Raw genomic sequence first — 144179 nt, 5'->3', positions numbered from 1 at the left:
TGCGCACAACTCTATCCATAGCCCACGCCTCGCAACCATACAACATTGTTGGAACCACTATTCCTTCAAACATACCCATTTTTGCTTTCCGAGATAATGTTCTCGACTTCCACACATTCTTCAAGGCTCCCAGAATTTTCGCCCCCTCCCCCACCCTATGATCCACTTCCGCTTCCATGGTTCCATCCGCTGCCAGATCCACTCCCAGATATCTAAAACACTTCACTTCCTCCAGTTTTTCTCCATTCAAACTCACCTCCCAATTGACTTGACCCTCAACCCTACTGTACCTAATAACCTTGCTCTTATTCACATTTACTCTTAACTTTCTTCTTCCACACACTTTACCAAACTCAGTCACCAGCTTCTGCAGTTTCTCACATGAATCAGCCACCAGCGCTGTATCATCAGCGAACAACAACTGACTCACTTCCCAAGCTCTCTCATCCCCAACAGACTTCATACTTGCCCCTCTTTCCAAAACTCTTGCATTTACCTCCCTAACAACCCCATCCATAAACAAATTAAACAACCATGGAGACATCACACACCCCTGCCGCAAACCTACATTCACTGAGAACCAATCACTTTCCTCTCTTCCTACACGTACACATGCCTTACATCCTCGATAAAAACTTTTCACTGCTTCTAACAACTTTCCTCCCACACCATATATTCTTAATACCTTCCACAGAGCATCTCTATCAACTCTATCATATGCCTTCTCCAGATCCATAAATGCTACATACAAATCTATTTGCTTTTCTAAGTATTTCTCACATACATTCTTCAAAGCTTACACCTGATCCACACATCCTCTACCACTTCTGAAACCACACTGCTCTTCCCCAATCTGATGCTCTGTACATGCCTTCACCCTCTCAATCAATTATTATTATTATTATTATCATTATCATCATTATTATCATTATCATTATCATTATTATCATTATTATTATCATTATCATTATTATTATTATTATTATCATTATTATTATTATTATTATTATTATTATTATTATTATTATCATTATTATTATTATTATTATTATTATTATTATTATTATTATTATTATTATTATTATTATCATTATTATTATTATTATCATTATCATTATTATTATTACTATCATTCTTATTAATGTTATTATTGTTATTATTATTATTATTATTATATTTATTATTATTATTATTATTATTATTATTATTATTATTATTATTATTATTATTATCATTATTATTACTACTATTATTATTATTATCATTATCATTATCATCATTATTTTATTATTATTATTATTATTATTATTATTATTATTATTATTATTATTATTATTATTATTATTATCATTATTATCATTATTATCATTATTCTATTATTATCATTATCATTATCATTATTATTATTAGTAGTAGTAGTAGTAGTATTATCGTTATTATTATTATCATTATCATTATTATTATCACTATTATTTTTTTTTTTTTTTGCTTTGTCGCTGTCTCCCGCGTTTGCGAGGTAGCGCAAGGAAACAGACGAAAGAAATGGCCCAACCCACATCCATACACATGTATATACATACGTCCACACACGCAAATATACATACCTACACAGCTTTCCATGGTTTACCCCAGACGCTTCACATGCCCTGATTCAATCCACTGACAGCACGTCAACCCCGGTATACCACATCGATCCAATTCACTCTATTCCTTGTCCTCCTTTCACCCTCCTGCATGTTCAGGCCCCGATCACACAAAATCTTTTTCACTCCATCTTTCCACATCCAATTTGGTCTCCCACTTCTCCTCGTTTCCTCCACCTCCGACACATATATCCTCTTGGTCAATCCTTCCTCACTCATTCTCTCCATGTGCCCAAACCATTTCAAAACACCCTCTTCTGCTCTCTTAACCACGCTCTTTTTATTTCCACACATCCCTCTTACCCTTACGTTACTTACTCGATCAAACCACCTCACACCACACATTGTCCTCGAACATCTCATTTCCAGCACATCCATCCTCCTGCGCACAACTCTATCCATAGCCCACGCCTCGCAACCATACAACATTGTTGGAACCACTATTCCTTCAAACATACCCATTTTTGCTTTCCGAGATAATGTTCTCGACTTCCACACATTCTTCAAGGCTCCCAGGATTTTCGCCCCCTCCCCCACCCTATGATCCACTTCCGCTTCCATGGTTCCATCCGCTGCCAGATCCACTCCCAGATATCTAAAACACTTTACTTCCTCCAGTTTTTCTCCATTCAAACTTACCTCCCAATTGACTTGACCCTCAACCCTACTGTACCTAATAACCTTGCTCTTATTCACATTTACTCTTAACTTTCTTCTTTGACACACTTTACCATACTCAGTCACCAGCTTCTGCAGTTTCTTACATGAATCAGCCACCAGCGCTGTATCATCAGCGAACAACAACTGACTCACTTCCCAAGCTCTTTCATCCACAACAGACTTCATACTTGCCCCTCTTTCCAAAACTCTTGCATTCACCTCCCTAACAACCCAATCCATAAACAAATTAAACAACCATGGAGACATCACACACCCCTGCCGCAAACCTACATTCACTGAGAACCAATCACTTTCCTCTCTTCCTACACGTACACATGACTTACATCCTCGATAAAAACTTTTCACTGCTTCTAACAACTTGCCTCCCACACCATATATTCTTAATACCTTCCACAGAGCATCTCTATCAACTCTATCATATGCCTTCTCCAGATCCATAAATGCTACATACAAATCCATTTGCTTTTCTAAGTATTTCTCACATACATTCTTCAAAGCAAACACCTGATCCACACATCCTCTACCACTTCTGAAACCACACCGCTCTTCCCCAATCTGATGCTCTGTACATGCTTTCACCCTCTCAATCAATACCCTCCCATATAATTTACCAGGAATACTCAACAAACTTATACCTCTGTAATTTGAGCACTCACTCTTATCCCCTTTGCCTTTGTACAATGGCACTATTCACGCATTCCGCCAATCCTCAGGCACCTCACCATGAGTCATACATACATTAAATAACCTTACCAACCAGTCAATAATACAGTCACCCCCTTTTTTAATAAATTCCACTGCAATACCATCCAAACCTGCTGCCTTGCCGGCTTTCATCTTCCGCAAAGCTTTTACTGCCTCTTCTCTGTTTACCAAATCATTTTCCCTAACCCTCTCACTTTGCACACCACCTCGACCAAAACACCCTATATCTGCCACTCTATCATCAAACACATTCAACAAACATATATATATATATATATATCTTTCTTTCTTTTTCATACTATTTGCCATTTCCCGCGTTAGCAAGGTAGCGTTAAGAACAGAGGACTGGGCCTCTGAGGGAATATCCTCACCTGGCCCCGTTCTCTTTTCCTTATTGTTATTATCATTTTTATTATTAATATTAATATTATTATTATTATTATTATTATTATTATTATTATTATTATTATTATTATTATTATTATTATTATTATTACTACTATCATTATTATTATTATTATCATCATTATTATTATTATTATTATTATTATATTATTATTATTATTATTATTATTATTATTATTATTATTATTATCATTATTATTATTATTATTATTATTACTATTAACACTATTATCATTATTACTATTATCATTACTATTATTATCATTGCACTTATTATCAATATCATTTTTATTGTAATCATAATTACCATCATTATCATAATCTTGATCAGATGTGTTCATAACCAAGTTAATTCCAAGGAAGTCATGCATGATGATCATAACTCATTATGAAGGAAACAACATAACCACAACACCAAGACTCTGGCCACAACGAACGACCAAAAAAATATAAGTGAAAACGAGACAAATTTTTCGCTCGAGGTCATTAAATCTCTTAATTTCCTCGTTGGGACGATAACTGCCCAATTAGAGGCCGAGATGTTGAGTGAGGTCGTTTAGCTGGCTTGTGGCGGCTGCGGAGGCGGTGGTTGTGGTTTGTTGTGAAGTAGGTTGTGATGGTGGGATGCTGTGGGATCAGAGTGGGGGTGTTGTTGACAGGTTGTGATGGTGGGATGCTGTGGGATCAGAGTGGGGGTGTTGTTGACTGGTTGTGATGGTGGGATGCTGTGGGATCAGAGTGGGGGTGTTGTTGACTGGTTGTGATGGTGGGATGCTGTGGGATCAGATTGGGGGTGTTGTTGACAGGTTGTGATGGTGGGATGCTGTGGGATCAGAGTGGGGGTGTTGTTGACTGGTTGTGAGTATGATATGCGATGAGAGGTTGTGATGCAGTTGGTGGTGGCCGCTCGTGCTATGATGGTCGGTTGTAACAACACTGTGTGGTAGTTGCTCGTATGTGGTGGGTTGTGATGATAATGTGTGGTGGATGGTTGTGATAACACTGTTACGTGTGGTAGCTTTTGATAATAATGTGCGGTGGTAGCTTGTGTTTGGTAGGTTGTGATTATACTGGTAGAGGGTCGGTTGTGTGGTGGAAGTTTGTGATAATTCTGTCTTTGGTGGTGATGGAATGTGTGGTTGTCAGTTGTGTGGTGGTCGGTTGTTTGGTAGAGGGTGTGATAATACTCTATGCAGGTCGGTTATAGTTGTGAAGCTCGACGGGGCTTGTGGTGGTAGGTTGTCGTGAGGTTTGTGATGGTGGGTTGTAGAGGTTGGTTGTGATGTTTGGTTAGGATTGTTCATTTCGGGTTATGTCAACGGGTCGTCATGATGGGTTGTGAATATGGAATGGATGACTCGATCGGCTGATGACGCTGGGTTGTGAAGCAGTCGTAATGACCGGTCATAATGACGAATTAGGATGATGGGTTGTGAGATGAAGCAGAGTTATAATGACGGGTTATAATGATGAATTATGTTGATGGGTTGTGAGATGAGATAGAGTTATGATGGGTTGTGATGCGGGAGTAGGATGATGAGTTGTGAGCCTGTGTAGAGATGACGAGTTGTGAGTCTGTGTAGAGATGATGAGTTGTGATGAGGAGTTACTGTGTCTGCCTGTCATGTTGGATTGCGAGGTGAAGTTAGGATTGTCATGATCGGGTTGTCATGATGGGTTGTAATGAGGGGTTGTGATGACTGGGTTGTCATAATGGGTTGTGCTGAGGGGGTTGTGATGCCTGGGTTGTCATAATAGGTTGTGGTGAGGGACAGTCATGATGGGTTGTGATGATGAGGGACTGTCATGATGGGTTGTGGTGAGGGGGTTGTGATGACTGGGTTGTCATTATGGGTTGTGGTGAGGGGGTTGTGATGCCTAGGTCGTCATAATAGGTTGTGGTGAGGGACAGTCATGACGGGTTGTGATGATGAAGGACTATTTTGATGGTTTGTGGCGTAGGGTTGTGCCAGAGGTTGTAAAAGTAATGATTAAAGAATTCGAAATAATCTCGAGCACTACAGAAGTTGTGAGCCATTTAAGAGGGAGAGAGGGAAGGAGGGGCCGACCTCTGGGGCTGGTGTTGGCCCCACAAATTGGCCCGGGGTCAAGGATTTCTTGGCGTACAACGCCCACTCTGGCCTTCAGCTTAAACGATGCCGAGGAGGACCCTTGACCTTTCCTGACCTCACCTTGGGAAAATGACCTTTGACGTGTTGATATGATGCGAGGGCATGACCTCTCATGTTGGGAGATGACCTGTGACATGTGACCTGAGGGTGTAATATGACCTATCACGAGGCATGTATGTGACGACGTGCAGTAGAGCGATAACTTAATGTGGTTCCTAGACAGAAAGACAGACAGATAGACAGACAGACAGACAGACAGATAGATAGATAGACAGACAGACAGATAGCTATATAGACAGACAGACAACAGACAGACAGACAGACAGACAGACAGACAGACAGACAGACAGTATAGCGAAGATACAAGAAGAAAGGAGCTGGGAGAATAAAAGAGGTAAAAAGAAATTATGAACTGAATTCCTTGCACACCACACCATAGCACCCAGGACTCTACCCACCCCCCACACCCTGACATGACCCCCACACCCAGCCAGCACCCCAACCCCAGCCCCACGCACAATACATTACCCCTCCTCCTCCACCTCCGCCATCCCCACCTACACTCACACACTTCCTGTAGCCTCGTAACTACACTCACGTCCGCCTGACGTATCTCCCATTCTTTGGCAAAACTTACCAGATGACGAACCCAGGAGAACTGGTCTCGATGGGGCCCAAATAAGAGATAGTGAGGAATGGAAACCAGATAAAGAATATTGAGGACTGGAAACCAAATAAGAGATATTGGGGACTGGAAACCAGATAAAAAATATTGAGGACTGGAAACCAAATAAGAGATATTGGGGACTGGAAACCAAATAAAAGATATTGAGGACTGGAAACCAAATAAGAGATATTGGGGACTGGAAACCAAATAAGAGATATTGGAGGACTGGAAACCAAATAAGAGATATTGAGGACTGGAAACCAAATAAGAGATATTGGGGGACTGGAAACCAAATAAGAGATATTGAGGACTGGAAACCAAATAAGAGATATTGGGGGACTGGAAACCAAATAAGAGATATTGATGACTGGAAATCAAATAAGATGTATTGAGGACTGGAAACCAAATAAGAGATATTGGGGAACTGGAAACCAAATAAGAGATATTGGGGGACTGGAAACCAAATAAGAGATATTGGGGGACTGGAAACCAAATAAGAGGTATTGAGGACTGGAAACTAAATAAGAGATATTGAGGACTGGAAACCAAATAAGAGATATTGATGACTGGAAATCAAATAAGAGATATTGGGGGACTGGAAACCAAATAAGAGGTATTGAGGACTGGAAACTAAATAAGAGATATTGAGGACTGGAAACTAAATAAGAGATATTGAGGACTGGAAACCAAATAAGAGATATTGATGACTGGAAACCAAATAAGAGATATTGGGGACTGGAAACCAAATGATGTATAACGCTGGGGGTCTGGAACGCCGAACCAGATGCCGGCCTGAGAGGGGATAAGGTCTGGAACGTGTGTGCTAGATGGGTTGTGCTTTACTGCTGGACACTAGGGGCGTGACGGACATCTGTGGATGGCATGATAGTCTTCTGTACTGCCTGGGGATGGTGGCCAGCAGGGGCATTGCTGGGGGAGTGGCGATGTTGGTAGGGGTAGGGTACAGTGGGGACGTTGCTTGGGGTTATGTACATCAGAATTTTGGTATGATATGAGGCTCTCCTGAGAGACCATATGATGTCACCTCATCGCGTAGTAGGTCACTACCTCCAGCAGTGATGTGAGATGATGCGAGTATTTCACTTAGTAAAGTTTAGCCGAGTGTTACTCAAGCCTGTTGCGTATGGCCAGTAGGCCTTATGCCACCTGGGACACCGCCTGTGGTGGTCACACCCGACCTGACTGACAGCTGTTGACCTCCTGGGTTGCTGTGACCCATTCCGAACATACTACTGGCAAACACTTGCTAAATCCATTCATCTGTTACTACCCAGCCTTGCACTACCCACCCCATTTAACTTCAGGCTATCTTCAGCAGACAGGTTCCCATCTCCACTGGAACTGTCCCACAAAGCTATGTAGTTAAACTCTTCTGTGCACTTTACTCTGCTACAAACACCTGGTTCTCTACCCAGAGCTACGGATCCTTCATCATACCTAGGAAGAATACCTTAAGAAAGTTGTGTAAAACCTCTCTACGTTTTCTTTGAACTTTGTAATAAGTGTCTTACACTTCCCAAGGATCTTCTCTGATCTACTGTGAGCCATACTGTTTGTTCCAGCGTGGACAACGACTGCAATGTCTTCAGCAGTTTCCCTCACAATCCTGTACTTTGTGCACCAAGCCTTCCAGTCTCTAGCCCCAGGGTAATAGAGCTTCTCCTGTGTCTGCTCCTACCACAAAATAATGAGTCTAGGGTCTTTTTTTTCCCACGTCATTCCTCAACACTTTTATCCTGTTGTTGGTTTCTTTTTCCACTATTTTTCCCGCCTGAACTGGGCATCGCTTTACTCCAAACCACTTGAAAAATTATCCCCTTTCATCCAGCGTTGACTCCACTGTAAATATTCCAGTTTCTAGATTACGTGTTGTCTTAACACTGCCTTTGGTCTTTCCCACAACATCTGTAGTGTGACCAGAGCCGCCTTTACACACACACACTCAATCTACTGGCAACACTTTCGACATCTAACTTGTTTCAAGTGATCTCACTTACTAACCTTCTGTGATGTATACATCACAAACAAGAGCAGACAACTTCGTCTCTTGCCAAATAGTCTTGAAAAAGTTACGACAGCGCTTAATAGACAAACAAAACGAGCGGTGGAAGACATCCAGCTGAAGTTTCTTGACCACACGAGCGATGAAGCAATGAGCAGACACGTCTATTTACAATGAGAGCCAGGCGAGAGGTGGTGTTGATTAGGGAGGTTGCTGGGGGTAACTTAGAGAGGAAGGGGCGTTACTAGGGCTGGTATGGTGGAGGGCAGTGATAATGATATAGCAGTGGGGGCGTTGCAAGGGGTGGCGTTGGGAGGGGACGTAGTTAGAGCTAGTGTTTAGTGTAGAGGGGGTGTTGTGCTAAGAGTGTTAGTAGAGGAAGGTGGTGCGTGTGGGGTGTGACCAGGGATGGAGTAGTGGGGGTGTGGCCAGGGGCGGTGTAGACTAGGGGTGCGGCCAGGGACGGTGTAGAGTGGGGGTGTAGCCAGGGGTGGTGGAGAGAGGGGGTGTGGCCAGGGGTGGTATAGAGAGGGGGTGTAGCCAGGGTTGGTGTAGAGAGGAGGTGTGGCCAGGGGCGGTGTCGAGTGGGGATGTGGCCAGGGGTGGTATAGATTGGGGGTGTGGCCAGGGGTGGTGTAGAGTGGGGTTGTGGCCAGGGGCGGAGTAGAGTGGGGTTGAGGCCAGGGTCGGTGTAGAGTGGGGTTGTGGGGTTGAGGCCAGGGTCGGTGTAGAGTGGGGTAGCAACGGTAGCCCCTTACACCTCCCTGTGTGACGGATAGTGACGATGACCGGAGAGCATTCACGACCAGCCTGGGGTCAAGCCCGTGCAGGTTCGAATCCTGATCGTGACAATATATATATATATATATATATATATATATATATATATATATATATATATATATATATATATATATATATATATATATATATATATATGTATATATATATATATAAATATATATATATATATATATATATATATATATATATATATATATATATATATATATATATATATATATATATATATATATATATATATATATATATATATTTCTTTTTTTTTTTTGCTTTGTCGCTGTCTCCCGCGTTTGCGAGGTAGCGCATGGAAACAGACGAAAGAAATGGCCCAACCCACCCCCATACACATGTATATACAAACGTCCACACACGCAAATATACATACCTACACAGCTTTCCATGGTTTACCCCAGACGCTTCACATGCCCTGATTCAACCCACTGACAGCACGTCAACCCCGGTATACCACATCGCTCCAATTCACTCCATTCCTTGCAAACCTTTCACTCTCCTGCATGTTCAGGCCCCGATCACTTAAAATCTTTTTCACTCCATTTTTCCACCTAAAATTTGGTCTCCCACTTCTCGTTCCCTCCACCTCTGACACATACATCCTCTTGGTGAATCTTTCCCCACTCATTCTCTCCATGTGACCAAACCGTTTCAAAACACCCTCTTCTGCTCTCTCAACCACGCTCTTTTTATTTCCACACATCTCTCTCACCCTTACATTACTTACTCGATCAAACCACCTCACACCACATATTATCCTCAAACTTCTCATTTCCAGCACATCCACCCTCCTGCGCACAACTCTATCCATAGTCCACGCCTCGCAACCATACAACATTGCTGGAACCACTATTCCTTCAAACATACCCATTTTTGCTTTCCGAGATAATGTTCTCGACTTCCAAACATTCTTCAAGTCTCCCAGGACTTTCGCCCCCTCCCCCACCATATTATTCACTTCCGCTTCCATGGTTCCATCCGCTGCCAGATCCACTCCCAGATATCTAAAACACTTTACTTCCTCCAGTTTTTCTCCATTCAAACTTACCTCCCAATTGACTTGACCCTCAACCCTACTGTACCTAATAACCTTGCTCTTATTCACATTTACTCTTAACTTTCTTCTTTCAAACACTTTACCAAACTCAGTCACCAGCTTCTGCTGTTTCTTACATGAATCAGCCACCAGCGCTGTATCATCATCGAACAACAACTGACTCACTTCCCAAGCTCTCTCATCCCCAACCGACTGCATACTTGCCCGTCTTTCCAAAACTCTTGCATTCACCTCCCTAACAACCCCATCCATAAACAAATTAAACAACCATGTAGACATCACACACCCCTACCGCAAACCTACATTCACTGAGAACCAATCACTTTCCTCTCTTCCTACACGTACACATGCCTTACATCCTCGATAAAAACTTTTCACTGCTTCTAACAACTTGCCTCCCACATCATATATTCTTAAAACCTTCCACAGAGCACCTCTATCAACTCTGTCATATGCCTTCTCCAGATCCATAAATGCTACAAACAAATCCATTTGTTTTTCTAAGTATTTCTCACATACATTCTTCAAAGCAAACACCTGATCCACACATCCTCTACCACTTCTGAAACCACACTGCTGTACCCCAATATGATGCTCTGTACACGCCTTCACCCTCGCAATCAATATATATATTTTTTTCTTTTTTTTTTTGCTTTGTCGCTGTCTCCCGCGTTTGCGAGGTAGCGCAAGGAAACAGACGAAAGAAATGGCCCAACCCACCCCCATACACATGCCTTGATTCAATCCACTGACAGCACGTCAACCCCGGTATACCACATCGCTCCAATTCACTCTATTCTTTGCCCTCCTTTCACCCTCCTGCATGTTCAGGCCCCGATCACAAAAAATCTTTTTCACTCCATCTTTCCACCTCCAATTTGGTCTCCCTCTTCTCCTCGTTCCCTCCACCTCCGACACATATATCCTCTTGGTCAATCTTTCCTCACTCATTCTCTCCATGTGACCAAACCATTTCAAAACACCCTCTTCTGCTCTCTCAACCACGCTCTTTTTATTTCGACACATCTCTCTTACCCTTACGTTACTTACTCGATCAAACCACCTCACACCACACATTGTCCTCAAACATCTCATTTCCAGCACATCCATCCTCCTGCGCACAACTCTATCCATAGTCCACGCCTCGCAACCATACAACATTGTTGGAACCACTATTCCTTCAAACATACCCATTTTTGCTTTCCGAGATAATGTTCTCGACTTCCACACATTCTTCAAGGCTCCCAGAATTTTCGCCTCCTCCCCCACCCTATGATCCACTTCCGCTTCCATGGTTCCATCCGCTGCCAGATCCACTCCCAGATATCTAAAACACTTCACTTCCTCCAGTTTTTCTCCATTCAAACTCACCTCCCAATTGAATTGACCCTCAACCCTACTGTACCTAATAACCTTGCTCTTATTCACATTTACTCTTAACTTTCTTCTTTCACACACTTTACCAAACTCAGTCACCAGCTTCTGCAGTTTCTCACATGAATCAGCCACCAGCGCTGTATCATCAGCGAACAGCAACTGACTCACTTCCCAAGCTCTCTCATCCCCAACAGACTTCATACTTGCCCCTCTTTCCAAAACTCTTGCATTCACCTCCCTAACAACCCCATCCATAAACAAATTAAACAACCATGGAGACATCACACACCCCTGCCGCAAACCTACATTCACTGAGAACCAATCACTTTCCTCTCTTCCTACACGTACACATGCAGTGAAAAGTTTTTATCGAGGATGTAAGGCATGTGTACGTGTAGGAAGAGAGGAAAGTGATTGGTTCTCAGTGAATGTAGGTTTGCGGCAGGGGTGTGTGATGTCTCCATGGTTGTTTAATTTGTTTATGGATGGGGTTGTTAGGGAGGTAAATGCAAGACTTTTGGAAAGAGGGGCAAGTATGAAGTCTGTTGGGGATGAGAGAGCTTGGGAAGTGAGTCAGTTGTTGTTCGCTGATGATACAGCGCTGGTGGCTGATTCATGTGAGAAACTGCAGAAGCTGGTGACTGAGTTTGGTAAAGTGTGTGGAAGAAGAAAGTTAAGAGTAAATGTGAATAAGAGCAAGGTTATTAGGTACAGTAGGGTTGAGGGTCAAGTCAATTGGGAGGTGAGTTTGAATGGAGAAAAACTGGAGGAAGTGAAGTGTTTTAGATATCTGGAAGTGGATCTGGCAGCGGATGGAACCATGGAAGCGGAAGTGGATCATAGGGTGGGGGAGGGGGCGAAAATTCTGGGGGCCTTGAAGAATGTGTGGAAGTCGAGAACATTATCTCGGAAAGCAAAAATGGGTATGTTTGAAGGAATAGTGGTTCCAACAATGTTGTATGGTTGCGAGGCGTGGGCTATGGATAGAGTTGTGCGCAGGAAGATGGATGTGCTGGAAATGAGATGTTTGAGGACAATGTGTGGTGTGAGGTGGTTTGATCGAGTAAGTAACGTAAGGGTAAGAGAGATGTGTGGAAATAAAAAGAGCGTGGTTGAGAGAGCAGAAGAGGGTGTTTTGAAATGGTTTGGGCACATGGAGAGAATGAGTGAGGAAAGATTGACCAAGAGGATATATGTGTCGGAGGTGGAGGGAACGAGGAGAAGAGGGAGACCAAATTGGAGGTAGAAAGATGGAGTGAAAAAGATTTTGTGTGATCGGGGCCTGAACATGCAGGAGGGTGAAAGGAGGGCAAGGCATAGAGTGAATTGGAGCGATGTGTTATACCGGGGTTGACGTGCTGTCAGTGGATTGAATCAGGGCATGTGAAGCGTCTGGGGTAAACCATGGAAAGCTGTGTAGGTATGTATATTTTCGTGTGTGGACGTATGTATATACATGTGTATGGGGGTGGGTTGGGCCATTTCTTTCGTCTGTTTCCTTGCGCTATCTCGCAAACGCGGTGGACAGCGACAAAGCAAAAAAGAAAAAAAAAATATATATATGTATATATATATATATATATATATATATATATATATATATATATATATATATATATATATATATATATATATATATATATATATATATATACACACACACAGATACATACATATATACACATGTACATAATTCATACTGTCTGCCCTTATTCATTCCCGTCGCCACCCCGCCACACATGAAATGAAAACCCCCTACCCCCGCATGTGCACGAGGTAGTGCTAGGAGAAGACAACAAAGGCCACATTCGTTCACACTCATTCTCTAGCTGTCATGTATAATGCACCGAAACCACAGCTCCCTTTCCACATCTAGGCCCCACAGAACTTTCCATGGTTTACCCCAGACGCTTCATATGCCTTGGTTCAATCCATTGACAGCACGTCGACTCCGGTATACCATATCATTCCAATTCACTCTACTTCTTGCACGCCTTTCACCCTCCTGCATGTTCAGGCCCCGATCACTCAAAATCTTTTTCACTCCATCTTTCCACCTCCAATTTGGTCTCGTACTTCTCCTCGTTCCCTCCATCTCTGACACATATATCCTCATTGTCAATCTTTCCTAACTCATTCTCTCGATTTGACTAAACCATTGCAAAACACCCTCTTCTGCTCTCTCAAACAAACTCTTTTTGTTTCCACACATCTCTCTAACCCTTTCATTACTTACTCGATCAAATCACCTCACACCACATATTGTCCTCAGACATCTCATTTCCAGCACATCTACCTTCCTCTGCACAACTCTCTTTATAGCCCACGCCTCACAACCATTTAACATTGTTGGAACCACTATTCCTTCAAGCATACCCATTTTTGCTATCCGAGATAACGTTTTCGACTTCCACACATTTTTCAACGCTCCCTGAACTTTCTCCCCCTCCCCCATCCTATGATTCACTTCCGCTTCCATGGTTCCATCCGCTGCCAAATCCACTCTCAGATATCTAAAACACTTCACTTACGTCAGTTTTTCTCCATTCAAACTTACCTCCCAATTGAATTGTCCCTCAACCCTACTGTACCTAATAAACTAGCTCTTATTCACATTTACTCCCAGCTTTCTTCTTTCACATACTTTACCAAACTCAGTCACCAGCTTCTGCAGTCTCTCACCCGAATCAGCCACCAGTGCTGTATCATCAGCGAACAACAGCTGACTCACTTCCCAAGCTCTCTCATCCACAACAGACTGCATACTTGCCCCTCTTTCCAAAACTCTTGCATTCACCTCCCTAACAACCCCATTCATAAACAAATTAAACAACCATGGAGACATCACGCACCCCTGCCGCAAACCAACATTCACTGAGAATCAATCACCTTCCTCTCTTCTTACTCGTACATATGCCTTACATCCTCGATAAAAACTATTGACTGCTTCTAACAACTTGCCTCTTATATATTCTTAATACCATTTATTCTTAGTACCTTCCACAGAGCATCTGGATCAACTCTATTATATGCCTTCTCCAGATCCATAAATGCTACACATAAATCCATTTGCTTTTCTAAGTATTTCTCACATACATTCTTCAAAGCAAACACCAGATCCACACATCCTCTACCACTTCTGAAACCACACTGCTCTTCCCCAATCTGATGCTCTGTACATGCCTTCACCCTCTCAATCAATACCCTCCCATATAATTTCCCAGGAATACCCAACAGACTTATACTTCTGTAATTTGAGCACTCACTTTTACCCCCTTTGCCTTTGTACATTGGCACTATGCAAGCATTTTCGCCAATCCTCAGGCACCTCACCACGAGTCATACATACATTAAATAACGTTACCAACCAGCCAGTAATACAGTCACCCCTTTTTTTAATAAATTCCACTGCAATACCATCTAAACCCGCTGCCTTGCCGGCTTTCATCTTCCGCAAAGCTTTTACTATCTTTTCTCTGTGTACCAAATGGCATCCTAGCTTCGTCTCTTCGATGTATATCAACTGACTGTTATATTTCTCTCTTGTGTCTCCCCTGATGATGTGATAATTACACGAAAGTGCACTTGGGCACTTTTCGTGTTTCATTTACCCCGTGGACTCATAGGATATATATATATGTGCAAAGTGAGAGGGTTAGGGAAAATGATTTGGTAAACAGAGAAGAGGTAGTGAAAGCTTTGCGGAAGATGAAAGCCGGCAAGGCAGCAGGTTTGGATGGTATTGCAGTGGAATATATTAAAAAAAAGGGGGTGACTGTATTATTGACTGGTTGGTAAGGTTATTTAATGTATGTATGACTCATGGTGAGGTGCCTGAGGATTGGCGGAATGTGTGCATAGTGCCATTGTACAAAGGCAAAGGGGATAAGAGTGAGTGCTCAAATTACAGAGGTATAAGTTTGTTGAGTATTCCTGGTAAATTATATGGGAGGGTATTGATTGAGAGGGTGAAGGCATGTACAGAGCATCAGATTGGGGAAGAGCAGTGTGGTTTCAGAAGTGGTAGAGGATGTGTGGATCAGGTGTTTGCTTTGAAGAATGTATGTGAGAAATACTTAGAAAAGCAAATGGATTTGTATGTAGCATTTATGGATCTGGAGAAGGCATATGATAGAGTTGATAGAGATGCTCTGTGGAAGGTATTAAGAATATATGGTGTTGGAGGCAAGTTGTTAGAAAATTTAAAGAGAAAGACAGTAGGAATGCATCAGGGCTCCACAAGTGGTTGTCGACCTGACTCGTTAAGAAAGACAAAAGAAGATAAAGAATTCCATACCTTCGCTGTTCCTGGAGAAAATGAGGCATCATAACAGCCAATCCTCGAGTGGCTGGCCTCCACACAGAAGCTGAGGGAAGCCGCCACTGAACCCGCGCCATGGGTTGAAACCCCGTGGAGAGAGAGAGAGAGAGAGAGAGAGAGAGAGAGAGAGAGAGAGAGAGAGAGAGAGAGAGAGAGAGAGAGAGTACATGAGGACAATGGCCACAATAATACCTATAGAACAGAGATAGTACAGCAACAACATCGCGGTGTGTGGGAAGGGAAAGTTGAAAATAATTAATGAGACGAAAAGACTTTTGATTCCACTCTACGTAGTTCGTTGAGAGGTGGAGGATGAGCCACCACAGGTGTGTGAGCAGTTTTCCATACCCGTGAATAAAACCTCTGTACATGTGAAGCACTTCCCGGGGTTTCCAGGAGAGACATCATTACAAAGTTCAGTTGTGATGTTTGAAATTGAACGAAGGGAAACACATATATCTAGAATTTCGAAATGCCTCTGAAAAGGTTTTGCATCAAAGGCTACAAGCAAAAATTAATTCACATGGTTCTGATGGGTTGTACTTCGTTGGCCAGGAAAATGGCTGACTGGCCGTAAACATAGAATTATGATTATTTCCCAAGCCTCAGGATGGTTAGACGTAACAAGTGGTGTGCCACAAGGATCAGTCTTGGGACCGGTTCTCTTTCTCATATATACTTTCGATATTGATAATGCGCTGTAATACACGATATCAAAATTGGCAGATGTTGCTGAGCTGGGATGTGAAACTGGAGGTGAAACAGAACGTTTACAGCTTCAACCAAACGTAGATAAATTGATGGACTTATCGCAGTGTATGAATTTTGATAGATTGTACAAGGTAAATGAGGAAAAAGACTTGGGTGTAATATTCTCTGGTGACCTTAAACCAAGTAAGCAGTGCACAGAAGGAATGTCTTTGTTGATGTAGTGTGAGACTGTAAAATGATGAGACATCATCTAGACTGAAGCTATGAAGCTTTGAGTCTATGTGCTACATGCAGGCCGGCCAGTCTAACTTTCCCTCACATAGACTCTGTATCTACCTCTCCCTCATACTCTCTCTCTCTCTCTCTCTCTCTCTCTCTCTCTCTCTCTCTCTCTCTCTCTCTCTCTCTCTCTCTCTCTCTCTCTCTCTCTCTCTCTCTCTCTCTCTCTGCATTTATCTTTCCCTTACATAGATTCACTGTATCTACCTTTCCCTCGCATAAACTCACTATATCTACCTCTCCCTCACAAACATTATCTATGAAAATTCTGGGTTATCATCTGTTCCGTTACTTATCATCTGTTCCATTACTTATCAACTGTTCCATTACTTATCAACTGTTCCATTACTTATCAACTGTCCCATTACTTATCGCTCCATTTGTAAAAAGTTTCAGGAATTTCCTGGACAAACACAAGTGGTCAACTGTATATGGGTTTCCAAATAGATCTTGAGGTATAATATCACCCATAAATCATCAAGGGTAAATGTATCATAAGTGTAAGTATCATGAAGTGTTAAGTGAAAAGTACACAGTACCAGGCCTCGGCAGGCTCATCTGTCCGTCAGTGAGGCCACATCCCAGGTCAAGGACATCCCTGGGCAAACCTGAGCCTAGTAAGACCTGTCACCAGATCAGGTCTGTCACAGCTGTGGCTGGTGACCTGCCACCAGGTCGGCACCTGCTTATGTACCAACCAGAGGAAAGATGAACGGCTCGGTGAGCTGTGTACCGCCTCTCCTCGCCGGGGAGCGAACCTTAACCAGTGGGTCGGTAACCAGCAACACTAACCACAACACCACTGAGTGTCAGAGTGTAAATATCTTTACTTGTAAGTGTAAATATGTTTATGTAAACACGAGAGGTCTTCGGTAATCCTGGTGTTCGTGTCCTTGTTTGTATGCTTCTTACCACCTCCAGTCTCCAGACTTTACGTGACACTCTTAAGACGTCCATCTACCATGTTGTCCACCACGGTCTTAACACTCCTCCTCCACCCACGCCCTCACCCTGTGCACAGCTGCTGTGTACCGCCTCCACCACCACAGCACCCCGGCTATTGGCCACCAGTCCTCAAGTACTGAACAAAAATGTGGATGATGAATATAATGATCAATAACATGCCAACGTCCGTAGGACACGCGCCTCTGGTGCTGTTGATCACATTTGCGCTCGAGCAGCGGGAATGGGTGGAGGCCTGAGGTGGGGAGAGATCTTGGGAGGAGTCGAGGTTTGGGGTGGGGATGACATCTATATAATTAGTTAGAATTACATATTTACACTTACACACACACACACACACACACACACACACACACACACACACACACACACATATATATATATATATATATATATATATATATATATATATATGTTTTTCTAAGTACTTCTCACATACATTCTTCAAAGCAAACACCTGATCCACACATCCTCTACCACTTCTGAAACCACACCGCTCTTCCCCAATCTGATGCTCTGTACATGCCTTCACCCTCTCAGTCAATACCCTCCCATAATATAATTTACCAGGAATACTCAACAAATTATACCTCTGTAATTTGAGCACTCACTCTTATCTCCTTTGCCTTTGTACAATGGCACTATGCAAGCATTTCTCCAGTCCTCAGGCACCTCACCATGAATCATACATACATTAAATAAGCTTACCAACCAGTCAACAATACAGTCACCCCCTTTTTTAATAAATTCCACTGCAATACCATCCAAACCTGCTGCCTTGCCGGCTTTCATTTTCCGTAAACCTTTTACTACCTCTTCTCTATTTACCAAATCATTTTCCCTAACCCTCTCACTTTGCACACCACCTCGACCAAAACACCCTATATCTGCCACTCTATCATCAAACACATTCAACAAACCTTCAAAATACTCACTCCATCTCCCTCTCACATCACCACTACTTGTTATCACCTCCCCATTAGCACCCTTCACTGAAGTTCCCATTTGCTCCCTTGTCTTACGCACTTTATTTACCTCCTTCCAAAACATCTTTTTATTCTCCCTGAAATTTAATGATACTCTCTCACCCCAACTCTCATTTGCCCTCTTTTTCACCTCTTGCACCTTTCTCTTGACCTCCGGCCTCTTTCTTTTATACCTCTCCCACTCATTTGCATTTTTTCCCAGCAAAAATCGTCCAAATGCCTCTCTCTTCCCTTTCACTAATAATCTTACTTCTTCATCCCACCACTCACTACCTTTGCTAATCAACCCACGTCCCACGCTTCTCATGCCACAAGCATCTTTTGCGCAAGCCATCACTGCTTCCCTAAATACATCCTATTCCTCCCCCACCCCCTTTACCCCCTCTGTTCTCACCTTTTTCCATTCTGTACTCAGTCTCTCCTGGTACTTCCTCATACAAGTCTCCTTCCCAAGCTCACTTACTCTCACCACTCTCTTCACCCCAACATTCTCTCTTCTTTTCTGAAAACCCCCACAAATCTTCACCTTCGCCTCCACAAGATAATGCTCAGACATCCCTCCAGTTGCACCTCTCAGCACATTAACATCCAAAAGTCTCTCTTTCGTGCGTCTATCAATTTACACGTTACAAATGGATTTGTATGTAGCATTTATGGATCTGGAGAAGGCATATGATAGAGTTGATAGAGATGCTCTGTGGAAGGTTTTAAGAATATTTGGTGTGGGAGGCAAGTTGTTAGAAGCAGTGAAAAGTTTTTATCGAGGATGTAAGGCATGTGTACGTGTAGGAAGAGAGGAAAGTGATTGGTTCTCAGTGAATGTAGGTTTGCGGCAGGGGTGTGTGATGTCTCCATGGTGGTTTAATTTATTTATGGATGGGGTTGTTAGGGAGGTGAATGCAAGAGTTTTGGAAAGAGGGGCAAGTATGCAGTCTGTGGTGGATGGGAGAGCTTGGGAAGTGAGTCAGTTGTTGTTCGCTGATGATACAGCGCTGGTAGCTGATTCATGTAAGAAACTGCAGAAGCTAGCGACGGAGTTTGGTAAAGTGTGTGAAAGAAGAAAGTTAAGAGTAAATGTGAATAAGAGCAAGGTTATTAGGTACAGTAGAGTTGAGGGTCAAGTCAACTGGGAGGTAAGTTTGAATGGAGAAAAACTGGAGGAAGTAAAGTGTTTTAGATATCTGGGAGTGGATCTGGCAGCGGATGGAACCATGGAAGCGGAAGTGAATCATAGGGTGGGGGAGGGGGCGAAAATTCTGGGAGCCCTGAAGAATGTTTGGAAGTCGAGAACATTATCTCGGAAAGCAAAAATGGGTATGTTTGAAGGAATAGCGGTTCCAACAATGTTGTATGGTTGCGAGGCGTGGGCTATGGATAGAGTTGTGCGCAGGAGGGTGGTTGTGCTGGAAATGAGATGTTTGAGGACAATATGTGGTGTGAGGTGGTTTCATCGAGTAAGTAATGCAAGGGTAAGAGAGATGTGTGGAAATAAAAAGAGCGTGGTTGAGAGAGCAGAACCCCCCCCCCCCCCCCCTTGTATTTTAACATTCTAAAAGGGGAAACAGAAGAAGGAGTCACGCGGGGAGTGCTCATCCTCCCTAAAGGCTCAGATTGGGGTGTCTAAATGTGTGTGGATGTAACCAAGATGAGAAAAAAGGAGAGATAGGTAGTATGTTTGAGGACAGGAAACTGGATGTTTTGGCTCTGAGTGATACGAAGCTCAAGGGTAAAGGGGAAGAGTGGTTTGGGAATGTCTTGGGAGTAAAGTCAGGAGTTAGTGAGAGGACAAGAGAAAGGGAAGGAGTAGCACTACTCCTGAAACAGGAGTAGTGGGAGTATGTGATAGAATGTAAGAAAATAAACTCTAGATTGATATGGGTAAAACTGAAAGTTGATGGAGAGAGATGGGGGATTCTTGCTGCATATGCACCTGGGCATGAGAAGAAAGATCATGAGAGGTAAGTGTTTTGGGAGCAGCTGAATGAGTGTGTTAGTGTTTTTGATGCACAAGACCGAGTTATAGTGATGGGTGATTTGAATGCAAAGGTGAGTAATGTGGCAGTTAAGGGAATAATTGGTATACATTGGGTGTTCAGTGTCATAAATGGAAATGGTGAAGAGCTTGTAGATTTATGTGCTGAAAAAGGACTGGTTTAAAAAGTGATATACGTAAGTATACGTATGTAAGTAGGAGATGGCCAGAGAGCGTTATTGGATTACATGTTAATTGATAGGCGCGCGAAAGTGAGACTTTTGGATGTTAATGTACTGAGAGGTGCAACTGGAGGGATGTCTGATCATTATCTTGTGGAGGCGAAGGTGAAGATTTGTAGAGGCTTTCAGAAAGGAAGAGATAATGTTGAATTGAAGAGAGTGGTAAGAGTAAGTGAGCTTGGGAAGGAGACTTGTGTGAGGAAGTACCAGGAGAGACTGAGTACAGAATGGAAAAAGGTGAGAACAAAGGAGGTAAGGGGAGTGGGGGAGGAATGGGATGTATTTAGGGAAGCCGTGATGGCTTGCGCAAAAGATGCTTGTGGCATGAGAAGAGTGGGAGGTGGGAAGATTAGAAAGGGTAGCGAGTGGTGGGATGAAGAAGTAAGATTATTAGTGAAAGAGAAGAGAGAGGAATTTAGACGATTTTTGCAGGGAAATAAATGCAAATGAGTGGGAGATGTATAAAAGAAAGAGGCAGGAGGTCAAGAGAAGGTGCAAGAGGTGAAAAAGAGGGCAAATGTGAGTTGGGGTGAGAGATTATCATTAAATTTTAGGGAGAATAAAAAGATATTTTGGAAGGAGGTAAATAAAGTGCGTAAGACAAGGGAACAAATGGGAACGTCAGTGAAGGGGGCAAATGGGGAGGTGATAACAAGTAGTGGTTATGTGAGAAGGTGATGGAGTGAGTATTTTGAAGGTTTGTTGAATGTGTTTGATGATAGAGTGGCAGATATAGGGTGTTTTGGTCGAGGTGGTGTGCAAAGTGAGAGGGTTAGGGAAAATGATTGGGTAAACAGAGAAGAGGTAGTAAAAGCGGGGTGATTGTATTGTTGACTGGTTGGTAAGGTTATTTCATGTATGTATGATTCATAGTGAGGTGCCTTAGGATTGGCGGAATGCTTGCATAGTGCCATTGTACAAAGACAAAGGGGATAAGAGTGAGTGCTCAAATTACAGAGGTGTAAGTTTGTTGAGTATTCCTGGTAAATTATATGGGAGGGTACTGATTGAGAGGGTGAAGGAATGTACAGAGCATCAGATTGGGGAAGAGTAGTGTGGTTTCAGAAGTGGTAGAGGATGTGTGGATCAGGTGTTTGCTTTGAAGAATGTATGTGAGAAATACTTAGAAAAGCAAATGGGTTTGTATGTAGCATTTATGGATCTGGAGAAGGCATATGATAGAGTTGATAGAGATGCTCTGTGGAAGGTATTAAGAGTATTTGGTGTGGGAGGCAAGTTGTTAGAAGCAGTGAAAAGTTTTTATCGAGGATGTAAGGCATGTGTACGTGTAGGAAGAGAGGAAAGTGATTGGTTCTCAGTGAATGTAGGTTTGCGGCAGGGGTGTGTGATGTCTCCATGGTTGTTTAATTTGTTTATGGATAGGGTTGTTAGGGAGGTGAATGCAAGAGTTTTGGAAAGAGGGGCAAGTATGCAGTCTGTTGTGGATGAGAGAGCTTGGGAAGTGAGTCAGTTGTTGTTTAATGATGATACAGCGCTGGTGGCTGATTCATGTGAGAAACTGCAGAAGCTGTTGACTGAGTTTGGTAAAGTGTGTGAAAGAAGAAATTTGAGAGTAAATGTGAATAAGAGCAAGGTTATTAGGTACAGTAGGATTGAGGGTCAAGTAAATTGGGAGGTAAGTTTGAATGGAGAAAAACTGGAGGAAGTGAAGTGTTTTAGATATCTGGGAGTGGATTTGGCAGCGGATGGATGAGCGGAAGAGAATCATAGAGAATCATCTTCCTTACCCTTACATTACTTACTCGATCAAACCACCTCACACCACATATTGTCCTCAAACATCTCATTTCCAGCACATCCACTCTCCTCCGCACAACTCTATCCATAGCCCACGCCTCGCAACCATACAACATTGTTGGAACCACTATTCCTTCAAACATACCCACTTCTGCTTTCGGGATAGTGTTCTCGACTTCCACACATTCTTCAAGGCTCCCAGAATTTTCGCCCCCTCCCCCACCCTATGATTTACTTCCGCTTCCATGGTTCCATCCGCTGCCAGATCCACTCCCAGATATCTAAAACACTACTTCCTCCAGTTTTTCTCCATTCAAACTTACCTCCCAATTGACTTGACCCTCAACCCTACTGTACCTAATAACCTTGCTCTTATTCACATTTACTCTTAACTTTCTTCTTTCACACACTTTACCAAACTCAGTTACCAGCTTCTGCAGTTTCTCATATGAATCAGCCACCAGCGCTGTATCATCAGCGAACAACAACTGACTCACTTCCCAAGCTCTCTCATCCCCAACAGACTGCATACTTGCCCCTCTTTCCAAAACTCTTGCATTCACCTCCCTAACAACCAAATCCATAAACAAATTAAACAACCATGGAGACATCACACACCCCTGCCGCAAACCTACATTCACTGAGAACTAATCACTTTCCTCTCTTCCTACACATACACATGCCTTACATCCTCGATAAAAACTTTTCACTGCTTCTAACAACTTGCCTCCCACACCATATATTCTTAATACCTTCCACAGAGCATCTCTATCAACTCTATCATATGCCTTCTCCAGATCCATAAATGCTACATACAAACCCATTTGCTTTTCTAAGTATTTCTCACATACATTCTTCAAAGCAAACACCTGATCCACACATCCTCTACCACTTCTGAAACCACACTGCTCTTCCCCAATCTGATGCTCTGTACATGCCTTCACCCTCTCAATCAATTCCCTCCCATATAATTTAGCCAGGAATACACAACAAACTTATACCTCTGTAATTTGAGGGCCCACTCTTATCCCCTTATATATACAAAACAATTTTACCATTGCGCGACCGAGAATCGAACCCCTGCTTCCGAGAACAGCAGACAGATAGCGTACTACTGAACCTCCGATGGACCTAACTTGCCACTGTGGACCAAGGTGTGGGCGGCCTGTCACACCCGCCACGCTCCTCAGAGTGATAGGAATAAGAGTGTGTTGTGTGTGCTTGAGAAAATGAAATTTATGGAGAATGTGGAAAACGTTTCTAATGGAATTATTACTAAAGAAGTTTAAGGACCTTCAGAGCGTAGTAAGGAATGTTTTAGACATACATTAAGTACAATTTTATGACGTACTTCGTTGTGGTATCCGCCACATACCTCACCAGCCACCACAAGCATTTTACAAGACCCAGGCACCAGGCACTTAGTGTAGAAACCCTTATGTATTGTTCAACGTCATGAATAAGAACATTCGCAAATTGATACTACCAATATCATTGATAATAATAATAATAATAATAATAATAATAATAATAATAATAATAATAATGATAATAATAATAATGATAATGACAATAATAATGATAATAATAATGATAATAATGATAATGATAATGATAATATTAATGCTAATAATAATGATAATATTATCATTATCATTATTACTATTATTATTGTTTTTATTATTATTATTATTATTATTATTATTATTATTATTATTATTATCATTATTATCATTATTACTATTATTATTATTATCATCATCATCATTATCAATATTGTTATTATTATCATTATAATCATTATAATCATTATCATTATTATTATTATCATTATTATTATTATCATTATCATTATTATCATAATTACTGTGAGGTGCCCGAGGATTGGCAGGGTGCTTGTATACCGTCATATTATAAGCACAAGGACAACAGAGAATGTTCACATTACACAGGCGTAAGTTCTGGCGTTCCTTGTGTGTAACTGGTAAGTGGTGTGTAAGAGTGGTCATTGAGAGGCAAGTGACACGCACAGAGCTTCGAACTGGGGAGGATCAATGTGGCTGCAGGAGTGGTAGAGGCGTGGATCAGGTGATAAATGCTTTGAGAAACAGGTATGTATATGTGGCATTTATAGATCTGAAGAAAGCGTATGATAGCCTTGACGGAGGTGCTTTATGGAAGGTATTACGAATTTATGGCGTGGGAAGAAAGTTGCTAGATGCTATAAGGACTTTTCATAGAGCAGAGCGCTTATGCGAGTAGGAAGAGAGGAGGGTTGAGTGGTTACAGGTAGAGATGGGTCTGTAGCATGGGTGTGTGATATCACCATGACAGTTTAACCTGTTTAGGGATAGGGTGGTGAGAAAGGTGATAACTATTCTGTAGGTATCAGTCTGGGCATTACTCTCGTGCGCTATTTGCATGTGTTCCGACCCCTGAAGTTTGGACTCGAGGTACGCGTTTGACTCCTGCTTCTTGCAGTTTTTGTGTAGACACCGCCCACTCGAGGATGAGCTGTTATGATGCCCCTTCTTCCCTCAAAGAGCTAAGTTGTGGAATTCTCTTCCTTCTTTTGTCTTGTCCTCTTCATATAACCTTTCTTCCATTAAGAGTCAGGTTTGTGAACACTTGCAGAGCCCTGATTAATTTGCTTTCTTTTTCTTTTCTATTTTTCTTTCTTTCACCCAAGATGGCCTTGTCGGGTTTATTTTGCTCGCACCATGAGTAGAGGAGAGACTGGGAGGTGAGTCAATTCCTTTTTGCTGATGACACGGCGCTGGTGGCAAATTCAAGTGAGAAACTGTAGAAGCTGGTGCCTGAGTTTGGGAGAATGTGCTAGAAAAGAATTGCAAATTAATGTGAGTGTTAAGGTTATTTGCCTTAGCATTGGAGAGTCAATTTGAATGGAAAGATCTTGGAGGAAGAGAAGAGTATGAGATTCCTGGAGGGAGGGGGGGGGGGGGAGGTGACAGCGGTTAGAACCATGGGAGCTGATGTGAGCCATAAGGTGGGTGAGGGGGCTAAAGTCCCGGATGTAATGAAAAGTCTCTGGAAAGAGAGGCCAACGTCAGCGATGGAAGAGATGGATATCTTGTATGGGATAGTGGCCCCGTGGAACAGTAGTCCAGTCGGTGTTGTTTGGACGCGGAACATGGGACCTAGAGTTAAGTAAAGACATCAGCGCGTAAGAAGGTGGAAGTGTTGCAAGTACAGTGTTTCAGGACAATATATGGCGTTAGAAACGATAATCAAGTTAGAATTGATAAAGTAAGAGAGACGGGCGTCGAAATGGACAGGATGAGTGAGGAGAGGAAGAATGTAAGAGAATATTTATCGAAAGTGGAAGGAACAAGAAGATGGGCAAATCTATAAGGAGCTGGAAAGATGGAGTGAAAGATGCTTTGATTGTCAGAGGCTTAAATATGCGGGAGTGAGTAAACAGTGCATGGGGGAGAGCGAATTGGATCCACTTGTATAGAGGGAGCGACGTGCTGTCAATGGACTGAACCAGGGAATATGAAATGGCCACATGAAACAATGGAGAGGTCTGTGGGGCCAGGTTGTGTATAGGTGGCTGTGGTTTCCGTGCATTACACATATAGGCTAGAAAATGGATTTGAGCATTATGTGGCTACACGGGAAACGACAAAAAGCATGAATCATACATCATCATTATAATCATTTATTCATCGATTATACATGCATACATACACACACACACACACATATATATATATATATATATATATATATATATATATGTATATATATACGAACATAGTGCATAGAAGCGCGCACCTTCATAGAACATACAAAGCAACAGCCAGGATCGAACCCGGGACCCTTCTGCAAGAGACGGGAATGTTAACCGCTAGGCTATGGGCCTGGCTAATAGGAAATAACTGTTCGAATACTATGTACTCGAATACCCTTCGTCTCACGTTGGTGAGCAACGGGATCTACAGCGGTCATTTCCCAACAGGCGCACATAGCTAGCACATAGCATTTTACCGAACCTAACTGTACAACGCGAAGGTATATGAATACGAACATAGTGCATAGAAACGCGCACCTTCACAGAACATACAAACCTCCAACAGCCAGGATCGAACCCGGGACCCCTGTGCAAGAGGCGGGAATGTTAACCGCTAGGCTATGGGCCGGGCTAATAGGAAATAACTATTCGAATACTATGTACTCGAATACCCTTCTATTATTAAATACACAAAGAATGATAATCTTCTTATTAGTGATGGTTTATACAAACTAGATAACTTTATTGTTGATAAAATTTGTAAAATGATAAGTTTATGAACGCTCGTTGTCTGTCTTGGACAATCGCATGTTTACCAAATGGCGTCCTAGCTTCGTCTCTTCGATGTATATCAACTAACTGTTATATTTCACTCTTGTGTCTCCCCTGATGATGTGATTATTACACAAAAGTGCACTTGGGAACTTATCGTGTTTCATTTTCCCTGTGGACTCATAGGAATATTTTGATCACGCGCAAAATTGTGATCCTTTCCAACACACACACATATATATATATATATATATATATATATATATATATATATATATATATATATATATATATATATATATATATATATATATATGGCTCTTTAGCAGTCACCTGCCGCTAATGTACCCTTGAGGATCCTCCTCCAGTCATTCATGATCCATCAAGAGTCGCCAGCCATTTTCACACACCACAGATCGTCGTCTGCATAATTGAAAATAAATGACTTTCTGTGATACAAACATCGACCTCACTTGACTCCTATTGCTTGGAAGGGCATTTGTGTCTGTAAATTCATTGAGAGACCTAAACAGCTTCTGGGAAAGGTAGTTGAATACAGAGCTTTGGACATCATGAAATTTAAATGATACTTTTAAGGAAATTGAATTATTCATTGATGTTATTTTCATCATTTCTCCGTTATAGCTTTATCTTTAACGTGAGCTGAAATTTATTCGCTAAAATGAACATTCACTGTGATACAACATACACCTACCATATGGTGACCCATCACCATGACCAACCATCATGGTGACCCATCACCATGACCAACCATCATGGTGACCCATCACCATGACCAACCATTATGGTGACCCATCACCATGACCAACCATCATGGTGACCCCATCAGTCTACCCTTATGGTGACCCTTGACCAACCATTATGGTGACCCATCATTCGACCTACCATCATGGTGACCATCACCATGATGACCCAGCACAATAACTCCCCTTGGTGACCCAGCACCACAGCCCACCATTACTGTGACGTCAGGGCATTAGACCTCTAACAACCTCTTGGGGTAATTAAGATCTTATTAGCTTCGTCTCATTACGAGACCAGGAGCAGAGGAAACCTCATCACTTCTCCTTCATATATTAAGATTAATTTTGTTCTGTGGACAAGATCTTGTCTACGGTGCTGAAGAGCCATTTGTTTACAGTAGTGGAGGACCACTTGTTTACAGCAATGCAGGACTCTTGTTTACAGTGGTGAAGGACCAATTGTTTACAGTAGTGTAGGACATCTTGTTTACAGTGGTGAAGGACCACTTGTTTACAGCAGTGTAGGATATTTTTTTTTACAGTGAAGACCATTTGTTTACAGTAGTGGAGGACCAATTGTTTACAGCGGTGAAAGACTACTTGTTTACGTCAATGCAGGACCTCTTGTTTACAGTGGTGAAGGGCTACTTGTTTACAGCAGTGTAGGACCTCTTGTTTACAGTGGCAAAGGACTTTCTGTTCGCAGTAGTGAAGGATCATTTGTTTACAGTGGTGAAGGACTATTTGTTTACTATGGTGGACTACTTGTTTACGTCAGTGTAGGACCTCTGGTTTACAGTGGTGAAGGGCCACTTGTTGACAGCAGTGTAGGACCTCTTGTTTACAGTGGCGAAGGACCTTCTGTTCGCAGTAGTGAAGGATCATTTGTTTACAGTGGTGAAGGACTACTTGTTTACGTCAGTGTAGGACCTCTTGTTTATAGTGGTGAAGGACCACTTGTTTACAACAGTGTAGGACCTCTTGTTTACAGTGGTGAAGGACCACTTATTTACAGCAGTGTAGGACCTCTTGTTTACAATAATGAAGGAGTACTTTTGTACAGTAGTGAAACACTTGTTTACAGTGTTAAGGGACCATTGTGTGTAAACTGCCGGGTAAACATTTGTTCACAGGGACAAGTTAATTACAGATGCTTAACATCGTTTTACAATTGTGAGGAACCATATGTTTTCAGTGATGATGAACCATCTGTCATGTGAGCAGTGGTCACCTGATCTGATCCTGGCTTCCGTCATTCATAGGATCATCCACAACCTTTCCTCAGGTCAGTGCGTCAGCGACGGAGCGCCAGGAGACAGATGAAGAATGACCCATCCACTCATACACACATACATGTACATAAACGCCCACATACGTATATATACATATATATACATATCAACATATATACATATACATACATATATACGTATAAGTATATACACATGTACATATTGATCCTTGCTTACCTTCATCCATTCCTATCGCTCTCCCGCCCCACAGGAAAACAGCATCGTCTATCCCTTGTTTCAGCGAGGTAGCGCCAGGAATACAGACAAAAAGGCCACATTCGTTCACACTCAGTCTGTAGCTGTCATGTGTAATGCACCGAAACCACAGCTCCCTTTCTACATCCAGGCCCCACAAAACTTTCCATCGTTTATCCCAGACGTTTCACATACGCTGGCTCAATCCACTGACAGCACATCGACTCCGGTATACCACATCGTTTCAATTCACTCTTTTCCTTGCACGCCTTTCACCCTCCTCTATGTTCAGGCCCTGTTGGCTTATAATCTTTTTCACTCCATCCTTCTACCTCCAATTTCGTCTCTCACTTCCCCTTGTTCCCTCCACCTCTGACACATATATCCTCTTTGTCACCCCTCTCCTCACTCATTCTTCCCGTGTGTCCAAACCATTTCAACACACCCTCCTCTGCTCCCTCAGCCACAGTCTTCCTTTTACCAGACATCTCTCTTTCACCTTTTCATCACTTACTCGATCAAACCACCTCACACCACACATTGTCCTCAAACATCTCATTTCCAACATATCCACCATCCTTCGGATAACCCCACCTACAGCCCATGCCTTACAACCATATGATATTGTTGGAACCACTATTCCTTCAAACAAACCCATTCTTGCGCTCCGAGATAACATTCTCGCATTCCACACATTCTTCATTGCTCCCAGAACCTTCGTCCCCTTCCCCACCCTGTGACTCACTTCCACTTCCATGGTTCAATCCCAGACATCACTGTCTCCCGCGTTAGCAAGGTAGCGCAAGGAAACAGACGAAAGAATGGCCCAACCCATGTATATGCAGGCACATGTATATGCATACACGTCTACACACGCACATATACATACCTATACATCTCAACGTATACATTCATATACACACACAGACATAGACATTAACACACATGTACATAATTCATACTGTCTGCCCTTATTCATTCCCGTCGCCACCCCGCCAAACATGAAATGACAACCCCCTCCCCCACCATGTGCGCGAAGTAGCGCTAGGAAAAGACAGCAAAGGCCCCATTCGTTCACACTCAGTCTCTAGCTGCTATGTATAATGCACCGAAACCACAGCTCCCTTTCCACATCCAGGCCCCACAAAACTTTCCATGGTTTACCCCAGACGCTTCACATGCCCTGGTTCAATCCATTGACAGCACGTCGACCCCGGTATAACACATCCTCCCAATTCACTCTATTCCTTGCACGCCTTTCACCCTTCTGCATGTTCAGGCCCCGATCACTTAGAATCTTTTTCACTCCATCTTTCCACCTCCAATTTGGTCTCCCACTTCTCCTCGTTCCCTCCACCTCTGACACATATATCCTTTTATCAATCTTTCCTCACTCATTCTCTCCATGTGACCAAACCAATTGAAAAGACCCTCTTCTACTCTCTCAGCCACACTCTTTTTATTACCATGTCTCCATGGTTGTTTAATTTGTTTATGGATGGGGTTGTTAGGGAGGTAAATGCAAGAGTCCTGGAAAGAGGGGCAAGTATGAAGTCTGTTGGGGATGAGAGAGCTTGGGAAGTGAGTCAGTTGTTGTTCGCTGATGATACAGCGCTGGTGGCTGATTCATGTGAGAAACTGCAGAAGCTGGTGACTGAGTTTGGTAAAGTGTGTGGAAGAAGAAAGTTAAGAGTAAATGTGAATAAGAGCAAGGTTATTAGGTACAGTAGGGTTGAGGGTCAAGTCAATTGGGAGGTGAGTTTGAATGGAGAAAAACTGGAGGAAGTGAAGTGTTTTAGATATCTGGGAGTGGATCTGTCAGCGGATGGAACCATGGAAGCGGAAGTGGATCATAGGGTGGGGGAGGGGGCGAAAATTTTGGGAGCCTTGAAAAATGTGTGGAAGTCGAGAACATTATCTCGGAAAGCAAAAATGGGTATGTTTGAAGGAATAGTGGTTCCAACAATGTTGTATGGTTGCGAGGCGTGGGCTATGGATAGAGTTGTGCGCAGGAGGATGGACGTGCTGGAAATGAGATGTTTGAGAAAAATGTGTGGTGTGAGATGGTTTGATCGAGTAAGTAACGTAAGGGTAAGAGAGATGTGTGGAAATAAAAAGAGCGTGGTTGAAAGAGCAGAAGAGGGTGTTTTGAAATGGTTTGGGCACATGGAGAAAATGAGTGAGGAAAGATTGACCAAGAGGATATATGTGTCGGAGGTGGAGGGAACGAGGAGAAGAGGGAGACCAAATTGGAGGTGGAAAGATGGAGTGAAAAAGATTGTGTGTGATCGGGGCCTGAACATGCAGGAGGGTGAAAGGAGGGCAAGGAATAGAGTGAATTGGAGCCATGTGGTATACAGGGGTTGACGTGCTGTCAGTGGATTGAGTCGGGGCATGTGAAGCGTCTGGGGTAAACCATGGAAAGCTGTGTAGGTATGTATATTTGCGTGTGTGGACGTGTGTATGTACATGTGTATGGGGGGGGGGGGGTTGGGCCATTTCTTTCGTCTGTTTCCTTGCGCTACCTCGCAAACGCGGGAGACAGCGACAAAGTATAAAAAAAAAAAAAGTCTCTCTTACCCTTTCATTACTTACTCGATGAAACAACCTCACACCACATATTATCCTTCGCACAAATCTATCTATAGCCCACGCCTCGCAACCATATAACATTGTTAGAACCACTATTCCTTCAAACATACCCATTTCTGCTTTCCAAGATAACGTTCCCAACTTCTACACATTCTTCAACGCTCCCAGAACTTTCGCCCCCTCCCCCACCCTATGATTCACTTCCGCTTCCATCGTTCCATCCGCTGCCAAATCCACTCCCAGATATCTAAAACACTTCACTTCCTCCAGTTTTTCTCTATTCAAACTTACCTCCCAATAGACTTGTCCCTCAACCCTACTGATTCTCCCACCCTATGATTCACTTCCGCTGCCATGGTTCCATCCCCTGCCAAATCCACTCCCAGATATCTAAAACACTTTCACTTCCTCCAGTTTTTCTCCATTCAAACTTACCTCCCAGTTGACTTGTCCCTCAACCCTACTGTACCTAATAACCTTTGCTCTTATTCACATTTACTCTCAGCTTTCTTCTTGCACACACTTTTCCAAACTCAGTCACCAGCTTCCGCAGTTTCTCACACGAATCAGGCACCAGCGCTGTATCATCAGCGAACAACAACTGACTCACTTCCCAAGCTCTCTCATCAACAACAGACTGCATACTTGTCCCTTTTTCCAAAACTCTTGCATTTACCTCCCTAACAACCCCATCCATAAACAAATCAAACAACCATGGAGACATCACACACCCTTGCCGCAAACCAACATTCACTGAAAACCAATCACTTTACTCTCTTCCTACACGTACACATGCCTTACATCCTCGATAAAAACTTTTCACTGCTTCTATCAACTTGCCTCCCACACCATATATTCTTAATACCTTCCACAGAGCATCTCTATCAACTCTATCATATGCCTTCTCCAGATCCATAAATGCTACATACAAATCCATTTGCTTTTCTAAGTATTTCTCACACGCATTCTTCAAAGTAAACACCTGATCCACACATCCTCTACCACTTCTGAAACCATACTGCTCTTCCCCAATCTGATGCTCTGTACATGCCTTCACCCTCTCAATCAATACCCTCCCATATAATTTCCCAGGAATACTCAACAAATTTATACCTCTGTAATTTGAGCACTCACTTTTTCCCCTTTGCATTTGCTCAATGGCACTATGCAAGCATTCCGCCAATCCTCAGGCACCTCACCATGAGACATACATACATTGAATAACCTTACCAACCAGTCAATAACAGTCATCCCGTTTTTAACATATTCCACTGCAATATATATATATATATATATATATATATATATATATATATATATATATATATATATATATATATGTATATATATATATATATATATATATATATATATATATATATATATATATATATATGATCCCTGGGGATAGGGGAGAAAGAATACTTCCCACGCACTCCCTGCGTGTCGCAGAAGGCGACTAAAAGGGGAGGGAGCGGTGGGGTTAGAAATCCTCCCCTTTTGTTTTTAATTTTCCAAAAGAAGGAACAGAGAAGGGGTCTAAGTGAAGATATTCCCTCAAAGGCTCAGTCCTCTGTTCTTAACGTTACCCCGCTAACGCGGGAAATGGCGAATAGTATGAAAAAAAAAAAAGAAAAATATATATATATATATATATATATATATATATATATATATATATATATATATATATATATATACATGACTGTTCATTCAGCATTTATCAGTCTGTTCCTGATGTCCTCAACTTGCCTACTGATTCTCTTATAGTGCTCAGGTAGATTACCAATAAGTTGACCAAAGTTCACAGCAGAGGTAGAACCAAACCCCAGCAGAAGCCAGCACTGTAATTCTTCTTAGGGACACAGTAACGCAAGGTCGTGTGACTCGTGACACAGTCTCATGTGTGAGGACAGTACGGCGGTGGTGGTGATGTGTGTGAAGATCGTCGCACAGTGCGACACGGGCCTCTGCCTTGGACGACCCGTTCTGTGATTCCGGCTGGAGTTCACAGTTCCAAATCGCCTTCACAACGGGCGGCCGGAAGGGATGACTGGATCATCCAGTAGGCGTGTGAGTTGATCCACGCTCTTGTTATTGAAGAGGACACCAGCGACTGCGGCCTCTGGCCAATGGGCGCTTGTCATCACCCTCCACTCTTGGAGTGACGCGCCTCCAGCAGCCAGAAATGTCGCCTTCCTGTGAAGTTCGCTTGCTGGGATCAATATTCATCTGGGTGGATGATATCTCGATATGAGTCAGAGCAAGTGCTGCGCGTGTAGTTTTTTGGCTCTGCAGACTAGTGAGGCCTCTGGTATTGTGTGGTACTCTTCTCTAAAGTCCCGGATTCCGTTTCGGAGACCTAGCGTCCCTTTGCAGCCTAGAAGCTAGTGGTCCAGTGGGCTGTCTGCTGGTCCCTGACAAGATTCACAATATTTGTACCCCAATGACCGAAGCTTAGCCGAAGGCGATGAGGAACGACTGGGGTCGTTCTGAGCACAGTTTTATCATTGTGTGGCGGCGGCTCGCTGCGCGTTGCCACTATGTAACATCTGGCGGAGGAGGACTCATTGTTGAGGACCTCGAGGAGGATTTTCTTCAAGTGGAGCCTCACTGTATATCACAGGTGGAGTTTGGTTTGACTCAGGCTGACTGGAACTTGTGTTTGTATGGTGGCGAGACGTGTGGCCGCCTCATCCGCAGTCACATTCCCCTCCATCCCTACGTGGCTGGGGATCCAATGAGGGACCACCTGGCGCTCCTGAAGGTGGACGCTTTGGAGTGTCGCGAGGATGGAGGTTACAAGGGCAACGTTGTCTCTTAGATTCGAGTGTTGGAGTGCTTGTATGGCTGTCCTGGAGTCGGTGTGGATTACGACGGTCTTGGAGTGTTCTGATGCAACTTTGGCTATCAGTTGTGTTTGTGGAGTGAAGCAGCCGTCCGTTAGTCTCCAGAGGAGAGTCTGACCCCTAGGTGTGGAAGGCCGCTCCGGGCCTTCCTTCTGTCTGGTCGACAGAGCCATCTGTGAAGTACTGCATGGCTTGTGGTCGTGTCACAGCAGCAGGAGCTTTGAGGGTGACCTCTTCAGGTCATCTCGCTGGAGACTGGACCTTCTGTCCTCGGGAGGTGTGACTGCGAAGGTGGCTGGTGGAGGATTCCACGGTAGTGGAACAACATGATCGTTGCAGCGACTGTTGTCTTTGTCCTTGGTGTACCAAGTCGACTGCAGCTGTAGAATGGCATGGGCTGCCACGTGTCCTGGTTGTTGTTCCTCGTACCCTGTCGTCAGGGTGGAAGACTGCAATTAGCTTTTCTGTTTGCAGGTGTCTGCATGTCCGTCCGATCTGCAAGAGGCCGACTGTCATCTGCTGGACTCGTACTGCAAGGGGCGCCAGCTCGGTCTCCATCTGTAGGTTACAGATCCTGGTCCTCATGGGTGCCCCAGGCAGGGTTCTGAGGGCGGTGTTTTAGATAACCTTCAACCTGGTCACCTGCTCGTCTGTAAGACCAAAGACCGTTGCGGGAGCAGTAATCCACTAGGGTTCTGATGGCATCCGAATAGTATGTCCTTAGTGTGTGAGGGTTGGCACCCATACTTGGATGTTCTGTATTCGTTATTTGGTCTTGTCTCGTAGATACTCGAGCTGTGACTTGATGGTCAACTTCTGGTCGAGCCACACTCCCAAGACGCTGATGAGCGTCGAACAGGCGACCGGCGTGTTTTGAATGGAGAACATCCTGTCTAGCATGGCTGTGCAGAGGTCCACCACTCTTGTCTTGGCTTGGTTAATCTTGAGGCCAAGTCTGTTTCGCTCTTCTGCTGTAACCTAGAGTGCGTGTTGGGTGTGGGCGAAACCTTTTGCTCCTCTTCCTATCAGCTGTAAGTCATCTGTATAGCAGAGGAACTTTGCTGTTTGAAGGGGAGTTTCACCAAATTCTCCATCAGGACGTTGGACAACGTCGAACTGAGGATACCCCCTTGCGGGCTGCCGTGCTCGAGTGGCCTATAGGTCGACGTGACCACCTAAGAACGTACTCTTACCTCCCACTGTGTGAGGTAGTCCTGAATCCACTCAAGCAGTCCTCCTTGGACACCTTTCTCAAGCAAGGTCGTTAGTATGGCTGGTGGACTGGCCAACTCGAAGGCCTTATCTAAGTTCAGGAAGACCACTACGGCCGGCTTATTGTTATCTAGACTGAGGATCTCGACAATATGAGGGTGTGGGGGGCCGGCTTCCCACGCGAGCAAGGTGAGAACCATTCCTTCTGCCGTCTTGGCTGTTCCGCTGACGAAGGAGACTCATCTTGGCTCTCTGGGTTTCGGAATAGGCTGTGTGTCTGCCCTTTTCCGGCGGAAGTCTTCACGTTGCGTAGCATGGAGGATATGATTCTGTCGGCTCCTGGTGCTGTGTCTCTGCTCCGCGTCATTGTTTTGTCGATTTCTTGCTTCCTGAAAGGTCTGTCTGTGTCGTGCTCTCTGATGTAGGCTTCTCGAATACCCTCTAGTTACCTTGTCGTAGGCGTCGCTGTGTTCCTTCTACTTGTGGTGGGAGGCTGCGTGAAGCCGCCTGGTCGGAGAAGAGGGTTGCCAGTCTCTCGTTTTCCTCTCTCAGACTGGGATGGGACAGTGGTGGCGGTGCCACTTGGCCCGATGCTTTCGTAAACAGAGCCCACATTTTGGCTCAGGAGGTGTACTTGGTCAGTTCGGAGCACCGCTTGAGCTACCTGGTGTTCTTCATCTTCTTCGCCTCTTCCCTCTTGTACGTGACTGTGTCTTGTAGAAAGTGTCTGTTCGCATCAGTGGGATGCCTCCTGTAGTTTTTTCCTGGCCATGTTTACTCTGTGGTTGAGTTCTTTCACTCATTCTGCTGCAGCAGTACCAGCGGTCCTTGTGTTGTCCGGCTGTAGGCTTGGTCTCTGGGATCGGCAGCTCTTAAGGGCCGCAACCAGTCTCCTGTGTAGGTTTGCCTCGTCCAGGTGTGTGGCGTCAGCCTGCTATTCTCTTGTATGCTAGCCTTCCATACATTTCCTATAGATCTCCCAGTTCGCCCTCAAGGACTTGTATCTGTGGTGGTGACGCGGGGGAGCTCGCTGATCCTGAGCGTGGTGAGGGTGGGAAAGTGGTCACTCACTCGTTAAAGTCAGGCGCACCTGCCAGCAGGCCGCGGGCTCCAGCGAGCTAGAGAGGAAGGTGAGATCAGGCCTTCCCCCCCTTACGTAGGTGTGATCACCACGGTCCCGTAGGGTGATTCCTGGCGTGTCATGTAGTGTTAGGTACAGGTGTGGCCCGTCCTCAATGGTCTCGAGTTTAGGAAGGGATGATGGGCCTTGAAATCCCCTCCTCCTATTAGTGTGTAGTGTTCCTTGGCCTGTGTTTCCACATGCTGACCATAAGGTATAGCTTGCATGATCTCGACCCAGGGGATGTGTGACTTGACAAGTCATGCAACCTCTTGTTGGTGGCTGGTGGAAGGGTTTTCTAAAGACGTGGAAGCCGCGAAACCTGTGGTGTTCCTGAAGTCACAGTGTCTCCTGCAGCAGTATGACGTCTTAGTGCGCTGCTGCTTGCAGAAAGTGCGCCTTATTTCTGATTCCCTGCACATTCCAAGAGAGAATCTTCAAGCAAGTGCTGGGATTGTCAGTGCTTGAAGCTCCGTGTGTCCTTCCGTTTTCTTTTGTGTCGCTCATCCACCCTGGTGCTCCTTGAGGGACGTGTCTGAGTCTGGTGCCGGCTCGATGAGGTCCATATACTCCAGGTTCGAGGTCATGGAGCGTTCCGAGGTATGTTTCGTAGTGTTGACCTTGGTCGGCTTCTGAGCTGCCTTGCGGGTTAGCGGTACTGGCAGGTATATCTTCTTCCTGGGTGACGAATGTGTCTCCTGTTCCTTCTTCTTGTTGGTTCCTGGGGTTTGCTTCGGGGTCGAGTGAGCTTCAGCTGTCACTCTGACCTCCTTCTGAGCGGCTGTCTCTTTTGTGGCCGGAGCCGGAGCAGTGGTTGCTTGCTGAAGGACACTTCCCCTCGGCGTGGAGAGCCGTGCAGCCTGAATCTTGTGACCCAACAGTTGCGGCTAAACCCTTGGGAGAAGTTGGTCAGAACATTGATACGGTTTGACGCCTGAAGCACGCCTTCCTGGATAGTCTGTGTTGTGGTCGTGTTCTCTGGCGCGGGCTGAGCTGACTTCAGTGCTGGTTTTGGTTGTTCCATTCTGGGGGGAAGGGAGTTTTGCTGGCAGGTCGAGGAACTGCTCGGCGTTCCGAATGTCCACCCTTGGTTAGGGAAGCTGCTGCGCTTGGGATCATCTCTGTGCTCCCCAGATGAAGGTGCCTACAGGGGCTGGTTGGTACGTGGTGGTGAGTGCTAGGTAGGGAGGGTCGACTTGCCTGGACCTCTCTTAGTTCTTTCGGTGTAGGTGGGGTTCCAGCCATGGTGCTTGATTCTGTAGCTGGGCATTTGGCCTTATGACCATCTTCCCAAGATTACCATGTTATCGTTAATGAGTTAAATAACATCCACTCCACCAGCAACTTCAAGATATAATGGGAAAAAGAAGGCGAACTGCCCTTTGTTGGTGTTTTGATAGCAGGGGACTTTGACCATTTGTCCTTTAAATTCTGCAGGAAAACTACCAACTCTGAGAGTTGTATTCATTATCTCTCATTACATGATCCTTCTATAAAAATGTTTGCAGTTATGTCTATGTTTTTAAGAGCATTTCGGATGTGTGATCCCATAGGCCTGGTTGACGAATGTAGTCATATGAGACGTATCTTTAGGCAGTTATGTTATCGTAAGTGGTTTGTGAATAACGCTTACTGGAAAGCTAGCAAGAAATTCTATGCATCTAGTAACAAAATCGTGGAAAATGATGAACTGAAATGCTTAGTGTTGCCCTATTCTCCTAACTTAGCTAATGTAATACATACTAAAAAACGATGCTTTTAATATTGCATTCCAGCACAATAACACTATCAGCAAGACCTTAATTAAAAGTAGGCCAAATCATCCGAGAATTGGAAGTGTTTACACCGTCAAATGTAAGTCATGTAAAGATGTGTACATTGGTCAGCCGGTAAAACAGTAAGTGTTATTGGCATCGTCACGCAGTACGCAGGGATGATCACAAAAATGCGATCGTTAAACACTGCCATGAAAACGATCACCCTGTACACCTTAACAGCCCAATCACATTGTACCCCTCATCTCATTATGTTAACCATAACGTCAATGAATCTGTCTTAATTGCTAATACTAAGAACTCAAATGCATCCCCAGGTAAGTTTAAACCACATCTTCTCATCAACCAAATTATGATGAAAGAATTATCAAGAAACGAAAACATAAGAAAAATAGTTGAACGCACGTTACCCAGACCGACCCCTCCACACAACCCCCCCTTAGAGGTCAGGTCAATGTGTAGTCGAGAATGGCAGATGAGAGACGGAACTTGTGTGTTGGTGTTGGGATTTAAAATACTTTATGAACTGTTTACATCTGATGATGAGGTGGATTGTTTCCGTGAACCATGCAGTGATGCATGTAGGGAAAAATTTCATTTTAGATACAATCTTATGAACTCTTACTGTATATATACATATATATATATATATATTTTTTTTTTTTTTTTTTCAAACTATTCGCCATTTCCCGCGTTAGCGAGGTAGCGTTAAGAACAGAGAACTGGGCCACTGAGGGAATATCCTCACCTGGCCCCCTTCTCTGTTCCTTCTTTTGGAAAATTAAAAAAAATTGAGAGGGGAGGATTTCCAGCCCCCCGCTCCCTCCCCTTTTAGTCGCCTTCTACGACACGCAGGGAATACGTGGGAAGTATTCTTTCTCCCCTATCCCCAGGGATAATATATATATGTTTTCCAATAGAAGGAACAGAGAACGAGGCCAGGTGAGGATATTCCCTCAGAGGCCCAGTCCTCTGTTCTTAACGCTACCTTGCTAACGCGGGAAATGGCAAATAGTTTGAAAGAAAAAGAAAGAATATATATATATATATATATATATATATATATATATATATATATATATATATATATATATATATATGTATATATCGTCTTTCAGTGTTTTAGGCCACATTGGGCCAGTGTGGGCGGAAGATAACATTAACAGCTCTCAAGAGTCATGTCACGGAATCATGCCATGTAGTCATGTCATGTAGTCATGTCACGTAGTCATGTCAGGTAGTCATGTCATGTAGTCATGTCATGCAGTCATGTCACGTAGTCATTTCATGTAGTTATGTCATGCAATCATGTCACGTAGTCATGTCATGTAGTCATGTCACGTAGTCATGTCATGTAGTCATGTCACGTAGTCATGTCAGGTAGGTATGTCATGCAATCATGTCATGTAGTCATGTCATGTAGTCATGTCATGTAGTTATGTCATGCAATCATGTCACGTAGTCATGTCATGTAGTCATGTCACGTAGTCATGTCAGGTAGTCATGTCATGTAGTCATGTCATGTAGTCATGTCACGTAGTCATGTCAGGTAGTCATGTCACGTAGTCATGTCATGTAGTCATGTCACGTAGTCATGTCAGGTAGGTATGTCATGCAATCATGTCATGTAGTCATGTCATGTAGTCATGTCATGTAGTTATGTCATGCAATCATGTCACGTAGTCATGTCATGTAGTCATGTCACGTAGTCATGTCAGGTAGTCATGTCATGTAGTCATCTCATGCAGTCAACAACTCTCCGTCCATAGTGATGACATGACGCCATACACCACTAACATGACGTCATACACCACTAACATGACGCCATACACCACTAACATGACGCCATACACCACTAACATGACGCCATACACCACTAAAATGACGTCATACACCACTAACATGACGCCATACACCACTAACATGACGCCATACACCACTAACATGACGCCATACACCACTAACATGACGTCCAACCCCTGGTCTCCTTCTCTGGTCTCCCCACAGCCAACACCCACCCACCCATCTCCCTTCGCCCTAACGCCCACAAGCCTGGGCCAGGTCCTCTCTTCTTTCACTTATTTCCTCACCCGTTCGTGATGTTCTCATCACATATTAATCACGGTGGTGTGGGCCGCCCCGTAGCTCAGCAGGCCCCCGGCACCAACGCACGAGAGGAAGAGGAAGACCTCTCGTCTTGTTCTTGGTAATTTCGGATTTATTGTTACCATATAACCCCCAGATTCCCTCCTCTGGGGTTCCTCTAACCTCGGGGCTGCTCTCCACGCAGGAGCAGGTGAACGTGGGTTTCTTATGGGCGAGAATATCCTTGGTCCGCTGATGATGGTATGGTGAGCTTCCCGCTCGTAATGCCACAAGGTCCTGCTCTCCCTGGGACCAGCCTCCCTGGGACCAGATCCAGCCTCCCTGGGACCAGATCCAGCCTCCCTGGGACAAGACCCAGCCTCCCTGGGACCAAGCCTCAACCTCCTTGGGACCAAACCCTAATTTTCTGGGATCTTTCACACCCGCCCACCTCCTACTTCCAGTAATGGAGAAGAAAACCCATGACAGAACCCCACCCACACCTCCAATTACACCCTTAACAGAGTCGTACTCACACCTTCCCCTCATACCCATAACACAGCCCTACCCATACCTTCTCCATTATACACTTAACAGAGCCCCAATCACATCTAACCATTAACACCCATAGCAAAGCCCTACCCATACCTTACAGTTTCACCCATAACAAAGATCTACTCATACTTTGCCCATTTTACCCATAACAGAACTACCTCTGTTATGGGTATAACAGAGCTACATAACAGAGCTACACCTACACCTCTCCATCACACCCATAACAATGCTCCACCCACACCCTCCCTTTACAACAATAATAAAAGCTCCACCCACACCCTCCCATTACACCCATAACAGAGCTCCACCCACACCCTCACTTCACACCCACAACAGAGCCCCACCCACACCTCCCCACTATACACATGACGTCCAACATGGCTGTCTTATCCTGCACAACAGATGACAAGGTGATCATCGCGTCACACTGCGTCACACACAACGCCGGGACGTGATGTGTAGTTGTTCATGCCAGAGGGAGGAGGGAGGTGAGGTGTGGTTGTTCATGCCAGAGGGAGGAGGGAGGTGAGGTGTGGTTGTTCATGCCAGAGGGAGGAGGGAGGTGAGGTGTGGTTGTTCATGCCAGAGGAAGGAGGGAGGTGAGGTGTGGTTGTTCATGCCAGAGGAAGGAGGGAGGTGAGGTGTAGTTGTTCATGCCAGAGGGAGGAGGGAGCTGAGGTGTGGTTGTTCATGCCAGAGGGAGGAGGGAGGTGATGTGTAGTTGTTCATGCCAGAGGGAGGAGGGAGGTGAGGTGTGGTTGTTCATGCCAGAGGGAGGAGGTTTCTAGCGTCCAGTCGTTCGTTGAAGCATTCGAGTGACTGTATCACGTCCAGTCTCAGGCCACCAGTCTGTGCGACTGAACGGTAACTGAGCCATGTTTCCAGTTCGTCTGTCCACCACTATTGTGTTTTCTGATTTCAGTGGGCTACTGGGCACTGTGGGCGCAGCGCGCGCGCTGCGTCCGTCCCTTCTGGAAAGTCTGAGAAAGGTGGTTGGACGGCCTTGCTGGACGATGTACTGAGCGACACCTTGTTGCTCTGCTGTGTGCGTGTGTTCCGGCCAAGACCCACCTCCAACGAGGCTTTTCAAGCTAGTCAGTTCGATGTACAATTTTGCTCCGACGGTGTAACGACGTCTGCCAGGCTGAAGAGGTCTCCAACCAGCGAGTGTTCAAGGATTCTAACAAAACCATCTTGACGAGTATTTCTCTGATTAAAGCAAGAATTTTCTACCTATATGAGATCAATATAGACAGAATGAGCTCCAATTCCATTGTATAAGCGTCACGTGTCCATGAATGGGCTTTGGTACGTCAAATATTCTGGAGCCAGAGTTACATCCCAAGTCATTATTTGGTTCAGACGGGATATTTACGAACATGATTACCGACTGGCGAGGTGGTAAGCAACCTAACTATAACTAGATAAAGGTTATTAGGATTAATTAGGTTTACATACAGTTTGACCGCTCATGATTGACCCAGATGTAAACCAGGAAGTTCTACATATGAGACAGTAACGAGAATGACTCCTGATATGGGCGGAGTGACCTCCTGGTGTGGGCGGAGGTGACCCCTGATATAGGTGGGGTGACCCCCTGGTGTGGGCGGAGGTGACCCTTGATATAGGTGGGGTGACCCCCTGGTGTGGGCGGAGGTGACCCCTGATATGGGTGGAGTGACCTCCTGGTGTGGGCGGAGGTGACCCTTGATATGAGTGGAGTGACCCCCTGGTGTGGGCGGAGGTGACCCTTGATATAGGTGGGGTGACCCCCTGGTGTGGGCGGAGGTGACCCTTGATAAAGGCGGAGTGACCCTGTGGTGAGGGCGGGTGTGCGGGGGTGGGTGACGCGTGGTGGGTGTGGGTCCTGGTGAGGACAGTGAGGTGGTCTGCAGCAGCAGTGAGGGACACAGGTGCTGCTGCCTTCATTAACTCTGATGGTGCTATTGTCACAAGCCCGGGTGCTGGGTCTTCCCTCTCTCTCTCTCTCTCTCTCTCTCTCTCTCTCTCTCTCTCTCTCTCTCTCTCTCTCTCTCTCTCTCTCTCTCTCTCTCTCTCTCTCTCTCTCTCTCTCTCTCTCATCATGACCTCAGGCATGGACATGAAAGGAAAGAGGAAAGCACAGTAAAGGAGTTTTCCTAATGACACAGTAAGCATAATGATTGGATCAGAAACTGATTGACAAATGCAAGAAGAAAGACTTGGACGTGATCTACAGATGGGCAGACGTACACCTGACTGTTTGTGATGATGACTATGGAACAAAGAGGAACACATTAGTGGCACCATATCAAGACCCAACACAGAAGGTGATGGCAAGCGCAGCAAATGTACAAGAGTTGGATGGCATCCTGAATGAGAAACTAGGTTTCATAGGACATATTTCGATAATAACAGAGTCAAATGATGAGAGGTATGGTAATGAGAACCTATCGATGAGAATGTTTAATGTATGTACCACAAGCAAAACTGATCACCAACGAATCAAAGAGGAAGAAAGAAAGCAGAGAAAATTCATGAATATGAACAGAGTCGACAAGATGGGACATATGAACAACCATGAGAGACAGAAAGACCTCCGTCTATGTAGCTTGGAATGAAGACAGAAATGAATGATGATCAACACACGACAACAAACTGAAAATATAAAAGGAAACGTGTTAAACCTGAAAGCCTCTCAACAATGAGCATACAGAGTTAACAAATCGTTAACAATATCATGGAACATAACGCATATAAATCAGACAACAACGCATTGAGAACCAAACCAAGAGGCCAATTCCATTGTATAAGCGTCACGTGTCTATAGTGCCGGGAGAAATGAAAAATATGCATGGAACAACTACACACATATTTAAAAGAATACCTGACGAGTGGCAGACATCAATCCCAGATGAATCAAGGGTAGATGATACAAGTGACAGCAGGGAATAGTCTTATATCACCAACATAGTTAAGTCTCCTTATAGGTACGCTTAGGGAGATAGGTAGTCTCTCTCTCTCTCTCTCTCTCTCTCTCTCTCTCTCTCTCTCTCTCTCTCTCTCTCTCTCTCTCTCTCTCTCTCTCTCTCTCTCTCTCTCTCTCTCTCTCACATTGGCCCAGAAGCCTCAGACAACCATAGGAATTGATCACCCTCATACATGCTCGTGAACCTAAACCGTCAGCCAAGCTAGCTGCTTGGCTTGTCCTCTCCTGGTGTTGGGAGTGTGACAAGAAGCTGGTCAGCCACTTGTGAACCAGCAGACAAGGAGGGTGGGACGTGTTGCAACACTCAGGCCTCGTTAAGACTTCGGACAACAGATATCTGGTCGTAGTGACGTGTACACTGGCGTCGCACCGAAAGGAAATGTGTTCTCGCCACACACAATATTTGTCAGGCAAAGAGATTGGGGGGGATCTTTTGAGAAGGTCCCCCCCCCCTTTCTCCTGCTCCCCATTCCCCAAAAGTATCCTCAGGGTCATTGATGGTGAGGAACATGCTAGCGATGCCTCCCTCCTGTTTCTAAGTGGGTCAATTTGAGATTTCCTTATCCTTTGACCCTGAGAATTTGAACTACTTTTTACATAAGTACATTTCCGTAGACAACGTACGTTATCTTTGGTACTATGTGTTTTCGAAAGGGGGATAAAGAATGTCACGAAGTACACTTATACTTACTTTGTTAGATATATTTATCTGGAGATAAAAGTAAGTCCAAATCCAAATTACTTGAGTGAAAGTTAACTTCGAGATAATCCACTAACGTATTGCTTGTTATCTTGGATGTCAACACCGTTGGCCACTGTCTGGCTCTGCCACACAATGCAGTACACACAGGACTAACGACCCACCGGGAGCTGATGGTCGTCACCCCCTAACAACATACATACATATATGATCTTAATGCATGAAGGAAAACATCACATCTGAAGAAAATAATGATCTAAGTCTATCATCCTTTGTCAGTCAGGCTACAATAACTAGTACTACAAGAAGCATTGAAATATATGATAGTACAATATCATTTGTCATAAAAACACGTATAAAGAATTATATATATATATATATATATATATACATATATATATATATATATATATATATATATATATATATATATATATATATATATATATATATATATATATATATATATATATATATATATTAGACTGAACCAGGTACCTGTTTTATTAAACAACCACTGCGGGTGGATGAACAGCTGGGTTGAATGTGGACCGACTGTCGCAACCAGGATTCGAACTTATACGTCCGACTCTGGGCGGCCCGTGTAATGTTTCAGGGTCAGGAACGCAAAGCGATACACTACGTCTGTATGATGGTGATTTACCTCTGGGCGTCGAGGATTCGAACCCAGGCCTACCATGTGGCAGGCCGGTACGTCAACCATTGGACCACGAGGCGACGTGAGATCCACGTCACATCACGTGACTTGAGCGGTACGTGCAGCCTGCTCCCGCACGTGGTGCAGCCAGCGGGCCCTACGTACCACACTGTGTGACGGGGCATCTCACAGACTAATACATGTTAGAGAGAGAGAGAGAGAGAGAGAGAGAGAGAGAGAGAGAGAGAGAGAGAGAGAGAGAGAGAGAGAGAGTCCTCCAGCGTGACATGCAAAACGCCTGGGAATAACATAGTACCAAACACAACAGCAGCAGTTCATCCGCTCAGCAGTGCAACGGAACCATCTCCAGAGTGCGACCTCTCCCTCACCAGACCGGCTGCACACACTACCACCTCCCACACACCAGCCCAGGGTGGAGCAGCCTCACCCAACAAGCCAGCACCATCTTGACCATTACAGTCTCTTTACGATAATCAATGTATCAATTATCTTCATCATATCATAAAGTCGGTTTATGGCGATGCGTTGCAATTTCCTTTTTTTTGAAAATATTGAATATGAATCATTTTTTTTTCCTTCGTTTTTCCTTCAATGTTAGTATGACTTGCAGAGGTGAACTTGAAGCTCTGCTGTTACGATGTTACGTGATCAAGGGCATCTGTACACCCTCCTGTGGCAGCAGGTGTGTGTGTGTGTGTGTGTGAGCACGACTTCTTCTCTTCTGTATCCTCTGTCTACAGCAAGTCGTCCACTCCACTACTTCTTCCTTATATTTCTCATCCGTTGCCCAGCTGGTCCACGGACGTCGCCACAGTAGAAGTAGTGACATACTTCCCAAAGTGAAGCCACGACCCCAGTTACACTAAGGATCGCAAGGACTTCCTCGAGTTCTGAGGTCGCCTTTGCCAACTACTCTCCCTCTGCGTTGGCCATCAGTGTCGCAATGACCAGGCAGCCATGTCAAGATTTATTACACACGTTTGATTTATCAACGACATTCCACTGAATTTCATTTGATTCTGCTTTACTCGTCTACAGCTTTAAGAGCAGATAACCAATCGGAAAGAAATATTACTGATTTCTTATGAGGTGAATTAAATATGTGGTCTTTGGTGTCAGCAATAGCAAATAATCGCGCGCGCGCAAAAAAGAACAGATTGATGACTTGGCAAACTGTACGTGAGGGAACATCTGACCACACACACACACACACACACACACACACACACACGCTCATCCATCTTGGAGCCATCCGTGTAAAAGTGGACACATGACAAATGATCTATTGATGACCCCACGAAATCTCCGGTGGGTTCCTCGTCCCCACAGGAAGCCAGTCCTAATCATTTATTCTGGACGTCTCCCACGCAGCTGAATTATTCCCCACCGGCGCGTCCACTTCCTGATACTTCCAGAACAGAGTTCTAGTTGAGGAGGGGCATTCTGGGAACCAGGGCTCTGACGCCTCTGTCAACAAACTGTTCGTACTTTTGGGTAAACCAACGGGCAGGAGTGTTTCTTCTCCTGGCCACCACAGTTGCCACACTCTACCGTTTGCTGATCACGGCGCAGACGGAGAGGAGGGGAGGGGACAAGAAGGGGGAGACCAAACTGGAGATGGAAGGATGGAGTGAAAACATTTTGAGTGATCGAGGCCTGAGCAAGCAAGAGGGTAAAAGGCTTGCACGGGATAAGCTGAATTGGAACGATGTATCCAAAGGGAGACGTGCCGTCAGGGGCGTATCTAGAAGAAATATCGCCTATGGCAAGCATGAAATTGTGCCTCTGGCATGATTTAAAATGTACACACAGTGGATGTATATAAAGAATATATACGGTGTAATTATAAACTGTTGAAGAATTAGGCCAAACTTAAATTTATATAAACTCTTAAAGACTTAAAGACTTACTTGTAACGTAGAAGCGGTAATGCAACTGATAGTAGCAAAATATTACTTTAGTTGAAAAGTAGGCGAGTTTCTTTTTTATCGCACAAGACCAAACCGTTGAAAATGTCAATCGGGCAGCATATGTCAAAAACCAAACCTGTTGAGTGGCGCCCCCCTTCAAGTGGCGCTCAGTGCACCTACCCTACCTGCCATACCCTAGACTCATTGAGTGCCGTCAATGGACTGAACCAGGGCAAGTAGCCCGGCTGCTGACAACCACGGAAAAGCCTGTGTGCCCTGGTTGTGGACTGGGAGATGTGGGTTTCGTGCAATGCACAGGAGAGCTAGAGAGTAGCTGTAAGCGAATGTGGCTCTTCTGAAACCTAACATTTGGTTCCTCATTTCACTTACTGCTTGATACTGTTTAGTGTACTTCAGATAGTTGCTAATGACAACTCCAAGGTCCTTTTCTTCATTTACTTAGAGAGTTTCCAATTAGTTTATAGTCGCAACGTATATTCTTGTCTCCAAAGTGAATAACTTTACACTTGTCTACATCAAATTTCATTTACCATCCGTCCGACCACAATGCTAGTAAGATGAGATCTCTTTGAATCACAATCCCGCCTGTTTACAGTTCTACCTCCTAGTTTAGCATCGTCAACAAATTTGGAGATCTTATATATGAGACCGAGTTCTAGGTCATTAATGTATGTTATGAAGAGAACTGGGCCAAGGACCGACCCCTGTGGCACACCACTCGATACGTCTAGCCAATCTGAGGCTTCGCCTTTTAATACTACACACGCTGCTTTCTTACGGTAAGCCAGTCTCTGATCCTTGTACAGAGTTCTTCATCGATTCCGTGTGCTTTAAGTTTATGTTTATGCAAAAGTCTCTTGTGAGGTATTTTATCGAAAGCCTTTTGGAAATCTAAATATACCACATCAGACGGTAATTCTTCGTCCCAATTCTGATCGCAACTTTAAAAAATTTTAGCAACTTCGTCTGTCAGGATCTATATCGGAAACTATGTTGGTTGTCCGATGTAATTTTGTGTTCTAGAAACGTAACAATTTTATCTTGTGTTGATTCTTCCATCATTTTACATAACACTGACGTAAGGCTAATTGGGCAGTAGTTCAAGGCACACTTTTTGTCTCTTTTTTTTATACATAGGAGTACCATTTGCTAGTTTCCAGTCAGTTGGCACTTGACCATCCGATAGAGATTTGTTGAATATTTTTGTCATGGGTTATATCAGCTGTCTCCTGATCTTTAAAAATCTGGAGCTAAGTTATCTGGGCCGCTGGATCTGTTAGGAATTAATAGGTCCAAGTATTGAAGTACTTCAGAGCTCTTTATTTCTCTAACCTTCAACTCTTCTTCATCAGACCCTTACAACATTTCATTAGTTGCGGTATTCGAGATGTTTCTTCAGTTGTCAACACGGAGTTAAAAGAATGATTCAATATGGAGGCCATTTCCCTGTCGTCAATAGTAAGTCATGTTCGTTCCATAATGGTCCAGTTTCTTCTTTTACTGTCTTCTGTTGTCTTACATATTTGAAGAATTCCTTGGGATTGTTCTTAACTTTCAAGGATATTCTTTTTCTTCCTCGCGTTTACTTTGTCTTATGACGTTTCTTACACTCTTTTGGATTTTAATTCCTGGTGATTTTCATCGGTTCCCAATGATTTTAATTACGTACATGTTGTCTTCTTTTGGCGAATTAGTCCTATTTTCCTATCATTCATGATGGTATTGCAAGCTCTCTTCGTAATTCGTGGGATATGTTTATTTTCGATGTGGACTGGTGTGCTTTTATAATTATTCCACATTTCATCTTTTATGTAAACGTCAAGAGGTTTTGTCCAATTGGTACTGCGAATTTCTTGTCTAATGTTTTCAAAACTTGCTCGCCTGTAAACTTGGATCAAGAGTTTGTTGTCATTTATTTCTTAATCTAATTTTGTCCTTAATATGATCAAACTGTGCTCACTGTTTGACAAACTCTCGCCTCCTTCGCAAGAGTTGATTGTGTCACTGGTGAGGACAAGATCAAGAATGTTTTTACCTCGGGTTGGTTTTTAAATCAACTGTTCTAGAAAAGCGTCTTCAATCAGTTCCGTTAGTCTCGTTCCTTCTCGGTCACCTGGTGACGTGTTCCACTTTATGTTTGGACTGTTGAAGTCTCCTACTATTATAACATATTTACTGTTTACTGTAGTTCTGATTTTAGCGTATAGCATCTTATCGTCTTCTTTTTTATGAGGTTTGTAAATAACTCCGAGACATAGTTTACTTTTGAACTTGTCAGTAATGTCAAGTAAGTGTGTGTGTCTACTTTGCTCATCTTGATAGCACTTAGATTATTATCAACGTAGATCAAAACTCCACCACCTACCCTGTACAAGCCATCTTTCGTGAATAGTTTGTATCCGGGTATTGCTCCCTCAGCGATATATGTTCAGGCCCCGATCGCTCAAAATCCTTTTCACTCCATCCGTCCACCTTCAATTTGGTCTCCCACTTCTCCTTGATCCCTCCACCTCTGACACATATATCCTCTTTATCACTCTTTCCTCACTCATTCTCTCCATACGTCCAAACAATTTCAACACACCCTCTTCTGCTCTCTCAATCACACTGTTTATTTTCACACATCCACCCTCTTGCGTACAACCCTATCTAGCCCACGCCTCGCAACTATGTATCATTGTTGGGACCACTATTCCTTCAAACATCCCCGTTTTTGCTCTCCGAGATAACATTCTCTTCATCGCTTCTAGAACCTTCGCCCTCTCCCCCAACCTGTGACGCACGTCCGCTTCCATGATTCCATCCGCTGCTAAGTCCACTCCCAGATATCTATAACACTCCACTTCTTCCAGTTTTTCTCCATTCAAACTTACATACCAATTAACTTGCCCCTCAACCCTAATGTTTCTAATAACCTTGCTCTTATTCACATTTACTCTTAACTTTCTCCTTTCACACACTTTTCCAAACTCAGTCACCAGCCTCTGCAGTTTCTCACACGAATCAGCCACTAGAGCTTTATCATCAGCGAACAACAACTGATTCATTTCCCAGGCCCTCTCATCCACAACAGACTGCATACTTGCCCCTCTCTCCAAAACTCTTGCATTTACCTCCCTAGCAACCCCATCCATAAACAAATTAAACAACCATGGAGACATCACACACCCCTGCCGCAAACCAACATTCACTGGGAACCAATCACTTTCCACTCTTCCTACTCGTACACATGCCTTACATCCTTAGTGAAAACTTATCACTGCTTCTAACAACTTACCTCCCACACCATATATTCTTAATACCTTCCACAAAGCATCTCTATCAACCTTATCATATGCCTTCTCCAGATCCATAAATGCTACATACAAATCCATCTGTTTTTCTAAGTATTTCTCGCATACATTCTTTAAAGCAAACACCTGATCCACACATCCTCTACCACTTCTGAAACCACACTGCTCTTCCCCAATCTGATGCTTTGCACGTGCCTTTACCCTTTCAATCAATACCCTCCCATATAATTTCCCAGGAATGCGCGACAAACTTATACCTCTGTAGTTTGAACACTCACTTTCATCCCCTTTGCCTTTGTACAATGGCAATATGCATGCATAGTGCCATAGTCCACAACACAGTCACCCCCTTTCTTGATAAATGCCACTGCAATACTGTCCAAACCCGCCGCCTTGGTGTATTTCATCTTCGGCAAAGCTTTCACTATCTCTTCTCTCTTTGCCAAACCATTCTCCCTGTCTCTTCCGCTTCGCACACCACCGAAACACCCTATATCTGCCACTCTATCATCAAATACATTTAACAAACCTTCAAAATTCTCACTCCATCTCCTTCTCACTTCATCACTACCTGTTATTACCTCCCACTTGCCCCCTTCACCGATGTTCCCATTTGTTCTCTTGTCTTACACACGTCATTTACCTCCTTCAAAAACATCTTTTTATACTCCCTAAGATTTAATGATACTCTCTCGCCAACCCTCATTTTCCCCTTTTTCAACACTTGCACGTTTCTCTTGACCTCCTACCGCTTTCTTTTATACATCTCCCACTCATTTGCACCGCTTCCTTGCAGGTATCGTCCAAACGCTTCACTTTTCTATTTCACTAATAACCTTACTTCCTCATCCCACCACTCACTACCCTTTCTAATCTGCCCAGCTCCCACCTTTCTCATGCCACATACATCTTTTGCGCAAGCCATCACTGCTTCCCTAGATACATCCCATTCCTCAACCACTCCCCTCACGTCATTTGCTCTCACCTTTTGCCATTCTACACTCAATCTCTCTTGGTACTTACCCACACAAGTCTCCTTTCCAAGCTCACTTACTCTCACCACTCTCTTCTCCACAACATTCTCTCTTCTCCTCTAAAAACTTCTACAAATCTTCACCTTCGCCATCAAAAGATTGTGATCAAACATCTCTCCAGCTGCCCCTCTCAACATGTTAATATCCAAAAGTTTCTCTTTTACATGCCTATCAATTTACACGTAATCCGATAGTGCTCTTTGACTATCTTTCCTACTCACATACGCATACTTATGTATATCTCTCTTTTTAAACCAGTTATTCCCAATCACCGGTCTTTTTTCAGAACATAAATCCACAAGCTCTTTACTATTTCTATTTACAACACTGATCACCCTATGAACATCAATTATACCCTTAACTGCCACATTACTCACTTTGCATTTAAATCATCCATCACTATAACCCAGTCTCAGGCATGAAAGCTGCTAACACACTCACTCAGCTGATCCCAAAACACTTGCCTCTCATGATCTTTCTTCTCATGACCAGGTGCATAGGCACCAATAATCACCCATCTCTCTCCGTCCACTTTCAGTTTTACCTACATCAATCTAAAATTTACTTCCTTACACTCTATCACATACTCCCACCACTCCTGCTTCAGGAGTAGTGCTACTCCTTCCTTAGCTCCTATTCTCTCACCAACCCATAACGTTATTCCTAAAACTCTCCCGAACCACTCACCCCCATTACATATGGATGTAAATTCAACATTGTTCTTTATGATTATTCTATTACGAAACCCATTCCAGGTGATCAAAACACGACAACAGTATTAACATTTTAATTACAAAATCAAATAAGGTACAAAATATTTATATATACAGTTATTAAGTCATAGTTAACTGACGACCATGCTCGAGACCCTCCTGGACGCGAGTAATATACCTTGGTTAAATAATGGGATAATCAATATCAACACGCACATAGAACAAGATGGCCTCTAACACCCAAGTTTGCGTCAATTCAGTCAAAATACGAACTCCTCCTGGTCTTCTGGATGTGTCCCTGACTGGGTAGGGACAATAAAGACACCTGCATATCACTGTTCCTCTGGACATTATCACAGTAGATCCCAAGTTGTGCAAACCTTGATCCAATTCAGAAGGTAGGATCCAGCACAGGTGCCAGGTTAGATCTGGTCCCTGATCGTGCCAGGGGATCTTCAACCTCCTCATGTCCTCCCTCGCGGAGGCGATCGTGTCAGCTGACGTGGTACTACGATGATATGGTTCGTGTGTAGCACCAGACGACTTGATGATAAGGGGATATATGATTCGTCATCTGAAGTGTAGTAAGTGTGGCATCAAATTCCATGAAATGAGAACCTATTCCGTTACGTCCAGCCGAGCCAGGAGACACTGTGTGAGGAGAGAAGCTGATCGTGCCGTCTCACATCACCAACAGAACATTTCAAGAATATATTTCTTTCATGTTTGAAGACGAGCGAGGGCGAGACTACATGAGAGATAACGTGATATGCTGGAGTTTGACGCAGACGTACCAGATGACGAGGGATGAAATTGCTGGTTAGATTCAAAGCAAAGAAGAGAACAACAGTGTGGAGAGTCCTGGTGTGGTTCATCCTGACGATGAACTTAGAGGAAAAATGCAAGTGAGGAACGAATTCTTAAGAAAGTTTCCTTTGTTCCTGTGGCCGCTGAACGAATAAAAACAAATTCGATGATTGTAGATGTGAAGAAGAAGAAGAAGAAGAAGAAGAAGAAGAAGAAGAAGAAGAAGAAGAAGAAGAAGAAGAAGAAGAAGAAGAAGAAGAAGGAGTAAAAGAGGAAATGAAAGAGTGACAAAAGAAAACGACCACAACAAAGATGGCTGCAGCAAATCCTTCAAGTTTCAAGGAACCAGAATAAGACTCGACACAACTGAATGAAAACGCAAGACTGAGGTGTTACAAGACTGAGAGACTACAAGACTCAACAACACAGAGGTGTTACAAGACTGAGAGACTACAAGACTCAACAACACAGAGGTGTTACATGACTGAAAGACTACAAGACTCAACAACACAGAGGTGTTACAAGAGTGAGAGACTACAAGACTCAACAACACAGAGGTGTTACAAGACTGAGAACTACAAGACTCAACAACACAGAGGTGTTACATGACTGAAAGACTACAAGACTCAACAAAACAGTGGTGTTACAAGAGTGAGAGACTACAAGACTCAACAACACAGAGGTGTTACAAGACTGAGAGACTACAAGACTCAACAACACAGAGGTGTTACAAGAGTGAGAGACTACAAGGCCGTGGATGTGCAACAGAGCACCACAGGGAGAGCGAGAGATGCTGCGAGACTCAGGAAGTACGAGATGGGGTGACGACGCGACCCAGCCAGCAAGGAGCTGCTTCACTACGAGGTACCTAGGCCCGCACCGCTGCCAGGGGCCCACAGGAGGAGGGCCACTAGGGCACGGACGACTGCCTCCGCTGCTCCCCCCTGGGGCAGTTGACCCAGTAGTGCGGCGCCTCCCTCGGGTACCCTTCCACTGGCCGGATCTTGACGTTGTCGTACTGCCAGTACTGAGCACCTCGTAGGAAGTAGGATTTGCCTGGTGGAGGAGAGAGGCAGATGATGTATGAGTCCTCACTGGTGGAAATAATTATACCTCACTGGTGCTAAGATAGACTGAAAGATAGGGAAATATATATATATACATGTATGTACATACACGTCCACCCACGCAAATATACTTTTTCATACTATTCGCCATTTCCCGCATTAGCGAGGTAGCGTTGAGAACAGAGCACTGGGCCCTTGAGGGAATATCCTCACCTGGGCCCCTTCTCTGTTCCCTCTTTTGGAAAATTAAAAAAAAAAAAAGTGAGAGGGGAGGATTTCCAGCCCCCCGCTCCCTCCCCTTTTAGTCGCCTTCTACGACACGCAGGGAATACGTGGGAAGTATTCTTTCTCCCCTATCCCCTATCCCCAGGGATATATATATATACCAAACCATTTTCCCTAACCCTCTCACTTTGCACACCACCTCGACCAAAACACCCTATAACTGCCACTCTATCATCAAACACATTCATATATATATATATATATATATATATATATATATATATATATATATATATATATATATATATATATATATATATATATATATATATATATATATATATATATATATATATATATATATATATATATATATATATATATATATATATATATATATATATATATATATATATATATATATATATGTATATATATATATATATATATATATATATATATATATATATATATATATATATATATATATATATATATATATATATATATATATATCTTTTCTTTTTCTTTCAAACTATTCGCCATTTCCCGCGTTAGCGAGGTAGCGTTAAGAACAGAGGACCGGGCCTTTGAGGGAATATCCTCACGTGGCCCCCTTCTCTGTTCCTTCTTTTGGAAAATAAAAAAAAAAAAATATATATATATATATATATATATATATATATATATATATATATATATATATATATATATATATATATATATATATATATATATATATATGTTAGATTTATATCATATACATTCCTAGAAGAGTCACAAACAGCTGGACTGCAGCCAAACTGTAGTTACAAATCAACTCAAAATCTCGAATGAAGAGCCTTGGTAATGCCTTCAGTATAGTCTCCCCTGCCATACACTTCCTCAGGAGCTCCCTTCACATACTGACCCCTTAATAGTAACCCCAGATATAAAGACCTCCGATTACTACCCCACACATGAAGACCACCCCCTTATAAAGACCGACCCCTTAATACTAAACCCCAGATATAAAGACCTTCTATTACTACCCCCACATATGAAGACCACCCCTTATAAAGACCGACCCCTTAATACTAACCCCAGATATAAAGACCTTCTATTACTACCCCCACATATGAAGACCACCCCTTATAAAGACCGACCCCTTAATACTAACCCTAGATATAAAGACCTTCTATTACTACCCCCACATATGAAGACCACCCATTATAAAGACCGACCCCTTAATACTAACCCCAGATATAAAGACCTCCTATTACTACCCCCACACATGAAGACCACCCCTTATAAAGACCGACCCCTTAATGATAATCCCAGATATAACGACCTCCTATTACTACCCTACATATAAAGACCATCTCCCTTATAAAGACCACCCCCCCTTGTAAAGACCATCCTCCTAATAAAGACCACCCCCTTATAAAGACAGGTTTACAGACACGGTCCTCACAGAGGGGCGCGTGGGAGGCTACGTACCATCCTTCCAGGTGAAGGCAGCGTCCAGGTTGCCTGGTAGACCATTCCACTTGCTCATGTCCTTCGGGTAACCCTCGTCCATACGACCAGTCTGGTCGTTGTACCGGAAGTACCAGTCCCGGCTGCCGGGAGACGGGTCGTGGTTAACAAGTGGGAGGGAGGTGCGGCGGAGAGGTGGGGGTGGGAGGCGTTTAACGTGGGAGTGGAGAGGGTTGGTGGTTAACGAGAGGAAAGGGAAGTGTTTAATAAGGGAGAGGAGAGGGTTGGTGGTTAAGGAAACGGAAGGGAAGTGTTTAACGAGGAGGGAAGAGGGTGGTGGTTAACGAGAGGAAAGGGAAGTATTTGATGAGGGAGAGGAGAGGATTGGTGGTTAACGAGATGAAAGGGAAGTGTTTAACGAGGGAGGGGAGAGGGTGGTGGTTGAGGAGAGGAAGAGAAGAGCTGATCAGGGTGGAAGAAGAGGAGGTTAACGAAACGTAAAAGACGCTTAAGGCAGAGAAATAGAGCCCTCGAGGAGGCTTAGAACAATTAACGAAGATGTTAAAACGAGGGTTAGAGAAAGGCTTAACGAAGAATAGAGGGTGGGCGACAAGGGGAAGAGGAGCAAATGGTGAGGGGGAGAGAGAGGGTGATCATCGAGGATAGGGGCAGTGGTTAACGAGGGATTTAGTGGCAAACTAGTAGATATAAGAGAGAGAGAGAGAGAGAGAGAGAGAGAGAGAGAGAGAGAGAGAGAGAGAGAGAGAGAGAGAGAGAGAGAGAGAGAGAGAGAGAGAGAGAGAGAGAGGAAAGTGAAGCGACCGTGTGAGCAAATTGGCCCACTGCTCATGGAAGACATGCTGGAGACAAGAAGAGTTTACATCATAGACGACGTAAACCACACAGTCAGGTTCACATCAGAACATGACCTGCACAGTTCATACTTCTGTTGTTTTGGTTCAATCCTCGCTAATGATAATCAATGACCCTAAGAATGAGAAGATGGTAGACGGATAAACATTAGCAAATCCTACGTGCACGTCTATTTATTTAGGATTAACCTTGTGTTGGTCTCTCGCTGAGTGATCACGGAAATTCACAGCCACCTGGGTCTGCACAGGCCAGGAGGATCCAAGACCACAGGAGGTGGAGTCGAACACAGGCCTGATGGATCTACCCGGGGAACCCTAAATCCTAGTGGAAGGACCTAGTAACAACTTGAAGTCGTAAGACCCCCAACCCAACCAAGATAAGATTTCAGACCTCTGAAGGACCCATGAAGTATCTGAAGCATTCAGGAACATCCTGAAGGATCCAGAACGTTCCAACTGCCCCGGTACGTATCTGAAAGATTCAATGTATCCACAGGACCTACCTGAAGAAGTAGGTCTTCTTCGCGCGAGGCCAATAAAAGGCAGCGTCGATCTGTGTCTGTAGCTCTGGGAGGCCCAGGTCAGTCAGGGGCCTCGGGGAGTTCTCCACCAGGCGGTCACCGTTGTGCACGTAGTAGTACTTCCCTGCGGGGTCATCACGGGTCATGACAGGTCAACACAAGTACAGGAAAACTGACATATGCCATTGCTGGCCACTTGATACCTTAATGGTGTCATATATAACTATGATGGCCATTTGTGTCTGGTCAGTATCTATATGTACAGTACGATTTATGACTATACATCAGACACCAGAAGAACGAGACGTGGAAGACACAATATCAGTGGAAATATAGATCCAAATCTACTTCATGAATATCCTTCATGATGCCTCCTCCTACTTCTCCCTCACCATCTTATTTATAGGCTTTCCCTGCCCTCCCATTTTCTTTTGCTCCTTCCCATTCCCATCTTCTCTCCCTCCTTCCACACATCCTCTTACCTATGAAGAAGACGATGTTGCTGTCGGTGATCCTCTCATAGACAGCGTCCACCTTCTTGAGGAAGGAAGGCAGCGCCGGGAAGAGGGTGACGATGAGGCCTGGGTAGCCGGCTCTGAGGTGACCTCGATCACTGAACCGCCACAGATACTGCAGGAGGAAAGCAAGGTCAAGACGGCACACGAACACGTCTACTGCAGGAGGAAAGCAAGGTCAAGACGGCAAAAGAACACGTCTATTGCAGGAGGAAAGCAAGGTCAAGACGGCAAAAGAACACGTCAACTGCAGGAGGAAAGCAAGGTCAAGACGGCACACGAACACGTCTACTGCAGGAGGAAAGCAAAGTCAAGACGGCACACGAACACGTCTACTGCAGGAGGAAAGCAAAGTCAAGACGGCACACGAACACGTCTACTGCAGGAGGAAAGCAAGGTCAAGACGGCACATGAACACGTCTACTGCAGGAGGAAAGCAAGGTCAAGACGGCACACGAACACGTCTACTGCAGGAGGATAGCAAGGTCAAGACGGCACACGAACACGTCTACTGCAGGAGGAAAGCAAAGTCAAGACGGCACACGAACACGTCTACTGCAGGAGGAAAGCAAGGTCAAGACGGCACACGAACACGTCTACTGCAGGAGGAAAGCAAGGTCAAGACGGCACATGAACACGTCTAGCGGACATGAGGGAACCCTAACAGTGATACAGTGAAGCTCAAAATCTCAGGAATATCTCCTAGATGAGAAATTTGGCTAAAACGCTGACATTATCAAGATTAACAGGAACAAAGTCAGGCAGGAAACTGGAGGCGCCGCGCAGAAAGTGAGGAAAGTCTGAGACTGGTACAGACAAGCCGGAGGCCACAAGTGTGATCTAAGAATGCCGAGGGACGTGGGTGGGCCATAGCACTGACATAATCAAGATTTATAGCAAGATAGGAAAGTCAGGCAGAGCAGAAGAGACGCTTCAAGCCGCCTCAGAGGCTACAAAAACAATGGATACTCTTGGAAGAAAACGGAGATATCCAGACACTCGCCCGCGTCTGGCATGAAGGATAAACGTTCAGGCAGAAATGTTGAATTAGCAAGAGTTACAGGAGGAGAGACGAGCCAAACAGAGGGATGAATTGCCGAGGACGATGAGACGAAAGGTACAGGGGAACGTAAGATGGGATGAAATTGAAGTATCATAAGAGAGATACAGGCGGGTCGCTGGCAGTCTAACCGCCATCGTAGATGACGCGAGCGTGTGACTGGATACACAGGTCCGCGCCAGGTGTAAATATCACACCAAGACTGGACACTCAAATGTAGGAGGTGAACACATGAAGCTTTAGGACGAGGAAAATGAAGTAAAGAAATAGTATAGAGGAAGGATCGATGAACTAGAATCACAAATCAAAAAATATGTATGTAATTAAAAAACAAGGAAAAAATGCCATAAGCCCAAGAGCCATAGGGCAAAAAAAATTGAGAGAGAGAGAGAGAGAGAGAGAGAGAGAGAGAGAGAGAGAGAGAGAGAGAGAGAGAGAGAGAGAGAGACCATATAGGCTGTCTAGAGTCAAAAGAATAATCTTTACTTATTTTTGGCACGTAAAATCACAAGAGCTTTACTTTCATCATGTGTTGATTGTATCATATAAGAAATGGAACAGATTATTGAGATGAGGGATTGTGTCGATAACCACGTTGAAAATCGCTTATCAAGTGGTGGTCCTCTAAGTGGTATGTTTACCATCTTATCTCGGACGATGGTTCCCATAAGTTTCCCACCTACATAGAGATAATTTCAAGGACCTATAACCATTTTGGAATATCGGTGTTACACTAACAAACTTCCATTCATCTGGAACTATTGCGTTAATCATGACTTATTGTTAAGGTCAGACAAGGAATAACGCTCACATTCTTCACCTCTTTCGTTGTCCTCGGACACATCTCGCCACCGCCTGCCATTTCATTTAACTTCGTTTATTAATGATAGTAAATCTTTTATCTCAGTTTCTTGCTGGCGTTATTACATCTTATTGGTGAAACTGGATTCGGAACATGGGTCATGTCTTCAACCGTAAATGCAGAAACAAGTAAGCCATATAAGAAATTCGCTATGGCTTCATTGTTTTGAATCATGTCTCCTTTTTCTGTAATTAACGGACCACTTCACTAGGTAAGGACCTCAAGTCTTGCTTCGAACAGAACTGTAAAACTCCTTAAGATTTCTCTTCCTGTTTTCAGCAATATACGCCTCATATTGACGCATAAACTTTCTTGCTTTACGCAAATGTATATAACTTAATCATGTTGATTGTTGGTCTTTCTGAGTTACTTGCGAGCTACTTTCTCAGACAACAGCCTCTACCGTACTACACCGTTCCACCATCTCGGCTTCGTTTTTTTAAACAGACCGTCTACTACGCATTGGCACGTATTTTCCTCTACTGCTTTGAAAATTTTACTGGAGCTTTTTCCAGACTACGTTCATGTCGTTTTCATTGACCATATCATCCCAGGTTTACTTGACCAATACTACATGTAGAGCTGAGAGTAACCTCAAAAGTATCTTGTCGGTGGTCACTTGCACCAAACTTTTCTCGAACTTAAAAATAACAAGAAGATCCTCATGTGCGGCAAGAACTATAAAAAATACACACACAAATATTTATATATATATAGCATATGAAAGATTCGAACCCCGCACCATATGCGTAATACTGGACATGCTAACCACTCGGCTATGCTTGTCCATATTAAACGAAATGACTATTCGATTACTAGTAATCGGTCATGTCTCACTCGGCTTACATTATAAGTAGTCAGTAATTCTACAGAACTTATTGTCACACGTGGAGGTATATGAACACAAATATAGTACATATGAACGCGCACCTTTCATTAAAGACACATAATGCACTCCAACAGCAAAGATTCGAACCCCGCACCATTTACGTGACGCTGGGTACGCAAATATAGCTGAGTGGTTCAGTTTATCTACATATTTAAAGGAAAAAGTTTGTTGAGTTCTCTAGAATAATGGATCTACTTACATAATTTAACGTTTGACTATACTATCTCCCAGGGTATGCCAAGAAATTATATAGTCTTGCATGAGACCGTATCCAACGGAAATCAACCCTCGGGAAATTTATATTTCCATCTTAGTGCTAAATATGAATGTCAGAACGCAACACTGCCAGGAAAACATATGGTAGAAATAGATAAAATGTTTTCTGTATGTGACGATGCACTTTGTTCTAGTGACGCCCAGAATGGCCCCTGGGGGGGTCGCCATAAGTGCATTTGTTTACGTTACTGGCTGCATGTGTTTCGACAGCGTCCCGCCAGAGGGTCAGCTGGTGGCAAGATGCCACAGTTATGGCGGGAATAACACAGATGGACGCCACGATAAACTAAGTTACTGCGACACGAAATATTTCGCGATAGTTACGGTCGAGCCTTCCACTATGTTGTGAGCACTATGACGATAGGCTTCGTACAGTCGTCCTCCTGTATATTCTGTATCAAATCCCACCTGTAGTTGCTATCCCACCTGTACTTGCTACATGATTGCAGAGGATTGGCAAGATTATATGATATACTAATATTCGTGTTGTTAGTTACTTTACATCCTTCATTAATAATATAAGTGAGAAGTTGAGGAACCTGAGAGAAGTTGAGCGTCAGTTAATCACAGTTTTTGAATCAAAGTTGTTGGATTTAACAGCCAGCAACAGATAACGGTCACTAACTCAGCCAAGTTACGCGTACAATATTTCTTTTTTGCACTCAAATTCTGTTCTTTTTTTCCAGTCACTGTTAACTTACAGTCGAACTCCGAAGTTGGACCTGACGAAAGCGGTGTTCATCAAGAGCCACGTAAAAAGGTCATTATCAAGATGATAATTTACTCTCCCTGTGTCAACTTAATAATCGACTTGCTGACTTGATGTCTCATATGTATATATATATATATATATATATTTTTTTTTATTTTTTTTTTTATACCTCGTCGCTGTCTCCCGCGTTTGCGAGGTAGCGCAAGGAAACAGACGAAAGAAATGGCCCAACCCCCCCCATACACATGTACATACATACGTCCACACACGCAAATATACATACCTACACAGCTTTCCATGGTTTACCCCGGACGCTTCACATGCCTTGATTCAATCCACTGACAGCACGTCAACCCCTGTATACCACATCGCTCCAATTCACTCTATTCCTTGCCCTCCTTTCACCCTCCTGCATGTTCAGGCCCCGATCACACAAAATCCTTTTCACTCCATCTTTCCACCTCCAATTTGGTCTCCCTCTTCTCCTCGTTCCCTCCACCTCCGACACATATATCCTCTTGGTCAATCTTTCCTCACTCATTCTCTCCATGTGCCCAAACCACTTCAAAACACCCTCTTCTGCTCTCTCAACCACGCTCTTTTTATTTCCACACATCTCTCTTACCCTTACGTTACTTACTCAATCAAACCACCTCACACCACACATTGTCCTCAAACATCTCATTTCCAGCACATCCATCCTCCTGCGCACAACTCTATCCATAGCCCACGCCTCGCAACCATACAACATTGTTGGAACCACTATTCCTTCAAACATACCCATTTTTGCTTTCCGGGATAATGTTCTCGACTTCCACACATTTTTCAAGGCTCCCAAAATTTTTGCCCCCTCCCCCACCCTATATATATATATATATATATATATATATATATATATATATATATATATATATATATATATATATATATATATATATATATATATATATATATATATATGAAAAAAGTGCAAATGAAAGCGCACTTTCATAGAACATACAAACCTCCAACAGCCAGGATCGAACCCGGGGCCCCTGTGCAACAGGCGGGAGCGCTATCTGCTTGCTGTGTGAGCCTGATGGGAAATGACCGGTGTAGACCCCGCTGCTCACCAACGTGAGAAGAAGGGTATTCGAGTACATGGTATTCGAATAGTCATTTCCCTATTGGGGGCGATCATAGCCTAGCGGCAGCGCTCCTGCCCACCACGCAGGGGCCCCGGGTTCGAACCTGGCTGTTGGAGGTTTGTATGTTCTATGAAAGTGCGCGTTCATATGATATATATATATATATATATATATATATATATATATATATATATATATAATATATATATATGTCATCCCTGGGGACAGGGGAGAAAGAATACTTCCCACGTATTCCCTGCGTGTCGTAGTGGGCGACTAAAAGGGTAGGGAGCGGGTGGCTGGAAATCCTCCCCTCTCATTTTTTCAATTTCCCAAGAGGGTAACAGAGAAGGGGGCCAAGTGAGGATATTTCCTCAAAGGCTCAGTCGTTTGTTGTTAGCGCTACCTCGCTGATGCGGGAAATGGCAAATAGTATATATATATATATATATATATATATATATATATATATATATATATATATATATATATATATATATATATATATATATATATCAAAATACATGGAGGGGAGGGTTTCTGGCCCCCCGCTCCCGTCCCCTTTGGTCGCCTTCTACGACACGTGAGGAATGCGTGGCAAAAATTCTTTCTCCCCTATCCCCAGGGATTTTGACTTTCTAAAAGGGGAAACAGAAGGAGTCACGCGGGGAGTGCTCATCCTCCTCGAAGGCTCAGATTGGGGTGTCTAAATCTGTGTGGATGTAACCAAGATGTGAAAAAAGGAGAGATAGGTGGTATGTTTGAGGAAAGAAACCTCGATGTTTTGGCTCTGAGTGAAACGAAGCTCAAGGGTAAAGGGGAAGAGTAGTTTGGGAATGTCTTGGGAGTAAAGTCAGAGGACAAGAGCAAGGGAAAGAGTAGCACTACTCCTGAAACAGGAGTTGTGGGAATATGTGATAGAGTGTAAGAAAGTAAATTCTAGATTGATATGGGTAAAACTGAAAGTGGATGGAGAGAGATGGGTGATTATTGGTGCATATGCACCTGGGCATGAGAAGAAAAATCATGAGAGGCAAGTGTTTTGGGAGCAGCTGAATGAGTGTGTTAGTGGTTATGATGCACAAGACCGGGTTATAGAGATGGGTGATTTGAATGCAAAGGTGAGTAATGTGGCAGTTGAGGGAATAATTGGTATACACGGGGTGTTCAGTATTGTAAATGGAAATGGTGAAGAGCTTGTGGATTTGTGTGCTGAGAAAGAACTGATGATTGGGAATACCTGGTTTAAAAAGAGAGATATACATTAGTATACGTATGTAAGTAGGAGAGATAGCCAGAGAGCGTTATTGAATTATGTGTTAATTGATAGGCGCGCGAAAGAGAGACTTTTAGATGTTAATGTGCTGAGAGGTGCAGCTGGAGGGATGTCTGATCATTATCTTGTGGAGGCGAAGGTGAAGATTTGTGGGGGTTTTCAGAAAAGAAGAGGGAATGTTGGGGTGAAGAGAGAGGTGAGAGTAAGTGAGCTTGGGAAGGAAACTTGTGTGAGGAAGTACCAGGAGAGACTGAGTACAAAATGGAAAAAGGTGAGAGCAAAGGAGGTAAGGGGAGTGGGGAGGAATGGGATGTATTTAGGGAAGCAGTGATGGCTTGCACAAAAGATGCTTGTGGCATGAGAAGCGTGGGAGGTGGGCAAATTAGAAAGGGTAGCGAGTGGTGGGATGAAGAAGTAAGATTATTAGTGAAAGAGAAGAGAGAGGCATTGCGACGATTTTTGCAGGGAAATAATGCAAATGAGTGGGAGATGTATAAAAGAAAGAGGCAGGAGGTCAAGAGAAAGGTGCAAGAGGTGAAAAAGAGGGCAAATAAGAGTTGGGGTGAGAGAGTATCATTGAATTTTAGGGAGAATAAAAAGATGTTTTGGAAGGAGGTAAATAAAGTGCGTAAGACAAGGGAGCAAATGGGAACTTCAAAGAAGGGGGCTAATGGGGAGGTGATAACAAGTAGTGGTGATGTGAGAAAGAGATGGAGTGAGTATTTTGAAGGTTTGTTGAATGTGTTTGATGATTGAGTAGCAGATATAGGGTGTTTTGGTCGAGGTGGTGCGCAAAGTGAGAGGGTTAGGGAAAATGATTTAGTAAACAGAGAAGAGGTAGTAAAAGCTTTGCGGAAGATGAAAGCCGGCAAGGCAGCAGGTTTGGATGGTATTGCAGTGGAATTTATTAAAAAAGCGGGTGACTGTATTGTTGACTGGTTGGTAAGGTTATTGAATGTATGTATGATTCATGGTGAGGTGCCTGAAGATTGGCGGAATGCTTGCATAGTGCCATTGTACAAAGGCAAAGGGGATAAGAGTGAGTGCTCAAATTACAGAGGTATAAGTTTGTTGAGTATTCCTGGTAAATTATATGGGAGTGTATTGATTGAGAGGGTGAAGACATGTACAGAGCATCAGATTGGGGAAGAGCAGTGTGGTTTAAGAAGTGGTAGAGGATGTGTGGATCAGGTATTTGCTTTGAAGAATGTATGTGAGAAATACTTAGAAAAGAAAATGGATTTGTAAGTAGCATTTATGGATCTGGAGAAGGCATAGGATAGAGTTGATAGAGATGCTCTGTGGAAAGTATTAAGAATACATGGTGTGGGAGGCAAGTTGTTAGAAGCAGTGAAAAGTTTTTATCGAGGATGTAGGGCATGTGTACGTGTAGGAAGAGAGGAAAGTGATTGGCTCTCAGTGAATGTAGGTTTGCGGCAGGGGTGTATGATGTCTCCATGGTTGTTTAATTTGTTTATGGATGGGGTTGTTAGGGAGGTGAATGCAAGAGTTTTGGAAAGAGGGGCAAGTATGCAGTCTGTTGTGGATGAGAGAGCTTGGGAAGTGAGTCAGTTGTTGTTTAATGATGATACAGCGCTGGTGGCTGATTCATGTGAGAAACTGCAGAAGCTGGAGACTGAGTTTGGTAAAGTGTGTGAAAGAAGAAAGTTAAGAGAAAACGTAAACAAGAGCAAGGTTATTAGGTACAGTAGGGTTGAGGGTCAAGTCAATTGGGAGATAAGTTTGAATGCAGAAAAACTGGAGGAAGTAAAGTGTTTTAGATATGTGGGAGTGGATCTGGCAGTGGAAGGAACCATGGAAGCGGAGGTGAATCATAGTGTGGAGGAGGTGGCGAAAATTCTGGGAGCCTTAAAGAATGTTTGGAAGTCGAGAACTTTATCTCGGAAAGCAAAAATGGGTATGTTTGAAGGAATAGTGGTTCCAACAATGTTGTATGGTTGCGAGGCGTGGGCTATGGATAGAGTTGTGCGCAGGAGGGTGGATGTGCTGGAAATGAGATGTTTGAGGAAAATATGTGGTGTGAGGTGGTTTGATCGAGTATGTAATGTAAGGGTGAGAGAGATGTGTGGAAATAAAAAGAGCGTGGTTGAGAGAGCAGAAGAGGGTGTTTTGAAATGGTTTGGTCACATGGAGAGAATGAGTGAGGAAAGATTGACCAAGAGGATATATGTGTCAGGGGTGGAGGGAACGAGCAGAAGTGGGAGACCAGATTGGAGGTGGAAAGATGGAGTGAAAAAGATTTTGAGTGATCGGGGCCTGAACATGCAGGAGGGTGAAAGGCGTGCAAGGAATAGAGTGAATTGGACGATGTGGTATATCGGGGTCGACGTGCTGTCAATGGAGTGAACAGGGCATGTGAAGCGTCTGGGGTAAACCATGGAAAGTTCTGTGGGGCCTGGATGTGGAAAGGGGGCTGTGGTTTCGGTGCATTATTACATGACAGCTAGAGACTGAGTGTGAACGAATGGGGCCTTTGTTGCCTTTTCCTAGCGCTACCCCGCACACATGAGGGGGGAGGGGGTTGTTATTCCATGTGTGGCGAGGTGACGATGGGAATAAATAAAGGCAGACAGTATGAATTATGTACATGTGTATATATATATATATATATGTATATGTCTGTGTGTGTATATATATGTGTACATTGAGATGTATAGGTATGTATATTTGGGTGTGTGGACGTGTATGTATATATATATGTGTATGTGGGTGGGTTGGGCCATTTCTTTCGTCTGTTTCCTTGCGCTACCTCGCTAACGCGGGAGACAGCGACAAAGCAAAATAAAATAAATAAATAAATATATATATATATATATATATATATATATATATATATATATATATATATATATATATATATATATATATATCCGTCATTTCCCGCGTATGCGAGGTAGCGTTAAGACCAGAGGACTGAGCCTTTGAGGGGAATGTATATATTCATATCGCTTTGGATCTGACATTTGCTGACGTACGTTGTGCCTCAGTGGTCATTACTCACCCCCCCCCCCCCCCGGTCCTCGGCCGCGGGATGCATCGGGTTAACCTTGCGTCATTCATGGGCCGACACCGCTCGGGAACCTTACCATGAGGCGCTCTACATGACAGGGTGTGACTGTCTGAGTGACAATATCTCATCAATTACTCTGTGATGAACGACGGAGTCTGTGGGCCATGATGAGCTACGAGGGAGACTGTGGGCCATGATGATCTACGAGGGAGACTGTGGGCCATGATGAGCTACGACCCTTACGTTCGTTAGTTCTCTGCGATCATATCGTTAAGTCAGCCAACGTCACAATTCAAGAGACTGTTTTTCACCCCCTCACTCCAGACAAGGTCTCCCCGACCCCCTTCCTGCTCGCACTGGCTCTCCTCCCGACCCCTATATAACGTTACAATCTTCAGTTCACTTGAGATGAGACAATACGAAGCCAAGGTTACGTTTTGGTTCAATCTGGTTATCGTAAGTTGGCATCGTAGGGGAAGTGCACGTACTGGATGGCTTCAAATCAATTCCCCTTGAAAGTTTTTTTCTTTTATTACTTGTTCGTCGTTTCCCGCGTTAGCAAAGAAGCGCCAAGAACAGAGGAATGGCCTCATTTGATCATATCCACACATGTGTAATACAACGAAACTAGAGCCCTTGTTACACAGCCAAGCCCTATAGACATTTCAGTATCTTCCCCTGACCAAAGAATGTATGACCTGATTCAGCCCATCGAAACCACGTTGTCCCCTGTATACCACATTGCTCTGTACCTTACACGACTCTCACCCTCCTTATCAGTCTCCCCTCAACCCTTGCTGTTTCATTTCTTCCGTGTATATTCTATCAACCAATCTCTCTTTACTCATCTTCTCCATATGACCAAACCATTTCAGCACATCCTGATCCGTTCTCTCATTTATAGACCCCTGACGATCATACATTTCTCTTAGCGTCATTTCATACATGATCAACCCTACTCACCATGCAAACTGTCCTCAGTCATTTCATTTCCAATCCTTCCATCTTTTGCCATTCTTTCACATTTGGGCTCAAACCTCCCCATACTAAGTCTTCGGGATCAAACATACCCGATTTTGCCCTCACAAACAGTGACCTCCCCTACCATACACTCCTCACTGCGTCCATGGCCTTTTCCCCCTTACCCACCCTATGATTCGCTTCAGTTTCCATGGTTCCATCCGCTGCCATGTCCACTCCTAAGTATGTAAAACACTCCACTTCCTTCAGGCTCTCCCTAGTCAAACTCACACACAAACCAACTCTTCTCTTTTCTCATTACCTTAATTCTATTCAAATTAACTCTCAGTTTCCTCCTTTTACACAGCCTTCCAATCTTGGACACCAGCTTCTGCAACGTCTCCTTCGAATCCACTACCAAAGCCGCGTCATCTGCGAACAGCAACTGGTATCCCAGACACCCCTAGCCCGGCCTACCAGTCCCGTAAACCAGCCCCCACTGTCCATACCCCCTCGCATTTACCTCCCTCACAACCCTACCTGTACACAGAGTAAACAGCCATGGTGACATCACACATCGTTGATGCAGACCCACCTTCTCCTGAAAACCCTTCTTGCTCTCCAGATAAAAACTCACTTCATCTCGTTGCTTCCCTCCCACTCCACGTATTCGCAACACTATCCTTAAAGCATCGCTGTCACGAGTGTCACATGTTTTCTTCCGATCCATAAGTGCCACACGGACATCCCTCTCATTCCCTGTGTAGTTCTCACACAACATCAGAGCAAATGCCAGGTGCCACTCCTGAAACCATATTGTTCCGATGCTCCGTACATGCCAACACCTCCTCAGTGATCACTCTCTCACACGACCTTCCAGGAGTACTCCCACTAGCATTATACATGTGTAATTTGAGCATTTACTTTTACCCCCCCACTTACCTCCACATAATGGCACTCTAAAGGTATTTTGCCAGTCCCAAAACATCAAACCTTGAGCCATTCATACAGTGAAAATCTTGACTAGTATATAAACATGTGTTACCCTTTTTAGAAATTCAATTGCAAACAAGTTCGCTCCAGCCACTAAGCCTGTCAAGCCATTTTACAGAAAGGATATCAAATGGTGATGGCGAGAAAGTCAAGGAGTAGCATAATTCACGGTTTTAGTATAGCCAATGTCGTGTTCGAGAGAAATGTTTACCTTGTATGAGACATGACCTATCATAGCTTTTAAGATACGGATCAATTTATCTGGGGCGATAAGAGATCTAAATTTTGAGAACAATTATCAATATTTTCTCTTCTTTCTAACGCCTATTAGTGTTTGTGATATGATATAAAGAGGTTTTCAGAGTCATGTTACTAGAGTGTGACATGGTATGGTCATGAGAGTGAGTAACGTGTCGTGTGTCGTACATCACTGTGTCCTGCGTCACTGTGGCGTGACCCACCCACCCACCTCGCCCTTGAAGATGAAGAGCTCCTGCCTCAGGACTGCCATAGCGTCGTAGCCGCCGTGGCAGAGGTCTGGCACCGGAGGGGGAGGCTTGGGGGTCGCTTCCTCCTCCCGCACCCGTTCCTCCTCCTCTGCTTCCCATCTTCTTCGCTCCTCCTCCTCCCGACGCCTTGTCTCCTCCTCCCTCCTCCTAATCTCCTCCTCCCAGCGCCTCCTCTCCTCTTCCTCCTCCTGCTTCCTCCTGCGCTCCTCTTCTCGTCGCTTCTCAATCTCCTCCCGGCGTCGCCTGTCTTTCTCGTAGAAGTCGTCCTCGTCGCCTCTTCCTCCTCCTCCGCCGCCCCTGTGGACACCGTCTCCCTCTGGTGGAAGATCGGGTAAAGAAGGCAAGTCATCCACCCAGCCACCAGCCACCCGCCTCTTGTGTTCGTCCACCGTCTCATAGTCACCATGATAACGCACATGATCACGGTCTTTGGGATCATCGCTAAGTACATCATCATCATCATCATCATCATCATCATCATCATCAACATCATCATCATTATCATCATCATCATCATCATCATCAGGAGGATCATTACCACTAGTTCTCTTACCCCCCGCGTTGTCATCATTGTAGTCATCATCATCATCATCATCATCATCATCACTTGCAGCGTCGGACTGATGGTCGGTATCAGGGTAGGCTGGGGTCGTTGTAGTCGTCGTATTGAAGAATTCGTCGTCCCCTTCCAGTTTGCGTTTGACTGTGGAGGAGGAGAGAGAGAGAGAGAGACCTCTCAGTGATTGCTGGTGAGACACGAGACACAGGCTGACCATGGGCCTTCGGTGACATATCAGAGAGATATAATACTTTATTAATACCATTGATGGAGATAGAGAGATTCTTCTTCACTCTTATAAATAAAGGATTTACTTAATAACTTGAGAGACAGGGATATTACGCTTCTATTATGGAAATTCACTTTAATAGCCAGAAACTTCTTTGTTAAGCAGAACTAGTTCTGTTTTTTAACGTGATTCAAAATAAGACGTTCTTTTCGAGAAACAGAGAAACACAGAGAGATAGAGAGAAGGTAAAGCAAGCAATATTAACAAAGTACCAATCTTAAGTGCCACGAAAGAAATCGCCATTCGTCTTTACTCTATGTGGAATGGAAACTATATTTTCTTTTTTTATGATTGAGAAGCGAGAACAGTCCAGTTCTTCCCACGAAAGATCGGGAGAAATTATATTTTTTCTTTTAAACCGACGTCAAGAAAGACAGCGCGAACAGGAAGACTGTCATATGCAGGTAAACAAGCGAGCCAAACAGTCGTCAGGATAAACAGTCGCCAGTATCGGGTCAGGAGAGACCACCTCCGCCATGCGCTCCATGTTTGTCTTCGCCAGACAAGTACTGCTCAGAGTGGAGGCCAAACACAGTCCAGCTCCTCCTCAGCCTAGGTCCTCCTTGGATGAGGTCCTCCTCAGGCACTCACGAAATTCTTGAGTCTCCTTTGTCTTTTGGAGTCCAATTTAGTTGACCCTGCTTCCCAGGGTGGGTAAATAGAAAACGTGGAGTGTGTTAAAATCACTTTATACATTTGACAGAGGAAATAGTGACACATGGTAACTCCCGCGCGCGGTGATTTACGACTGATGAAAATAAGAGCAAAAAATGATTATCATAAGAAGAGACAAAAGTAATTACCAAATACAAAAGAATTATCTTAAGTCGGTTTATGACACATAACAATGTTGCCACCACAACACTAAATTGATGATCAGAATTCCCTCGAAATATTTGCTAACCAAAATTCTGTGCCATAGAGTTGTTCGTCAGACACGTCTTTTGATTCATTTATCACCACAAATATAAATTTTGTAAATATGATTGATCATCAACGTTGAAAAGAAATGATTAGCTGATGAATATGTGTTATTCCCGATTGCCAAATCTATATTTGTTGTTGGACAGGGACTGGAGATGACCGTATCCCATTACATGGTTGATGTGGCTCACTGTTGGCCGGGAGGACATGGTTGATGTGGCTGTTCTTGCGAGTGGAGAACGTTACTTTGAATTTTGGTTTGATGCGTTATCAATATCATTATCATTATCAACAATTAGTACTTGTAATAGTACTAGTAATATTATTATTATTACTATTATTATTATTATCATTATTATTATTATTATTATTATTATTATTATTATTATTATTATTATTATTATTATTATTATTATCATTATTATCATTATCATTATTATTATTTTATTACTGGGGGGAGAAAATGTGTGGATGGAACAGAGAGGAGGAGTGAGGAGAGGTGGCGCTGCGCTCCGGTGGATGACGGGCGCTGGGCGATGTTCTGGCTCTCGTGTGAACGTAAGATGAGGAGAATGGCAGAAGAATGGCTAGGGAATGTTCATGGGCAACTGATGAACTTTGATAAATATGTGGGTTTGGACATGAACGTAGAGTACGAATGGTGGGTTACCATTAGTACTGAGGCACTTGGTAGTGATAGGAGTGAAGAAGAGAGGAGTGACCCCCTCTGAGACGGGGCTGAGTGAGCGCGTCAGCCAGACTTGGTACAAGTGGTCAAGTCTTGTTACTGTTGGATCTGAATACAAGTGTGGGTGATGTGGCAGGGAAGGTGGTGCGAGCAAGGGAGAGAGTAGAAGAAAAAAATCGGGAACTTTTGTCTCAACATTATGGAAGGTAAAAGGCGTTCATATGACAACATGAATTGGATCATTGCGACATATGGGGGGGGGGGGGGGGGCAACTGTGCTTTCAGTGTACGCAACCAAACTATAGGAAGCAAAGATAAACCATGGGGTAGTTAGGGGGTCTTGGCTCAGGACTGTGAGCCATGGTTTTGGTTTGAGTACATTACACATCACAGATAGAGATGTGGATGTGAGGTAATGATGCTGTTAGTGATTTCTTCTCCATAATATATATATATTTTTTTTTCAAACTATTCGCCATTTCCCGCGTTAGCGAGGTAGCGTTAAGAACAGAGGACTGGGCCTTTGAGGGAATATCCTCACCTGGCCCCCTTCTCTGTTCCTTCTTTTGGAAAATTAAAAAAAAAATAATGAGAGGGGAGGATTTCCAGCCCCCCGCTCCCTCCCCTTTTAGTCGCCTTCTACAACAAGCAGGGAATACGTGGGAAGTATTCTTTCTCCCCTATCCCCAGGGATAATATATATATATATATATATATATATATATATATATATATATATATATATATATATATATATATATATATATATATATATATATATATAGTTATGATAATGATAGTAACAGAATAAGGAGCTGAGGAAGAAATTAATCTCTAGATGTACGTCGTATGTTCCAGACGATACCTCGCTAGAGTGGGAAATGGCGAACACGTGTTAAAGTAGTATTAATGATATTATCATCATCATTACTACTATCATCATATCACTGTTATCATCATTATCATCTTATATTTGTATTATTATCATCATTATCATTATTATTATCATTATTATTATTATTGTTACTATTATCATTATTATCATTATTATCATTATTATTATCATATTATTATCATTATTATTATTATTATTATTATTAATATTATCATTGTTATTATCATTATCATCATCATCACTATCATTATCATCATTATCATTAATATCTCTAAAACTATGACGAGTGAGCAACTTACTGTACAGCTCCCACATGGCCATTACGTCGTCGTAGTCGAGGGCAAAGGTGGGAGTGTAGCCCTTGTAGTATGGGAACATGATAGAGCCGGAGACGGGAGAGTGTGCTAACCCCAGCGAGTGGCCAATCTCGTGCACGGCCACTGTGAAGAAGTCCAGACCTGTGGGCGGCAGGGGCGTCAGTGCACGAGAGAGAGAGAGAGAGAGAGAGAGAGAGAGAGAGAGAGAGAGAGAGAGAGAGAGAGAGAGAGAGAGAGAGAGATGGGAGTGAGGGAGAGGAGAGAGTGAAAAATTAAATCAGAAGGAATAAGATCCAGTGAGACACAGACACAGATACATATGACCCCCGGATGTGTGCATATGACCCCCGGATGTGTACATATGACCCCGGACGTGTACATGTGACCCCCGGATGTGTACATATGACCCCGGATGTGTACATATGACCCACGGGTGTGTACATGTGACCCCCGGATGTGTACATATGACCCCGGATGTGTACATATGACCCCGGATGTGTACATATGATCCGGATGTGTACATATGACCCCGGATGTGTACATGTGACCCCCGGATGTGTACATATGACCCCGGATGTGTACATATGACCCCGGACGTGTACATGTGACCCCCGGATGTGTACATATGACCCCGGATGTGTACATATGACCCCGGATGTGTACATATGACCCCGGATGTGTACATATGACCCCCGGATGTGTACATATGACCCCGGATGTGTACATATGACCCCGGATGTGTACATGTGACCCCCGGATGTGTACATATGACCCCGGATGTGTACATATGACCCACGGATGTGTACATGTGACCCCGGATGTGTACATATGACCCCGGACGTGTACATATGACCCCCGGATGTGTATAAATGATCCACGGATGTGTACATATGACCCCCGGATGTGTATATATGACCCCGGATGTGTACATATGACCCACGGATGTGTACATGTGACCCCCGGATGTGTACATATGACCCCGGATGTGTACATGTGGCCCCCGGATGTGTACATATGACCCACGGATGTGTACATGTGACCCCGGATGTGTACATATGACCCCCGGATGTGTACATATGACCCGGATGTGTGCATATGACCCCGGATGTGTACATATGACCCACGGATGTGTACATGTGACCCCGGATGTGTACATATGACCCTGGAAGTGTACATATGACCCCGGATGTGTACAAATGACCCACGGATGTGTACATGTGACCCCGGATGTGTACATATGACCCCGGACGTGTATATATGACCTCCGGATGTGTACAAATGATCCACGGATGTGTACATATGATCCCGGATGTGTACACATAATTCCGGATGTGTACATATGACCCAGGATGTGTATATATGACCCCCGGATGTGTACATATGATCCCGGATGTGTACATATGATCCTGGATGTGTACATATGATCCCGGATGTGTACATATGACCCCGGATGTGTTCGTATGTCTACGTACATGACCCCAGACCTGAGACCTCACGTACAGATATGACCCCACACCTGAAGCTTCGTGTACATATATGACCCCAGATTTGACACCTTATATGTATATTCTTGACCCCAGACTTGAAGCTTCAGGTACACATATGACTCCAGACTGGAGAATCATATACACATATGACCCCCAAAAATGATGCCTCACACTCAGTCCTGAAGCCTCACACATATATATGACCCCAGATTTGAAACCTCTCACACACACACACACACACACACACACACACACACACACACACACACACATGTACATATATAACCCCCTACCCCACCCCACCCCACCCCCTTCTCAGTCTAACCTTTGAACTGAACTACCCCGCTCCTTAATATGACCTTTGACCTAAATGTTGACCTGACCCTAAACCTGAACCGCGACTATACCCAACAATCTGACCCCTTAGACACACCTCTAAACCTGAACCTTGACCTGACCCTTGAGTTGCCCCCTGACCTGACCCTTGAGTTGACCCCTGACCTATCCCTTGAGTTACCCCCTGACCTGACCCTTGAGTTGCCCCCTGACCTGACCCTTGAGTTGTCCCCTAACCTGACCCTTAAGTTGCCCCCTGACCTGACCCTTGAGTTGCCCCCTGACCTGACCCTTGAGTTGCCTCCTGACCTGACCCTTAAGTTGCCCCCTGACTTGACCCTTGAGTTGCCCCCTGACCTGACCCTTGAGTTGCCCTTGACCTAACCTTTGAGTTGCCCTTGACCTAACCCTTGAGTTGCCCTTGACCTAACCCTTGAGTTGCCCCCTGACCTAACCCTTACGTTGCCCCCTGACTTTACCCTTGAGTTGCCCACTGACCTGACCCTTGAGTTGCCCCCTGACCTGACCCTTGAATTGCCCCTTGACCTGACCCTTGAGTTGCCCCCTGACCTGACCCTTGAGTTGCCCCCTGACCTGACCCTTGAATTGCCCCCTGACCTAACCCTTGAGTTGCCCCCTGGCCTGACCCTTGAGTTGCCCCCTGACCTGATCCTTGAGTTGCCTCCTGACCTAACCCTTGAGTTGCCCCCTGACTTTACCCTTGAGTTGCCCCCTGACCTAACCCTTGAGTTGCTCCCTGACCTGACCCTTAAGTTGCCCCCTGACCTGACCCTTGAGTTGCCCTCTGACCTGACCCTTGAGTTGCCCCCTGACCTGACCCTTGAGTTGCCCCCTGACCTGACCCTTGAGTTGCCCCCTGACCTAACCCTTGAGTTGCCCCCTGACTTTACCCTTGAGATGCCCCCTGACCTAACCCTTGAGTTCCTCCCTGACCTGACCCTTAAGTTGCCCCCTGACCTAACCCTTGAGTTGCTCCCTGACCTGACCCTTAAGTTGCCCCCTGACCTGACCCTTGAGTTGCCCTCTGACCTGACCCTTGAGTTGCCCCCTGACATGACCCTTGAGTTGCCCCCTGACCTGACCCTTGAGTTGCCCCCTGACCTGACCCTTGAGTTGCCCCCTGACCTGAGTACTCATCCTTGGGCCTTATATTCCACTGTTCGCTCTCGTCGAAGTGGACGTCGCCTCCGTAGTGGCCAAACTCGTACGGGTAGTAGGCGTGGGCCAGGATCCCGCTCGGCCCGTCGAATGCGTACCTGAGGAACACCAAACCAGGATATATATATATATACACGTACACCAGACCAGGATATATATACATGTACATCAGACCAGGATATATATACACGTACACCAGACCAGGATATATATACATGTGAATGTTGGGGTGAAGAGGGTGGTGAGAGTAAGTGAGCTTGGGAAGGAGACTTGTGTGAGGAAGTACTAGGAGAGACTGAGTACAGAATGGAAAAAGGTGAGAACAATGGAAGTAAGGGGAGTGGGAGAGGAATGGGATGTATTTAGGGAATCAGTGATGGATTGCGCAAAAGATGCTTGTGGCATGAGAAGAGTGGGAGGTGGGTTGATTAGAAAGGGTAGTGAGTGGTAGGATGAAGAAGTAAGCTTATTAGTGAAAGAGAAGAGAGAGGCATTAGGACGATTTTTGCAGGGAAAAAATGCAATTGAGTGGGAGATGTATAAAAGAAAGAGACAGGAGGTCAAGAGAAAGGTGCAAGAGGTGAAAAAGAGGGCAAATGAGAGTTGGGGTGAGAGAGTATCATTAAATTTTAGGGAGAATAAAAAGATGTTCTGGAAGGAGGTAAATAAAGTGGGTAAGACAAGGGAGCAAATGGAAACTTCAGTGAAGGGCGCAAATGGGGAGGTGATAACAAGTAGTGGTGATGTGAGAAGGAGATGGAGTGAGTATTTTGAAGGTTTGTTGAATGTGTTTGATGATAGAGTGGCAGATATAGGGTGTTTTGGTCGAGGTGGTGTGCAAAGTCAGAGGGTTAGGGAAAATGATTTGGTAAACAGAGAAGAGGTAGTAAAAGCTTTGCGGAAGATGAAAGCCGGCAAGGCAGCAGGTTTGGATGGTATTGCAGTGGAATTTATTAAAAAAGGGGGTGACTGTATTGTTGACTGGTTGGTAAGGTTATTTAATGTATGTATGACTCATGGTGAGGTGCCTGAGGATTGGCGGAATGCTTGCATAGTGCAATTGTACAAAGGCAAGGGGGATAAGAGTGAGTGCTCAAATTACAGAGGTATAAGTTTGTTGAGTATTCCTGGTAAATTATATGGGAGGGTATTGATTGAGAGGGTGAAGGCATGTACAGAGCATCAGATTGGGGAAGAGCAGTGTGGTTTCAGAAGTGGTAGAGGATGTGTGGATCAGGTGTTTGCTTTGAAGAATGTATGTGAGAAATACTTAGAAAAGCAAATGGATTTGTATGTAGCATTTATGGATCTGGAGACGACATATGATAGAGTTGATAGAGATGCTCTGTGGAAGGTATTAAGAATATATGGTGTGGGAGGAAAGTTGTTAGAAGCAGTGAAAAGTTTTTATCGAGGATGTAAGGCATGTGTACGTGTAGGAAGAGAGGAAAGTGATTGGTTCTCAGTGAATGTAGGTTTGCGGCAGGGGTGTGTGATGTCTCCATGGTTGTTTAATTTGTTTATGGATGGGGTTCTTAGGGAGGTGAATGCAAGAGTTTTGGAAAGAGGGGCAAGTATGAAGTATGTTGTGGATGAGAGAGCTTGGGAAGTGAGTTAGTTGTTGTTCGCTGATGATACACCGCTGGTGGCTGATTCATGTGAGAAACTGCAGAAGCTGGTGACTGAGTTTGGTAAAGTGTGTGAAAGAAGAAAGTTAAGAGTAAATGTGAATAAGAGCAAGGTTATTAGGTACAGTAGGGTTGAGGGTCAAGTCAATTGGGAAGTAAGTTTGAATGGAGCAAAACTGGAGGAAGTAAAGTGTTTTAGATATCTGGGAGTGGATCTGGCAGCGGATGGAACCATGGAAGCGAAAGTGGATCATAGGGTGGGGGAGGGGGCAAAAATCCTGGGAGCCTTGAAGAATGTGTGGAAGTCGAGAACATTATCTCGGAAAGCAAAAATGGGTATGTTTGAAGGAATAGTGGTTCCAACAATGTTGTATGGTTGCGAGGCGTGGGCTATGGATAGAGTTGTGAGCAGGAGGGTGGATGTGCTAGAAATGAGATGTTTGAGGACAATGTGTGGTGTGAGGTGGTTTGATCGAGTAAGTAACGTAAGGGTAAGAGAGATGTGTGGAAATAAAAAGAGCGTGGTTGAGAGAGCAGAAGAGGGTGTTTTGAAATGGTTTGGGCACATGGAGAGAATGAGTGAGGAAAGACTGACCAAGAGGATATATGTGTCGGAGGTGGAGGGAACGAGGAGAAGTGGGAGACCAAATTGGAGGTGGAAAGATGGAGTGAAAAAGATTTTGTGTGATCGGGGCCTGAACATGCAGGAGGGTGAAAGGAGGGCAAGGAATAGAGTGAATTGGATCGATGTGGTATACCGGGGTTGACGTGCTGTCAGTGGATGAAATCAGGGCATGTGAAGCGTCTGGGGTAAACCATGGAAAGCTGTGTAGGTATGTATATTTGCGTGTGTGGACGTGTATGTATATACATGTGTATGGGGTTGGGTTGGGCCATTTCTTTCGTCTGTTTCCTTGCGCTACCTCGCAAACGCGGGAGACAGCGACAAAGAAAAGAAAAAAAAAATCAGGCCAGGATATATATACATGTACACCAGACCAGGATATATATACACGTCACTGCAACATATACGAGTCTCTCTCTTTATGTAACTAGTGTGTGCATCTGTAGAAGAAGCAGAATTAGTTGTAATACTAATGTAGTAATAGTAGTAGTTGTAGTTATAGTAATGTAGTTGTAGTAGTAGTAGTAGTAGTAGTAGTAGTAGTAGTAGTAGTAGTAGTAGTAGTAGTAGTAGTAGTAGTAGTAGTAGTAGTAGTAGAAGTAGTAGTAGTATTGACATTTACCCACTTATCAACAGTTTACTGAATCAAACGTAGGCAAATGTAGGCAAAGGTTGAAGATGCAAATATATATTTAACTTAAATACTGTGTGTGTATGGTGTGTGTGTGTGTGTGTGTGTGTGTGTGTGTGTGTGTGTGTGTGGTCATTACATGCACCTTCACATACCCATAAAAACACCGGCGCTGTCATATTTATCATACCTGAGTGTGTATGTTCATACTACCTCAGACACTCATCTTCGGCACCGGAACATACATTTTTTGGTGTATATTAGTACAAATTCACACGCGTGTGTATGCAAATATACCACTTCCCTTCCTAAGGGAATAAGTATAGCTACCCTTTATATACTGATGCACCAATTGAATAGAAATCAGCCTTTGTATCCTTACTTATCTCTACATCTATCTATATCTTCACCCACACTTCCCCTTTCCCCGTACGCGATCCTCAGCCTGCGTACAGCGATGCGGTCACCACCTGTGTGCGTACTATACCCATGTACAGAGACGGCACTCACCCGTCGCCATGATCGTAGCTGGCGAAGTAGATGATGATGTCAGCGTCTGAGGTGTCCACCTCGGTGAACAGGAGGTTGGAGTAAGTACTCCAGGCGTCGAAGGCTCGCCGGAGCTCACGCTGCATGTTCTTCTTGCTCCTCAGCTGTGGCGACCAGTTGGCTACCCTGTAGGTATTTATATACATATATATATTTCTTCTTCTTCTTCTTCATACATATTCGCCATTTCCCGCACTAGCGAGGTCGCGTTAAGAACAGGGGAGTGAGCCTTTGACGGAATGTCCTCACTTGGCCCCCTTCTCTGTCCCTTCTTTTGCAAAATTAAAAACTAGAGGGGAGGATTTCCAGCCCCAGGCTCCCTTCCCTTTCAGTCGCCTTCTACGACACGCAGGGAATACGTGGGAAGTATTCTCCCCTGTCCCCAGGGATGATATATATATATATATATATATATATATATATATATATATATATATATATATATATATATATATATATATATATATATATATATATTTATTTATTTATTTATTTTATTTATTTTGCTTTGTCGCTGTCTCCCGAGTTAGCGAGGTAGCGCAAGGAAACAGACGAAAGAATGGCCCAACCCACCCCATACACATGTATATACATACACGTCCACACACGCAAATATACATACCTATACATCTCAATGTACACACATATATATATATATATATATATATACACACACACAGACATATACATATATACACATGTATATAATTCGTATTTTCTGCCTTTATTTATTCCCATCGCCACCTCGCCACACATGGAAAAACAACCCCCTCCCCCCTCATGTGTGTGAGGTAGCGCTAGGAAAAGACAACAAAGGCCACATTCGTTCACACTCAGTCTCTAGCTGTCATGTGATAATGCACCGAAACCACAGCTCCCTTTCCACATCCAGGCCCCACAGAACTTTCCATGGTTTACCCCAGACGCTTCACATGCCCTGGTTCAATCCATTGACAGCACGTCAACCCCGGTATACCACATCGTTCCAATTCACTCTATTCCTTGCACGCCTTTCACCCTCCTGCATGTTCAGACCCCGATCACTCAAAATCTTTTTCACTCCATCTTTCCACCTCCAATTTGGTCTCCCACTTCTCCTCGTTCCCTCCACCTCCGACACATATATCCTCTTTATCAATCTTTCCTCATTCATTCTCTCCATGTGACCAAACCATTTCAAAACACCCTCTTCTGCTCTCTCAACCACACTCTTTTTTATTTCCACACATCTCTCTTACCCTTACATTACTTACTCGATCAAACCACCTCACAGCACATATTGTCCTCAAACATCTCATTTCCAGCAAATCCACCCTCCTGCGCACAACTCTATCCATAGCCCACGCCTCGCAACCATACAACATTGTTGGAACCACTATTCCTTCAAACATACCCATTTTTGCTCTCCGAGATAATGTTCCCGACTTCCACACATTCTTCAAGGCTCCCAGAATTTTCGCCCCCTCCCCCACCTTATGATTCACTTCTGCTTCCATGGTTCCATCCGCTGCCAGATCCACTCCCAGATATCTAAAACACTTTACTTCCTCCAGTTTTTCTCCATTCAAACTCACCTCCCAATTGACTTGACCCTCAACCCTACTGTACCTAATAACCTTGTTCTTATTCACATTTACTCTTAACTTTCTTCTTTCACACACCTTTACAAACTCAGTCACCAGCTTCTGCAGTTTCTCACATGAATCAGCCACCAGCGCTGTATCATCAGCGAACAACATCTGACTCACTTCCCAAGCTCTCTCATCCACAACAGACTTCATACTTGCCCCTCTTTCCAAAACTCTTGCATTCACCTCCCTAACAACCCCATCCATAAACAAATTAAACAACCATGGAGACATCACACACCCCTGCCGCAAACCTATATTCACTGAGAACCAATCACTTTCCTCTCTTCCTACACGTACACATGCCTTACATCCGCGATAAAAACTTTTCACTGCTTCTAACAATTTGCCTCCCACACCATATATTCTTAATACCTTCCACAGAGCATCTCTATCAACTCTATCATATGCCTTCTCCAGATCCATAAATGCTACATACAAATCCATTTGCTTTTCTAAGTATTTCTCACATACATTCTTCAAAGCAAACACCTGATCCACACATCCTCTACCAATTCTGAAACCACACTGCGCTTCCCCAGTCTGATGCTCTGTACATGCCTTCACCCTCTCAATCAATACACTCCCATATAATTTACCAGGAATACTCAACTTATACCTCTGTAATTTGAGCACTCACTCTTATCCCCTTTGCCTTTGTACAATGGCACTATGCAAGCATTCCGCCAATCCTCAAGCACCTCACCATGAATCATACATACATTAAATAACCTTACCAACCAGTCAACAATACAGTCACCCCCTTTCTTCATAAATTCCACTGCAATACCATCCAAACCTGCTGCCTTGCCGGCTTTCATCTTCCGCAACGCTTTTACTACCTCTTCTCTGTTTACCAAATCATTTTCCCTAACCCTCTCACTTTGCACACCACCTCGACCAAAACACCCTATATCTGCCACTCTATCATCAAACACATTGGGTAAAAGCTGATATGGGTAAAACTGAAAGTTGATGGAGAGAGATGGGTGATTATTGGTGCATATGCGCCTGGGCGTGAGAAGAAAGATCATGAGAGGCAAGTGTTTTGTTAGCAGCTGAATGAGTGTGTTAGTGGTTTTGATGCACAAGACCGGGTTATAGTGATGGGTGATTTGAGTGCAAAGGTGAGTAATGTGGCAGTTGAGGGAATAATTGGTATACATGGGGTGTTCAGTGTTTTAAATGGAAATGGTGAAGAGCTGGTAGATTTATGTGCTGAAAAAGGACTGGTGATTGGGAATACCTGGTTTAAAAAGCGAGATATACATACGTATACGTATGTAAGTAGGAGAGATAGCCAGAGAGCGTTACTGGATTACGTGTTTATTGATAGGCGCGCGAAAGAGAGACTTTTGGATGTTAAGGTGCTGAGAGGTGCAACTGGAGGGATGTCTGATCATTATCTGGTGGAGGCTAAGGTGAAGATTTGTAGGGGTTTTCAGAAAAGAAGAGAGAATGTTGGGGTGAAGAGAGTGGTGAGAGTAAGTGAGCTGGAAAGGAGACTTGTGTGAGGAAGTACCAGGAGAGACTGAGTACAGAATGGAAAAAAGTGAGAACAAAGGAGGTAAGGGGATTAGGGGAGGAATGGGATGTATTTAGGGAAGCAGTGATGGCTTGCGCAAAAGATGCTTGTGGCATGAGAAGCGTGGGAGGTGGGTTGATTAGGTGGGTTGATTAGAAAGGGTAGTGAGTGGTGGGATGAAGAAGTAAGATTATTAGTCAAAGAGAAGAGAGAGGCATTTGGACGATTTTTGCAGGAAAAAATGCAAATGAGTGGGAGATGTATAAAAGAAAGAGGCAGGAGTTCAAGAGAAAAGTGCAAGAGGTGAAAAAGAGGGCAAATGAGAGTTGGGGTGAGAAAGTATCATTAAATTTTAGGGAGAATAAAAAGACGTTTTGGAAGGAAGTAAATAAAGTGCGTAAGACAAGGGAGCAAATGGGAACTTCAGTGAAGGGGGCTAATGGGGAGGTGAAAACAAGTAGTGGTGATGTGAGAAGGAGATGGAGTGAGTATTTTGAATATATATATATATATATATATATATATATATATATATATATATATATATATATATATATATATATATATATATATAAATATACATATGTGTCATCATGTCCATATTATGCTTTTGTCTTTCCACATGTTCAACTTTCCTTCTCTACACACAGATAGGGATACCTAAACACCTGTTCAAACCCCTCTCCACTGACCAGGTGTTTGTATGCACCTGTTTAACCCCTCTCTACTGAGACAGGTGTTTGTATGTACATGCTCATCCCCTCTCTACTAAGACAGATGATTGCATGCACCTGTTTAATCCCTCCATAGTGAGACAGGTGGCTGTATGCATCTGTTCAACCCTTCTCTACAGAGACAGGTGTTTGTATGCACCTGTTCAACCCCTGTTCATCAGTACTCACAGGTATGTAAGCCGTCTCTTCTTCCATCCCTCTCCACCCACGATGTAGCGCTTGCGTCGGATGTGTTGAGTGTGGAACTCCTCTGGGTCCAGATCTGGCAGGCCACAGCGGGGCGTCTGCATGAGCTGCTCACCCACGCCACACACACACCAGCAACAACCACAGAAATAATGATTACATCAGCATATACAACTCAACTTATGGAATGTTGCTAAGGAATGGGCACTGGGCAGTCATTAAGAAAACTCAATATATATCTTATGCAAATCATGGAATGGGATGTAAGACTATAGCAGGGATAATGAACAGGAAAAAAAGGAAGAAATTAGTTTGTAAATCAATCTCGAGTTATGATAGATAAAGTAAGGAGGCATACGCCGACGTAGCGCGTTGCGGCCTCGCTGAACGTGCCTTCGCGAGCACATTGTTCGAGTCCTGGTGTGGTGGACTCACATGACCTGCAACGTTTGTGGAGGTGTGTGGCTCCCCCTCGCCTGGGTCTGGGTCACACGGTCATCCCCTTCACGAAGATGAGTCAGGTCTGACACCAACCAACCTGTCTGGGTCGTGTCAGATGCGACACAACCCTTCGTCGTATACAAGGGTCGTACCCTCATGCTCAAGGCTCGTTCCGTCGTGCTTTTGGGTTGCGCAGTCGTGTTCAAGGGTCGTACCGTCGTCTAATGGGTCGTACCGTTGTGCTCATCCAGCCAAACTTTCTCCTGAGGTCACCAGCACTGGTAGCCATCCGACCAGAGTACCTGGACCACAAACCACACCCAAGCCGACCATCGCTGTCTCCCTCTCTCTGAAAGCAGCGTGTCCAGGACTTCGACCTGCACACTGTCCACTAACACCCAGGTCCTCGCTACGCACCTGGACAGTGTTTACTAACACCCAGGTCCTCCCTGCACACCTGGACAGTGTTTACTAACACCCAGGTCCTTCGCTACACACCTGGACAGTGTTTACCAACACCCAGGTCCTCGCCACACACCTGGACAGTGTTTACTAACACCCAGGTCCTCGCTACACACCTGGACAGTGTTTACTAACACCAAGGTCTTCGCCACACACCTGGACAGTGTTTACTAACACCAAGGTCCTCGCCACACACCTGGACAGTGTTTACCAACACCCAGGTCCTCGCCACACACCTGGACAGTGTTCACTAACCCGCAGTCAATCCCCCAAAAACAGGTGAGGTTTTGATGATGTCCGCCATAGCTCCTCCCTCTCGCAGAAGGTCCTGGAAATGTGAGGCAGGGATTGCCTCCTGCCTCCCTCACGCTCCTCCAGTGCTGTGTCATCAGACCACAACATCACTCCCCTCCCGCACGCTATACATATCTTCCGTTGTCTTGACCCAACAATACAGTACTGTCTTGACCTTCCTGCACAGCATCATTGTCCAGACCTTACTGTGCCTTACTGACGAAGACATTGCCCTGACCTTCCTGTACCAGATGCCACACCAAAGCTAGAGTCATAACACGGATATAAATTCCTTCAGTGTTGGGATTCACGTAATATAATATTCTGTGATGTCATCTCTCTCTCTCTCTCTCTCTCTCTCTCTCTCTCTCTCTCTCTCTCTCTCTCTCTCTCTCTCTCTCTCTCTCTCTCTCTCTCTCACCTCTATGGTAGCGTTGTCAATGACGCCCGTCTGTGGGATGTTTCCGAACTTCTGCATCCGCTTGATGGCCTCTTCCAGCGACTGGGAGGTGAAGAGCAGATCAACGTCCTTGTCTCCCTTAGGAACGTAGCCAAACTGCTGCATGAACTTCACCTGCAGACGTTACAGTGGATGATGAGGGTCGTGATATGAGTTTACATGAGTTTACATGAGAAGGACAGACAACAGGAGGCCTGACTGCCCAACGACTGGGCTGTCTGAAAAATAAAATCAAAAAAAAAAAAAAAAGACATGGAAGGACGTGGAAGAAAAGAAGTACAAATAGTAAAATCATTGTTATGATCATGGAGGAACATCCGCTTACATAGATTATAGTCAAGAAGAAAACAGAGAATCGATGATAGACTTATAGATATATTGATATAGAATGTTAACGAAATATCCAACTAGGATTACAGAGAGTTCAAGTAACCCAGCAACTTGAACCTGATCCTAATTCAAGTCTTTGTCCTGGGAGTTTTCTCGCCTTAGAACACATTCATGTGACGAACAAACACAGCTAGTGTCGTGCATTATAGATAATTTGGTGCATAACTCAAATAATTTACCATGGTCTCATGACACTGGGTTCATTATGTAGACGTTGTTTCTGTTAATATTGCTTGGTTTCCTGACCTTTGACCCGATGCTTAAGGTTCAACTCAAAGGCCGTAAGTTTACTAAGGCAGCGACGTTAAATATCATGAAAATGAGTTCATAATTCTAAGCAGTAATCTTAATGTTTAAATGTATTTACTTGCAGGCTTATACAAAGATGGTTCGTGTGTTGCACTCCGGTATGGCAGTACTGACATTAATCTAAGTTTGTTTACATTTTCCTGACTCTGACGTCACCAAGGAGTGTGTACGTGCGGCTGGCAGAGCGTACACATTATCTAATATATACTCCATAAATATTCTGTGGCGATTACAAACAGTTTTCAATGCAATAGTCATTGTTTTTTCGAGTTCAGTGTCCCATGATGCACCGGGTACTGAACTACATAAGAGGGGTGTCGAGGCTTACTTTGCGTTGTGTTTCTTTTAAAATGATGGCGGCAAATCGAGCAATATTACCAGAGCAACGCAAGACTCGTAACAGAAAACGGACTTCTGAGCGGGGACAATGGCATTCTCAGTGACTACGTTTATGAGTACTATATTGAGAAGATTAATCACATTTATCATTGGTTGTATTCATACTGTAGGCCCTATGCCGAACAATGCATCATCATCCATAGGTTGCTGTACTATGGTAAACTGAACTTATTATAGTAGTCATTTGTTTTCATAAGTCTAACCTTTTTGGTGATGTATTTCTCTGGGTTCCAAACTCACTATCGCTCCTGAAAACATTGGCAGTGCTGCACGAGTCGTCGATATGGAACTGAAGAGAGTATGAAGTAAAGAGAGAGTGGTAGTGTACGTGAGGTGATACTGTGTGAGCGGCACATCTTGTAAACGTCAGTCTGTGCAAAAGTCGGTTATTTACCTTCCACTGTGTCAGTCTTGTGTAAACTCCGTAGAAAAATCTTGCGTCAACATTTTGTAAATCTAATTCAGTATCTAAGGTAGGTGTCTGGTAATCCTCTCAGACAAGGTCCATGAACCATTTCGCGTTCAAAACTGAGTTACACAGTGTTTAGAATTGTGTAGATGTTTATACAACATCAGATTGTGTGGAAAGGTGAGGGACATACTTCATTATACTAAAAGAAAATCAATCAAGGATTCTAAGACTTCAGATCAAACTTGTCATCTTTTCAGATGGAATTCAAATACCAGACATATGACACTACTATTATACCTATATTATCAAGATTCGTATCTACAAATGAGTTAGTTACCGCAAATCATACGTTCATACAGACGTCCTCGTAAATGCACTTACACATTCAGGGGCAAACCCATGTGTCAAGACTGACATTACAGACAACAGTGTGTCACTGATAAGACACCATGCCAACCTTGTTACGTGGATAATCTTAACACACCATCAAACATTCACACACGGGCCTTTGAGATGTAATGGATAGCAATCCTGACCATTACTCAGTACGAGGCTGCCTGGGGTATGGCCCGCATGAGTTCGAATCCTCAACGCGACGGATGGCCCACAGCTAAACACAGCTGTTCATCCTCTTCTAGTGGCTGGTCGATAAATAGGTACGTGGCTGAGGATGGGATGTTTGTGTGAGGATGCATACGTAGAAGTGAAGACACGGAACATAAAACATAGTTAAGAGACAAGGAAACACGAAACATGAGAGTAAAACACACACACACACACACACACACACACACACACACACAACATGACCCAGCTGCGCTACATAAAGCCGCACATCTGGTAAGCATCAGGATTTTGTCATTGCGCTAAAATTCGTCGTTCGTTATAAAACGCCCTCGAAGCCTAGCTTAGCCTAGTCTAGCTTAGCTTAGGGCGTTATAGTGTGCCGGTTAGATGCCGAAAACTTAAACGAGTATCCTCCAGTGGCAGCATCCTTGAGTACAGTAACCTGAACGCATTCTAAAATATCCGCTAAAAAAAAGGAAGTCATATGCAGTCAGGGCGGTCCTGCCGTCGGCCATCACTTGTGTGTGCCCGCTGTGTTTACATTGCGCGTGTGACGTCACAGGAAATATCTCATCAGATTTCATAAAAATATCTCGAAATGCCAGCGAACATTTGAACTTATGACACTTTACTGAAACAGCTTATGTACGATTTGAAGAGGGAAAAAAATAATGTAATGATAATTTAGCAAAGTAAACATATCATATTGCCTCTCTCAAGTTTGAGTGTCAGGTCGCTTACAATAGTTGGCAATAGTAAACACAAAGTTGACATCACTGGACTAAGATGGTCTACCTGGCTTACAATATTCCCTGGTACACATCTTTATGAGGCTTGTCCATAACCTTCTAATCAACTCAGTTCGACAGAAGGTGAAATAATGTTATTTCTATAACTGAGAGTAAATCTAAATGAGTTTGGACAGTGTTTTTTTATTTCAGATGTAGGACAAAAAATGTACCATTAAGTAATGGCAAGAGTCTTCAGTAGTGATCAAGTTGTGATTTATGTGACTCATTTGATGGTGTGTGGAAGAATATCAAGAAGAGAGAAAGGAGCCAGAGATTTACAGCAACCATGTTATAGAAGAACAAAAAAGATATTTGAACAACTCGCGTTCATTTCGGAACAGTGAAAGAAATAATCTATAAATTTTTTGGAAAATAAGAGCGAAAAGACAGGAAGAAAAAGACAACACCATCATACAAGCTCTGTACATAACTACACAGAGCAGACTAAAGTACAGTAAATTTGATGCATTAACAGAAAATGGGGGGTGCCGTTGCAAAGCCTCCCAGAGTACAACGGACCTGAACTGAACGTACGTTGGAAAGGTGTGACGAATGACGTAGTACGTACAGTCGTCAGAGTACTTCAAGGTACCAGACTGTGTGAAGCTGTGAACATTAGTACAGAAGTGCTATATCCCACTGTACATACTTATCCACCTTAACATACACCTATATACAGACACACAGCCGACCTAAACCAACGTTGCCACTAAAGAATGTGTGGTATACACACACACACACACACACACACACACACACACACACACACACTCACACACACACACACACACACACACACACACACACACACACACACTCATGGTATAATGTTTAGTGTTACTGAACTGACCCTGAGTCAACATGGGCCGGCCCACACTCAACCCAGGTGTTTATCCTTCTTACAGAGCTGGTCTGTAAATGAGTATTTGGCTTTAGCCGAGGTATGTATGTGTGTGTGTGTGTGTGTGTGTGTGTGTGTGTGTGTGTGTGTGTGTGTGTGTGTGGTGTTTATACACACAAAAAAGTAAAGACATGGAACTTATATACAAGGTTAAGGGGCAGGGAACACAAGTGTAAAACTTTCTCCCCGTAACATACAAATGATAATGATTATAACACACACACACACACACACACACACACACACACACACACACACACACACACACACACACACACACACACACACACATACCTCGACCAAATGTAAAAAGTTTTGTGACACAGTGTAATTTGTATGATATAAACCGTCTGTAGGAGAGTATTTGTGAACGTAACCTTGTGCAAATTAATAGATCTGTTTATGACTAGGTTTAAGTTGTGTTGTATGTTATTATGTTTTCGTTTTCTTTCATATTGTTTAAAAGTGCAGATGTATCATTTTATAAGCATGCCACTCCATCTCTGTATAAGTAGGTCACTTTATGTAAATCATTGTGTAAATATATTAGTAAGTGAATTGTGTAAATGTAAGTGTATTGTTTTGTTTTGTTAATATGACAGTATAAAGTATCATTATATATATATATATATATATATATATATATATATATATATATATATATATATATATATATATGTGTGTGTGTGTGTGTGTGTGTGTGTGTGTGTGTGTGTGTGTGTGTGGGGTGTGTGTGTGTGTGTGTGTGTGTGTGTGTGTGTGTGGGTGTGTGTGTGTGTGTATGTGTGTGTGTGTGTCTGTGTGTGTGTGTGTGTGTGTGTGTGTGTGTGTGTGTGTGTAAATACAACACAATAAAAGTGTCATAATATAGAAGTGATATTCACGAAATGTTTGTGAGCGTAAAAATATATATTGTAAATGTCAGTGTGTGTAAAAGTAGGACTCTACCTCATATTGTGTAGCGGTCTTGTGTAAACTCCGAAGAAAATCTTGCATTAATATTGTGTAAAACTAAACCCTTTCTTATAGACAGATCTCTAGCCAAAGATTTGGACATAAAGTGGAACACTATATCTTACACTGTGGGAAAAATATGTAGCCTTTTGTGGATAGGTTTAAACAAACGCTGCAAGAAATGTCACAATACCTTAGTCTTAACAACAAAATACCTGACATGTTAAGTTTGTATCCATCTGTTGTATCTAGTCGGTAAAACTGACCATATGAAACTATGTAATGTGTGTGCTGAAATACCCGTTATGAACTGTAATGTCCTATGTAATATCAACCCACTGGGGTCTGATTACAACCCTTTGTGACCCATGTAATCCGTTTCCGCTACCGCTCATAGGATGAGCATGGGAGCGCTCTATCAATTCGCCAGGGTTACCTGCACACATCACAATCATCTCTCAGACAACATCTACGTACCATATCGTGTCTGATTTTGTTTTACAAAATGTTCAGAACCGTGCAAATGTTTACTCAAAATATTCAAAACTTTGTCGAAAACTGTTATTCATGATCGTCTGGCGAAGTTTCATCCAAAGCTGTGCCAAAGTTCCAAAGTTTGTTAGACAGTGTGCTAAAGTTTATTAAGATTCGTGCAGGTTCCAGCCATGTTGTGCAAATTAATATGTTCACAACTTAGTGAACAAAATTAAGCTGAAAAATGTTATGAGGTTAACAAAAAGCAAATTACACAGTGGAGCACAACTACACAGTGAAACACAACTACAGAGTGAAGCACAACTACACAGTGGAGCACAACTACACAGTGAAGCACAACTACAGAGTGAGGCATAACTACACAGTGAAGCACAACTACACAGTGAAACACAACTACACAGTGAAGCACAACTACACAGTGAAGCATAACTACACAGTGAAGCACAACTACACAGTGAAGCACAATTACACAGTGAAACACAACTACAGAGTGAAGCACAACTACAGAGTGAAGCACAACTACACAGTGAAGCATAACTACACAGTGAAGCACAACTACAGAGTGAAGCATAACTACACAGTGAAGCACAACTACACAGTGGAGCACAACTACACTGTGAAGCATAACTACACAGTGAAGCACATCTACACAGTGAAGCATAACTACACAGTGGAGCACAACTACACAGTGAAGCACAACTACACAGTGAAGCACAACTACACAGTGAAGCATAACTACACAGTGAAGCACAACTACACAGTGGAGCATAACTACACAGTGGAGCACAACTACACAGTGAAGCACAACTACACAGTGAAGCATAACTACACAGTGAAGCACATCTACACAGTGAAGCATAACTACACAGTGGAGCACAACTACACAGTGAAGCACAACTACACAGTGAAGCACTTTACACAGTGAAGCACAACTATACAGTGAAGCTATACAGTGGAGCACAACTACACAGTGAAGCACAACTACACAGTGAAGCATAACCACACAGTGGCGCACAACTACACAGTGAAGCACAACTATACAGTGAGGCTATACAGTGGAGCACAACAACACAGTGAAGCATAACTACACAGTGAAGCACAACTATACAGTGGAGCACAACTACACAGTGAAGCACAACTACACAGTGAAGCACAACTACACAGTGAAGCATAACTACACAGTGAAGCACAACTATACAGTGGAGCACAACAACACAGTGAAGCACAACTACACAGTGAAGCACAACTACACAGTGAAGCACAACTACACAGTGAAGCATAACTACACAGTGAAGCACAACTATACAGTGGAGCACAACAACACAGTGAAGCATAACTACACAATGAAGCACAACTACACAGTGGAGCACAACTACACAGTGAAGCACATCAACACAGTGAAGCATAACTACACAGTGAAGCACATCTACACAGTGAAGCATAACTACACAGTGGAGCACAACTACACAGTGAAGCACAACTACACAGTGAAGCATAACTACACAGTGAAGCACAACTATACAGTGGAGCACAACAACACAGTGAAGCATAACTACACAATGAAGCACAACTACACAGTGGAGCACAACTACACAGTGAAGCACATCAACACAGTGAAGCATAACTACACAGTGAAGCACATCTACACAGTGAAGCATAACTACACAGTGGAGCACAACTACACAGTAAAGCACAACTATACCGTGAAGCACAACTACACAGTGAAGCATAACTACACAGTGAAGCACAACTACATAGTGAAGCACATTACATAGTGAAGCACAACCATACAGTGAAGCACAACAGTGATCACCAAGAACCTGTGGTCGGCCTTACAGCGTGCAGGGAGGAGCCGAGCCTGGGTGCTGGCGTGGAGACGTTGAGATCTGGAGCAGGATTTATTTCTATGGGTGGGATGGTCTGCGTCCTCTCCAGAGGGCCGGAGGTGGCGGCGTGGCCGGAGCGGTGGTGGGCATAAGGGTCATCCCTGGCGTATCGAGGGAGCGCTAACCCCACAGGTACGTCACACACCAGCGCGAGAGCCAGCACCTCCAGCAGCGTCGCCGTCAGCCAGAGAGAGACGGCCATGGTCCTGCCTGGAAAGAGGAGCTCTCAGTAGTAGGTGGCACTCCAGAGTAAACAAAGACGTGAGGGGGTTGTCTCACACGTGGCACACTACTGTAAACAGATTCTGGAGGGTCTTTCCTTGAGACTGTCCAGTGTAAACAAGGGTTCAACAGACTTTCACACGTGACACTTCACATAGTATACACACACCCCGTGTACCAACGGTGGCACTCCACTGTAAACAAAGGCGTTAGACGTAAACTAATCAAGGGTTCTCGTGAGGTGACGCAAGAACGTCAATAAGAACGTGAGACCTCAAGACTTTCATTCCTCTCCCAACAGATATTTGCAAACGGCCAAAGACTCAGAATCAGACAGTGAGGAGGTCGTATATACGGGTAGGTTTAGAGGCTGGAGGACCCCACTGCAGGCAGCACACAGTGAACCTTGAGGATTAGGGTGAGGTTCTGCAGCCAGAGAGTGAGGTGAGTGGCGAGGGTTCTCACTAGTGACACGGTCGGGAAGGCAGGTCGGGGGGCCTCCCTACTGCTGGTGTGGCCCAGGCGGCTAGCTGTACTGTGAGGTCCTCCCGGCTGGCTGGGGCATCACGAGGGCGTGGTTGAGGAGCAGCGTGGCCGTGGTTGTGCCCTGGTCGCCCCACCACACACCACCTCCGCTGGACCCACGGGTCCACAACTACAACCCTCCTGCTAAACTAGTCCACGGACGCCACTCCCGCTGCCCCTACGTCTGGCACCAACACCTTCCACCCCCCCCCCCCCCCGACCTCTCTCTTTCTCGTTCTCCCTCTCCAACTCTCCCCTTCTCCACCACTTTGTTCACCAACACCACCACCACATCTCCATCAGACCTCCTCCCTCACACGACCTGAGACGTAACATTCAGTCGTGGTCGCGTCGGTTTCCTGGGTGAGGCTATTGACACAGACACCCACAATACCCATGAGCCTCAGCTGGGAGGGTAGAGCTCTCCTGGGAGGGGAAGGGGAAGCTGGAGGCGTTCGAGGGAGGGAGGAAGGGAGGGGAGGAGGAGACAGGGTGGGGATGGGAGAGGGAGGGCGGGGGATGAGAGGGGGAGGGAGAGGGAGAGAGCAGTTGTGGCTAGAGAGAGACCACGTAATTATGATCTTGTTGAGCCTTGTTAACGCCAGGGCGACCGGCAACCTCCCCAGGAGGTTTGGTGGCGCCGATAGTGCCACACACCACCCAGCAGGTGCCTAGGGCCAGGTCAGGGCCCTCCTTACCCGATCGAAACAGGTACCACGGGCCAGGTCAGAAACCCTCCACACCCCACCTAGCAGGTGCCTAGGGCCAGGTCAGGGCATTCCACACCCCACCTAGCAGATGCCTAGGGCCAGATCAGTTCCCTCCATACCCCACCCAGCATGTGCCTAGGGCCAGGTCAGGGCCCTCCACACACCACCCATCATGTGCCTAGGGCCAAGTCAAGACCCACTATACCTCACTCAGCAGGTGACTAGGGCCAGTTCAGGTGCCTCCACACACAATCCACCAGGTGCCTAGGGCCAGGTCAGGGCCCTCCATACCCCACCCAGCATGTGCCTAGGGCCAGGTCAGGGACCTCCACACACCATCCACCAGGTGCCTAGGGCCAGGTCAGGGCCCTCCACAGACCATCCACCAGGTGCCTAGGGCCAGGCCAGGGCCCTCCTCACCCCATCTAGAGGGTATCTAAGGGCAGGTCAGGGTCCTTTATACACGAAACTGCAGGTTTCTAAGGATGGATCAGAGCCTTCTATACACAACACAACAGCTACCTAGGGCTGGTTCAGGGCTTCCCCACACACCTTAAAGCAGGTGCCTAGGATTGTTAGAAGGACTCCCACACACCACAAAGTAGGTGCCTAGGACTGTTAGAAGGACAACCCCCCCCCCCCCCCGACACACACACACACACACACATACACACACACACACACACCACAAAGCGGATGCCTGGAGCTGGTTCAAGGCCCTCCCCCCCCCAACACACACACACACACACACACACACTCCACGACCAACGCTAGTGTTCCACTCCCACAAACACTCTCCATATGTGTTTAGTTTTGCCAGTGTGTCTTTGTGACACATTACTTTTATGTTAGCCGAGACGACACAGTCAACCGAGTGCCCTAATCAAGGCCTTCTTATTAACACGATATCATATATATATATATATATATATATATATATATATATATATATATATATATATATACATATATATATATATGTATATATATATATATACATATCATACATAGCTCCATCAGCCAGGATCGAACCTGGAACCCCTTGTGCAAGAGGCAGGCATGCTAACCGCTAGGCTAAGGGACTGTATAATAGGAAACAACTATTCGAAATACTAAGTACTCGAATACCCTTCGTCTCACTATGGTGAGCAACGGGGCCTATCGGTTGTTTCCGAACAGAACACATAGCCAGCTGATAGCGTTTTACCGAACCTGACTGTACAACGCGGAGTTATATGAATACGAATAAAGTGTAAAACGGTAAAACGCTCTCAGCTGGCTATGTGTTCTGTTCGGAAACAACCGATAGACCCCGTTGCTCACCATAGTGAGACGAAGGGTATTCGAGTACTTAGTATTTCGAATAGCTGTTTCCTATTATACAGTCCCTTAGCCTAGCGGTTAGCATGCCTGCCTCTTGCACAAGGGGTCCCAGGTTCGATCCTGGCTGATGGAGCTTTGTATGTTCTATGAAGGTGCGCGTTCATATACACTTTATTCGTATATATATATATATATATATATATATATATATATATATAAATGTATATATATATATATATATATATATGGAAAGGATCACAATTTTGCGCGTGATCAAGATATTCCTATGAGTACACGGGGAAAATGAAACACGATAAGGTCCCATGTGCTCTTTCGTGCAATAATCACATCATCAGGGGAGACCCAAGAGAGAAATATAACAGTCAGTCGATATACATTGAAGAGACGAAGCTAGGACGTCATTTGGTAAACATGTGATTGTCCATGTAATTGGACAATCACATGTTTTGAAGGTCTGTTGAATGTGCTTGATGATAGAGTGGCAGATATAGGGTGTTTTGGTCGAGGTGGTGTGCAAAGTGAGAGGGTCAGGGAAAATGATTTGGTAAACAGAGAAGAGGTAGTAAAAGCTTTGCGGAAGATGAAAGCCGGTAAGGCAGCGGGTTTGGGTGGTATTGCAGTGGAATTTATTAAAAAAAGGGGTGACTGTATTGTTGATTGGTTGGTAAGGTTATCTAATGTATGTATGACTCATGGTGAGGTGCCTCCAGGATTGGCGAAATGCTTGCATAGTGCCATTGTACAAAGGCAAAGGGGATAAGAGTGAGTGCTCAAATTACGGAGGTATAAGTTTGTTGACTATTCCTAGGAAATTATATGAGAGGGTATTGATTGAGAGGGTGAAGGCATGTACAGAGCATCAGATTGGGGAAGAGCAGTGTGGTTTCAGAAGTGGTAGAGGATGTGTGGATCAGGTGTTTGCTTTGAAGAATGTATGTGAGAAATACTTAGGAAAGCAAATGGATTTGTATGTAGCATTTATGGATCTGGAGAAGGCATATGATAGAGTTGATAGAGATGCTCTGTGGAAGGTATTAAGAGTATATGGTGTGGGAGGCAAGTTGTTAGAAGCAGTGAAAAGTTTTTATCGAGGATGTAAGGCATGTGTACGTGTAGGAAGAGAGGAAAGTGATTGGTTCTCAGTGAATGTAGGTTTGCGGCAGGGGTGTGTGATGTCTCCATGGTTGTTTAATTTGTTTATGGATGGGGTTGTTAGGGAGGTGAATGCAAGAGTTTTGGAAAGAGGGGCAAGTATGCAGTCTGTTGTGGATGAGAGAGCTTGGGAATTGAGTCAGTTGTTGTTCGCTGATGATACAGCGCTGATGGCTGATTCATGTGAGAAACTGCAGAAGCTGGTGACTGAGTTTGGTAAAGTGTGTGAAAGAAGAAAGTTAAGAGTAAATGTGAATAAGAGCAAGGTTATTAGGTACAGTAGGGTTGAGGGTCAAGTCAATTGGGAGGTAAGTTTGAATGGAGAAAAACTGGAGGAAGTAAAGTGTTTTAGATATCTGGGAGAGGATCTGGCAGCGGATGGAACCATGGAAGCGGAAGTGAATCATAGAGTGGGGGAGGGGGCGAAAATTCTGGGAGCATTGAAAGGTGTGTGGAAGTCGAGAACATTATCTCGAAAAGCAAAGGTGGGTATGTTTGAAGGAATAGTGGCTCCAACAATCTTGTATGGTTATGAGGCGTGGGCTATGGCTAGAGTTGTGCGCAGGAGGGTTGATGTGCTCGAAATGAGATGTTTGAGGACAATATGTGGTGTGAGGTGGTTTCATCGAGTAAGTAATAATAGGGTAAGAGAGATGTGTGGTAATAAAAAGAGTGTGGTTGAGAGAACAGAAGAGGGTGTTTTGAAATGGTTTGGTCACATGGAGAGAATGAGTGAGGAAAGATTGACCAAGAGGATATATGTGTCGGAGGTGGAGGGAACGAGGAGAAGTGGGAGACCAAATTGGAGGTGGAAAGATGGAGTGAAAAAGATTTTGTGTGATCGGGGCCTGCGCGTTGTACAGTTACGTTCGGTAAAATGCTATCAGCTGGCTATGTGCGCTTGCTGGGAAATGACCGCTGTAGACCCCGTTGCTCATCAACGTGTGACGAGGGGTATTCGAGTACAAAGTATTCGAATAGTTATTTCCTATTAGCCAGGCCCATAGCCTAGCGGGTAGCATTCCCGCCTCTTGCACAGGGGTCCCGGGTTCGATCCTGGCTGTTGGAAGTTTGTATGATATATATATATATATATATATATATGTAAAGGACTTCAGATAGCAACAGATCATTAGGTCTTTTCAAGGCTGTTTGCAATAGAGAAGATATGACAAAACTCACAGGTTAGTGTGATAAGAATATAAGACATGTGGGTAATTTGAAGTGAATAATCTGACAACTCTTAATGTGACTAAAGAGGCGCAAATGCTGTAAGTTGTGGACCGAAGAGAAATATTTATCAAATCAGCTGTTAAACGTATCAGTCGTACAGCTTTCTACCACTCTAACTGGTAATCACTCCATGTGTTAACAATCCCGTTGAAGAAAAAGTACTTCGCCTCATGCGAGTTCAAACGTTTGTTCACGAGTTTGTATCCATCACTGCAGATGAAATCAGACGAATCAAGTCTTAAGTCACTTGATCGATCAAGAACACCTGTGTTAGATCACCTCTTAACCTTCTCTTCTCTTTAGTTAAAGAGACTCAAGTCGTTTAGTCGGCTCTCACAAGATTTGTTTCTTAGCCCGGGAACGGTTTATGAGCAGTGGTAAAAAAAGACGTGAAGTGTTGTAGAAGAGTGATCGCCAGGGTCGTGAGCCCGGGCATGATGTATGATCAATTGTTCCAGATCGTGAAGGAGAGGAAGAGAAGAGGCCTCGGGCACCACTAGGATCGTCCTGGTTAGAGCCTAACTAATCTCTGTCATGTACACTGAAGACTTCAGCTCCTGGGTGTGAGGAAAGCAGAGCTTCGTGGCAAGAAGGTAAAGAGGTGGAGAGTTGTATATAGCATGAGGAAGAGAGGGAGGAAGGGGGTGAGGGGGGGTTTACGCGAAGCATAAGAGGAAGTTAACAGAAGGTAGAGAGATCTTGAGCCAGATGGCACATGAGTTAGGAGACTCAGGGTACAGGCAGCGAGCAGTAGCAGTTCTTGCATTACAGTGGGCATAAGTTCTACTCTTGGAGCGGCTATGATGACAGAGATTAGAGCCTGAGACCTGATAGTACAGAGGAGAAGCTGGCTTGGACAATTGGAATTCACAGAGAAGTAAAGATCATGAGAGGAGGTAATCTGACGGTGGTGTTCCACAAGGGGGGATGTTAGAATCCAGGCCGCGGATGTTGCCGAAGTGGATAGAAGAAGAGCCAGGTCTAGGAGCTGTGGGGATGGAAGTGGGATGCCTCACAATCGCATGATAGCAGTCAAGTGGGCCCTGGGATCCGCCCAACCCCTTCCTGACCGGTGGAGGGAATAGATAAAGAGACAAGGATGTGTGCGAACTGTATGTTCTCAAATATTGTGTATAAGAGATGGATGTGTGGGAGTGAGCTTGAGTGCTAGCGCTCCAAATGTGGAAGAGGAAAGGAACAGAAAAAATAACACAGAAATCTGGTCGTGAAACTGGGTACGTAACAAAGGCCGCGGTGCTGGCTCACAAGACACCCTCCTCCCACAGCAGGCGATGGTGCCTCCCTGGCTGGTGGTCGTCTGCCACACACTACCACCACCACAGCATTATAGCACTGTTAACAAAGTGGACCCTGGAATGTCACACTCGGCCGGGAAATGTCTACTGTTGATATCTAACCAAGACATGTGCCCTGCGTATGACAGCTACACAGTTTATCGATGACACTTTGTGGTGAGGATGAACAGCTGGGTTTGACTGTGGGCCGACTGCCACAACCCGGAATTAAACCTATGGCTCGACTCCGAGCGGCTGATAAATACGCCTGGGTCAGCAACGCTAACCGCTAAACTGTGTTTCTTGTGTTTGTCTGTGTTTGCTATTTGTCTTGGATGTTCTGGATCTTTGTTTAAGCCTTATGTGTGGTTTGTGGTGTGTGGTTTGTGGTGTGTGGTTTGTGGTTTGTGGTGTGTGGCTCGTGGTTTGTGGCTTGTGGTTTGTGATGTGTGGTTTGCGGTGTGTGGTTTGTGGTGTGTGGTTTGTGGTTTGTGGTGTGTGGCTCGTGGTTTGTGACTTGTGGTTTGTGATGTGTGGTTTGTGGTGTGTGGTTTATGGTTTGTGGTGTGTGGTTTGTGGTGTGTGGTTTGTGGTTTGTGGTGTGTGGTTTGTAGTTTGTGGGGTGTGGCTTATGGTTTGTGGCTTGTGGTTTGTGATGTGTGGTTTGTGGTTTGTGGTTTTTGATGTGTGGTTTGCGGTTTGTGGTTTTTGATGTGTGGTTTGTGGTTTGTGGTTTGAAATGTGTGGTTTGTGGTTTGTGGTTTTTGATGTGTGGTTTGTGGTTTGTGGTTTGTGGTTTGAAATGTGTGGTTTGTGGTTTGTGGTTTTTGATGTGTGGTTTATGGTTTGTGGTTTGAAATGTGTGGTTTGTGGTTTGTGGTTTGTGGTGTGTGGTTTTTGATGTGTGGTTTGTGGTTTGTGGTTTGTTATGTGTGGTTTGTGATTTGTTATGTGTGGTTTGTGGTTTGTGGTTTGTGATGTGTGGTTTGTGGTTTGTAGTTTGTGATGTGTGGTTCGTGGTTTGTGGTTTGTGATGTGTGGTTTGTGGTTTGTGGTTTGTTATGTGTTGTTTGTGGTTTGTGATGTGTGGTTTGTGGTGTGTGGTTTGTGGTTTGTGATGTGTGGTTTGTGGTTTGTGGTTTGTTATGTGTGGTTTGTGGTTTGTGGTTTGTTATGTGTTGTTTGTGGGGTGTGGCTTATGGTTTGTGGCTTGTGGTTTGTGATGTGTGGTTTGTGGTTTGTGGTTTTTGATGTGTGGTTTGCGGTTTGTGGTTTTTGATGTGTGGTTTGTGGTTTGTGGTTTGAAATGTGTTGTTTGTGGTTTGTGGTTTTTGATGTGTGGTTTGTGGTTTGTGGTTTGTGGTTTGAAATGTGTGGTTTGTGGTTTGTGGTTTTTGATGTGTGGTTTATGGTTTGTGGTTTGAAATGTGTGGTTTGTGGTTTGTGGTTTGTGGTGTGTGGTTTTTGATGTGTGGTTTGTGGTTTGTGGTTTGTTATGTGTGGTTTGTGATTTGTTATGTGTGGTTTGTGGTTTGTGGTTTGTGATGTGTGGTTTGTGGTTTGTAGTTTGTGATGTGTGGTTCGTGGTTTGTGGTTTGTGATGTGTGGTTTGTGGTTTGTGGTTTGTTATGTGTTGTTTGTGGTTTGTGATGTGTGGTTTGTGGTGTGTGGTTTGTGGTTTGTGATGTGTGGTTTGTGGTTTGTGGTTTGTTATGTGTGGTTTGTGGTTTGTGGTTTGTGATGTGTGGTTTGTGGTTTGTGATGTGTGGTTTGTGGTTTGTGGTTTGTTATGCGTGGTTTGTGGTTTGTGGTTTATGATGTGTGGTTTGTGGTTTGTGGTTTGTGGTTTGTGATGTGTGGTTTGTGGTTTGTGATGTGTGGTTTGTGGTTTGTGGTTTGTGATGTGTGGTTTGTGGTTTGTGGTTTGTTATGTGTGGTTTGTGGTTTGTGATGTGTGGTTTGTGGTTTGTGGTTTGTTATGTGTGGTTTGTGGTTTGTTATGTGTGGTTTGTGGTTTGTGGTTTGTGATGTGTGGTTTGTGGTTTGTGGTTTGTGATGTGTGGTTTGTTGTTTGTGGTTTGTGATGTGTGGTTTGTGGTTTGTGATGTGTGGTTTGTGGTTTGTGGTTTGTGATGTGTGGTTTTGTGGTTTGTGGTTTGTTATGTGTGGTTTGTTGTTTGTGGTTTGTGATGTGTGGTTTGTGGTTTGTGATGTGTGGTTTGTGGTTTGTGGTTTGTGATGTGTGGTTTGTGGTTTGTGGTTTGTTATGTGTGGTTTGTGGTTTGTTATGTGTGGTTTGTGGTTTGTGGTTTGTGATGTGTGGTTTGTGGTTTGTGGTTTGTGATGTGTGGTTTGTTGTTTGTGGTTTGTGATGTGTGGTTTGTGGTTTGTGATGTGTGGTTTGTGGTTTGTGGTTTGTGATGTGTGGTTTTGTGGTTTGTGGTTTGTGATGTGTGGTTTGTGGTTTGTGATGTGTGGTTTGTGGTTTGTGGTTTGTGATGTGTGGTTTGTGGTTTGTGATGTGTGGTTTGTGGTTTGTGGTTTGTTATGTGTGGTTTGTGGTTTGTGGTTTGTTATGTGTGGTTTGTGGTTTGTGGTTTGTTTTTATGGTTTGTCATTATATATCATGTTTGTGTTTATGATTCATGTTTGTGTATATGTTTCACGTTTATGTTTGCTTCATGTTTGTGTTTATGATTCATGTTTATGTCTATGTTTCATGTTTGTGTTAATGTTTCATATGTGTGTGTGTGTGTGTGTGTGTGTGTGTGTGTGTGTGTGTGTGTGTGTGTGTGTGTGTGTGTGTGTGTGTTTACTTGCTGTTACTACATATTTGTAAGGTATGAGGAGGAACTTCTACAGTCGTGGGACCTCCATCTCTAGAATATTCCCTGCAGTCATACAAGTGTTGAAGCATCTGTGTATTCCATTCATCTGCTGTTCTCATACCACACAATTGCCATTTGGCATCTTTTCTCACAACTCTCTTGCTTGATTTCAATGTTATGTCGTCTGACAGTTTTATCTTGATATATTTCGAAGAACTGTTCACTGCTGACGTCATCAAACTAGTTTCAGCACTCAAAAACTGTGATCAAGTCACCCTCTACTCATCTCTCATCCCCGACTCTCTTGATTATAACACTATCTTTGTCGCTCTCCTCTAAACCTTCTCTATTAGTCCTTTGTGCTTCAGTGTAATCGACTCCTTCACCCAGGACTCGAACCCAAACCAGCTCCACTCCATGTGAGCCCGGGGTGCCTCATAGTCAGTAACGCTAATCACTGCACCATAAGGGCCCGTGTGTGTGTGTGTCTAGGGGTATACATGTGTATACATGTTACCTATTTATGTATTGATACAGGAAAGGGAATCTTACACACATGGGGCCTCCCCGGTCTCTCATCTCTATCATCTTGTCGTACAGTTCCGTGAACTCTGCCAGTGGAAGTGGTACTCCATCTTCCCTCAGCTTTGCTTCAGGAGTCCATCATCCACTGCTGCTGAAGGTGTTCTTCCTCACGACCTTTCGTTCTCCTCTGTCATGCATTCTCTTCCCAGACTCTTGTCTAATATCGCAGAACCTTTCTATGTTAAAGTCGTTATGGCCTCATGGAAAGCTATATGTGGCTGTCGCGTCTTGTCTAACTCTTCTCTCTTCTGGTATGAGCAGGTTGGGAGCTTACCTCACCTCCCAGCAGAACATTCCTCTCAATTCATGGTGGGGTCCCTCGTACCCTTTCTAGCAACTCTGTGTCACTCTTCTCGTCAGAACACCAGACCGTCGCCTCATAATCCAGCTCAGGACGAACCTAGTCCGTCGTAAGTCTGTTTCTGAACATCTACCAACCTAGGCACCTAAAGGGAGGTTTGGGAGTGACCAAAGTATACTTTGCTTTCTTCACGATACCCTCACACGCTGCGTGCGCTGGTGACAGGCTCGGTGTGATGTTATGTCTCACTTGGGCCCATGTCACAGTACAGCGTCTATAACTGCCTGTCCCCTAATACAGTACTCACCATCTGGTCGGTTTAACCCCTGCCAATCATAATCACTTTGTGCTTCCCCGGATCAAATGTCATTAGCCATTCGTCCGGCCGCTACTTCATCTTGTCTAGTGTTTTGCATTATACTGAGGCCACTGTTGCTTCATGCTTCCTTCATTGCTTGAGCATCATCAGCAAACATACGGCGATATGAATCCACCTCGTCTGGCAAATCATCTACGTAGATCAGGAGCGGTAGTGGCCCCAGCAATGAACCCTGTGGAACCCCTAGCTGTCACCCCGCGCTCAGCTTGAGATGGGTCTCTCCCAGCTAGCTAGATGTTCTTCCTCCTTTGACCCTAACTTAAATGTTCATCTTGAACACTTTCTGTGGAGGAACGTATCGAAGGTGTTTTGGTAGTCCAAAATCAGACAATCCCCGCAGCCATTCTTTTTTCGTCTGTGTTGATTTCCTCTGATTCTTTGTTGTTTTCCTTTTAGGTCGTTGATTCCAGTCAAGAATTTTGTGTCTCCTAATTATTATCTTCCCTATCATCTTGTAGGTTATGACCGGTAGTGGTAATGGCCTATACTCAAGGGCTTCTTTATGTTAACGGAGACGCCACGGGCAGCTGAATGCCTTAATCAGGGCCATTTCATTTACACTATTCATACATATATATACCCGAGATGAGGATGAACAGTTACGTTGACTGTGGACCGACTGCTGCAACCAGGATTCGGACCTACTTCTCTGTTACCATCCTCGAGTATTGGCATAATGTTGGCTGTCTTTCACGCCGCTGCTGGAACACTTCCTCCGCTGAGGAAAATTTTGAAGAAAATCACCAATGGTTTGTAGAGGATCCGGCGCGCTGGCTGGCGAGACACCACCTGGACCGTGAGCTGTCTGAGGGTCTAGAGACTTCACGAGTTCATCACTTGTACTGTTGGAGTGACTTTGATAACCTTTACGACGTCCCTGCCAGCCCTGGTTGGCGGCAAGTGCTGGTACCTCAAGATCTTTAACTATATATGTAAATCATTCATATTTACCCACCTGTTCTGCACGGGGAGGGAGTTTCACTTTCGCACGATCCCTTCTCTCAAACTGTCTCACCATCTCAAACTGTCTCAACTATCATAGTACTTCCTTTTACGTCTTTTTCTTAAAAAGTAAATTCTAAGTTGATTCTTAGCTGGTTTGATCTGGTCACTTCTCACTCTTCTTTCTTCCTTAATGGACAAATTCAAAGCCTCTAGCGTTTCCCTGTCACTCAGCTGTCTTAACTCTGGTCCCGTTTATATTGTTCTCCTCTGAACCTTCTCTATCAATTCTTTGTCATTCTTTGAGTGCGGTGACCAAACCTGAGAAGCATATTATAATCCTACATAAAGAAGGATGTGAACAGTTTGCTGAATGTGTCATTAGCCGTATACTTGAGCACTGTGCTGATATTTGCCAGTGGATAGTTTGTCTCCTTTGATGATCCCTTAATGTGGAAGTCTGGCAACAGGTTAAGGACGTTGTCAATTCCTAAGTCCTTCACACACACACACACATCCCTACAGTATATTTCCTATGATACAGTATCCATACTGAGGTCTTCTTTCACTGCCTCCCATCCTTATTACTTAACACTAACCAACCATGACTTTCATCAACTATGTATCATGCAAACTTTGGAGTTTGTCTAGGTCCCATTGTAGGTTGATGCAATCCTTCTGTCTTTTTATCTGCTTCGTTACCGTAGCATCGTTCGCAGACATGGCCAGGAATGACTACGATCATTCTCGAAAGTCATTCAGAACCGTGCCCTGCAGCACGCCGCTGGTGACTTTAGCCCATTTCGAGAGGACGCGTCTGACGTGCGTCCATTGTTCCCATCCACTGGAAGGATCTTCAGCCCATAGAAGCAGTTCTCTTGTTACTCGTTCCCGAAGATTCAGGGTCTTCACTCGCCTCCCACGTGGCACAGTGTTTAATGTTTTCTGGCAGTCCAATTAAGGACAATTTACCAAACCTTCTATTTTGTCCAAAGTGGAGCTCACTCTTTCGTCGAAATCTGAGAGGTCCGTCACTGAAGCCATGTTGTCCTTCAGAAAGTTTCTCCTCCGCAGGAAGTCATCCATTTGTGTTGTGATTATCTTTTCCAGTATCTTACAGACTACAATCGTCTACCTGTGTATAATTAAGCGCTTCCTTTTCGTCTTCATCTTTAGAGACAGGTATGACGCTTGTCTTCTTCCGCTTCTTTGGCACTGTAACTTTGTCCAGTGACATTCTGAACAACAAGGTTCTTCGTCAAGTGCATCAAGTGCATCAGGACTTACGAAGGTCAAGACTCTAGAGTTTTATTGATGTTTTCTCCAGATATCTGAATACTTTCTCAAACCTTCACCCTGCTCCATCTCACTGGAGTCACGGCTGTGCTGTCCACGACTACGCTGTAGAATCACACTTTTGAACTATCTCTTCCTCACATATCCTGACATCATTCTTCCCTCGGAACCCCGTAGCCTGGTGAGCTGCTCCTTAACTGACAATTTACACTTAATGAATTTATGGAAACAGTTTAGGATGATTAGTTGTCCACAATATTCTTCTCAAAGGTTCTTTTTTTTCCTCCTATCGTGGGGCCCCACCTCTTCAATTTTCTTTACCATCATACAACTTCTTTATGCTGTCCACATCCACTGTCCACATCCACTGTCCACATCCACTGTCCACATCCACGGTACCACATTCACGATACCATGAGAAACAAGATTCCTTTATATTATTTCTAGCAAGTTTCTCGATTCACTCCATGCTATTACCTCTAGTTGTTCTCTTCACTGGTTTAAAAAATCTTAAAGGTTCTGATCAAGTCACCCATTACTCATCTTTCTTCCATGGAGGACAAATTTAAGGCCCATACCACTTCTCTGTAACGTAACTCACCTAATTCAGGAAACTTTTTGTATTTATTTATTTGTCCATTACGGAGAGAAAGCTTCACACTCGCTGTACCATCAAGAATTCTAAATCTCTGTAAGTTGCTGGCGTTCACCACCTCCTTCCAACCATCCACCAGCCTCACACTAAACTGGTATTCCTATACATCCTCCTTGACCAGCTTCTGGTAACTCTGGTATAGCTCCTCGAAAGGAACTGATTACCTCAACGTCATAGTCACTTGATGTAAGAACTTAAAAGACTATTTTCATATCACCCCTCTCTCTTCTCTCCTCCATGTTGGACAGTCATGTAGCCTTCAAGCTCTCATTATAAACTAGATCACTTTACTCAGCCATCATTTTCGTTGGTTATCTCTGGATGTGTAGCTCTGGCCTCTGTCGACCCCTAGACTTCTACCACATATTCATTCCAGTAGGTTAGGCCCAGGTGTTTACTATTTACACTGGGACCTTCGGTCGCTCAGCCACGTCCTCAGTCACGTCCTCATCTCCTTACACTGACCAGTATCGAAGTTTGCCCAGGTCCCCTTGTAGGATGATGCACTCATTTTCATTTTCCAATTTTCTTATTAACTTGGTATTGTCTTCAAATAGATACACATACGATCTCTATTCATCATGTCTCCCTCTATGTCTCCAAGCAGTTCCTCCGTAGAAAGACATCGTGCATGATGCAAGACATCGTGCATGGTGCAAGACCTCGTGCATGGTGCAAGACATCGTGCATGGTGCAAAACATCGTGCATGGTGCAAGACATCGTGCATGGTGCAAGACATACTGCATGAAGAAAGACATGCTGCCTTACTAGTGTAAATTGCACACCCACTGTACATTTTCTTCTGTAAGCTAAACACTTACTTGGGTGTTAACATTAATGTCAGGGTTGAATTAAGCTAAAGTACAGCTGAATGGTACTGCAGTACATATCGTTCAACAGTACAAGTAAAGGTATATGTCATTCAACACAGATACGAGTCTAATGTACTACTTCATAACTATAAAACTTGAATGAGGGTGACATAGGGATCTGTTGACTGTTTCCTGCCAGTTCTTGGTATTTCTGAATATCGTGAAGAAAATATGGAGGTTCAGTGTGCAGCGTGTGTTAACCTTTGTTAAGTAGTGTGACACAGGTGTTCAGTCTTCAGTGTACATTGTGAGTACATGCTGGCCACTGCGCCGCTGGTGACGGCAAGAGAAAGACATGAAGATACGATGGATTCTAAGGAATATTATTGCCTCAACTGGGCTCTTCTGAGCTGGGCAAGTGCCTCAACTGGGCTTTTCTGAGCTGGGCAAGTGCCTCAACTCCAGTCTGTGACTTGATCAGTTACGTGACACAACCCGTTGTTAGTGACTTAAGTGACCAGGTTAACCAAGCGAGTGACTTAGTCAGGGAATGTAACACAAGAAGACGAGCCAGTGACTCAGGGATTCATCAAGGAGCCCAGCGAGATAGGGTGGCCCCGATCGTGTCAGCTCCTGGTGAAAGTAAGGGACCCCTAGCCTTGACATCCATCACCCCCCCCCCCCCTTCCCCACGGAGTGCCGAGTAGGACAATGGGTAGCCTAGCCTAGCCTAGCCTAGCCTAGGCAAGGAAGAGCTAGTGTCCAGCCACCAGTGCTGGGTAAGACGATGACTAGCCTAACCTAGCCAATGAAGGAAGCGTTCCCAGCCTGGGTAGGACAGTGTCTAGCCTGGTGCTGCCACCTACGTACTACGCCCTTCTGAACTACGCAGTTGTGGTGATGAGAATCAGCGACCTGCTAACGAGGTAGTTTGAGGTGTCGTGTGCCGCACCGTGCGCTCATGACCACGTCACAAAGGATTAGGGAAACCACGGACATACGTGTGACTCAACCTGTAATGCACGTACCTAGTGTGTCAGGCATCAGATAACAGTGAGTTTGTTACACCTCTGTTACCCCGTCACGTTATATTAGCCTCGTCACAAATAATCGATTATCATTCTCGATTAATATACGATCAATCTGTTGATAAATCATCAGTTATAAATCAAGGACGGAAGACTGAACTTGTATTGTCTACATATAATTTTATACGAGAGAGAAGACAGGTCAAATGCGACCGACACTCTCGCCCTTAGATCGTTCTATGTCATCTTTTCATAACTTGTTTGTGGTCTTTTTCAGCGCCAGTTGAGAAGTTCTCTCATTAGCCAAATTATCTTAAAAAAAAATCGAGAAATGTTGATTTTTAACTTCAAGCATATTCAATGATCATGTGGACAAGAAACGGAACTGTTTACAAATTTTATCAACAACATTGTTGATAAAATTTGTAAACAGTTCCTTTTCTTATCCACATAATTAATCTATAATACGCATGTTGCCGGACTTGAACGCACCCGACCTCCATCCGGGTAGTCACTTGTTTACCAAATGGCGTCCTAGCTACGTGCCTTCGTTGTATATCAACTGACTGCTATATTTCTTTCTTGTATATCCCCTGATGATGTGATTATTACACGAAAGTGCACTTGGGAACTTATCGTGTTTCATTTCCTCGTGGATTAAAAGAAGTTGCTTAATCACTCGTTCAGTTGTGATCTTTCCCAATATATATATATATATATATATATATATATATATATATATATATATATATATATATATATATATATATATGTATATTTTTTTTTCATACTTTTCGCTATTTCCCGCAATAGCGAGGTAGCGTTAAGAACAGAGGACTGGGCCTTTGAGGGAATATCCTCACCTGGCCCTCTTCTCTGTTCCTTCTTTTGGAAAATTAAAAAGAAAAAAAAAACGAAAGGGGAGGATTTCCAGCCCCCCGCTCCCTTCCCTTTTAGTCGCCTTCTACGACACGCAGGGAATACGTGGGAAGTATTCTTTCTCCCCTATCCCCAGGGAATATATATATATATATATATATATATATATATATATATATATATATATATATATATATATATATATATATATTGGTGTATACTGTGATGCTTTGTTGTGCGTCTCTTCACACAGAACGAAGGGCAATTGAGCAGTAAGCACTGGTTACCTACTTTACGGCAGTGTGAACATTAAAGGTCTGGCATATACTGAAATTGTGTTTGTAGTGTTGTGATGATGGATGATGTCCGGAGTGTAGATGAGAGAATGAGACTCGTGCTTGTCTGGAGAGTGTGGTTTCTGATGTGTGTATGCCTGGTGAGATGAAGGTTAAGACTGAGTTGGAAGGTCGGTTGTTTAGTGCATGTCCGGTTATTTCATTGTGTATGTGTTTTGTCAGTGTTGTATTTCTTGAGGCTGGAGGAGGGTGGGGGAGAGGATCTGTGAGTAGAGGTTACTGAAGTGTGAGGCAGAGGTAAGATTTATTTGGACTTGGAGGTTGGTGGTTAGACGTGAGCACTGAGCATGTTGAGGTGGGACTATATTGTGAAGGTTTTTGTTTGCTGGTGAAGGTGATGCCTGTGTGTGTGGTTGCCAGGCAGCCAGTCATTCCTCAGGGCGCACTGTGTCATGTGGTTTGCAGCTTTGTTACATTTGCTTTCAAAATATCGGATGATCAAGCGGGTGAGGCGTAAGTTAGAGTGGAGCAGAGGAATTGTTTGTGTAAGATGTTGAGAGACTTTTTTTTTTCCCTCCCTCGTCCAGCTATGATGCCAGTTAATGTTTGGAGGTCGTTTAGGATGCACGGTTCTTTTGTGTTGGTGTTAACGATGTGGGTAGTAAATGTCATGTGTGTGTGTGTGTGTGTGTGTGTGTGTGTGTGTGTGTGTGTGTCGTACGTGACGACTAGAATGGTTGGTGTTTTGTTTAGTGGGAGAGACCGTCCTTCCAAGGTGGCTGGAGGGTGTTGGCTGGATTCATGTATGGCTGAGGTTAGAACAGTGAATGATGGTTTGTGTGGGTGACTGGGACATTGTTCTGCGATGTGATTTCTTGATTAGTTTCAGTAACGTTAGTCTTGGGTCAGATTTGAGTGTGTGTGTGTGTGTGTGTGTGTGTGTGTGTGTGCGGTGGTACTACTGTAACTGTAACTCCTGCTTTCGTTCCTGTAACGCTTGCAGCCCTCGATCACTGAGGCCACGAGACAGACGGGAGTTGACCTGGTACATGAATACATTACTCTGGTGTGTGGTGACTCAAACACCCCCTGGCGCTGCTCAGCTCACCATCATTATGTGGAGGAAAGTCATCATGATGATGATGATGATGATCGTCATCATCGTCATCATCATCATCATCATCATCATCATCATCAGGTAAAGTTATCACACATCACTATACTGCCAGCACGAACACTTACATCACCACCACCACCACCACCACTACCTCCATCACCTGGTACCACTACCATTAACACCACCACCACTATCTCCACCACTACCACCTTTACCACTACCACCACTATCTCCACCACCACCACCTTTATCACTACCACCACTATCTCCACCACCACCACCTTTACCACTACCACCACTATCTCCACCACCACCACCTTTACCACTACCACCACTATCTCCACCACTAACACCACCATCTTTACCACTACCACCACTATCTCCACCACTACCACCTTTACCACTACCACCACTATCTCCACCACTACCACCACCATCTTTACCACTACCACCACTATCTCCACCACTACCACCTTTACCACTACCACCACTATCTCCACCACTACCACCTTTACCACTACCACCACTATCTCCACCACCACCACCTTTACCACTACCACCACTATCTCCACCACTAACACCACCATCTTTACCACTACCACCACTATCTCCACCACCACCACCTTTACCACTACCACCACTATCTCCACCACCACCACACCACTACCACCACCACCACCTCCACCACCACCATGACTCACCACTGCCCCACCCAGGAAATGCCCTGTGAGGCTGAGACTGTATAGTTTAAGCAGCTCGAGACTGACAAACACTTACTTCCGGAGTGTGTTACCTCATGAAGATGCTCATGACCGCTCGTGTCACGGCCCATCACACAGCACGGGGGTGGGGGCGGCCGTCACCTGCCTGTATGCTGAATATTTTATCCCCACGTCTGTGGACGCTACACCCATGATGGTCCACTCCTTCACCTGGCAATACTTGTGTTTGATGCCACATCTTCGGCTCTCTCTCTCTCTCTCTCTCTCTCTCTCTCTCTCTCTCTCTCTCTCTCTCTCTCTCTCTCTCTCCTATCCTCATCCTTTGTGTACCACATGGTTATTCCTCCCCTGTGTGAGTCAGGCGTCAGCAGCAGCAGCACAGCGCGCGCGCGCACGGGGCTGGCCCGGCCTGGGCTTTGTTTAGACGTGCCAGTTACTGGGTACGCACGCAGCGGCCCCCTGGCGGCGGCCAAGATAAACCGAGGAAAGAAATATTGTGAGTGGCGATCTGTACCTTGGCCCTGTGTTATCTCTCCGCCTCGTGGGTTCGCTAGATCATTTTCGTCCCTTCCCCTTGCAAGGCGTCACTGTTGACCCATGATCTCTCAGTGAGATATGTAAATTTCTGTTATGACAGCAGACCACCACGCAGGCCGGGTCTGGTAACGCGCAGAGGCGGACTGACCCAACCTTCGGACGCGTACGTACACCAGCGAACGTACGTCATCAGCGACACTCTAATTAAACTTAGACCAGATGTCATCAACACCAGGTTTGTTTACGGTGCGGCAGGTGAGCCAGCAAGGGTGAACGCCAGGCCACCTGTTGACACACTCACACACACACACACACGGACCACAAACAGTGTCAGTCATTTCCATATCGACCAACGTTAATCATTCGTTGAGCATCTGTTGTGATATCGTCTTTTCTCTATCTGTGTCATTGCAGCTAATGACCATTTCCCAGTGATCACCGTAATGATCATAAGGATCTAAGATTAATCTAATATTTCGGGATATATGATTTCACCTGAACTCACTTTTGCCAGTAATTTCAACCTGCTAATTATGAACTAGATAATCAGCTAGCCAAATTAACAATTACTTCCTGCCTGCGTTGGTCGTGACACTTGCATTTTTTGAAATAGATGAAATCGCTTGACACACACACACACACACACACACACACACACACACACATATATATATATATATATATATATATATATATATATATATATATATATATATATATATATATATGTATATATATATGTATATATATATATATATATATATATATATATATATATATATATATATATATATATATATATATATATATATACATATATATATATATACATATGTATATATATATATATATATGTATATATATATATATATATATATATATATATATATATATATATATATATATATATATATATATATATATATATATATATATATGTATATATATATATATATATATATATATATATATATATATATATATATATATATATATATATATATATACATATGTACATATATATATATATGTATATATATATATATATATATATATATATATATATATATATATATATATATATATATATATATATATATATATATATATATATATATATATATATATATATATACATATGTATATGTATATATACATATGTATATATATATATATATATGTATATACATATATATATATCCCTGGGGATAGGGGAAAAAGAATACTTCCCATGTATTCCCTACGTGTGTAGAAGGCGACTAAAAGGGAAGGGAGTGGGAGACTGGAAATCCTCCCATCTCGTTTTTAGTTTTCCTAAAGAAGGAACAGAGAAGGGGGCCAAATGAGGATATCCCCTCAAAGGCTCAGTCCTCTGTTCTTAACGCTACCTCGCTAACGCGGAAAATGCAGCAGCTTGCCGAGTATTGCGTGGCGGGGGCACACAAGCAGCCAGCTCTCGGGTGCAGAAACCCAAGTGATACCTACAACAAAGTTATCCAATTTATGTAGACATTCACCAGTATCAATGTTGCAATTCCTTGTGTATTTAATAATAGATGATTCAATGATATTTGACTGGAGTAACGCTAATTCAGTTAGTAACTAACTCTTTTACCATAAGAAATATCAATGAATCTTCTATTCTTAAACACGCAAAGAATTGTAACATTAATATTAGTGAAGGTCTGTTCGAACTGAATAGCTTTGTTGCAGGCAAAATATGTAAAAAGTTCGCTTTCTTGTCAACATCATAAAAATTTTGACAAGCATGTTGCCAAACCCAAACACCTCCATCCGGTACCGCTTGTTTACCAATAGCGTCTTAGCTACGTCTCTTTCTTATATATCAACTGACTGTTCTACATCTTCTCTCATTCTTGATCTCCCCTGAAGATGTGATCATTACACGAAAGTGCACTTGGGAGCTTATCGTGTTTCATTTTCCTAATGGTTTTATGCATACACTAGATCACGCGCACCACTGTGACCTCTTGCATTATTGCATGACAGCTAGAGACTGAGTGTGAACGAATAGGGCCTTTGTTGTCTTTTCCTAGCGCTACCTCGCACACATGAGGGGGGAGGGGGATGTTATTCCATGTGTAGCGAGGTGGCGATGGGAAAGAATAAAGGCAGAGAGTGTGAATTGTGCGCATGTGTATATATGTATGTGTCTGTGTGTGTATATATATGTGTACATTGAGATGTATGGGTATGTATATTTGCGTGTGTGGACGTGTATGTATATAGATGTGTATGGGGGTGGGTTGCCATTTCTTTCGTCTGTTTCCTTGCGCTACCTCGCAAACGCGGGAGACAGCGACAAAGCAAATAAAAAAAAATAATATATATATATATATATATATATATATATATATATATATATATATATATATATACCAAAGTGGAGGGATGCATTTCTACCGATGGCATGCATGACATATTCACGTTTATGCTACTTTCTGACTTTTCTATAGAAATCTCCTTCAGGCATCTTAGTTCTGCAAGGTATTTTTATTCCTATATCCCGTCCGGCGTGTTGCCGGGAAGGGGGAGAGAGAGAGAGAGAGAGAGAGAGAGAGCCTTTGCTCTGTGATCATTCCCTTGTAGTGTTATTAAGGGACAGTATCTCTTTCAGTATTGTTGAGGCCAGAACAATTCGCTTGGACCAAGGCTCTTTGTGGTCTGTGTGTTTTGTAACTCTCTCTCTCTCTCTCTCTCTCTCTCTCTCTCTCTCTCTCTCTCTCTCTCTCTCTCTCTCTCTCTCTCTCTCTCTCTCTCTCCACTGCTACGGAATTTTGCATCCGGGTACGTAACATTCGGCCAGCTGTTGAAAACGACAAAAACAAGTTATATAATAACCAGGCCACACTACTACACACGGTCGTCTCTGGCCTTGTCTGTCCCCGTACTGGGTTCCCTGACCTTCTCACCCTAGAAAGCTAGATCGTAAAAAAAAAAAGATTTACATAGTTTATAGTCATTGTTATTTTGACCTTTTTCCCCAATGAAAGGCTTTCCAGAGCCTTTTACAAACACTCGTAGCGCTATAAGCTCTGCCCACACAGCAACCTAACTCCAACCACAGCACCTAACCTCCGCCCCCACAGTACTATCTCCACACACAGCCCCACTGCACTAGCTTCACACAGCCTCTCATTTCAGCCCCCTTAGAATCTTCGCTCCTCCTACAGACCCTTAACACAGCCCCGTAGCACTCTGTCTCCACCCACAACCCTTCAACACCGCCCTAAGACACCCTAACTCCACCCAGTACCTATGAACACCGTCCTCAGTATCTTAGCTCCTCCCACATTCCCGAAACACCACTCCCACAACACCCTAGCTCCACCCACAAGCTCGTAACACCGATCCCCACCACCCAATCATTTCACTGTTTTCCTGCACCACAGTCCTTGAATATCATTCTACAACGCCCAGACGACAATCACAGCCTACACACATTCACTCAAGGGTCCGAAACCCACAACCAGCACATCCCATGCTGTCTATTTGCTACCCACAACTCCCAAAACATCCCATATCCTCCCGTCTTTATCCAACAGTCGCCACACATCATCCATAATCTCCGTCCATTTTTAATCATTTCACCACACGAGTGAGTAACCCAAGCTCCCACACAAGTTGTACAGGTCACAGACCCCCATCAACAGTCCCTGGACGATATCTTTGTGGTACTGGACACCCTCCACAGCCCCCAGGCCACAGGCATCGTCCACAGCCCCCAGGCCACAGACATCGTCCACAGCCCCCAGGCCACAGACATCGTCCACAGCCCCCAGGCCACAGACATCGTCCACAGCCCCTAGACAAGTTTTACGGCTGGCAGACTCCTTCTATAGCCCCCAGATGAACTCCATGTGGTGTCAGACACCGTCCACCGCCATTAGACAAGATTCCCAGGCCACAGGCATCGTCCAGGGCCAAAATAAAACCTAGGTCCGTAGGCCGGCCAAAAATACAGTCCACCGCCGCCCCCACAGAAGGTCTATACTATGCTCTCTGACACCGTCCACAGCTTCCAGACAATGTCCGCGGGCTACGGGCACCTTCCAGAGCCTCCAGACAAGGTCCACGGAGCACAGACATCGAACACAGCCTCCAGGCAAGGTCCTTAGACGCTAGACACCGTCCATAACCCCGAGACACGGTCCATGGGCCATAGACATCTTCCACAGCCGACAAGATCCTCGGTTACCACATGTCATCCATAGCCCATAGACAACGTCCACAGACCACAAGCATCGCCGATAGCCCCCAGAAGAGGTCCACGGGCCACGGACAACACCCACAGGCATCGCCCAAAGCCCTCAGACAAGGTCCTCGGGCGTCAGACACCGTCAATAACCCCCAGACAATTTCCACATAAACCGTGAAAGCCCCAAGACAAGATCCGTGGGCCACAGATAATGTCCACAGCCCATAGACAAGGTTCATCGGCCAACGAACCCCGGCCACAGCCCCCAGATAAGATCCATGGGCCACAGACACTGTCCACAACCCCCAGGTGAGATCCACAGGCCATAGACACCGTCCACAACCCCCAGGTAAGATCTATGGGCCACGGACACCGTCCACAACCCCCGGGTAAGATCCACAGATCATAGACGCCGTCCACAACCTCCAGGTAAGATCTATGGGCCAAGGACACCGTCCACAACCCCTAGGTAAGATCCACAGATTATAGACACCGTCCACAACCCCCAGGTAAGATCTATGGGCCACGGACACCGTCCACAACCCCCAGGTATGATCCATGGGCCACGGACACCGTCCACAACCCCCGGCTAAGACCCACAGATCATAGACACCGTCCACAACCCCCAGGTATGATCCATGGGCCACGGACACCGTCCACAACCCCTAGGTAAGATCCACAGATTATAGACACCGTCCACAACCCTCAGGTAAGGTCCACAGGCCATAGACACCGTCCACAACCTCCAGGTAAGATCCACGGGCCACAGACACCGTCCACAGCCCCTAGGCAAGATCTGCGGACCAAAGACACCGTCCACGGCCCCCAGACCAGGTCCACCGGTCACATATACTAGCCACAGCCGTTGTACAGCCTGGGGACGCCCGTTCCTCGACCCATGGCCGAGTTGTGTGTTTTTACAGTGCGAGGGAGACGTGTGAGCCGCCCCGAGACGAGGCATCTGGCAGGACCATTACAGCCGATCCTCGCGTTACACTGCTTCTCCCGTTCCTCCTGGGGGAGGCTGGGGTCCTCCTGCTCCCCGGCCTGCATGGACACAGGATCCTTTAAGGATCAGTGAGGTGTTCCATACCCCTCCCCCAACTATGTGAGGGTCTTGAGTTATCCCACTTCCTTACCCTGTGTCCACTTCTTCCCTGCTAGATTATCGTGAGCTGCGGGCCAGGTGTGTTGAGAGGTCAGGTGTGCTGAGAGCTAGGTGTGCCGTGTGCTGAGGGACCAGGTATGTAGAGGAAGCAAGTGTGAGGAAGGACCAGGTGTGCTGAGGGGTCAGGTGTACTGAGGGCTAGGTGAGTTGAAGGACCAGGTATGTAGATAACTCGTGTGCTGAGTGCCAGGTGTAGTAAGGGACCGGGTGTATTGAGGAACTAAGTACGCTGAGAGGCCAGGTGTGCTGAGGACCATGTGAGCTGAGGGCTGAATGTGGTGAGGGACCAGGTGTGCTGGGAGGGGGGAGTCAGGTGTGCTGTGAGGTGAGGTAAAAAGGAACAAATGTTGTGTGCGTGTGCCTGTGACTGTGTCTGTCTGTGACTGTGTCTGTCTGTGTCTGCGTCTGTCTGTGTATGCCTGTGTCTGTGTCTGCCTGTGACTGTGTCTGTCTGTGACTGTGTCTGTCTGTGTCTGCGTCTGTCTGTGTCTGCCTGTGTCTGTGTCTGCCTGTGTTTGTGTCTGCCTGTGTTTGTGTCTGCCTGTGTTTGTGTCTGCCTGTGTCTGTTTGTGTCTGTTGATGGTCAACTTGTGCACAGGGAGGTGGGTGAGGAGGTCGTGAGGTCGCACCTCACTATCATGTCACCGTCGCCTCAGTGTCAATACGTTTGCCTCCCTCAGCACATCACTTGGAGTGATCCCCTCCTCCGCTCCTCTCCCGCCATGGCAGTAAACTCTCCCAGCCAGTGTCCTGGTCTACCACACAGTTGGCATGTCTCGCCCCATCTGCGCCGACGTCATGAGATCCACTGAGGAACTGGAAGTTGTCTCCCTCTGTCGTTCTCTCCCACACCTGCACTTCACGTGCATGTAGCACAGACGCCTTCTGATCCCTCTTTACCCCACCTGTCGAACACCACAGGTCATTTCTATCCATTTGAATAGGCACTTTTCAGAACTTGATGAACATTTCGTGTGGCCCTGTCTAGCATTTCTGAGTACTTTCTAAGCACGTGAGGTGAGGTGACATCACACTCAAGTGCTTTATATGGACTTAGATCCACCATGAGCTTGATTATATGTGGCTTACACGACCTCAGCATTTTCTCCTATCTCTCCTCCGACCGATCTCTGCGGCAATGTGGGAAATACAGTGTCAGCTGTGAGCACACCCTGGCTAGATCTTATCCTTTCAGCTCCTAGTGTCAGTCGCCCGTCCCAATGACCTTTCTGTCTGAAACCTCCCGTCTAACTGCGGTAACTAATACAGACAGTTTATCCGAGATAGATTTACGGAGCAAATTAGATTTTGTCTTCACCCTGTCCACAATACTTCTGGTTCAGAATTCTTCCGTTCTGTGTGCGTGTATAAGTGTGTACGTGTATGTGTATGTAGCTGTGTGTCATGTATATTTGTGTTTATGTGTGTGTGTGTATGTATTTGTGTGTAGATGTGTATTTCTGTGTATATGTGTAGGAGTATGTCCATATTCTCTCATTCAACTTTCTGGACTTTTTAAGATGATGTAGTTTTCATCGTTTCTCCATTGGCCTTGTTCCATCAATCTTTACATGTCCTAGAAATATATAACCATATCCCAGGGATATAAGCATGTCCCAGTAGTGTCACTGTGGGATGGTACCATCCCTTACGGTGGATGTCTAGTTCCTTCTGAGTCACGAATACAATGTTACCAACATGTCATGGTCGGTGTGCCACACGTTCTTAGGTTCCTCGCTCTCCTGGAGACACCATGCTATGCTTCTATCACTTCCCGCCATCGGCCACAGATCCTCTTGTTCCGTGCTGTGTAGTCCCTGAGTCAGCACTCCTGTGCCACAGGTCGGTCTGTCTGTGCCACAGTAGCGGCAGCCAGCGAGCGTCGCGGTCACGAGAGGATGATAAAAGCCACAGACACAAGCCTCACTCTAACGCTCCGGCCTTAGCTAACTACATCACTGTTCTGTTCCCATCTACGGTGATGGTGGGTGAGGGAGAACCTTCTCCCTCACTGTCCTGTTCCCATCTACGGTGGTGGTGGGTGAGGGAGAACCTTCTACCTCACTGTTCTGTTCCCATCTACGATGATGGTGGGTGAGGGAGAACCTTCTCCCTCACTGTCCTGTTCCCATCTACGGTGGTGGTGGGTGAGGGAGAACCTTCTCCCTCACTGTTCTGTTCCCATCTACGATGATGGTGGGTGAGGGAGAACCTTCTACCTCACTGTCCTGGTTCCCATCTACGATGGTGGTGGCGTGTGGGGGAGAACCTTCTACCTCACTGTTCTGTTCCCATCTACGATGGTGGCGTGTGGGGGAGAACCTTCTACTTGACTCCCGCGTCTTCATCTACGGCACTGGGTGGGAAGGAACCTTGTGCATGACCATCCTGTCTCCATCTACAAAGATCATAATACAACCAGCGTCATCCTACTGTCCTCCAGCAGATGACCTCGTCATAGACCATCGGGTCGTCTGTGACCTGTCTATCCCAGGTACTGCCACGTAGGACCCGCCCTGACCTGACCAGGTCAGAGTGGGGTGGTCCCCATCCTCTTCCAGGGTCCTGGGTATGACCAGAGTATTTAATGGATGGTATGACACAAGAGGTATGTCGACCAGCTTGGTGATATATCATTTGACCTGAAGGAAATGTATGTTTGCTGTGGTGTTGTTCACCTGTACCTCACCTGGTGAGCCACTGTCTGTATACTGTCTCCGTCATCCGCCTCTGTCTGTAAGCCCGTCACATTTTGATCTTAGAAATCACTGGGTCAGTTGGACCAGAAACCACTGGGTCAGTTGGACCAGAAACCACTGGGTCAGTTGGACCAGAAACCACTGGGTCAGTTGGAACAGAAACCACTGCGTCAGTTGGACCTGAAACCCCTGGGTCAGTTGTGCCAGAAACCACTGAGTCAGTTGGAACAGAAACCACTGGGTCAGTTGTGCCAGAAACCACTGAGTCAGTTGGAACAGAAACCACTGGGTCAATTGAAACCATCTGCTCAGTCGAAGCAACAGGTTTCGGACCGTTCTTTACCAGCCTTCCTTATACCAGGTCAATCCAACATCTAAACATGGTCTGTAGAGAACCAAATGGTCCCTGATTGGCTGAAATGTCAATAATCTTGTCAAAAACCACAGAGCAAATTGAACGAAAAAGTAAGAAAAAAAAATATATTGATGGATGGCACTCTGTCAAATCCCTTCATTTCCTGCCCATCAGACACCCCAGTTCGGCCGCCACAGCCCATCAGAACCGAGAACTGAGATGGAACTTGCTATCCTTCCTTACTATGCCATTTCTGGCCAAGGGCAGCAAGACAGGGACATCTGAATGTCTGATATGTTATCATAACCGTACCTGAAGTTACCAAGGGCAGCAAGACAGGGACATCTGATTGTCTGATATGTTATCATAACCGTACCTGAAGGTACCAAGGGCGTAACCCGACGTGACTTCACCGTCTTACGTCAGGTGTCCTTAGAGGTGGTAAGTGGTCACCAGGGAAATGTGAGGGAACGTGAGAGCACCAGTGAGGGAACGTGAGAGCACCAGTGAGGGGACGTGAGAGCACCAGTGAGGGAACGTGAGAGCACCAGTGAGGGAACGTGAGAGCACCAGTGAGGGGACGTGAGAGCACCAGTGAGGGAACGTGAGAGCACCAGTGAGGGAACGTGAGAGCACCAGTGAGGGAACGTGAGAGCACCAGTGAGGGGACGTGAGAGCACCAGTGAGGGAACGTGAGAGCACCAGTGAGGGGACGTGAGAGCACCAGTGAGGGAACGTGAGAGCACCAGTGAGGGAACGTGAGAGCACCAGTGAGGGGACGTGAGAGCACCAGTGAGGGGACGTGAGAGCACCAGTGAGGGGACATGAGAGCAACAGTGAGGGGTTGGTGAAGTCAGTAAGGAAGACATGGGAAGTCATCAAAGAGGAACGTGACTTAACAGAGCCGGGGGATAATGGACCATCAGGAAATGCTTTTGATGACACTAGAGAGGGAACCACCCTAAGACAACCCCCTTATACAACCCTCGACCCCCTATACAACCCTCGAACCCCTATACAACCCTCGACCCCCTATACAACCCTCGACCCCCTATACAACCCTCGACCCCTATACAACCCTCGACCCCCTATACAACCCACGACCCCCTATACAACCCACGACCCCCTATACAACCCACGACCCCCTATACAACCCTCGACCCCCTATACAACCCTCGACCCCCTATACAACCCTCGACCCCCTATACAACCCACAACCCCCTATACAACCCACGACCCCCTATACAACCCTCGACCCCTTATACAACCCTCGACCCCCTATCACCCACGACCCCTTACACGACCCCATACAACCCTCGACCCTATACAACCCTCGACCCCTATACAACCCGACCCTATACAACCCCGACCCCTATAACCCAAACGACCCCCTATACAACCCACGACCCCTATACAACACGACCCCTATACAACCCTCGACCCCTTACACTCGACCTATAACCCACGACCCCTATACAACCACGACCCCATCAACCTCGACCCCTATAACCAGACCCCTATACAACCACACCCCTTACAACCCTCGCTACCTCCCCTTATCAACCTACCCCTATAACCCTCGCCCTACACCCTCCCTATACAACCTCGACCCCCATACAATCGACCCCTATACATACCCTCATGACCCCCTATACCTAACCCGACCTCTGATAACAACCCATCGACCCTATACACTAACACCTCGACCCCTATACAACCTCGACCCCTATACAACCTCGACCTCACTATCAACCCTCGACCCCCTATACAACCCACGACCTCCCTTGGGAGAGGCTATTATGACTGCTGATGTCTGGGATGGATAAGTCACACGGGAGAGGAGGGAGAGGAGCTCCCTCCCACATCCTCTCTCTCTCTCTCTCTCTCTCTCTCTCTCTCTCTCTCTCTCTCTCTCTCTCTCTCTCTCTCTCTCTCTCTCTCTCTCTCTCTCTCTCTCGTGTTCTTAAGTATTCCTACCATCATCCCACTGGGCGGCTCTTGACCGGATATCTCTCTCTCTCTCTCTCTCTCTCTCTCTCTCTCTCTCTCTCTCTCTCTCTCTCTCTCTCTCTCTCTCTCTCTCTCTCTCTCTCTCTCAGCAAAGTGCTGTCGACGATTGGCTTATGGTACGTAACGCGCCAGGAGTCGAACCCTGCGTGTGTGTGTGTGTGTGTGTGTGTGTGTGTGTGTGTGTGTGTGTGTGTGTGTCTGTGTGTCCGTCAGTGGGTAGGATGATAACAAGTGTGGGTGTCTTTATGACTTCCATCTGTGATGGCTCCCGGGCGCCCTCTGGCCTAGCAGCGACAACTCTCTCCTCTCTCTAGCAACAACGCTGACCGAGATAGACAGATAGATAGATAGATATAATGGTTGATAGATAGAAGGATGGATAGACAGATGATGATGATAGATAGAGATAGATTAACAGAATGATGTATTGATGGATGGATCAATATACAAGATAAACCATGATCACCTCACCTTATCTAATCTCTTGTCATTATGCAAAGATAAAACATACATACGTGCACACACACGCCTCCAGATGATCCACCCCTGGCCTCAGTAAACCTCACACACACACACACACACACACACACACCTGCACACACGTCAGTCTTCCATTCCATTTCATCCCATCCCAAAATCCTCTATCCCACACCTCTCCTTCCTATCCTCTAACCTAACCTGTCAAATAGACCACGCAGACCCAAGGTTCGAACGCGGTGGTCCGGCCCTTTAAGTGAAACAAATGCAGAGAGAACGAGAGAAAGACGGGTGGGTGGGTGGGTGGATGGGTGTCGGGGGGGGGGGGGGGTGTTTGGAGGCATCACGCCCCACCTCCACCCACCCACCAGGCTGGGTCAGGCCAGACAAAGAGGACATGTACCCGGGCCAGCTACGCTCAAGAGGCTGCGGCATGATGTGTGCGCGCGCGTGTCCTTGGAGGGTTGTTTGTCTGACGCCGCTGCTGGTGGTGGAGGAGGAGGAGGAGCCGTGTGTAGGTGGACATGGCTCAGCTTACTAGGACCAGGATCGCTGGACTCCACTTTGCGAGGACATGGGTGGCTCTCCTAGAACACTGGGTTCGATCTACCGGGACACGGGTCGATGTTATAAACGTGGGTCTTACTGGGACACGGGTCGACGCTATAGGACACGGGTACCTTTACCAGGACACGGGTCGAACTACAGCACAGGTCGGTCTACTAGGACACGGGTCGACTTACTGGGATACGGGTCGAGTTACTGGGATACGAGTCGACTTACTGGGATACGGGTCGACTTACTGGGATACGGGTCGACTTACTGGTACACGGGTCAACTTACTGGGATACGGGTCGACTTACTGGGATACGGGTTGACTTACTGGGATGCGGGTCGACTTACTGGGATATGGGTCGACTTACTGGCATACGGGTCGACTTACTGGGACACGGGTCGACTTACTGGGATGCGGGTCGACTTACTGGGATACGGGTCGACTTACTGGGATGCGGGTCGACTTACTGGGATGCGGGTCGACTTACTAGGATGCGGGTCGACTTACTAAGATATGAGAGATTAGATTAAGACACAGATTAGCTTACTAGGACATGGGTCAAGCTGCCCAAACACGAGTCCATCTGTTAGCACAGCATCAAAGTGAGGTGGAGAACAGATTTGCTGGTTAGAGAACAGATGCATTAAGTGCCAAACATTTAATGGGAAAGGGAGCACATTTACTGGGTCAGAGAACAGATATACTGGGTCAGAGAACCGATTTACCGGGTCAGAGAACAGATTTACTGGGTCAGAGAACAGATTTACAGTGTCAGAGAACAGATTTACTGGGTCAGAGAACAGATTTACTGAGACAGGGAACAGATTTATATGCGGTCGGCCCACAGTCCGCCCAGTTGTTCATCCTCCCTGCTGGCTCAGTGTTGGGTGTACGTACGTGCGTAATATACCCACACGTACGTAGCGTCCCTCAGGTGGTCTTGAGGAGGGGGTTCATACGCCCGTACCTTCCCGGTCAACATGATAAAGACATGAGTCTGTATCAGTCAGTTTGATAAGAAGTGAGTGCGAATATAAGGTTATGTATGAGGAAAAGTATAAGGCTACGTACGGGGTGAAGTATAAGGTTATGTATGAGGAAAAGAATAAGGCTACGTATGGGGTGAAGTATAAGGTTATGTATGAGGAAAGTATAAGGCTACGTATGGGGTGGAGTATAAGGTTATGCATGAGGAAAAGTATAAGGCTACGTACGGGGTGAAGTATAAGGTTATGTATGAGGAAAAGAATAAGGCTACGTACGGGGTGAAGTATAAGGTTATGTATGAGGAAAAGAATAAGGCTACGTATGGGGTGAAGTATAAGGTTATGTATGAGGAAAAGTATAAGGCTACGTGCGGGGTGGAGTATAAGGTTATGTATGAGGAAAAGAATAAGGCTACGTATAGGCGTGAAGTATAAGGTTATGCCTGTGGGGTGAAGTATGAGGCTATCTATGGGGAGAAGTATGAGGCTATCTATGGGGAGAAGTATGAGGCTATCTATGGGGTGAAGTATAAGGCTATGTATGAAGTAATTCACAATGTATCAGGTAACAGTACATGACTTACTGCTGGGTTGTTGGCCAGGGTCGAGCAAAGGATCGCATAAACATAAATCTTTACCTACAAGCCAACACACAATACCGAACCGAGACATCAGAAAGCACTGTAACATACAGACAGACAGACAGATGATGAGTGTCGTTGTACAGACAAGCCACCAACAGCAGCAGCAGTTCAAGGCCATTATGAGAGGATGAACAACGCGCATCAATTATACCAATCACAGATCTTATATGACGCACATATGTACATCGTTAGAATTAAATGGTTACCACCAGCTTACGTCATAATGACAGCCTCCCTACACGTCATGCAATCATTGCACAGAATATGACACGATCGCTGCCAGACGTATGACTCATTAATGATAAGTTAACTACATACTAATGAACGTCAGTAGATCATATAACAATATGATAATAAAGTGTTAATCATATCTTTATTATCTTAACGTTTACTCAGCTGTAGACATTCATGTCAAAAAAAAAAAATTGAGTTTTACGTAAAATTTCATTTAACTTTGCACCATTTCTTTTTTTCTCTCGTTTATCATGTTTAACTTGTTTGACACAAGTCTTCGGTCAATTGTTCAAAGGTTATCGAGTGTTGTTTAATTTCGTTATGTCATCCATGAGTGTTAGAAATCTCTTCTCCTTTGCATATATCCACGAGGAAATGTTACTCCCACTAGACCTGTTGTTACCGTTACACTGTGACATAAGGGCCGTGCGCTGTGACACACTGCAGGAGACGTGTTACAACTGTCCCGTTCACATATTAGGTCAGGTCTCTCCCCACGTATAGTGGCTACATGGTGTCTCATACGTGGTACTGGCTATCTCGTACGTGGTATTGGCTATCTCGTATGTGGTATTGGCTATCTCGTACGTGGTATTGGCTATCTCGTACGTGGTATTGGTTATCTCGTACGTGCTATTGGCTATCTCGTACGTGAAATTGGCTATCTCGTACGTGCTATTGGCTATCTCGTACGTGGCATTGGCTATCTCGTACGTGGTATTGGTTATCTCGTACGTGCTATTGGCTATCTCGTACGTGAAATTGGCTATCTCGTACGTGGTATTGGCTATCTCGTACGTGGTATTGGTACGCGGTATTAGTTATCTCGTATGTGGCATTGGCTATCTCGCACGTGGTATTGGTTATCTCGTGCGTGGTATTGGCAATCTCGTACGTGGTATTGGCTATCTCGTACGTGGTACTGGCTATCCATAGGCTACTGTTCATGTGGTAATAGCTATCGATTGTTAACGGCACGTAATTGTGTCTATCCGTACGTGGCAGTGGCTCTTGAAACTGTAAAAATCTAAACATGGTAGTAGCAATGTGCTTGAATTCAGTTACGTGCGATCATATTGATGAACCAAACTAGATTTGTCTCACACTCTTAAAGGATTAATTAAGATTTGTATTTATAGTGACTTTATATCGAGTCGGACACTAAAAAGATATAAAGAAAACGTGGCTCAGGGTCCCTCATAAACCCAGAGAGAGAGAGAGAGAGAGAGAGATGGATTGTCCCAGAGTCTTGTGATCACCGCAAGGTATCCCAAAGGAAAATGAAGCATGGTAAGTTCCCAAGTGCACTTTCGTGCAATGATCACATCATCAGGGGAGACACGAGATTGAGACAGAAGACGTAGAACAGTCAGTTGATATACAGGGAAGAGACGTAGCTAATACGCCATTAGTAAACAAGCGTTACCGGATGGTGTTGTTTGAGTGCGTTCGAGTCTGGCAATATGATTCCATCAAATGGTCGACCAAACAACGTTTGTTTACCATTGGCGTCCTAGCAATGCCTCTTCCTTGTATATCAAGCGACTGTTCTAGATCTCATTCTTGTATCTCCCCTGATGATGTGGTTATTACACGAAAGTGCACTTGGGAACTTATCGTGTTTCATTTTCCTGTGGTTTTATGCATCTACTACATCACGCGCACCATAGTGACCTCCTGCAACACGGATACCACACGGCTTCTCTTCTCCTTTCGTACAAGCTCTCCTGGTCTTTCCACCTTCGTTACTGCTTACTCCAAATCGTCAGTCAAGGTCCATAAACTGAAGTAACGATTTGAATTCCTTAATAGATGCCTCGATGAACAAGTGCTTCCAAGATCTATCGTACCCCAGCCATCTGTTACTGTTGTCTGATCGACCATTTGACGAAGACGTTGCCAGGCTTGAACGCACCCGAACACCATCACCCCAGTAACGCTTGTTTACCTACATATATATGTATATTATCCCTGGGAATAGGGGAGAAAGAATACTTCCCTGCGTGTCGTAGAAGGCGACTAAAAGGGGAGGGAGCGGAAGGCTGGAAATCCTCCCCTCTTGTTTTTACTTTCCCAAACCCTACCTCGCTAACGCGGGGGATGGCGAATAGTATGAAAGAAAAAGAAATATATATATATATATATATATATATATATATATATATATATATATATATATATATATATATATATATATATATATATGATAGTGATTTACCTGTGGGCGTCGAGAAATCAAACCCTGTTCTGCAGCGTAGTAGGCCGGTACGTAAAGTGCTGGACCAGCAGGCAGATATAATTATTGTCGTCTCGTGGTTCAGTGGTTAGCATACAGGAGTGCCACGCGGTCGGACCGAGTTCGAATCTCGACGTGCAAAAGTAAAGTGTATTTAACTATTCCATGTTGTCGATACGTGTTAAGACTATATATATATATATTTATATATTTGTGTGTGCTCGCACCCGGCAAGTGGGTTGGGGAGTTAAAAAGTGTATCAGTGACATTAAACAGATTAGCAGGAGTGGACACCACACCAGACAACATGTATACAGAGGAACAGACAGAGAGGCCGTGGTAAGGACCGTGAGGTTGGGAGAACTTTACCTACTCTGTCACCTACGGTCAAGTTGGTAAGTAGTAGTTTTCCACATGTTACATCCGTCACATATGTTATCACATCTAAAATCACCATGACTTAGATTCCTGTTTTTCCAAAGGAACTTGCGGCTAAACAAGGGTCCACAACATGTCATTTCAACACCCCATTTGTCGCAAAGACCTTAGTGCCAAGCATATTGAAGTGATACTTTATTAGAAACTTTGTTGTTTCGTTGTGCATGATGAAAACTTTTAGTTGCTAGGCATCCGGTGATTGTTCGGAGACCTCTGTTCAATGAGGTTTGCAGCTCTGTTATATTTGCTTATGGCAGGGTTGATGGCCAGGCAGGTGAGGTGCAGTTTGGATGGAGTGGATGAATTGTTTGTAGAGGATACGAAAGAATCCTCTTTCATAAGCAAATTAATACTAGGAAGTGTCCTGAGGGGATTCAGTTGGTTTGCGGCATTCGTGATGATGTTTGTGGTGTGGCAGATGAACGTCCTGGACGTGTTGTGTGTGTTATCTAGTATGATTGGAGTTCTGTTGAGTATGAGTGGCTGGCCAGTCAGTTTTGGAGGAGGGTGGAAGTATCAAGAAAGTGACCGGATTTCTGTTGGGATGCAGACAATCCGCTTTAAATGACCTAGTGTATTAAGTGTACGTAACGTCGCATGTCTGCTGTTGCCTGAGTTGTGCTTATCGTAATGTGATGTGGTGTGACCGTGAGATCATTCGCAAATATTGTAGGACTTTCACGGAGTGGTCTGCAGGAGGTGAACCGATATCATGTTGGAAGAGATCGATGAGAGTTGGAGAAAGAAGTGCTCCCTGGGAACGCCCATTGTAGAGCTTGAAAATCATAGAGTTGAAGCCTTGGTAAATGATTCTGGCTTAACAACCAGCCATAGATTTGGTTAACCATTTTCATCTTTTCTATTATTACTGGGTGGTGTTAAGTATATTGAGAACGGTGTTAAAACCTCTACTGATAAATATTGTGACTGGTACTGTGCGGGAAGGGGGTTGTCGTTGGCCAAGACCATCCACAATATATCGCGTGATGTGTGTGTGTGTGTGTGTGTGTGTGTGTGTGTGTGTGTAGTGCCGTAATAAAGTGACTGAGCCTAATGCCGTGTTGTGTGGGTGAGAGTCGGGCATTGTAGTTAACTTTGTTATGAGTCAGTGTTTCGAGGCACTTGCATACGAAAGACATTAGTAATATATATATATATATATATATATATATATATATATATATATATATATATATATATATATGTATATATATATATGTATTTCTTTCAAACTATTCGCCATTTCCCACGTTAGCGAGGTAGCTTTAAGAACAGAGGACTGGGCCTTTTTTGGAATATCCTCACCTGGCCCCCTCTGTTCCTTCTTTTGGAAAATTAAAAAAAAAAAAACGAGAGGGGAGGATTTCCAGCCCCCCGCTCCCTCCCCTTTTAGTCGCCTTCTACGACAAGCAGGGAATGCGTGGGAAGTATTCTTAATCCCCTATCCCCAGGGATAATATATATATATATATATATATATATATGTATATATATAAATATGTGTGTGTGTGTGTGTGTGGGTGTGGGTGTGTGTGTGTGTGTGTGTGGGTGTGTGTGTAAAGATGTGTCTGCTCAGATACCAGTACGTAAAGTTGTATCACAAAATATCACAAGAATATATAGATGATTTGTAGAAATATCTCCATATCCTCGGCCGTCTGCTGGACACAGAGGAAAGCAAGACAAGACCACCTCAAACGAGTCATCACAATGTGATCACCGTAACACAAGGAACACAACATCTCTCAAACATAAAGGTTCATTCACAGCAGAAGAAGAAGGAGGACACAAAGCAGCAGACGAGACGGACGAAGATGACTTTTCATTTTCATTGAGGAAAGAATGGAATTTGTTTATATGGAAAACAAAGCAGGTTTTGCTTTACTTCAGTTCGGCTCGATTTATTGTGAATAATAATCAGATCTTCCTGTGACTGGCAGGATGTTTATCCTCAACCCATGTTCTTACTCTCTAGTTCCAGGAGGGGAACCCAGACCCAACCCCAGCAGGTCCCGGAGGGGAACCCAGACCCAACCCCAGCAGGTCCAGGAGGGGAACCCAGACCCAACCCCAGCAGGTCCAGGAGGGGAACCCAGACCCAGCCCCAGCAGGTCCAGGAGGGGAACCCAGACCCAGCCCCAGCAGGTCAGGAGGGACGACCACCCAGCAGTCCAGAGGGGAACCCAGACCCACCCAGCAGGTCCAGGAGGGGAACCCAGACCCAGCCCCAGCAGTGCCAGGAGAGGGGAACCCAGACCCAGGCCGGAACCAGACCAGCCCAGGTCCAGGAGGGGAACCTAGACCTAGCCCCAGCAGTCCAGAGGGGAACCCAGACCCAGCCCAGCAGGTCCAGGAGGGGAACCCAGACCCAGCCCCAGCAGGTCCAGGAGGGGAACCCAGACCCAGCCCCAGCAGGTCCAGGAGGGGAACCCAGACCCAGCCCCAGCGTACGCCCGGTAAATATAGCCTGAAGGTCTGAGGAACAACACCAAATGACCAACTGGAGGACGAGGATCACATGATCCAGCGTCATGAACGTATGTACGTGGAGGGTCCATGGCAGAGCCAGATCACAGGAGACCCCATGGTCAGTGAGGCGGGAGGGCACCTGCTGGAGGACAGTAATAGTAACTCATCTCCCACATCTACATACACTGTAGATAGAAAAAAGGATCGTGATGCAGAGGGTCGTAAGCTTAAGCTGGGGTGGGAGGAGCCACTTAGAATACCATAAGGTCCGGGTTGATGGCGAGCGCAGCGCCGACCACCGTCCCCGACCGCTTCACACAACAAACTAAAGACGTCGCCTCAGGCCGGGGTAAGGCAGGGACGGCTGCCACATGTGCCCCTGGCATCCGCTCGATCGTATGAATGCACTGAACCTCGTCACACATTTCATCAACGAATCTAATCCTTTCTGAAGTTATACAGCAACAGATGACAACACATGTGTGTGAACATATACTTATCATGACTCATACAAGTCTTGAAATATAGCTGAGAAATATACATCAACATACAACGAAAGAGGTAAAAGAATACATCAAAAAGTTATAGCATCAAGATGAAGAACATAGCATTTTCTCATTTTCAAACAGTTCTGAATTCTTAACATGACAGTTAAAGCACTTCAAACTATCAAAACAGTCGTAATCATCTCCTTTGAGAACAACAGTAAAGAACAGGTATGATTCCTATCAAATGATGCTTCATGTTTGAAATATAAATGTTGGAATCACTGAAAAACTGTTTGAAAACCTGATGTTGAAAAATACTGTAGGTGAGACCACATTACCAACACTGCAGACGACAACTCGAGAGACTTTAGTTACCTGTTGGTGAGCAGCGCGGCCGGCCAATGTCTTGAGGTCGCGTGTGCGTGTGCGTGTGTGTGTGTTATCCGTGTGAGGTCCTGTGAACACTGGACAACCTGCCTGATGACTGGCCCTCCTAAGAAAGCCTCGCCCTTATATCAGCTTGGTATCCGTCCCCGACGCCGGAACCAGTGGAGTAACCGCTGGGCCGCTACACGTTATTTTAACCTTTTTGTTGTTGTGCGACGAAGGTGAGTCACGCCGTCTGGGGGCCTGCATGGGAAACGTCAGGAGGTTGGATGCATGACATTTTCACGCGTCGTGTCCATCACGACCGACTGGGCGACACTCGTCGAAAAATGGGTCGAAATGTAGACAATGAAGCATGACTGGCAGTCACAACGGTGTGGGGTAAACAACCAGTTTATGTAGGTCCTCAGACGAGAGAGAACTTCTTATCTCTCAACAACTTTTCTTAGTGAAGTTGATGAACAGTTTTCATGTTATGGAGGTGATCTCGTTCGTGTGAAACACACAAACTCACATCCGAAGCAAACCAGTCTCCTCCGAGGCTCGAGAAATTCCCGCCTTACCTCAGCCTAATCTTCTGCGAAGTCTGGTCCTGCCAGGCCCGTCTGCCCTCCTGAAGGCGACCAACCCCTCCCTCCCTCCCTCCGTCCCTCCGTCCCTCCGTCCCTCCTTCCCTCCCTCCCTCGCTCCCTGTGCGCGTCATTACTACATGTGTGTCACGGGGAGAAAGACTTGCTCTTTCTCTCGACCACGTGTGTACGTACCATATCTTCACTACAATCAGTACACACACACACACACACACACACACACCAGGTACCATTTGCCGTGCCCAAGATTCGAGCCATTCTTTGCTCCACTCCAAGGGCGTGCTCGTATGTGCCTCGCAGTTCTTAGCGCCGCCAGCTACACTAGTGAGGCTTGTGTGTGTGTGTACCTGTATCCTGTATCTGTATTCTGTACCTGTATCTAGTACTTGTAGCCTGTGGTAGTAACTTAACTAACACACACCTGGTTGTGGTGGTGGGGTCTCCAGGAACAGCATTTTGGTTCTCCTTCATCCCATCCTCACAGCCACTAACCCACATCACCACGAGGGCAACAGTTTGGACTAGTGTTACCTTCTAGTAATATAACATTTCACCTCAGTAATTTGATGTGTAGTAGTTTACCCTTAACGATGGGTAATCATTCATTAAGACAGGCCATCACTGATGAAGAAGTCCGTCTTCCAGCTGGTAGATGTAGTAGATCAGGGCTGGTAGATGTAGTAGATTAGGGCTAATAGATGTAATAGATCAGGGCTGGTAGATGTAGTAGATCAGGGCTGGTAGATGTAGTAGATCAGAGCTGGTAGATGTAGTAGATCAGAGCTGGTAGATGTAGTAGATCAGAGCTAGTAGATGTAGTATATCAGGGCTGGTAGATACAGTAGATCAGGGCAGCTACAGAAGGTAGAACACGTCCTTCATTACGTACCGACCAAATGCAACTTAAAAAGGTCATGGGAGCAGTGTAGGGGAAGTGGTGGGCCAGCGTGAGAGGTGACACTGGAGTGTGTGGTGGGTTTATGTCCCACCTGAATCATGCAGGTGTGGTGGGTTTATGTCCCACCTGAATCATGCAGGTGTGGTGGGTTTATGTCCCACCTGAATCATGCAAGTGTGATGGGTTTATGTCCCACCTGAATCATGCAGGTGTGGTGGGTTTATGTCCCACCTGAATCATGCAAGTGTGGTGGGTTTATGTCCCACCTGAATCATGCACGTGTGGTGGGTTTATGTCCCACCTGAATCATGCAGGTGTGGTGGGTTTATGTCCCACCTGAATCATGCAGGTGTGGTGGGTTTATGTCCCACCTGAATCAAGCAGGTGTGGTGGGTTTATGTCCCACCTGAATCATGCAGGTGTGGTGGGTTTATGTCCCACCTGAATCATGCAGGTGTGGTGGGTTTATGTCCCACCTGATTCATGCAGGTGTGGTGGGTTTATGTCCCACCTGAATCATGCAAGTGTGGTGGGTTTATGTCCCACCTGAATCATGCAGGTGTGGTGGGTTTATGTCCCACCTGAATCATGCAGGTGTGGTGGGTTTATGTCCCACCTGAATCATGCAGGTGTGGTGGGTTTATGTCCCACCTGAATCATGCAAGTGTGGTGGGTTTATGTCCCACCTGAATCATGCAGGTGTGGTGGGTTTATGTCCCACCTGAATCATGCAGGTGTGGTGGGTTTATGTCCCACCTGAATCATGCAAGTGTGGTGGGTTTATGTCCCACCTGAATCATGCAGGTGTGGTGGGTTTATGTCCCACCTGAATCATGCAGGTGTGGGACACATGCAACACTGTACCTCATCTGTCTCGCCATAACTTGGGTTGCACAAATGTTCCATCATTTTGTTTACTCTTTTGCATTTTTTATTTTGTTAACATCGAGGTGGCCTCCTGGGCTAAAATCATCCAAAGGATTCTTATTCTATGACCCCTTTCACATGACCTGACCTCCCTCATGACCTGGCCTTCCACATGACCTGACCCGTCATATGACCTGACCTTCCACATGACCTGGCCTTCCTCATGACCTAACCCTTGACATGACCTGACCTTCCACATGACCTGACCATCCACATGACCTGACCTTCCTCATGACCTAACCCTTGACATGACCTGACCTTCCTCATGACCTGACCATCCACATGACCTGACCTTCCTCATGACCTAACCCTTGACATGACCTGACCTTCCACATCACCTGACCACCCACATGACCTGACCTTCCACATGACCTGACCTTCCTCATGACCTAACCCTTGACATGACCTGACCTTCCTCAAGACCTAACCTTTGACATGACCTGACCTTCCTCATGACCTGACCATCCACATGACCTGACCTTCCTCATGACCTAACCTTTGACATGACCTGACCTTCCTCATGACCTGACCATCCACATGACCTGACCTTCCTCATGACCTAACCCTTGACATGACCTGACCTTCCACATGACCTGACCATCCACATGACCTGACCTTCCACATGACCTGACCTTCCTCATGACTTGACCATCCACATGACCTGACCTTCCTCATGACTTGACCATCCACATGACCTGACCTTCCTCATGACCTAACCCTTGACATGACCTGGGGTGATAATGACCCACTACTGGGGTGACGTTAACCTCTGCTGGGGTGATGATGACCCACTACTGGGGTGACAGCAAGCCGTCTAGGACAGACTGTCCAGTCTAGACATGAGTACCGAGAGGAGACAGATTAAGACACACACACACACACACACACACACACACACATACACACACACACACACACACACACACACACACACACACTCACAAAGTTTCAGAATCCGGGGGTCATCCTAGACCCTAACACCCCTGACTCTGGGGGTCACCCTAGACCGTAACACCCCTGACTCCGGGGTCACCCTAGACCGTAACACCCCTGACTCCGGGGTCACCCTAGACCGTAACACCCCTGACCGTAACACCCCTGACCGTAACACCCCTGACTCCGGGGTTACCTGACCATCTAGATGTCCACTTGTGATGATCCTGGGCCACAATAATGGCGTCAGTCCAACATGATCGTGTGAGTGACTGGACAGAGGCCAGCACCTCCGTGTGGTTCCGTTATCATCCATATCATTATACTTGATCGCCGTGTCCCGCGTGAGCGAGGTGGCGCCAGGGAAACAGACGTAGAACGAACCTTCCACCCATACATACACCCATACATACGCCCGCACATACACCTATACATACACCCGTACAACAATGGAATATAACCAATCAAACTTGTAGATCAGTGGGGTAAAACACGTCGTCCCTGGGTTATAGTCGACCAGTTAGTCAGTCGTCACCTGAGGTATGGTCGACCAGTTAGTCAGTCGTCACCTGAGGTATGGTCGACCAGTTAGTCAGTCGTCACCTGAGGTATGGTCGACCAGTTAGTCAGTCGTCACCTGAGGTATGGTCGACCAGTTAGTCAGTCGTCCCTGAGGTACAGTCGACCAGTTAGTCAGTCGTCCCTGAGACATGGTCGACCAGTTAGTCAGTCGTCACCTGAGGTATGGTCGACCAGTTAGCCAGTCGTCACCTGAGGTATGGTCGACCAGTTAGTCAGTCGTCACCTGAGGTATGGTCGACCAGTTAGTCAGTCGTCCCTGAGGTATAGTCGACCAGTTAGTCAGTCGTCCCTAAGGTATGATCGACCGGTTAGTCAGTCGTCCCTAAGGTATGATCGACCAGTTAGTCAGTCGTTCCTGAGGTATGGTCGACCAATTAGTCAGTCGTCCCTGAGGTATGGTCGACCAGTTAGTCAGTCGTCACCTGAGGTATGGTCGACCAGTTAGTCAGTCGTCCCTGAGGTATGGTCGACCAGTTAGTCAGTCGTCACCTGAGGTATGGTCGACCAGTTAGTCAGTCGTCCCTGAGGTATGGTCGACCAGTTAGTCAGTCGTCACCTGAGGTATGGTCGACCAGTTAGTCAGTCGTCACCTGAGGTATGGTCGACCAGTTAATCAGTCGTCCCTGAGATATGGTCGACCAGTTAGTCAGTCGTCCCTGAGGTATGGTCGACCAGTTAGTCAGTCGTCACCTGAGGTATGGTCGACCAGTTAGTCAGTCGTCACCTGAGGTATGGTCGACCAGTTAGTCAGTCGTCCCTGAGGTATGGAAGAACTGGATAGGATAGTTTCTACCTCGACGTTGAGCTGGTCGTTTCCATAACGTGAGGCAGCAGCAGCTATCCTTACATGAGCGGACGGGAGGCGTCAGCTGTGTTTGCGTCACACCGGATATGTCCACAATCTGAAATATGTAGTTGGATATATATTATATATATAAATATATATATATATATATATATATATATATATATGTATTCGTTGTACTTTGTCGCTGTCTCCCGCGTTAGCGAGGTAGCGCAAGGAAACAGACGAAAGAATGGCCCAACCCACCCACATGCACATGCACATGCACATGCATATACATACACGTCCACACACACACACACACATATACATACCTTTACATTTCGACGTATACCTATATATACATACACAGACATATACATACATACACATGTACATAATTCATATTTGCTGCCTTTATTCCTTCCCGTCGCCACCCCACCACACATGAAATCACAACCCCCTTCCCCCCCCCCTCCCTCCGCGTGCGCGCGAGGTAGCGCTAGGAAAAGACAACAAAGGCCACATTCGTTCACACTCAATCTCTAGCTGTCATGTATAATGCACCGAAACCATAGCTCCCTCTCCACATCCAGACCCCACAGAACTTTCCATGGTTTACCCCAGACGCTTCACATGCCCTGGTTCGATCCACTAACAGCACGTCGACCCCGGTATACCACATCGTTCCAATTCACTCTATTCCTTGCACGCCTTTCACCCTCCTGCATGTTCCGGCCCCAATCGCTCAACATCATTTTCACTCCATTCTTCCACCTCCAGTTTGGTCTCCCACTTCTCCTTGTTTCCTCCACCTCTGACCCATATACCCTCTTTGTCAATCTTTCCTTACTCGTTCTCTCCATATGACCGAACAATCTCAAAACACCCTCTTCTGCTTTCTCAACCACTCTCTTTTTATTACCACACATCTCTCTTACCCTTTCATTACTTACTCGATCAAACCACCTCACATCACATATTGTCCTCAAACATCTCATTCCCAATACATCCACCCGCCTCCGCACAACTCTATCTATAGCCCACGCCTCGCAACCACATAACATTGTTGGAACCGCTATTCCTTCAAACATACCCATTATTGCTTTCCGAGATAATGTTCTCGCCTTCCACACATTTCTCAACGCCCCCAGAACTTTCTCTCCCCCCCCCCCTCACCCTGTGACTCACTTCTGCTTCCATGGTTCCATCCGCAGCCAAATCCACTCCCAGATATCTGAAACACTCCACTTCCTCCAGTTTTTCTCCATTCAAACTTACCTCTCAATTGACTTGTCCCTCAACCCTACTGTACCTAATAACCTTGCTCTTATTCATATTTACTCTCACCTTTCTTCTTTCACACAATTTACCAAACTGTCACCAGCTTCTACAGTTTCTCACCCGAATCAGCCACCAGTGCTGTATCGTCAGCAAACAACAACTGACTCACTTTCCAAGTCCTTCCATCCACAACAGACTACATATTTACTCCTCTCTCCAAAACTTTTGCATTCACCTCCCTAGCAACCCCATCCATAAACAAATTAAACAACCATGAAGACATCACGCATCCCTGACGCAAACCGACATTCACTGAGGACAAATCACTTTCCTCTCTTCCTACACGAACACATGCCTTACATCCTCGATAAAAACTTTTCACTGCTTCTAACAACTTGCCTCCCACACCGTATATTCTTAATACCTTCCATAGAGCATCTCTATCAACTTTATCATATGCCTTCTCCAGATCCATAAATGCTACATACAAATCCATTTGCTTTTCTAAGTATTTCTCACATACATTCTTCAAAGCAAACACCTGATCCACACATCCTCTACCACTTCTGAAACCACACTGCTCTTCCCCACACACACGTCCGGCCATATGTAGTTGGATATATATATATACACATCCGGCCATGACTGGGTGCGTCCTCGTCCACCTTCGATTGTTCGGTCTCCGAACCTAATTCGATGCTGTACCATCGACCTGGGTCTGGTGCGCCAGCCTGGTCTAACCTGGTTGACGGAAATAGACCACATTATTTAGGCAGTCAGACACGCACAGCCAGGACCCTTGTGAAGGATATTGTGGCCAACCTCACTCTGAGGTGAGGTCTTCCCCCCCCTAGTGTGCCCTGGATCTGCCCCTAGTGTGCCCTGGATCTGCCCCTAGTGTGGCCTAGACCTGCCCCTAGTGTGCCCTGGATCTGCCCCTAGTGTGGCCTGGATCTGCCCCTAGTGTGGCCTGGACCTGCCCCTAGTGTGGCCTGGACCTGCTCCTAGTGTGGCCTGGATCTGCCCCTAGTGTGCCCTGGATCTGCCCCTAGTGTGGCCTGGACCTGCCCCTAGTGTGGCCTGGACCTGCCCCTAGTGTGTCCTGGATCTGCCCCTAGTGTGCCCTGGATCTGCCCCTAGTGTGGCCTGGACCTGCCCCTAGTGTGCCCTGGACCTGCCCCTAGTGTGCCCTGGATCTGCCCCTAGTGTGGCCTGGACCTGCCCCTAGTGTGCCCTGGATCTGCCCCTAGTGTGGCCTGGATCTGCCCCTAGTGTGGCCTGGATCTGCCCCTAGTGTGCCCTGGACCTGCCCCTAGTGTGCCCTGGATCTGCCCCTAGTGTGCCCTGGATCTGCCCCTAGTGTGGCCTGGACCTGCCCCTAGTGTGCCCTGGATCTGCCCCTAGTGTGGCCTGGACCTGCCCCTAGTGTGCTAGTGTGCCCTGGATCTGCCCCTAGTGTGGCCTGGACCTGCCCCTAGTGTGGCCTGGACCTGCTCCTAGTGTGGCCTGGATCTGCCCCTAGTGTGGCCTGGACCTGCCCCTAGTGTGGCCTGGACCTGCCCCTAGTGTGGCCTGGACCTGCCCCTAGTGTGGCCTAGACCTGCCACTAGTGTGCCCTGGATCTGCCCCTAGTGTGGCCTGGACCTGCCCCTAGTGTGGCCTGGATCTGCCCCTAGTGTGGCCTGGACCTGCCCCTAGTGTGCCCTGGATGCGGGAGATGGGTCAGGTGGTGGGATCAGGAGATGGGTCAGGTGGTGGGGTGAGTAGGTGGGGCACAACCATCATCACTAGAGTGGCTGTGAGCCTGCAGCTGATCCCTGCCTCCGTGATCCTTTGTTCTGTATTATATATAAGTGTGTGAGTCAGCATCCTGAGGTACCTCCCTCTCTCTCTCTCTCTCTCTCTCTCTCTCTCTCTCTCTCTCTCTCTCTCTCTCTCTCTCTCTCTCTCTCTCTCTCTCTCTCTCTCTCTCCCCGCCGTGTCACCAGAGCCCCGAGTCATGACACCCCCTGACCATCACAACTCGGAGGTCACAGAATCCTGGAGCCGACCGTCCGCCATCTTGTGTACGTACGTGGCCCGTGACGTCACCCGGGCAGGATCCAGAGGCCGTAAACAAAACACGATCGCCTTCCGGTCTTCCGGTCACCCCCCCCCCCTCCCCTACACCTCCTACACCTCCTCATAACCCCCTCTCCAATGCCCTTCCCCCCACCCCCCACCAGTGGTACACACATGTAGCACGCCCGTCTACGCAGAGACACGTGTGCACAACCGGTATGCGTAAATATGTACATGATGACACATACGCACACATATGTAGACATACACTAGGATACCTGACAGGGAATTGTGTTTATATGCGAGTGTGTGTATTCATATGTACGAGTAAAGGCACACACACACATATATATGGGTGGTGAGAGTAAGTGAGCTGGGGAAGGAGACTTGTGTGAGGAAGTATCAGGAGAGACTGAGTACAGAATGGAAAAAGGTGAGAACAATGGAAGTAAGGGGAGTGGGGGAGGAATGGGATGTATTTAGGGAATCAGTGATGGATTGCGCAAAAGATGCTTGTGGCATGAGAAGAGTGGGAGATGGGTTGATTAGAAAGGGTAGTGAGTGGTGGGATGAAGAAGTAAGAGTATTAGTGAAAGAGAAGAGAGAGGCATTTGGACGATTTTTGCAGGGAAAAAATGCAATTGAGTGGGAGATGTATAAAAGAAAGAGACAGGAGGTCAAGAGAAAGGTGCAAGAGGTGAAAAAAAAGGGCAAATGAGAGTTGGGGTGAGAGAGTATCATTAAATTTTAGGGAGAATAAAAAGATGTTCTGGAAGGAGGTAAATAAAGTGCGTAAGACAAGGGAGCAAATGGGAACTTCAGTGAAGGGCGCAAATGGGGAGGTGATAACAAGTAGTGGTGATATGAGAAGGAGATGGAGTGAGTATTTTGAAGGTTTGTTGAATGTGTTTGATGATAGAGTGGCAGATATAGGGAGTTTTGGTCGAGGTGGTGTGCAAAGTGCGAGGGTTAGGGAAAATGATTTGGTAAACAGAGAAGAGGTAGTAAAAGCTTTGCGGAAGATGAAAGCCTGCAAGGCAGCAGGTTTGGATGGTATTGCAGTGGAATTTATTAAAAAAGGGGGTGACTGTATTGTTGACTGGTCGGTAAGGTTATTTAATGTATGTATGACTCACGGTGAGGTGCCTGAGGATTGGCGGAATGCGTGCATAGTGCCATTGTACAAAGGCAAAGGGGATAAGAGTGAGTGCTCAAATTACAGAGGTATAAGTTTGTTGAGTATTCCTGGTAAATTATATGGGAGGGTATTGATTGAGAGGGTGAAGGCATGTACAGAGCATCAGATTGGGGAAGAGCAGTGTGGTTTCAGAAGTGGTAGAGGATGTGTGGATCAGGTGTTTGCTTTGAAGAATGTATGTGAGAAATACTTAGAAAAGCAAATGGATTTGTATGTAGCATTTATGGATCTGGAGAAGGCATATGATAGAGTTGATAGAGATGCTCTGTGGAAGGTATTAAGAATATATGGTGTGGGAGGAAAGTTGTTAGAAGCAGTGAAAAGTTTTTATCGAGGATGTAAGGCATGTGTACGTGTAGGAAGAGAGGAAAGTGATTGGTTCTCAGTGAATGTAGGTTTGCGGCAGGGGTGTGTGATGTCTCCATGGTTGTTTAATTTGTTTATGGATGGGGTTGTTAGGGAGGTGAATGCAAGAGTTTTGGAAAGAGGGGCAAGTATGAAGTCTGTTGAGGATGAGAGAGCTTGGGAAGTGAGTCAGTTGTTGTTCGCTGATGATACAGCGCTGGTGGCTGATTCATGTGAGAAACTGCAGAAGCTGGTGACTGAGTTTGGTAAAGTGTGTGAAAGAAGAAAGTTAAGAGTAAATGTGAATAAGAGCAAGGTTATTAGGTACAGTAGGGTTGAGGGTCAAGTCAATTGGGAGGTGAGTTTGAATGGAGAAAAACTGGAGGAAGTAAAGTGTTTTAGATATCTGGGAGTGGATCTGGCAGCGGATGGAACCATGGAAGCGGAAGTGGATCATAGGATGGGGGAGGGGGCGAAAATTCTGGGAGCCTTGAAGAATGTGTGGAAGTCGAGAACATTATCTCGGAAAGCAAAAATGGGTATGTTTGAAGGAATAGTGGTTCCAACAATGTTGTATGGTTGCGAGGCGTGGGCTATGGATAGAGTGGTGCGCAGGAGGATGGATGTGCTGGAAATGAGATGTTTGAGGACAATGTGTGGTGTGAGGTGGTTTGATCGAGTAAGTAACGTAAGGGTAAGAGAGATGTGTGGAAATAAAAAGAGCGTGGTTGAGAGAGCAGAAGAGGGTGTTTTGAAATGGTTTGGTCACATGGAGAGAATGAGTGAGGAAAGATTGACCAAGAGGATATATGTGTCGGAGGTGGAGGGAACGAGGAGAAGAGGGAGACCAAATTGGAGGTGGAAAGATGGAGTGAAAAAGATTTTGTGTGATCGGGGCCTGAACATGCAGGAGGGTGAAAGGAGGGCAAGGAATAGAGTGAATTGGAGCGATGTGGTATACCGAGGTTGACGTGCTGTCAGTGGATTGAATCAGGGCATGTGAAGCGTCTGGGGTAAACCATGGAAAGCTGTGTAGGTATGTATATTTGCGTGTGTGGACGTATGTATATACATGTGTATGGGGGTGGGTTGGGCCATTTCTTTCGTCTGTTTCCTTGCGCTACCTCGCAAACGCGGGAGACAGCGACAAAGCAAAAAAAAAAAAAAAAAAAAAAAATATATATATATATATATATATATATATATATATATATATATATATATATATATATATATATATATGTATATATATATATATATATGTATATATATAGGGAGCGGGTGGCTGGAAATCCTCCCCTCTCGTTTTTTTTTTTTTTTAATTTTCCAAAAGAGGAAACAGAGAAGGGGGCCAGGTGAAGATATTCCCTCAAAGGCCCAGTCCTCTGTTCTTAACGCTACCTCGCTAATGCGGGAAATGGCGAATAGTATGAAAAAAAGAAAGATATATATATATATATATATATATATATATATATACACTAGGGTAAGAGACGAGGCAACACCAGTGCACAACTCTCACCATGTAACACACATAGTAATTAGACACTAACATTCGCACACACACACACACACACACACACACACACACACAGGCGACAAAGACTGGGTTTACAGAGACACAGCGAGAGATCGCCACAGACTAGGTGTTGTGAGGTGAGTACACCGCCCATCTCGCTACCTCACCACACCTTGACCATCGCCACACCTCTCCTGTGGCTCACACCTTCATCCTCTCCACCCACGTCTTCAACCCAGTCACGCATAATACAGTCATCAGGTCAGTCATCAACACCAGTCACCCACATACAGTCATCAGGTCAGTCATCAACACCAGTCACCCACATACAGTCATCAACAAAGCCATCAACCCTGGCTTGCAGACAAGTATCATTGCATGACTTCCTGTATCCTCTCAAGTGACCGACCATCTTGATCGTCCAGCTCCTCTCCTGTAGGACCCCACACAGGACACACACACACACATGCGTCCTCATCCTTACAGATGACGTCTTGATGGTGGCCGAGTTAACCATTGTCGTCAAGCGTCGACACAACAACTTGCCCTCAACGGCCTCCACATCTACCCACGACCTCCACATCTACCCACGGCCTCCACATCTACCCACGGCCTTCACATCTACCCACGACCTCCACATCTACCCACGGCCTCCACATCTACCCACGACCTCCACATCTACCCACGGCCTCCACATCTACCCACGACCTCCACATCTACCCACGACCTCCACATCTACCCACGGCCTCCACATCTACCCACGGCCTCCACATCTACCCACGGCCTTCACATCTACCCACGTCTACCCACGTCACCAAACCAAGACCGTAGTTGTGCACGTCAGCCTGGCTTGTTCTATACGTCGGTTAGAGGAGAGGAAGAAGAGGAGGGACAGGGGAATGGGATAAGATGAGATGGTAAAAAAGACTGACGTGTGTACACTTGTGTGGTGTGAGGTTCCCATGGATGTGGGGAATGTTTGGAAACGTGTTTCTGGCCCCGGATTTACATCCCTCAGGCAGGCTGAGAGTGTGTATGAATTCATATAATATCCTTTGGTAATGAAGGGAGAACATAAGAACATAAGACGTGAGGACACTGTAAGAGTCGTATTGACCCATGCTAGGCAGGTCCTGAGTCTCCACCAACCACCTGAACCCATAAACACATCATCCAACCTTCGTTTCAAGCTACCTTAAGACCCACGTAGCTTCCACTACTATACTTGGCAGCTACATCTATAAATCTACTAACTTATTCCTGAACCAATATTTACCCACATACGACCTGAATCTATCTTTTTTTTTAATTCAAATCCATTATTTCTTGTCCTATCCGGTGGTGCCATTCTAAGAACTACATTCTAAGAACTATATCCCCTCTAGCCCTCCTCCTCTAAAGTGTGTGTAAATTCAGTCTTTTTAACCTTTCTTCATAAGTGAGGTTTCTAATTCCAGGGATCATTTTCGTCATTTGCCTTTGTACTCTCTCTAAACAATCTATATCAACTGCATAGTATGGAGCCCAAAACTGTACCTCATAATCCACATGTGGTCTCACCAACGCAAGATAAAGTGGCAATAATACTCTAGGAGTTTTATTGCTGCCAGTCCTATTAATGAATCCTAACATCTTATTAGCCGTATTACACACTTTAATACACTGTTGCCGCGGCCTAAGATCCTTGCTCACCAGTACCGCTAAATCTCTTTCGTATCCTGTTTTACCAGTAGTATTATTGTCCAGTTTGTAATCAGTGTTCCTGTCTTTACCCACACTAAGTGTTGTGCATCTATTTATGTTAAATTCCATTTTCCATGAACCCATCTATTCAGATAATCTATTCAAGTCTCTCTGAAAACTCACTGAATATTCATGGGTCAATTACGGCCCCTATTTTTGTACCATCGACAAATTTACTGAAGTCGCTG

The 144179-nt window shown here is 44.9% G+C and overlaps 1 protein-coding gene across 4 annotated transcripts; it reads right to left on the bottom strand.

Moving 5' to 3' along the window:
- Window positions 1-52860: 52860 nt before the first annotated feature.
- On the bottom strand, window positions 52861-131249 carry LOC139758421 (matrix metalloproteinase-2-like). Of its 4 annotated transcripts, none has more exons than XM_071679809.1 (13): window positions 131116-131249; window positions 92853-93112; window positions 85760-85912; window positions 84124-84248; window positions 80030-80194; window positions 76603-76733; window positions 73616-73774; window positions 70515-70664; window positions 69922-70277; window positions 58234-58381; window positions 57734-57875; window positions 56380-56501; window positions 52861-54664 (listed from the first exon to the last, which is right to left on the bottom strand). In XM_071679809.1, the coding sequence occupies exons 2-13, from the start codon at window positions 93102-93104 to the stop codon at window positions 54519-54521; spliced, it is 2049 nt and encodes a 682-aa protein (XP_071535910.1). In that variant the 5' UTR covers window positions 93105-93112; window positions 131116-131249; the 3' UTR covers window positions 52861-54518. The 4 variants fall into 4 exon arrangements, with proteins under 4 accessions (XP_071535910.1, XP_071535909.1, XP_071535908.1 ...); XM_071679808.1 differs by lacking the exon at window positions 131116-131249 and adding an exon at window positions 93590-93791; XM_071679807.1 differs by having other exon boundaries at window positions 69922-70664.
- Between the last annotated feature and the right edge of the window lie 12930 nt (window positions 131250-144179).

The sequence above is a fragment of the Panulirus ornatus genome, chromosome 30 (assembly GCF_036320965.1).
Source record: "Panulirus ornatus isolate Po-2019 chromosome 30, ASM3632096v1, whole genome shotgun sequence".
NCBI classification, from domain to species: domain Eukaryota; kingdom Metazoa; phylum Arthropoda; class Malacostraca; order Decapoda; family Palinuridae; genus Panulirus; species Panulirus ornatus.
This window is presented reverse-complemented; position numbering and strand designations above follow the sequence as displayed.

Coding starts and splice junctions, on each gene's coding strand:
- LOC139758421 (XM_071679807.1), bottom strand. CDS start 93,104: ATGGCCGTCTCTCTCTGGCTGACGGCGACGCTGCTGGAGGTGCTGGCT. Junction 80,195..84,123: donor AAGAGACGGCTTACATACCT/GTGAGTACTGAT, acceptor AAATACCTACAG/GGTAGCCAACTGGTCGCCAC. Junction 57,876..58,233: donor CAACATCGTCTTCTTCATAG/GTAAGAGGATGT, acceptor ATGACCCCGCAG/GGAAGTACTACTACGTGCAC.